Here is a 142719-nt window from a genome sequence, read left to right as displayed (position 1 = left end):
TATTAACTAGACTTACTGTGTTTCATTGGCTTTTTCCAAGAAACATTAAAAGGATTTTTCTTTTTTAAACTTGGTCTCTAATCTCCTGTAGAATTATTGATAGTCTTCCAGGGACAAGCAAGTCTAATTAATTATAAGCCTGTAATATAGAATATGTAGATTTTGAGGCCCACCACCGGGATGGCCGAGTGGTTAAGGCGTTGGACTTAAGATCCAATGGACATGTGTCTGCGTGGGTTCGAACCCCACTCCCGGTAGAACTGCTTTTGTTGCTAAATCATGTCCCACGGCTTTTGCAACCGCATGGACTGTAGCCTGCCAGGCTCCTCTGTCCATTGAATTTCCCAGGCAAGAATTCTGGAGTGGGTTGCCATTTCCTTTTCCAGGGTATCTTTCTCACCCAGGGATCAAGTTACTTTAGCATGTATCTTACCTGGAAATGACAGTTTTTGTGCAAAACTGGACAATAGTCCAGCATACAGTTGACTCTGAACTCTTTTTATCCAATCTGACGGGCTCGGTCTATAATGGGTGAATTTAGCTAATTTAGATATGATGTAAATGATATACTTGTATTTTAAAAATCCACTATCTTATTAGTTGTTTTCTATGTGTTTTTTCCCCTTTGTTCCTTTCTTTTATCTCTTTCTTCCTGTCTTTGGAATATGTGAGCATTTTACATGATTTGATCATATCTAGAGCATTGCCTTATCATTTGTATGTCTTAACAAATCATTAGTGGTTTCCCTAGGGTTTTCTATATACAGCTACACCTAATCAAAATCTACCTTCAAATTATATTATGCTACTTACTGTACCATGTAAGAAGCTTGCAATAATATACTTCCTCCTATATTGCGTGTCACTGCTGCCACAGATTTTGCTTTCATGTATGCTATAGCTGTACACTATGTCACTACTACTTCTGCTTAATGCAGCCAGTCATTTTTAGAGTGATTAAAATTGGGAAAAATATTCCTTATATGTACCTCTATTGTACCCATTTCTGTGGATATTCATTACTTTGTATTTCCTTTTCCTGAGCCCAGCTTATAACATTTTCTATTTTGCAGGTCTGATAGAAACATACTCCAGTTTTTGTTTGTCAGGAAAGACTTTTATTTCTTATTCAGTTCTGGAAAATGTTTTTTGCTTGGTTGGTAGAGAATTCTGGGTTTACAGATTTTACAAAATTAGCCTCTCATCACTTTCAAATGTTATCCCATTATCTCCTGGCAAACCTAATCTGATGAAAAGTCTGCTGTTTTGGATACATAGCTAGCTGGCTAGATATAGCTTGGAATTCTCTGGCCTTGGAGCTGAAGTTTGGTGTACAGGTTTCCTCCACTGTCAGAAAGTAGTTCAGTTCAGTTCAGCTGCACAGTCGTGTCCGACTCTTTGCGACCCCATGGACTGCAGCACGCCAGGCTTCCCTGTCCTTCACCAACTCCCGGAGCTTGCTCAAACTCATGTCCATCGAGTTGGTGATGCCGTCCAAAAACAGAGTGGAAATGATCTTATGAAATATTTCACAAGTTGAACTGGTGTGAAGAAGTGATTACCTTAGCACCCTTCTTGCATACAGATGCACGAAATAAGTGGAAATAAAGCACAGATGCTTATAGACACAGTTTAAAGCTGTGGTGCCTTGACATTGAGATGCTGAGTTGTAGTTCCTAGGGGAGGAGCTTGGCAGTTCCATCTTCGCTGTTTCTGATGAGCTCAGCCTCTACAATCGCTCCCTGCAAAACAGGTACTAATACACGTCTTTCCTTAAAATGAAGTGGCAGCAAAGTGAACTTTTGAAAAGTGAGAAATACCTGTATTTCATTATATTGGGAAAACACTTAGTCATTAACTCTCCCAATGTTTTTTCTGCTCTTTTCTCTATTTCTTTTGGTCTTCTGAGATTCTGATTACAAATATATTAATCAATAACTCTTAAGTGCTCTTTTTTTTCCCTTGATGTTTCAACTTGGGTAGTTTCTAGGCCTTCCTTCAAGTTTATCATTTCTTTTTTCAGTTTCTATCAGTTCAGTTCAGTTCAGTCACTCAGTAGTGTCCGACTCTTTGCAACCCCATGAACCACAGCATGCCAGGCCTCCCTGTCCATCACCAACTCCCAGAGTCCACCCAAACCCATGTCCATTGAGTTGGTGATGCCATCCAACCATCTCATCCTCTGTCGTCCCCTTCTCCTCCTGCCCTCAATCTTTCCCAGCACCAGGGTCTTTTCCAGTGAGTCAGCTCTTTGCATCAGGTGGCCAAAGTATTGGAATTTCAGCTTCAACATCAGTCCTTCCAGTGAACACCCAGGACTGATCTCCTTTAGGATGGACTGGTTGGACCTCCTTGCAGTCCAAGGGACTCTCAAGAGTCTTCTCCAACACCACAGTTCAAAAGCATCAATTCTTCTGCGCTCAGCTTTCTTTATAGTCCAACTCTCACATCCATACACGACCACTGGAAAAACCATAGGCTTGACTAGACAGACCTTTGTTGACAAAGTAATGTCTCTGCTTTATAATATGCTGTCTAGGTTGGTCATAACTTTCCTTCCAAGGGGTAAGCATTTTTTAATTTCATGGCTGCAATCACCATCTGCAGTGATTTTGGAGCCCAGAAAAATAAAGTCAGCCACTGTTTCCACTGTTTCCCCATCTATTTGCCATGAAGTGATGGGACCAGATGCCATGATCTTAGTTTTCTGAATGTTGAGCTTTAAGCCAATTTTTTCACTCTCTTCTTTCACCTTCATCAAGAGGCTCTTTAGTTCTTCACTTTCTGCCATAAGGGTGGTGTCATCTGCATATCTGAGGTTATTGATATTTCTCCCTGCAATCTTGATTCCAGCTTGTGCTTCCTCCAGCCCAGCGTTTCTCATGATGTACTCTGCATATAAGCTAAATAAGTAGAGTGACAATATACAGCCTTGATATACTCCTTTTCCTATTTGGAACCATTCTGTTGTTCCATGTCCAGTTCTAACTGTTGCTTCCTGACCTGCATACAGATTTCTCAAGAGGCAGGTCAGGTGGTCTGGTATTCCCATCTCTTTCAGAATTTTCCACAGTTTATTGTGATCCACACAGTCAAAGGCTTTGGCATAGTCAATAAAGCAGAAATAGATGTTTTTCTGGAACTCTCTTGCTTTTTCAATGATCCAGCGGATGTTGGCAATTTGATCTCAATTTCTATAGAGTCTATTAGTCTGTTGAAGACATCTTATGTCTCTTACTGTGTGTCTGTGTTTGAATTTAGCATATTTATTTGACTTTTGTTTACAACAATCTATCGAAATGTACCATCTACTTATGTGTTGGATGACAAAAGGACCTACTATGTTCCATTGGCATCTGAAATGGGAGTGGTCTAAAGGGACTAATCTTGTAACGCGTGGGATCTGGTGCTATCTCTAGAAAAATAAAGTCCACATTGAGTTAAACTGTAGGACACTCAGCTAGTGTTGCAGAATTACTTGGTGCTGGTGGTGGTGGGATACTCCCACATATTTACTGGCCAGATGTGTCTGAAGTAAAGTGTTCTGTGTGAGTAGTGAAGAAGACACACAGGAGGAAAAATTTTTTTAATGCACTTCTCAGCTCCAAATTCTGCCTTTTAGACTGCTTTTTGAAAAGGGACCCAGGTCTTTTAAATATTTATTTTCTTGTCAGCAGAGGGTGCAGGGGAGACACAGTAGGAATAAAAGTTTTGCTTTCTGGTTCTAGAGTTCCTGCAACCATCAGCATCTTTGGTGTCCAACTCCATTCTATTGACTTTCACAATAGTAGAAAAAATAAATTGAGTGTCATTGATCCATTCACAAATATTTATTGACCATCATGTGCGGTAAATATTCCAGGATGCAAAAAAGAATTAAGACTGGTTGTGTGGATTATACAAACAACAACAGTGGTTTCCAGTAACTGCTGGAGCATTCATTGCGAACTCTCAAATGGTAACATCATAGATTAAGGCCAAAATATCCAAAGATTGCAAAGCAGATAGACTTTGATACAGGCAGACTGCAGAATAATTCCCCGAGAGTTCTGATGGGAGTACAAACTCCGACAAGGGGGAACTAGGAGAAAAAGGAAAGGACTGTGAGGTTAAACAATGATCTCCACCAGACACAAGATCTCCATGTAGTTTCTGGGAACAGGAAACTTCTGATTCATTGCTTCCAGCTCCACCTGCATGCCTTTCCACCTTCTCCACACACAAATTTTATATTGAAGGTTTTTGAAAATATTTCTGGGTAGGAAAAGAAATGCCAGAGATGGAAGACATGTGGAAACATCCCCTTTGCTTTTCTTTTGTTGGTTTTAGCTTCTTGTTTGATTGCATTCATTCAATAATTCATTTGAAATTATGGTAGGCATACCTCCATTGCTTCCAGGCCAGTTGCTTGCATTTCAAGTCATTACCAATAGGCCAAGAGTGAAAGTGAAAACAATAAAGCCTGTTGAAGAAAATGTAGCAAAATACTTTCATGCCTTTGAGATGAGCAACTATATGTTAGACAGGACTAAGCTACACTGTACCTTACAAAAACTGAACCCCTTTTTCCTCAGAAGTCCACTAAGAGAGAAAAGCACTAGCCACAGGCTGGAAGGAGATACTCCAGATAAAATTCACACATGTGAATTTGTTGGAGTTGGAGTCAGAGGAAGCTAAAGAAATGTTAAAATGCAGTAAGTACTTTAAAAGGCTGTAGTTGTGAGCATACATTGGAAAATCTTTGTTTTGAGGTCGTGAACCTTCATGAAGGCAGTAGACTACAAAGGAAAGTTTTGTACTTGCCAGTAAGGTGACAAAAACCAGAAAAGTGAGCTGTCTACCCCCCCCCCCCCCCGCCGGTTTTGACCTGGGGACCTTTCACGTGTTAAGCGAATATGCCAAGCACCACACCACGGAAACATCATCCCCACCTTAGGTGTTCAAGTATAATAAAATGGCACTCTAGTTTCCTTGGTTGCAATCCCACCCCAATCTAATAATTTTGAATATTTCTCTTGTAGAATATTTTCACTCACAGCGCTTTGCTTTCCATCCTTTTAAAAGCTTTGTTAAAATAGTAAAAATAAAAGGGAAAAACCCACCCAGCATTAATGTAATCTGAATTATTCAAGTTCAAAAAAGAAGGAGTGATTAATATTCCCTGAAAAAAGCATGAGCTCTGTGAAGGCTCCACAAGAAAACATTGCACTGGCCATTGTTCTGTCTGAAAAACTTGGATTTTATAGAGGGACCACTGTGTGATAGATGACCTCAGTTTTGCCAGGCAAGATGTAACAAAGAGAAGTGGTTAAGATGTTTATTGACACAAATGGAAATATTTTAGGGTCAAGCTGGGAAAGAAAACATTTCAGGTGTGGTTTGAAACTTTGTGAGAGAAACCCACTGAGCTTCAAGTTCAACATAAACCATATAGCTCCATTTCAGATGTCTTTTATAGGTTGAAGATGAATGTTATTGGTCTGGTTTGCATTTCAGTATGGGAATGGGACTCTGGGAGAATATTCTGCAGGACAAGAATATACCATCTTGCACATATCACCATGTAATCATCTCTGCATATCCCTCACCAAAAGAAGACATCATTCCTTCAACTTTTAACAACTACCTATCATAGACCTACTCTCAACCAGGCATTTGTGTTGATGCTGATTTAAGTGGTGGCAAAAAGACATGCTTTCTATGAGAATTTTGAAAATTAAATCTTTATTTTGAAGTGATTTTCGAAAAGTTCCAAAGACAACAGAATTTCCTTATACCCATTACCCAGTTTCCTTTAATATTAGCTTCTTACATTACCTTGGTACCTTTGTTAAAACTAAGAAACCAATGTTGATATATTACTAATAACTAAACTCTTGACTTTGTCTATATCACACCTGTTCTTACATAATGTCCTTTCTACTCCACTCCCTACTCCCCCACCCCCCATCCCCCACCCCCCCACCCCCCCCACTCCTCCCCACCCCCCACCCCTGCCAAGATCCTACATTGTATTCAGCCTCCCCTGGTCTGTGACTGTTTCTTGGTGTGGATACTTGACTATCTTCCAGTCTAGGTTTGTCTGATAGTTTTCATGTGACAGCTTGAGGTTATAGGTTTTTGGGAGAGAACAAAGAGATAAAGTACTTGTCTCATCACTTTATATCAGATGTTACATGACAGGAGCATGGCTTACCATTGGTGATGTCAACTTTGATCACTTTTAAAGTAGCATTTGCCATTTTTCTCCCTTTTGAAGTGCCTACGCTTTCCTACTTCGTACTGGACTAGGAGAAGGAAACGGCAACCCACTCCAGTATTCTTGCCTGGAGGATCTCTTGGGCAGAGGAGCCTGGCGGGCTACACTCCGTGGGGTCCCAAACAGTTGGACACAACTGAGCAACTAACACTAACACTGGACTATTTAGAAGCTAGTCACTGAGCATGTCCCATATTCCAGAAGGGAGGGAATTAAGCTCCATGGATGGGTCTTGGGTGGGTCAGGGGATTATTTACTTACTTAGGTTGGATTTTTTCTTAAAGGAAAAGTATCCCTTCTGCTATATTCACTGACTTATTTTTCAATCATTTATTTATATCAGTATGGATTTATGAATATGTATTTTACACTGCACTTTGGATTATAATCCCAAACCATATTATTTGTAGTTCTAAGTGCTCCAGGTTTGGCCATTGACAGCTGTTTTCCTCTTATAAAGAGACAGTTCAGTTCAGTTCAGTTCAGTCGCTCAGTCGTGCCCAACTCTTTGCGACCCCATTGACTGCAGCACGCCAGGCTTCCCTGTCCTTCATCAACTCCCAGAGCTTGCTCAAACTCATGTCCATCGAGTCGGTGATGCCATCCAAACATCTCATCCTCTGTCATCCACTTCTCCTCCTGCCTTCAATCTTTCCCAGCATCAGGGGTCTTTTCCAATGAGTCAGTTCTTCACATCAGGTGGCCAAAGTATTGGAGTTTCAGCTTCAGTATCAGTCCTTCCAATGAATATTCAGGCTTGATCTCCTTTAGGATTGACTGGTTGGATCTCCTTTCAGTCCAAGGAGCTCTCAAGAGTCTTCTCCAGCACCACAGTTCAAAAGCATCAGTTCATCGGTGCTCAGCTTTCTTTGTAGTCCAACTCTCATACCCAAACATGACTACTGGAAAAACCATAGCTTTGACTAGACGGACCTTTGACTCTTTGCTGAAGAGATGATTAAAGAAGCTGTTTTTACCTGGTGGTTCAGATGGTAAAGATCTGACTGCAATGCAATGTGGGAAGCTGTGGTTCGATCTCTGATCTCTGGGTGGGGAAGACACCCTGGAGAAGGGAATGGCTTCCCACTCTACCCGGATAATTCGATAGAGGAGCCTGGCGGGCTACTGTCCAACTTTCACTTTTCTTTACTGCTGTATTAATATTAATACATTTTTTTCACCTGTCATTTTTAAAACCTTGTTTCATCCTTTGCTGAACTAGTTAAAACCTAAGTGTGGAAGTGTAGAAAGCGTCAACGGTTTCATAGTTTATTTAATAGATGAATATAGTACAAGAAGTTCAGTTTCTTTGCAGAATCAGTTATCCAGTGGAAAAACATGCCCAAAGCTGCTCTACTTTCCTTGCTGGTCACTCACTGCTATCCTTTCGCCCTGTAGATGGGGTTCAATGTGCTGCGCTTAGTCGCTCAATCGTGTCTGACTCTTTACGACCCATGGACTGTAGCCCACCAGGCTCCTCTGTCCTTGGGACTGTCCTGGAAAAAACACTGGAGTGGGTTGCCATTCCCTTCTTCAGGGGATCTTCCCGATCCAGGGATGGAACCCGGGTCTTCTGCATTGCAGGCGGATTCTTTACAGGACTTCTACCTTTGGGGAAATGAAGGATTTCAACCAGCTTTATCTCTCAGAAAGTAATTGTGATACCCCAGTGGATAAGAGACCAGAATTTTCACCTGTGTGTGAATGTAGCAAAAACACCATGTCATTCCAGTTGGCCCGTACGGGGATTGAACCCACGACCGTGGCATTATTAGCACCACGCTCTAACCAACTGAGCTAACCGGCCACCTGATATTTGCCTTGTTCCTCTTCATCCAATTAAATAAAACTGAAACGAAATGGTTTCTTCAAATCTTGGGGGCAGGAGGCTGGGAATGCAGGGAGAATAACGAACACAAAAACCCGAAACAACCAAAAACTACCATTAATTTTTAAAATCTTCACATTGTTCCTATTTCACTCTTCCCCCATCTCGGAGTTACGAAAGAAAAAGAGAAAAAAAATTTGGCCTCAGTGAACTGTACTTCTTTGGGGCCTGGCTCAAACTATTCTGATTGTGATTGTTAATCAGGCAATTACCTGGATAGAAGGTGTACCTGTCTTGTTTGTTGGTGTCTCCACAGTCTACTACACATTTCCAGCCTCCATTCTGTCCCCATTTGATTCCTTCCTCACAAGGCAACTAGAGCAATATAAACCCAAACTTGTGCTTTTCCTAACTTAAAATCTTTCCAGGATTCTCCACTGTATTGGAACCCTATCCATACCGCTGGACATGGTTTATAGCATATCTATGATCTGCCCCTGCTTCTCCCGAAGTTTGTCAGACTCCTTGAACAGTTATCCCAACACATCTGCTCTGTTTTCTGGATGATCCTGTGCAGGTATTTTGTCTTTGGTCTGTGATACCCTTCCCCAGTTTATTCCCAGAACACACACCTTAAAACAGAAATCGAGTTCAAAGACTTCTTTGGTAAGATGAACTTCTGTCTTCTGCTTACATTCCCCTAGCCTTTGTCACTTGTTTTGAAATCACTGGCTCACTGACCAATCAACCTGCTAAACTATTATCTCCAAAGCAGGAGTTTCCATCTCCTCTGAATATCTGGTGCAAAGAATAGTACAGGACATATAGCCATCACTATATAAATGTTAAATTATCATGTAAAGAGTAGAAAAGGTCTCATACTTTTCCTCTTATCCCTCCCCGCTCTATAAGACAGAAATCTTGGATTGTGGAATGTCTTTAAAAGGTGAAATGGCATGAATATTTAGAGTCATTTATACCTGGGTTAGAGTTCTAACTTTGGTGATTTGCTGTAGAGAGGGATAAATGAGCACAGACTTTGAAGGCAAGAGGGTTTAAATCCCAAATCTAACCTTTACTAACTGGTTGAGATTGGGCAAGTTTCTTAGTATCTCTCTGCCTCAGAATAGACATGAGTTGGATAGCAATTCCTATACCATAAACTCATTTCAGCAATTTACTTTTATTGTATCAACCAATTTAAAATTATTTTTCCAATTACGTCTCTTTCAAGGTATCCATAAAGCAGGAGATAGATGTACTCAGGGAGTCATTCTTGCCTTTTTTTCATTAGGATGATAAGTGCTAAGGAATATATTGAGGCTTATTCATAGACCTCCCATTGGTTATGTACTTTTTCTCTTTTTTTCTCAGGTCCAAGAGTTTTACTGCCCTACCTACCCCAGTTAGGAGAGATGTGAATGTAAAGGGTGACTATATAAGGTATTAAACAAATTAAAAGAAAAAATGAAGTGTAAGCTTTGGTTCCCTAACTGAGCATTTCTGGCTTATACTGGAGGAATTATGACCTATGGTGTAAAGAGCAGAAGCAAGATTGCACCACTGTGTCTTTTTCTCTCCAACCCTCCTGTGGGTACTCTCATGGGTTAACCACTGATGCTCAAGGAAAAGTTGGATTCAAGGTCAAACTGCACTAAAAGCTTCTCCAAAAATATATAAAAATTAAAAAAATAAAAGCTTCTCCAAAAACCAATTGATTAACAAAGGTGAGAGAAATGAGGACTCGGTCGCCCTGGGGAATCAGATAAAGGAACCACTTCTTTGGGCCAAATAAAAGACGGCTGAGATTTAGAAAGAATCTATTCCTCCACCCAGAGTAGCAAGAGGGTTGTACTTGTTGCCTCCCTGTCATGTCTGTTCCCAGAAAAAAAGCAGGAGGCAGTGTCTTGATTGAGCTCATCCTTGACACAGAAAGGAATGGGCAGGGAGGGGAAGGCAAGGCTCTGTTCAGTTCCAAAGATTTAGTTCCACTCAGTTCCATTCTGCTATTATCAGTGATACTTTAGTCTTTCATCGTCTTCTAGAATGTAGATTAGGACCACAAGGTGAATGTGCAAAACTCTCACCTTAGATCTCAGGTATTTTTGCTGTAGAGACTTAGAAGATGCTGAGGCAATTCACTACGCTGAGGTCCACATCACAGTATGAATGGCAAGGAACACAGGTTATTTCTTATGGGAATGATGCCTTCGAGAATGCCCTTGCTCCCTATTCCTTGAGGTTTTTGATTTTGTGCCAATGGAAAATGATGGGGCTGGCGATCTGAAAGATCCTTTTCCAACAGAGCCCTGGGGAGGTGAAGAATGCATCCCAAAGCCAAAACTGCTGCCTACCTTAACTGGTCCAAGGACAGGAGCACTCTGAGCAAAGGGATCCATGGAAGGGCCCCTAAACACAGCTTTTCTTGCAGAAATGTTGGCCCTCCCCAAAGCAAAAGGTGTGCCCTGGCTGGTCAGGCCCTGGTTTTTGGGGCCCCAGCCTTTACCCAAGGGTGTGATGGTGCTAGCTGTCCCACTAGGCACTGCTACAGTGCTGAATGCTCTGGAGTTGGAACTCATGTCTGGAGCAGTCACATTGACCCCAGTCTCCCCACAGTCCATAGGGGTTACTAATCCCCCAAAGTCAAAAGGTCTTGGGGCTGTGCTACCAAACACTGAGCCACAAGCCCCAGTCCGGTGGGTTGGGGTAACAACTCCAAAACCATTTGTATTAGCCTGACCAAAGGGAATAGCCATTGGAGTGTTGTTAACATCTGGCCGGAGGTTGGTAGGGATACGAAAGGTGGAGGCTGATGGTGCCAAACCTCCAAAGGCTGACTGAGTGGGACTGTTGAAGGATGGTTGAGTGAGAGTTTGTGCTGGGGTTGAGGATGCCACTGTTGAGTTTCCAAAAATGAGAGAGCTACTGAAGCTTGGGCCAAGGGCTGGTTGGGGGGCTCCTTGCTTCTGCCCATATGCTATCCCAAATGCAGGCTGGGGAGTTGCTCCCAGGGATAGTGGGAAGGGTGACCTTGGGCCTGACCCCAAGGGAATTGTGAATGCTGAGGTTGAACTGGAGATCCTGGATGACAATGCAGGCTGATTGGGGTTTCCTAGGGCTAAAGTGGACAGAGAACTAGCTCTAAAATTGGCAGTGCTCCTGGTAGGGGATATTTGGACAGCACTGGGAATGACCTGGCTGAAGATAGTGACTGTGTGTACAGTAGGAATGGTAGGACGTTGGCTTGGTGGCAAAATGCAGCCTGCAGCTGGGGAGAAACTGGCCTTGAAGGCACAGGCAGCCCCAAGAAGGAAAGTGTGGCAAGTGGAAGGGATGGAGTAAGTGTTGCCCATGGTACTGGTAACATTCACTACACCAAAATCCAAAGGTGGCTTAAAAGAGTCTTTGGATGTGCTGGCTCGTGTGGTGGACATGACTACAGAGGTGTCCTTGACCAGGCCATGGAAGAGGTGGGTAGAAGCAGGGGTAGGTGGAGGAGAGGCCTGCTTGAAAGGAAAAGGAGCTATCATGGGCATAGTTTTAAGTAGTCTTACACTGCCAAAGATAGGCCTGAAAGTGGGAGTTAAGGTACCCGGAGCTGAAGATGGAGCAGCTGTGGCTGAAATTCTAGAGTATAAGGAGGTCCCAGTCTCACTATTGGGTGGGAGCCCCAAAATGGGTTTTGACATGCGGTCAGCAGAAGCTGCAACAGGAGGCACATCTTCTGCAACAGCAGAAGATGCAGGAGCATGGGGAGCTGGGCTGCTCATCAGTCTAAGCGAAGTACTTGGCGTAGCGGGGGCTGTAGGGATAACAGCAGATGAGTCTAGGTGTGCAGCAGCCTGAGAAGTCGAAGGTAGCCGTGTGGTGCCAGTGACTGATGATGTGGGAGAAACAGGGGTCAGATGGATGAAAGTAGCTGGGGGTTTTGAGTCCGAAGAGATGCCTGAAAGTGGCTCTGACTGTGAGTACCCAAGTGGGCATGGCAGGCTTGCTGTTGTCAGAGGTGAGTGGGCTGCATTGATTACCTCTTCAGTGGGTTGTGGGAAGGCCGGTGGACCTGGAGACTTCTGTAACTTATTTAATCTTTCCAACTGAGGATCAGTGCCCTGGGTTGGAGCTGTGCCTGCAGAAGGCAGGGTGAGAGACAGGGAAGGCTGAATAACAGACCTAGTCTCAGGGACAGAGTCTGTGGTGATCTCAGTTGTATTCTCTCTGGCTTTGTTGCTCGATTGGAGTCCAGCTTTCTTCCCTAAGGCCAGGTCTTCAGGGACTGGATGACCAAGCTGGGGAGGTGGAATGAGAGACAGCAGGTTTTCAGGGCTAGATGGAAGCAGTGGAATCTGCTTTTGCTGTCCAGAGCTGCCAGCTGTTTCTGGGGACTCGTCTGATACCAGTGGGAATGGAGAGTGAGACTGATGACCTTTTTCTTTCTTTTTTACTGGCCACTCTGGTATCTGGAGTGATTCACTGGGAATACTTTTCTTCCAAGATTCTGAGAAATCTCGAGAAGAGCTGTAAGAGCTTGTGATAGCATTTCTTTTGGAGTCAAGGGAGTTGCCTGTGTGTGTGCTGGTCAAGGAGTCCATGGAGGAACAACTGGGCCTCTTATTCAAGCTGTGATCTGAGCTCCAAGGGTTGAGGCTTCTCTTCAGAGGCCCAGGCCTGGGCACAAAAGAACTGAGGACTCCCTCTCTCACCAGAGGTTTAAATGCAGACGGTCTGGTCTCTGGAATACTTCTCTTACAGTCAAAGATCTCATGAAACAGTGGTTCTTCCAACCTCACTTTCCCCTTCCTGCACTCTTTGAGGGCCCGCAGCACAGTTTCCTTTGCACAAGGGTCTGGGAGCCTCTCAGAAGGCGAGGACCCTGCAGAGTTGATTACCTCTGCTGGGGAAGCGGAGGGGGGCACTGTCCGCTCAGGAGGAGCGATCTTGATGGTCACCGGGCTCCATATTGCCCTGGGGTGCCGCAGAGACCAGATACTCCGCTGGAAGTAACCTTCCCACCAGTCTGAGGGAAGAGGCCCCATGATGGAATTCCGGCATCTCTTCATGGGAAAGCGCCTCCAAGCCTCATTGACCATCCACACGGTGGGGTTGGAAGGAACCCAGTCCGGCGGCCTCCTCGCAGGTCTGTGTCGAGGGGCAGGGTGGGCACGATGGACGTGCTGAATCCGGTAGACTTGATGAAGGGACTGAGTTGGCCGGCGGTTCATTGGCCTCTCCGACAAGTCTGTGCGCCCTTCTGCTGGGGATGATGGCGAAAGTCCCAGCTTGCCCCGGTAACTGCCCATGCGGATCAATGAAGCGGAGTCGGTGACTTGGATTTAGGGTTTCCGCTTCCGAGGTTTCCGACGACCCAGCCGCGGTCGAAGTGCGCAGTGTTCGGATGACGGTTGGCTTCCCGGCACGAGGAAAGAGCAGGGGCTCGGGGCGCCTCACATCCTCCAGGTCCGGCATCCGAAAGTCAGCAGCCTGTGAAAACAGGACACGCAGGATGTCGGCGGTCGGGGTGGGCTGCTCGGCTATTTTGAGGCAGAGGCTGGACGCTCGGGCCTCTGTTCTCTCCTCTCCAGGTTGCAGCGCGCGGCAGGCGGAGAGGGATTGGAGAGAAAGCGCGCTGCTAGAGCTGGGCAGGCGCGGAGTCTCCAGATTCCCGCAGCGGCCGGCGGGAAGGGGCCTGGCTGCGGACGGCGGGCCGGATCCATGCGCCCTCCTGTTCCCTGGAGTCGGAGTAATGAGTGCAGTCCGAGCCCCGCAGGGTGAGTCGGGCTGGGGGAGCTCGCGGGAGCGCAGGACTGGAGACTCGGACGCGAGGACCTGTGCAGCCCAGACTGCATTCTTGGCGCCAGCGGCCGGAAGCAACTCAAGTGGGATTTGCTGGGTGAGGATTCCCGCACTTCTTTCCTTTGCCTTTTCGTTCCTGCAGCCAGTAGGGGGTCAGTCATTGCCTCCTGGATGACAAACTCCAGACGCAGCCTCCCGGAGACTGAATCCGGCTTACCCTCCGATTGTTCGTACTGCTTTACTGGCGCTGCAGCAGTCTGGAGGGGGCTCGAGGCTTCGGACTGAGCCAGAGGGATTACCTGTCTGCCAACCGCCAACCTGAGCGCCTCCGCAGGCACCCGGCTTAGTCGCTAGTTCAGCCACCCAGACTATCTCTTCATTCGCGATCCTCACCTAGCCCAGTGCGGTCGAGGCTTTTGGAGGGGGAGCAAAGGAGTGGGAGATTTAATTTGAGGCTCAATATTCAGACTAAGTCAGGGTGAACTAGGGGACTAACATTCTGAGAAATTACAAAACAACGTTTTAAGATTTCTAGAACAATTCCTAATAATGTAATTGGCATGGATTGAAGACAACTCTTTGAAGAAAGATTATTTCAAGGTTAAGTTAAGGAACTCGGAGAGAGGGTTCCCTTCAAAACCCACACCGTCCAAAAATGGATCTAGACACTTCCCATTTCATCGATCTCTTTCTCCTTAAACTTGCATTTTTATAGAATCTTCTGCCAATATAATGTATGTTTATGCTTAAAGTCTTTAACCCTACTATAGTAGTCTGTACCAAACAAGTATGAACATTGAAATCTGAAATTTTAATATTTAGTGATACCACAAATCTGTTAAAAGTAAATTTGGGAGTTAATTTATATTTGCATTTACTAATAGAATGCAATCAATCAAAACATCTTAAGTAGATAAGTCGAAAAACCTCTTTACTGGAAGATGTAACAGAAGCAAATATGAAATTTATCACTTCTTTCTCCATGAGGTCACATACAACATATAAGACCACCTCGACAGAAAGGATATTTCCAATTGTTTTTCTGCTGGACACCAGGGGTGGAAGGAATTTTACAATTCGGAGTAGTGTGCCACTTCAGATAAGAAGAGTTTTGGAATTGCCTAGTGGGAGAATCGTGGGATTTTAAAGTAAGGCGGGAAACAACCCAAACTAAAGGACTATCAAACTCATGAATTTTTATTGATTAAACATGGACGATGTAGAAATTGACTTGGTTTCTATTCTTGTATCCTGGCTGGAATAAAGTTTAGCGAAAATCGGTTCAGTTCAGTCGCGTCCGACCCTTAGCGAAAGCAATCAGATGTAAAAAAGCCCCCTTAGCAGAGGATGGTTTCGATCCATCGACCTCTGGGTTATGGGCCCAGCACGCTTCCGCTGCGCCACTCTGCTCACTTCTTAAACATCATCACTGTTTTTCCTTTCAATGATTATATCACCGTTTGTGAGATATATATATAAATAGGTAAATTTCCTTTCATTGTAATGGAAATTACATACACATAGAAGATCCGCTCTTCCATAATCAGATGACCTCGGATTATCACTTCCAGATCTGCAGTTTCCCAATCTGCCGAAGAGTGACCAAGCTTATCAATGTACCCCCTCCCCAGCACCTTTCCCCCTTCGCGAAGCCTCTATGTATGTATGCACGCACGCGAGCTCAGCCATGTTCAACTCTTTGCGACCCCACGGACTGTAGCCCACCAGGCTCCTCTGTTCATGGGACTTCCCAGGCAAGAATACTGGAATGGGTTGCCATTTCCTTCTCCAGGGAATCTTCCCGACCCAGGGATCGAATCCACATCTCTTGAGTCTTTTGCATCGGTAGGCGGGTTCTTAACCTGGAGCCGCTAGCCGCTCACAAAGAGCAGAGGAAGGGCCCGCCGAGCAAAACTTGGGATGGACCCTTCTCCGGGAGAATCTCGAAAATCGTGTAGCCAACTCTGGTGCCATCAGACAGGAATCGTGTTAACCATCTCCTGTGTTGTTTGTCAAAAATCTCACAGACAATCCTTTGAATAAAAGATGCTTTATTCGCTTGCAAGGGGGCAAGATTTTCACAAGGACAGTGCGCCTGCAATGAAGTTAACTCAATTTGTTGCTCAAATTATCACACGGGGGTCACAATTTCGATTTCATCTCGTTTGGGGTCGTTTCGACTTAAAAAAAAAAATGATTTTTTTCTTTCATTCTTTTTTTTAAAGATAGGTCCTTCTTTTTGCCGTGTTAGAGAGCAGAACCTTTGGAAAGTTCCTGAACACAGCTCTTGTTTGCAGCTGCCTTTATGACGACGCTAGAGAGGGGCCCATCTAGAGGTAAAAAGCCTTTTATCTTTAGTACTGTAAGCTGAAGGCTACTCTGATATATTATTAGACTGGACATTTCCACTCTCATTTCATTAGTCAAACTAAGCCACTGCCGGAGCCTGCCGGCAAACGAACTGGTCGAGAACGCAATTACCAGAGTACCTGAGAAATATAAGACTCAGACAGACTTAGACAGACTTAGACAGACTTAGAAAGATGGGGTTGAGAGGGACAGAGTCAGCTTGCGTCCGACTCTGCCAACTTTATTGAAGAATACCACACCTATATATATGCTAACAGGAGTTGCTAATAGATCAAAGGTTTGCATATGTGCAGAGCTACAGGCACAGATGTTTTAAATTCCTCCACTTAAGGACAGTAAAGCATCACCCTAGCGCCCAACATGATTAAGATCAATAGAACATTAACTAGATAGAAAACAGGCTTCAATCATGACGAGTTTATCAGCAACAGGTGAAAGATCGCTACAGCAATTTCCTTGAGGGAGGTGAGAAAGGCCAACCTGTGCTTTAATAAATCAGGGGTGGCGGGACAGAGAGGGACCTCTTGATCTCTCTCAGAGCCAAGAAGGAGCCTGAGCAGTCAGGCTGGCTCCCCGCAAGCCACATGGCCAAGTCCATGAAGAAGAGAAAGTGTGTATGTTATACAATAAATACATTATTCCAATGAAATAATAATTACAAATTCACATGAAATTATTATAAATACTTATAAATTCTCATGAAGTTGCAGAGTTAATGTATTGAGGTTTCGTGTATCAATAGTTCATTCTTTGTTTTTTTTTAACTGTTGAATAGTGTTCCATAATACTATGGATATACCAGTTTTTAACTTATTCACCTATTAAGGAACATTTTGGTTGTTTTCAGGTTTTGAGCTATTACAAATTAAGCTTCTATAAATATAATGTACACAGTTTTGTATGGATATAAGTTTTCATTGTTCCGGGATAAATGCCTAGGAGTGGAATTGCTGAGTTGTATGGTGTGTTGTTTAGTTCTTTAAGAAACTGACAAACTGTTTTTCAGAGTGGCTTTACCATTCTACATTCCCATATGCAATGTATGACAAATCCAGTTTCTCTGCATTCTTGCCAACCTTTAGCAGTTGTTACCATTTGTTATTTTATCTCTTATAATACGTGTGTAGGGATATCTCATCATGGTCTTTATTTATATTTCCTAAATGACTAGTGATATTGAACATCTTTTCATGTGTTTATTGGCCATTTGTATATCCTCTTTGGTAAAATGTCCCTTCATGTTTTTTGCCCATTTTCTAAGTGGATTGCTTGTTGTTTTAAAAAGGAGTTTTGAGACATCTTTGTGTATTCTAGATATGTCTTTGTCAGATATGTTATTTGCAAATATTTTCTCCCAGTCTATAACTCTTTGTTAATTTTCTCAGCAGTCTATTGCAGACTGTAAGTTTTTCATTTTGATGAAATCCAGTTAGTCAAGTTTGTCTTTTGTGGACTGTGTGTTTGGTGTTATGCTTACTGTCTCTCCATCAAGCACCAGGTCCCCCAAATATTCTCACATTTTTTTTCCAAAAATTTTACGGTTTTATGTTTTATTTTAAATCTATAAAGCATTTTCAGCTAATTTTAAAATAAAATATGAGATGTAAGCTGAGGTTTGCTTCTTTTGCCTATAGATATCCAATTCTTGTTCCGTCACTCATTTGTATCCGACTCTTTGTGACCCCATGGACTGCAGCACACCAGGCTTCCCTGTCCTTCACTGTCTCTGGGAGTTTGCTCAAACTCATGTCCATTGAGTTGATGATGCCATCCAACCATCTCATCCTGTCATTCCCTTCTCCTCCTGCCCTCAATCTTTCCCAGCATCAGGGTCTTTTCCAGTGAGTTGGCTCTTCACATCAGGTGGCCAAAGTATTGGAGCTTCAGCTTCAGCATCAGTCCTTCCAATGAATATTCAGGGTTGATTTCCTTTAGGATTGACTGGTTTGATCTCCTTGCTGTCCAAGGGACTCTCAAGAGTCTTCTCCAGCACCACAGTTAGAAAGCATCAGTTCTTTGGCATTTAGTCTTCTTTGTGGTCCAGCTCTCATATCCATACATGACTGCCAGAAAAACCATAGCTTTGACAAGACAGATCTTTGTTGGCAAAGTTACATCTCTGCTTTTTAATATGCCATCTAGGTTTATCATAGTTTTTCTTCCAAGGAGCAAGCATCTTTTAATTTGGATTAAATGGGTATCCAATTGCTCTCCCACAATCATGAGAAAAGAGTAAGACTTTTCTTCCTCTACTGAGTTGCTCTTGCATTTTTGTAAAAAAAAACAATTTAGATGTAGTTGTATGTGGTGCTTTCTGTATTCTCTATATGTTTCTATCTATCCCTCTTCCAATTAATGTACACTCTTTATTACTGTAGCTATACAATAAGTCTTGAAATCATAAGAATGATTTCTTCCACTTTATTCCTGTTTTTCAGAATCATTCTAGTTATTCTAACTCATTTGATTTTCCACATAAATTTTAGAATAGTCATGTCTATAGCTACAAAAAAAATCTTTCCTGGATTTTGATAGGAATTATGTTAAGTTATATTAAACCTGTACATCAATTTCAGGAGAGTTGACATCTTTGCTATGTTGAGTTTTATGATCAATGAACACAGAATCTCTCTCCATTTATTTAAGTCTTTGTTTTCATCAGAATTTTGTAGTTTTGCTGTTCCCAGCAGGCACATGTTCACATGTTTGGGTAGATTCTTATCTAAGTGCTTCTTTTTTTTTCTAAGTACTTCTTTACTTAAAAAAAAAATAAACAAAACACTGTATTTTAATTTGGGTGTCCATTTTTTCTTGCTAGTATATAGAAATACAATTGATTTTTCTATTTTGATCTTGTATTCTGTGACTTTGCTAAACATACTTATTAGTTCTAGGAGGATTTTTGTTTGCTTTTAGCTCCTTAAGATTTTCTATGTAAACCATCATATAATCTTCAAATGGGAAGTACAATCCTTCCACAGAGATGGAGGGAAGAAATGTATATTTCTAAAGAAAAATACAATCCACTGAGTAAGAAATTGTATCAACACACAATTGGACAAAATTGCAGAAATGGATGGTAAAATATGTCAATATTTTGGGGTAGGGTGAGCACTTCACCTAAAGATTATATGGCAGTATTTGTGAAATAACTTCCTACCATTTATGTTTATCATTAGAATGTGACATTACCATGGCTTAGTGCAGGGCTTTCCCATCTACTAAGTAGCTCAATTATGAGAGAGAATAACTGAGAATCTAGAAGTCCTGACCCAGTGAATACTTTACTCAACAAATATACTTTCCAGTTCCTTTTCTAATACACCCTAGTCTAAAGGGATAGCGTTCTTATATTTCATGGGCTGTAGTAAGCATTTTATTGGAGAAGGAAGTGGCAACCCATTCCAGTACTCTTGCCTGGAGAATCCCATGGACAGAGGAATCTGGAAGGTTACAGTCCATGAGGTCGCAAAGAGTCAGACACGAGTGGCTTCACTTCACTTAGCCATTTTATATTGTGTTCCTCAGGAAGAACTGCTAAGATCTCCTTCTGCTTAAAAGACAATATCAAATCTCAGCTACTGATTAAGGTTGAAGGTAACTGACTTCTTGGTGTTTCCTCACTCTACGCAGGTGAAAGTGGTCAAAGTTTAAGCCAAATTTTCCTTGGGATAAAACATCAGCATGCTCTAGCACAAGAAAGTACTTAAACTTCCCGCCTGGACAGGGACTTGAACCCTGGACCCTCAGATTAAAAGTCTGATGCTCTACCAGCTGAGCTACCCAGGCTCTAAGGCTGCTTAGCTTACTTTGTTTCCCTTGTACACTTCAATGACTTTGGGGGGCATTCTTAATCCCCTAAGGAAAGGAAATGGCAACTCATTCCAATTTTCTTGGAGGCAACCCATTCCAATATTCTCAAAAACCTGGAGGGCTACAGTTCACAGTGTCACAAAAAGTTGGGCATGACCGAACTCGCACACACACACAGACACAGGATAATTTTGACAAATTTGACATTCCCCCTCACATTTTTTCCAGTGGACATTTAACATTTTTATTCATAAATTTCTATTTTTGCTGAAGGATATAATGACTTGTATCAAAGGAATTTTAAAACTATAATAACTTAACACCTACCAACATCTATTGGCACTAGGGGTAAAGAACCCGCCTGCCTATGCAGGAGATGTAAAGAGACATGGGTTCGATCCCTGGGTAGAGAAGATCTCCTAAAGAAGGGTCTGGCAACCGACTCCAGTATTCTTGTTTGGAAAAATCCCATGGACAGAGGAGCCTAGCAGGCTACAGTCCATAGGATCACAAAGAGTTGGACAGGACTTAAGTGACAGCACATGCACAGCATCTATTGAGAGAGAAAGAAATCTCCTATTTCCTTCCGTTTATTATTTCTATTCGGTATCTCTCACAGAACTTTATCCCAATACAACCATATTTTGCATTTAGTCTTTTCTTGATCTTCCTATCATGCTTCTCTGTACCAAATACAGGTATAAATATTGAAATTTGATGTTATTTTCTTTGAATATTAAAAATACTTCTTGTGGATTGTGCTAATCTGCATCTGCTTGCACATAACCAAGGCATAATAAACAGATAATAGTTTGAAAAACCCTTTAATGGAGGAGGTAATAGAAGTGAATGTGGAATTTATCATCCTCCCTCCTCCATGAAGTTGTATACAAAATCATATTGGGACTTCCCTGGAGGTCCAGTGGTTAAGACTTTGCCTTCCAATGCAGGAGGCACAGATTCCAGGAGCTAAGATTCCATATATCTTACCACCAAAAAACCAAAGCATAAAATGGAAGCAATACTGTAACAAATACAATAAAGACTTTTAAAACGGGCCACATTAAAAAAAAAAGCAACAACAATAACAGTTTGAAGGATTCAGTTTTTCCAGTTGTTCCCATGATGGGAATCAGAGAGCACCCCAAGGCAGTGTGTTACAGTCAAATGTCTTAATTTATCAGAATTGTCTTAACTTATCAAGCAGAAGGCTGAAAATTTTCCATGGAAGGTGAGAACGTGGGACTTAAGTGCCACACTTCTATGGTAGACTGATTCTCAGAGAGATGAATTTTAGAAAAGTAAATACCTTAGGAAAGGTAAAATAAGTAAGATTTGGAAGTAGATTTAGTTCAACTGTTTGAATATAGTCTAACAATGGAGTTGCTAGAAAACTTGCAGCTAAGGTTGGTTCCAATACACTGATCTCTGGCTTGTCCAACAAGCTTCAGAGGCTCCACTCTACTTATAAATGCATGTGCCCTCATTGATATTCAATTTGTTGTTATTGTTCAGTCGCTAAGTCGTGTCGGACACTTGTGACACCATGGACTGCAGAACACCAGGCTCCTCTCTGCTCCACTATTTCCCAGAGCTTGCTCAAATTCCTGTCCGTTGAGTTGCTGATGCTGTCTTATTCTTTGCTGCCCCCTTCTTTTGCTTCCAGTTTTGCCCGGCGTCAAGGTCTTTTCGAATAAATCAGCTCTTCGCATCATGTGGCCAAAGTATTGAAGCTTCACCTTCAGCTTCAGCAACAGTCTTTCCAATGAATATTCAGGGTTGATTTCCTTTAAGATTGACTGATTTAATCTCTTTGAAGTCCAAGGGACTCTCAAGACTCTTCTGTAGCACCACAATTCGAAAGCATCAATTCTTCAGCACCCAGCCTTCTTTATGGTCCACAGCTCTCACATCCTCACATGACTACCGGAAAAACCACAGCTTTGATAACAAGTCATAATCCTATATATATTAAGAAAATAAGCCACTGATTTAAAAAATACAACAGAGCTTTGACTGTACAGACCTTTGTTGGCAAAGTAATATTCAACTGCACTACCACAAATGGTTTTTCAAACATAAGAATGATTTCTTTTATTTTTTCCCATGTCTTTTTCCTTCCTTCCCCTAACTCTTCCCTTTTCTTGGACTCTTTTCTGTCCTCTTGAGAACCAGGTGGTTCCACCAAGTCCGCTCTTTCCTGTTCTGCCAAATATTCAGTCTCTGACCCACTTCTTTATAAGTTTGTCTGGGCTCACAGGAGGAATTGTAGAGAGAACCAAGGAGGGGCCAATGGAGCAAAGCCATAAGGAAACTCTCACTTGAGAAGAACCTATCAAAAATCACAAGAGATTTTTCTTTGCCTGCAAGGGAGCCAGGTTTTTGGGAATTCCATTTCTGATTGGATAATGTTTGGATCTATTTTGACAGGGACAAGTAGTTCCTATGTTTTAAAACAGGATATTTGTTTCTGAAGCTGATCTCAGGGAATAGGGCTTTTTTAAGTCCCTGCGCACAAAGGCTCCTATTATTTGAGGCTGCCTCTGAGCGGTACCTTCCAGAAATTACAGTGCTAGACGCTGATTAAGAATTTCACACAGAAGTAACTAGAAGCCACAAAAATATTGCCCACTGAATTCAAATGTTAAATTTCTCCAATTTAACTTCCCTCCAAATGTCTGAAGTCCCTCTTCTGACAGAAGGGTGACTGTGACAGAGGAGTTGAAGTGGAAGGAGGCAGGGGAATTCTTGTTTCATGTCCTCTTGCTTTTGAACGAGAAAGTTGCATTTCCTCTGGAATTCCTTCTCCCTTTCCCATTTGCCATTCCCTACTTGTCCTTTGGATCTCAGTTCAGACATTACCCACTATCTTCTGGAACTTTTTGCTGACTCAAGACTGGTTTAGAAACTCCTGAAATATACCCAGAATTCCTGAGATTATTTCAGTCCCATCAATGGTGCTTATTACATGTTGCATTATAACTATCTCTTGTATGAGTTTTCCATTAGCATGCCCAGGGCTTAGTTTTTAAATACCACTTATTTGCAAAAGTCTTTCCATCTTGGACTGCTCCTTCAAACTCCAAATTCGCATATCCAGCTGCCTTCTTGACAAGTATTTTATACTTAACATTGCCAAAAGCTGAATTCCTAATCCTCCCCCCAAACTTTCTCTTCACCAGTCTTTCACATTTCAGTAAAAAAAAGAAAGAAAAGAAATAGATGAGAAAGCAATGGAAACAGTGACAGACTTTATTTTGGGGGCTCCAAAATCACTGCAGATGGTGACTGCAACCACAAAATTAAAAAGCTCTTGCTCCTTGGAAGAAGTTATCTGGGCCTCAAGGGACCCAGATATGTGACTAAACATTATTTCTGCAAAAAATAAAAAAAAGAAAGAAAGAAAAGTTATGACCAACCAAGACAGCATATTAAAAAGCAGAGACATTACTTTGCCAACAAAGGTCTGTCTAGTCAAAGCTGTGGTTTTTCCAGTAGTCATGTATGGATGTGAGAGTTGGACTCTAAAGAAAGCTGAGTGCTGAAGAATTGATGCTTTTGAACTGTGGTGTTGGAGAAGACTCTTGAGAGTCCCTTGGACTGCAAGGAGATCCAACCAGTCCATCCTAAAGGAAATCAGTCCTGAATATTCATTGGAAGGACTGATGCTGAAGCTGAAACTCCAATACTTTGACCACCTGATGTGAAGAGCTGACTCATTTGAAAAGACCCTGATGCTGGGAAAGATTGAAGGCGGGAGAAGGGGATGGCAGAGGATGAGATGGTTGGATGGCATCACCAACTCAATGGACATGAGTTTGAGTAAACTCTGGGAGTTGGTGATGGACAGGGAGGCCTGGCATGCCTGCAGTCCATGGGATCGCAAAGAGTCGGATACAACTGAGTGACTGAACTGAACTGAACTGGAAAAATAACCCAAAAACTACTCCATTTGTGTGGCATCTGTGAATCTTTGCTTTTGCTCAGATCCTACATCTCATCAGCTCCACCTTCAAAATATGTTCATAATCCAACCAGTTTTTACTATTTCCACTGCAATCATACTAGAAAATTTATCAATCTCTCACCTAAATTTTTGCAGTAGACCCATCACTGGCCTCCTGCTATTAACCTTGCCCCTTTCCTGTCTATTCTAAACACAGAAGTAGTGCAAAATTCTTCAAGTGTTCGAAACTCTTCACGTTTCCCTTTTGTCCAGTAAAAAAGTCAAAGTGCCTCTAGCGGCCTGTAAGAGCTCTCCCTTCCTATCTTACCCTCCCCTTTAGTTCCTTGCTTTTCCTCAAACAAGTCAGGCATACTCCTGCCTCATTCCTTTGCACATGTTGTTTCTTTTGCCTAGAAACACCTTTTCGCAAATACTCATTTGCCTAACTCATTTCCTCATGTCCTTCAGGTCTGCTCAAATATCACTTTATTAGTGAAGTCTTACCTGTTCAACATGCTTAAAATTACAAAACATTACAAAGAAAAAAGCCATCCCTATTATCTCTTCATTCAGACATATATTTTTTCATTCATACTTACCACCATCTACTCGTACACATTTTACTTATTCATTGGTCTGTATTTCCCATTACAATGCAGACCCCATGAAGATAGAGTTTTGCATATTTTGTTCAGAGATACAATCCCAGTATCTAGAGGAGAACACGTCAAATAGCAGATTCTCAACATTTTGTTGAATAAATGTTGAACGGTCTACCAGGGTACAATAAATGAGTTTTTTCACAGGTGGATTGGCAAGCAGATTTCAAGAGTTTAACCTTGAAAGGATACAGGAATGGTTTGTTCATAGATATAGTTTCTGAATTACATTTATATACCTTCTTGTTGTAGTTATGTGTATAAATTTGAGTTGCTAACCATGGGTCTTCTGTTTAATTATGCTATGCACAGGCACCATTGCTAGTCAATGTTTGTGCAAAGACTTAAAGTTTGACCCTGCAGTTAGGACTAAGAGTCTCAAACTTAACCCCATTTAGAGAGCTGCAGATGTTCATCTGTGTAATAACTAGTTATTCCAGTTTCCAAACCTTCAACTGTCCAGGAATAAAGCCTGACTCCTGAGCTACTGTAGCTAAGGATGAATGAAAATAACATGTGAGGTTACAAGCGAATGGGAACCTCTTCTAAAGAAGGTACACTTTCCTATAAGGCTTCTGAATAATGCTTTTAAGAAATTGTATTTATTTGGTTGTTTCGTATTTTGAAAAGATAGTACACTCATGGAGTTCAGATGAAGTATAAATAGTTACACAGTTAAAAGTGTCCTTCCCATCCCTGTTACTCAGCTACCTGGTTCCTACTTTTTCTCTGCCTTTCACAGGTTTCTACTATTTGTTATTTAACTAATTTGTTGTTTAACTTTCTTGAGTTTCTTTATTCACTTATATGTGAATATATAGATTCATATGTTTGGGGTTTGCTTTTTATGCCCCACAACATATTTTGGGAATCTTTACACATTGATGACATAAAAGCTTCCTTGTTTGTCTTTGCTTAGTTTTACATTTTGTTGCAAAATAAAACACACAGAGAAGTAAGTAGAATCTTATTTCTGCATCCACTGAGATGATCATATGTGTTTCTTTGATTTTTAAAATAATGTTAATAGTCTTTTTTTTGGCTGCACAGCTTGTGGGAGTCTAGTTCACTGACCAGGGATCAAACCTAGGCCCCCTGCAATGCAAGGATGGTGTCCTAACCACTGGACTGTCAGAGAATTCCCTCCTTAATAGGATTAATTTGTGTGGGTTGAATTTATATTCTTCAGCCAACTTTCGTTCTTTGGATAAATCCAACCTGGTAGTGCTGTATTATCTTTCACACTTATGTGGCTAGACAGTGGGTCAATATTTTATTCAAGAGTTTTGTATCTATGATCAGGAATGAGCCTGGCTTCAATTTTCTTTCTAAATATTGTCCTGGTCAGATCTTTGTATCAAGGCTATACTAGACACAGAAAGAGTTGGAAAGAGTATATTCTCTTTTACACTCTAGAAGAATGGAACAGTTCTTTCTTTACTGTTTGACTGAAGCCTCTAGTAAATCCATCAGTGCCCAGAGCATTTGTTTTCAGAAAAGTTTAAATTATTGGTTTAAGTATATTCTAATAAACCTGACTTCAAAAAATGTCCTCTGGCAAGTTACATTTCCAGTTGATTTTGGATTCAGGGCCACTGGTATTATCATCATCATTTGATAGAAAGGATATCTTGTACTCTTTTTGAACCTACCATTTTTGACTGATTTCAGTAATTTATGATTTATATCATCAAGTCACAGCATAATAGTTCACATGTTAGTGTACAATCTGTATAATATACTGTAATAGCATACTACAATAACTATTATAGTATATTGTTGTATGTTATATACTATACTATATATTATAGTATAAGTTATTATAACTTGTAATTAATATTATATATAATAATGCTATGTAATAACAATAGTAAACTTCCCACAAAGTGTCCGGCACCTTTCATATATCATCTTACTTAATCCCTAAAGTAACTCTCGACAGATAACCTGTCATTTTCACAGATGAAAGATCTAACCCTAAGAGGTTAGAGTATTTGCTGACCAAAGTTTATATGACTTATCTGTTGAGTATTTGGTGCCTTTAACAATTTTCCATATCAATTCCCTCAAATGAGCATCCCATTTCTCAAGGAATGTGTAGACTATTTATATTTTTTTAGTTTTCCTATTTCTTATTAAATTCATTCCTAAATATTTTATATTTCTATTGCTATTGTGAATAAAGTCTCTTATCCTTTACACTTCCAAATTACTGTTAGTACAGTGTATATGTGTTTTTACTACTATTAACTTTATTTTGTAACTGCTCACAAACTGTGTGAATATGTAATGCATCTGTTCTGGTGAGAAAGTTTATGATTTTATAGTTCTTAAAAGGATACATAAATTCAGAAAAGTTTATACATTGCTGCCTGAAGTCCAGGTTTTCTCAAAGTTTGTAGCAAGTCCATTATCATTTATCCTTACATGGGAACAGTCTGCTTAGACACTGAAACAAACATCAGACTTTGCAACTCAGTTCAGTTCAGTCACTCAGTCATGTCCGACTCTTTGCAACCCCATGAATCACAGCATGCCAGGCCTCCCTGTCCATCACCAACTCCCGGAGTTTACCCAAACTCATGTCCATCGAGTCAGTGATGCCATCCAGCCATTTTATCCTCTCATCCCCTTCTCCTCCTGCCCCCAATCCCTCCCAGCATCAGGGTCTTTTCCAATGAGTCAACTCTTCGCATGAGGTGGCCAAAGTATTGGAGTTTCAGCTTCAGCATCAGTCCTTCCAATGAACACCCAGGACTGATCTTTAGGATGGACTGGTTGGATCTCCTTGCAGTCCAAGGGACTCTCAAGAGTCTTCTCCAACACCACAGTTCAAAAGCATCAATTCTTTGGCCCTCAGCTTTCTTTATAGTCCAACTCTCACATCCATACATGACCACTGGAAAAAACCATAGCCTTGACTAGACAGACCTTTGTTGGCAATGTAATGTCTCTGCTTTTTAATATGCTGTCTAGGTTGGTCATAACTTTCCTTCCAAGGAGTAAGTGTCTTTTAATTTCATGGCTGCAATCACCATCTGCAGTGATTTTGGAGCCTAAAAAAATAAAGTCTGACACTGTGGACCCTTCAAAACCATATACTGAAGAAGTTCCATAACTGAATTTTTTTCTTTCCCTAGATAGTGAATTCAAAATCATAGGCTTTTGAAATCAATCTTCATATTTTCAGGCCACTGTCTGTATAACCACAGGAAGAAGTCAGACAACAGGCCAACCAACTTTTCTAGATGTTATGAATCTCAAAATTTATTCTCATTCATATGAGAATATGAATATGCACACCTTTACATATTTAGGTGTGCAAATAACAAATGGACTTCCCAATTTCATCTTTTCTTGATAATTTCCCCAAGACATGTTTCTACTTCCTTTTTATCTAGGACATGATGGCAACAATATTCAATATAGTAGAAAATGTTGAGAAAGTTACATTGCAAGATTAAGTTTGGGTGAATTCTAAGAAAGCAAGCTTTATATACCAACAGTTTGATTTGTTCTTTGCTGGGATTTTATCCAACATCATATTCTTAAGTTAAAATCCCAATCTTCCTACTGCAATAATTCATGGTATCTATACTATTTTATCTCAATATTGTTCAAGATTCCCAATGTTGAATTTTGAAGAACCAATACAAAGGTAATAAACAGTATATATGGCATGTGGCCTATATTTTCATTTTATCACACTTGATGTAAATAAGTCACAATTTAAGAACCACATCTACAGAAGCCTGCAATTGTAATAAAAACAATAAATGTGGATATTAAATATCAATTAATCAGGTCTTCCAGTTTTTCAGGTGAGTAAATGAAGGTCTAAAGAGGTCAAGCAAAACAACTTGTTACTCCAAAATAACTAATAGACCTAGTTAGTAATAGAACTGAATTAGAATCCAGGACTTGCCAAACCCAGACATGTGCTCTTTCCACTAAACTATGTGGTCATTCTAGGAAATTGATAGTTTTCACAGTCCTCCTGGTTCCCTAGGAAAGGTCTCCATAGTAGTCAGACTTGCCAGGCATTCAGATCTTTTCTCTACATGAAGTTTTTCAGGTTGAACAAAAAAAGGATTTTGTCTAACAGATTTCCTTTTTTTGTATATGTATATGTATATTTGCCTTCTCTCCACTATGAATTTTCTGGTGTTCTGTAAGGTATGTATTCTTGCTAAACACTTTCCCACATTCATTACATTTGTCGAGTTTTTCTTAAATATGAGTTTTCTAATGTTTTTTAAGGTCTATCCTTCAGCTGAAGGATTTGATACATTTATTGTATTCATAAGGTTTCTCTCCAGTATGAATGATCTGGTGTTGAATAAGGCCTAAGCAGTCACTAAAGGCTTTTCCACATTCATTACATTTATGGGATTTTTCACTGATACGAACTTTCTGATGATTTGTGAGGTCTGTATTCCGACTGAAGGCTTTTCCACATACATTACGTTTATAGGATTTCTCTTCAATGTGAGTTATCTGATGTTGAATATGCCCTGAGCAGTCACTAAAAGCTTTCCCACATTCAGAAGTTTTCTCTCTGGTATGAACTCTCATGTGTGAGGGATGAACTCTGGGTAAAAGTTTTCCCACATTCATTACATTTATATGGTTTCTCTCTTGTATGACTTCTCTGATGTTGAGTAAGGTATGTACTTCTGCTGAAATCTTACCCACATTCCCTTACGTTCATAGAGCTTCTCTCCAGTGTAAGTTCTTTGATGTTGAGTAAGAGCTGAGTAGTTACCAAATCTTTCCCACATTCACCACATTCATAGGGCTTCTCTCCAGTGTGAGTCCTTTCATGTTGAATAGACAGAACAATCACTAAAGGCATGCCCACATTCATTGAATTTGTATGGTTTCTCTCCAGTATGCATTCCCTGATGTTGAATGAGGCCTGAACAGCAACTGAAAATTTTTCCACAATCATTACACTTAAAAGGTTTCTCTACAGTATGGGTAATATGATGTTGAATAAGACCTAGGTGATCACTGAAGGTTTTCCCACATTTGTTACATTCACAGAAATTTTATCTCATATTAATTCTTTGCTGTTGAGTAAGATATGTACTATGACTGAATATCATGCCATATTCAGTACACTCAAAATGTCTTTCCCTTCTATGAATTCTCTGATGTTGAATAAGGACTGCACAATAACTGAAAACCTTCCCACATTCATTGCATTTGTAGGGCTTTTCTTCAGCATGATTCTCTTGTGATTTGTTAAATGGGAACTCTGGTTAAATCTCTTTCCACATTCATCACATTTATGAGGTCATTCTCCAGTATGATGTGCATGATGTTGAATGAAAGTATGAATGAATGAAACCTCTCTGAAGGTTTTCCCACTACATTTATGTTTTCTTTAAATCACATTTACTTTGTATAATTAAATCTGAGTTTTGTTTGAACATATTTCCATGTGTACCACATTCATGGCAATGCTCTTCGATAGTATCACTCTGCTCTGAAATAAGTATTGATGTTTCATTGAAAATCTCTCCAATTCATTATGTTTTGTATCACTTTCTTTGGCAGAAATTTTCATGAAGGTGACTAATCTTTTCCCAGATATTTCTCTTTGTTTAGGTGCTGGTTCTTAAATTGGCCTCCAGGTTTCTCCCAATATAATCTTTCTCTTTGCAATTTCTTCCATTTTTATTCCTTCAGAGAAATCTTCTTTGAAAATGTCCTGCTGCTCTAGTGTTGATTTCTTGGCTCTAGGTCTAGGCTTCCCATCTATTAGACATAAAAATACAAATTCACTATGAGTCCAGTGCTAGGAGGGGGGAAAAAGCTACTATATTGGAAACAAGATAATGAAACTGGAAATACTCAGAATATTTGGTATGGGGAAATATGGTATGTTAATCTAAGGAAGGAAGAGATGGAAAGGCTACTGGTGTGAAAGGGCATCATTTAAGAATAATGTAATCAAAGAGAATGAAGTAATCAGCCTGTCAGATGGGACGATTAGAGAAAAGGCTAAGCTATAGAATTTAGAGGAGAAAAATATGCAAATGAGCACAGATTAAGAAAAGAAAAACTCTTATCAAAGAAAGATGGTCTTTTAGGAAATCTGTGACAAAACTATTTAAGCAACATTTGAACTATTATCTCAAAGGCTACTAAGAGGTATTTAAATGTATTTCAAATAAACTTTCCCATTAGATTTGGAATTTTGAATTGCACAAAGCAAGAGTTTTACCTAATCTCTCTTTATGAATGACTGCTAATGTTATCACTTTACCTTTGATGTCAGAAGAGCAGAAACTAGGTCTAAAAGGAAAAAGACTGAAAAAGGGGGAAGTTTACTCCCTTGACACGGAAAATAATTCTTGGGGTTTTCCAATGACAAACCTGCACTGTTGTTGTTGTTTTTTAATTCTCAGTCAAAGATAGAAAAACAAGAAACATTAAACTCAGAGAACAAAGGAGGGATTATATATCAGCATATCTAGTAGTCCTTCACTATAGGTTCATACTTAGGAGTGAGTACTAATATGTTGAGTGAAAGCTAAGTGGTTTTGTGTAAAGACATGATGAATAATAAGTTTCACTGCAGGATTACTGGGCAGGGACCTGGCTATTTTATTATGAAGTGAAAGTTGCTCAGTTGTGTCAAACTCTTTGTGACCCCCTGGACACTGTAGTCCATGGAATTCTCCAGGTCAGAATGCTGGACTGGTTGGCTGTTCCCTTAGAAGATCCCCCAAATGTTGGCACCTATAGTCTTTTATTTTGGACTCATCAGTTTCCCCATAATGAAATACTTCAACCTTCTACTTGGAAAAGGTGTTATCAACCAAACTTGAGTCTACCTGCCTGTGCCCAGTAAAGCCAATTTACTGACATCGGGCTGTATTGAAGGAAAAGTACAGCATTTATTGAAGGGTGCCAAGCAAGGAATCCAGGTAGCTAGTTCTCAAAAGGTCTGGATTTCCAGATGACTTGGCTTTCAGGGGAGGTTTTTAAAGACAAGGTGAGGGAAGAGGGTTGTGGTGTGTGTGATTGTTGTGGCCACGCATTCTGGGAAACAAACTCACTCAGGACAATGCAGATAGTGGAGTGCAGTTTATTACACCGGTGGGTCCAAGGCAGAGTCTCCTCTTAGCCAAGGACCCTGACCAGCATTTGTGAAAATCTTTTATACCCCATGTGTACATGTCCAAACCCACCACCCCAAATTCCTTGAGACTTACATAAACAAAGGAAGGGTAAATACAATCCCAATAACCCCATCATTCATGTGCCATGTGCTCAGACAGTTAAACAATTAGCCAATAATCAATAAGCCTGAGGTTACACTCCGATAGGTACAGAAAAATTTATGGCCTGTCTGGAGGCAGGGGTGATTAGTGTGTGTTTTCTCTTAGGCAGTAAGTAACCGGGATACGATCTTCAAGGTTTCCCTGTCTGGAGAGGGTCTTATCCTTCTGTTGTCATTTCCATAGGCACTAAACACAGAGTTCAGAGTCCACTGGAGAGGTGGCCGAGCATGATCAGCATGAACAGGCCTGAAGATGGAGTCCAGGCCCTATGAATTCCTTCTTCATGATCAGCTTGTACACGCTTCTGATTTGTTAGTGGTGAGGTAATTGGGAGGTTAACATCATCAACCTTCTGGTTCCAAATGGTCTGGGGTCTATGTGCTTGTGGGCAGCATACAGTTAACTTCTTCCACCTGGGGGGTTTCAGTATCTGCAAAACAGCTCAAAGGACATGGCTCAGAATATTATCTACAGCCCTTGAGGAGGAACTAAAGGTCCTTGACTTTTTTTTTAATGGCTAAACTATTATTATTTTGTCTTGTTTGACTGTTTTCCTTTCTTTCTGCTTATTCATTTTGATGAAATTTACTTTCTAGAATTTGGAGAAGGCCAGGAAAATAAAGTTTTTCTACAAACAAGAGTCAGGCAAAGGACATGAAGTGGGAAGGGTCTGTTTGGGGAAGACCCCATAGGATCCTGCTAGGTTATAAGGGGGTGGGATGTAGAAGTCTGATGGCCCATATTCTGAATCAAGTGAAAGGAAGAATTTGTGGAGTAAGGGTCTCCATATTCAGTATGTAGATTTTCACTTAAGTGTCTATTTTCAATGTGACCCCTAGATCTGGGAATATAAAAAACAAGCATTAAACATGAGATATTAATGATTTTATTAACTATATTCCTAATATTCAACATTAATTCTTCATTGTAACTAGTTTATTATTGCTCCTTCTATCCAAAAAGCCCTTCTTTCTTTGTTTTACCTAATTCTTGACCATACTTTAGAGTCTCACTCAAATTACACGAGTATCATGACATTCCTAACTCCCTAGTTTTCCTAATCTCCCACAGTACTTACTGTACTGTTTTAACTTCTAATTTGAGCACTGAAAAGCAGTGGCTTATATTTATCTATTTTTCAAAAATTCTATTGGAGTATAGTGCTTTACAATGTTGTGCTATTTTCTACTGTACAGCAAAATGAATCAGCTATACATATACATATATCCCCTCTTTTTTGGAGAGACTGTCATGCAGAGTGAAGTAAATCAGAAAGAGAAAAATAAATATATATATTAATGCATATAAATGGAATTTAGAAAAATTGTAAAAAAAAAAGAAAAATGGTATAGATGATAGATAAGCCTAGTGTTTGTCTATTATCTCATTTTGCCATATGCTGTCTCTTGAGTTATTGTTTCATGGTTTTGAAGAAATGAAACTCATTAATTTTTTGGTTTTATAGCTAATATTCATTGAGTTTATGCCAAGCTGATTCACAATATAAAACAGTTAATTCTCCTAAAGAGCCTATGAAGTGAATAATAGAATCTCTACTTTAAGGGAGGTTCAGAGTACTGAGTCATTTGCTTAAAGTCACACATTAAGCCAGAACTTCAGAGTCCAAGCTCTTTATCTCTATTGCCCTAGGAAGAAGCAAGATGTAATATAAACTATAAAGGCTAAAGTTATGACCAACCTAGACAGCATATTAAAAAGCAGAGACATAGAGGGATCAGGTGGAGAGGGAGGTGGGAGGGGGGACTGGGATGGGGAATACATGTAAATCCATGGCTAATTCATTTCAATGTATAACAAAAACTACTGTAATGATGTAAAGTAATTAGCCTCCAACTAATAAAAATAAAAAAAAATAATAAAGTCCAAACAACTTCAAAAAAAAAATAAATAAAAAAAATAAAAGGATCCCCCCCCCAAAAAAAATAAAAAGCAGAGACATTAGTTTGCCAACAAAGGTCTGTCTAGTCAAGGCTATGGTTTTTCCAGTGGTCATGTATGGATGTGAGAGTTGGACTATAAAGAAAGCTGAGCACAGAATTGATGCTTTTGAACTGTGGTGTTGGAGAAGACTCTTGAGAGCCCCTTGGACTGCAAGGAGATCCAACCAGTCCATCCTAAAGGAGATCAGTCCTGGGTGTTCACTGGAAGGACCATAGCTGAAACTGAAAAGTCCAATGCTTTGGCCACCTGATGCAAAGAACTGACTCATTGGAAAAGACCCTGATGCTGGGAAAGATTGAAGGCAGGAGGAGAAGGGGACAACAGAGGATGAGATGGTTGGATGGCATCACCAACTCAATGGACATGAGTTTGAGTAAACTCCAGGAGTTGGTGATGGACAGGGAGGCCTGGTGTGCTGTGGTCCATGGGGTTGCAGAGTTGGACATGACTGAGCAACTGAACTAAACTGATTGTTAAGTTGGCAACACTACTCAAAGCAGGTTCAATGTAGTCCCTGTCAAAATACCAACAATGTTTTTCTACAGAAATAGAAAAAACCATCCTAAAATACATATGGAATCTCAAGGGACCCTCAAAACCAAAACAGTTCTTGAAAAAGAACATATTGGAAGAATCATATTTCTTAATTTCAAAATTTACCAGAGTTACATGGTGGTAATCTCAAAAGAGAGCCCAGGAAAAAACAAAAAACCTTCTCATATGTATCAGTGGAATTTTCAACCAGTGTTAACACTATATAATTGGGAGAGGACAGTCTTTTTTCAACAAATAGTACTGGAGAAACTGGATATCCACATACAGAATAATGAAGTTGTACCCTTGAAAGAAAGTGAATTTGTTCAGTTGCATCCAACTCTTTGCAACCCCATGGACTGTAGCCTACCAGGCTCCTCCATCCATGGGATTTTCCAGGCAAGAGGACTGGAGTGGGTTGCCATTTCCTTCTCCAGGGGATCCTTCTGACCCAGGGATCAAACCCGGGTCTCCCGCATTGTAGGCAGATGCTTTCAGTTCAGTTCATATCAGTTCAGTCTCTCAGTTGTGTCCGACTCTTTGTGACCCCATGAACCACAGCACGCCAGGCCTCCCTGTCCATCACCAACTCCTGGAGTCCACCCAAACCCATGTCCATCGAGTCAGTGATGCCATCCAACCATCTCATCCTCTGTCATCCCCTTCTCCTCCTGCCCTCAATCTTTCCCAGCATCAGGGTCTTTTCTAATGAGTCAGCTCTTTGCATCAGGTGGCCAAAGTACTGGAGTTTCAGCTTCAACATCAGTCCTTCCAATGAACATCCAGGACTGATCTCCTTTAGGATGGACTGGTTGGATCTCCTTGCAGTCCAAGGGGCTCTCAAGAGTCTTCTCCAACACCACAGTTCAAAAGCATCAATTCTTCAGTGCTCAGCTTTCTTTATAGTCCAACTCTCACATCCATACATGACCACTGGAAAAATCATAGCCTTGACTAGATGGAACTTTGGTTGGCAAAGTAATGTCTCTGCTTTTTAATATGTTGTCTAGGTTGGTCATAACTTTCCTTCCAAGGAGTAAGCGTCTTTTAATTTCATGGCTGCAATCACCATCTGCAGTGATTTTGGAGCCCCCCAAAATAAAGTCTCTCACTGTTTCTGTTGTTTCCCCATCTATTTGCCATGAAGTGATGGGACCAGATGCCATGATCTTAGTTTTCTGAATGTTGAGCTTTAAGTCAACTTTTTCACTCTCCTCTTTCACTTTCATCAAGAGGCTCTTTAGTTCTTCACTTTCTGCCATAAGGGTGGTGTCATCTGCATATCTGAGGTTATTGATATTTCTCCCAGCAATCTTGATTCCAGCTTGTGCTTCCTCCAGCCCAGCATTTCTCATGATGTATTCTGCATATAAGTTATATAAGCAGGGTGACAATATACAGCCTTGATATTCTCCTTTTCCTATTTGGAACCATTCTGTTGTTCCATGTCCAGGTCTAACTGTTGCTTCCTGACCTGCATACAGTTTTCTCAAGAGGCAGGTCAGGTGGTCTCGTATTCTCATCTGTTTCAAAATTTTCCACAGTTTATTGTGATCCACACAGTCAAAGGCTTTGGCATAGTCAATAAAGCAGAAATAGATGTTTTCCTGGAACTCTCTTGCTTTTTCGATGATCCAGCGGATGTTGGCAATTTGATCTCTGGTTCCTCTGCCTTTTCTAAAACCAGCTTGAACATCTGAAAGTTCACAGTTCACGTATTGCTGAAGTCTGGCTTGGAGAATTTTGAGCATTACTTTACTAGCATGTGAGATGAGTGCAATTGTGTGGTAGTTTGAGCATTCTTTGGCATTGCCTTTCTTTGAGATTGGAATGAAAACTGACCTTTTCCAGTCCTGTGGTCACTGCTGAGTTTTCCAAATTTGTTGGCATACTGAGTGCAGCACTTTCACAGCACTATCTTTCAGGATTTGAAATAGCTCAACTGGAATTCCATCATCTCCACTAGCTTTGTTCATAGTGATGCTTCCTAAGGCCCACTTGACTTCACATTCCAGGATGTCTGGCTCTAAGTGAGTGATCACACCATTGTGATTATCTGGGTCGTGAAGATCTTTTTTTGTACAGTTTTTCTGTGTATTCTTGCCACCTCTTCTTAATATCTTCTGCTTCTCTTAGGTCCCTACCATTTCTGTCCTTTATTGAGCCCATCTTTGTGTGAAATGTTCCCTGGGTATCTCTAATTTTCTTGAAGATATCTCTAGTCTTTCCCATTCTATTGTTTTCCTCTATTTCTTTGCACTGATCACTGAGGAAGGCTTTCTTATCTCTCCTTGCTATTCTGTGGAACTCTGCATTCAAATGGGTATATCTTTCCTTTTCTCCTTTGCTTTTCGCTTCCCTTCTTTTCACAGCTATTTGTAAGCCCTCCTCAGACAGTCATTTTGCTTTTTTGCATTTCTTTTTCTTGGAGATGGTCTTGATTCCTGTCTCCTGTACAGTGTCATGAACCTCCATCCATAGTTCATCAGGCAGTCTATCAGATCTGGTCCCTTAAATTTAAAATATAAAAAATAATTTAACATGCTTCAAAGATCTAACTTTATGAGCAAAACTATAAAACTCTTAGGATAAAACACGGGTAAAAAAATCTTCACGACCATAGTGGCTTCCTAATTTTTTTAACCTTTACATCTTTTGGTGGACTTTTGGGCACCTCTCCTGCGTTTAATTGCATTTAAGCATCTAGAATTTTTGTGTGGTGGGGGGGAGCCTGTTTCTCTCAGAGTCGGGCTGAGCATCACCTGTATTAGAATTATCTGGGATGCCTGCTGAACATGCAGTGTTTCTCAGACTTTCCTCAAGCCAACGAGTGGGAAGCATGTGAATCTGTATTTTAATCAGTTCTGCAGGCATGTTGTTTAAACATATAAACCAGGTTATACTTTGTAGAATGTATTAAGACCTCCGGGATCTTTCGAAGATCCGCTTTCCAGTCCTTTCGTGTCAAGTTCTCAATCTCAGTGTCACACCAGGGAAGGTGCTCTGCAATAATCTGCAAGAAAGTCTGAGCAAAGCTTGGCGGTTCAGGACGTTGCGGCGCAGGCGCGGAGCCACGGCCGTTGGTATGCTTCCTATTCTTAGCGTCTCTGTCCTATAACAGGTCATCTGCTCCCGGAGAAGTAGGGCTGGGCGGTTAATCAGGCAATGACTGGCTCTCCGTACTGAGCAGCACACGAGTCTGAGTGGAAGTGTCAGTGACCTCGGGAAACTTGGTGAGACTCGGAGTTCGACTCAAGGGTTTCCCATTAATCCTTCCGGCTTCCTCTAGCTCCGCGCACTCGGGTTCCGTCTAAGCCAGGGTCCGGGCCAGGGTGTGTCCCGGCGCTCGGCCAGAGACGGCCGGTGAGTGGGGCACGCAGGGTCCCGGGGCATGGACGGGTGGGCCTGGAGATTCTGTGAAGTGGTCGTGCCGAAACAGGTCTCGCGGGGAACACCAGCGAGTGGGCCGGGGGTGGCCTGGCTGCACATCCGGCCGAGAGGAGCCTCCGCGGTTGGGACCCAGCACGGTATCTCGCCTCCCGAGTGGGCATAGCCTAGTCCTTCGGCTGCAGTGACAGCGGGCGATGTTCTCCGGGTGAGCCCCTGGGAGATGGAAAAGATCAGAGTTGCGTTCTGCTCCGTTCTAGCTGGGCGAGGAGGGGCTTCTGTATTGGGGGTGTTTCCCAGATGTTTAGCGGGTGCTAGGCAGTGTTTTAGGAGTTTTTAGCAGAATTAACTCATTAATCCTCGCTTTTAACCCCATGAGATGTACTATTATTATCCCCAGTTACAGATAAGAAAATCGAGGCACATAGAGACGAAGTACCTTCCTTGAAATTACCGAACTTGAGAGCAATAGTATTTTTTAATGATTCTGATGATGAGGGTTGGTGCTTGAACATAGTGGGTGTTATTTGTTGAGGTACTGACAAATCCTGTATATCAAAGTCTGTGAATCTGTTGTGACTTTGAGCCAATCTTTGTGGACACTGTTGTCTAAAGAGCATCTTTTGATAGACCTGGAGATTTGACCACCTCTGTTCTAGAGTTGAATGGAGGCTGCTGAGGCTAACTCTTTGGTGCACTGGCAAAGGCTCCAGGAAGTAGCACTAGGAGAAGAGCTTTTCAAATTTTTTTTTTTTAATGTAGAAATTTTCTTCAGTGTGGTTTCTATGTGTCTGTCATAGGTGTCACATACACAAACAATACATAATAACAGTTACACATGTCATGAGCTTATTTGAAATGCCAAAACAACTGAACAACTGTATGGGCGGGGTGTGGGGGTGGGTTGGGGGGAACTCTTGTACTTCACACTACATGCTCATTAGCTAAATTAGAGATATCTTATATCAAACTGGCATATTTTACCAATCATTAAGTATTAAGAAGCATGAAAGTAAACCCTCAAAATTGGCTCTCTCCTTTGAACTCTGTTCTAGTTCTTTCTCTGTTCAGGAGATTCTGCCTATTTTTAGATATTCTATGTTTTAAGAGTTCCAATGAGTCAGTTTATAACTGTCTTCAAATTTCAGATCTTCTTGGTTTCCCTTTGTCTTCAAAAACCTGAACATTTTATCAAAAATAACCCTTCTGCAAGGTGTCCTGTAACATGTAAAAATATAATAATATCCCACTATATACAAAATTCCCATTGTACCTATGTCACCTTTATGGAGTGTGAATGTTCTCAGATCTTCAAGGACTTCTGTTGGGGATGAGGACTTTGCTTTAGAGGATTTAGAGGCTTTGCACTTCACCGCCTGAGAGATTCACTTTATCGATTGTGTAACTGTTAATACTTTAGTTTCATTGCACTGGAGAAGTAATTCTCTACCTTTAAGACCTACCGTCCCTTGTACTATCTTGAAATAAAATTTATAGATAATATTAACTACCTACAGATATAATATCACTATATTACCTTAATTGTAATAAAAAGGAGAAAAAAGGAAAGTAATTTAGAATAATATGTATTTCAGCATGTAAATGATTGGATAAAACAGACTATTGTACCTATACATAGAATCACTGTGAATGCAACAGCTATGAATGCAGGCTGATATGTGAATGTCATAGTTATGAATCTAATATATAAGTGGTGTGATTTTCCTGAAATGGTGAACAATTACTAGTATCATTCAAAGAGAAGTGTATTTCCTTGATTTTGCACTACATAGCAAATTTCTACAAAATACTTTGTATTTACATGAAAAGTAATGGTGCATTCCAGCCTCATGTAACCATTAAAAAATTTTTTTTAAAGTCTGGCAGGATAAGGAACATTCTTTGTTTTTGCAGAAATAGCCATCATCATTGACCCCCTCCAAATTCTAATAACACCATGAAATCAACGTCCCAACCAAAACAAACAAAAAAACGCTCACAAATTCTCAAAACTGCCAATAGAATAATGGCAGAGTAGCTTAAGGATCTGGGCTGCAAGAATGTAGACCAGCCAATCTAAGCAGTTAAGCAAATTCCTACTAAGAAATATTAGCACCATAAAGTATACAACTGGATTTTATTCCGAGGTTCTAAATAAATGAGAAATTCTGACTTATCAGTCAACTCAGTGGTAGGGTCTTGCATTCCCTGTTTCCAGTTGAAAGGAATGTTCTTGGCAAAGTTGGACATAGACAGCAGCAGCATCCTGTTGCTCTTGAGGTTCGCCATGGATGGCTTCTTGATGAACATCTTCCAACATTCACTTCGACATCTGGAAGGTTCCCAGTCTCTGCGAAAGACAAGACTTGTGAAACCAGATATGCTCCTAACCTAGTGAATCTCAAATTGTGCTGTGAGCAGAATCATTAGGGCAACTATTATGCAGTTTGTTGCCTAGTGTCATACCCAAGGGCTCTGGAGAAATGTACAAGAGAACGGGTTAAGGAAAAAGCTTCAGTGGGAAAACTCAAGAGTTCAGAGAAGGGCACAGATTCAGAGAATATTCAGAGAATATTCAGAGGATAGGCACAGATTCCCACATCTTCCCCATTTTACTGCTAGAGCCAGGATGCTCTGCTAAATATTCAGTGTAGGTCAGTATTCTCGGAGAAGGCCTTGCTGTTCTTCCTTCTGATAAAGAAAGTGTGAGAACAAGCTTGGGAGTAGGAAGATAAACAGACTGCTTGGCACAGTCTGAATGTGGGGTGCCAGCTTTTTAAAGGAGTCGTCTGGGAATGCAGTTACCTAATACTTGGAAACAAGATCCTTGGCATTGTGTTGGACCTTCCAGCAGAAGAAAGAAACCACCTGTCTTATGAGAGACTGAGTTTATGTTTTAGATCCTCTAGCTCTGAGAAGAATGTTTGTAGGAAGGCTGGTCCCAGTGAGCACATTTTTCAGGCAACCTAGAGTGTTTTTTCTAAGGTTCATGTTGGACAATACAACTTGTCAAGTCATGTGAACTTACTAAATACGAATGCCTGGGCCTCATCATACTCCCTAGGTCTGAGGTAATGCCCAGTATCTAGAGTAACAAGTTCCGTAAGTGATTCTGATGGGTGTGTGTATAGCCTTTCTTTTGGAACCAATTTTAGCCCAGAATTTTCAGATACCCATTTTCTCCAGTGCTTCCTACCACAGCCTTGTGAAATTTCACACTATCTTTTCTATAGATCAAAGCATTAATGTTGAGCTTTCAATAGCCATGTGTTTCCAGCACCAATAGCCTTGTGTTAAATCACTTCTAATCAGCAGAATCCCCGTATGTGAACTGGACATGATCACCCAATTGGAGGAAGAACAACTATACATACTGGATCTTCAGGGAACTGAAGAGGGGACTGACCGAAAATATCTGTTTAGGTGAGTAGTGTTGTGAAAAGACCACCAATCTGAAATTTAGGAGACATAAGTTCTAGTCTAAGCTCTTGTAATTTGCTGGGTGACTTAAGTCACTCAATCTGTTTCCTGTCCAATGAGCAAGTTGACCTCAATGAACTCTAAGTTAAGATCTGTTAAGATGAGATCCTTGGCAAGTGTTGTTAAACCTCTGAAATCTGGGGTTATAGACTTGTTTAGAAGAATACCTAAACTAGTTGGAAGAAGGGTTGGTGGATTTGGTGGGGATAGCGGTGTAATCATTAGAATTTCTGAAATTCTGTTCTCTCTCGTTGCCAAGAAAATGGTTGCGTCCAACCTTGACAGAGTCGTCTTCTCACTTTTTGCTTTTAGGAGGGTGGTTATTTTTCTACATTTGAGAGTCTTTACTCTTCTCATCCCTTTCCTTTCTCTCATTTACCATAAGTAGCTGGCTAAATAGCTAATAGCTCATTTTAATTTCTAATCCCTTATTCTCTACTCATCAGTTGGTATGTCTGCTCATTTTCTTTCTTTCTTTCTTTTTTTTTTTTTTTTTTGCTCATTTTCATTTTGGGGGGCTGAACATATTACCCAGTCCACTACTTGTATTTCTTGATGTCTGTTTGCATCCACTGTGAGAACTCTGTTATCTCTTCTGGCCTCGTTCACTTCTCTTTCATTGTCCATTTTAACTTTCTCCCTATATTAAGTTGCTAGTGTGCATGAATTAGTTGTCTCTTATTTCTGGTGGTTTATTTTTCTTGTTCTCCACACTGGAGACAGGTGACATTTGCACTTTAAATGTCTTTCAGATAGGGAAGATTTGAACTGAACCAAAGCATCACCACCAATCAGGCTGTCTTGGAAGAACTAGAGTTTCAGAGTCAGCAATGGAAAGTCTTCGAGGGAATACTGCCCAGCATCCTATGGATAAAGAAGCCTGTAAAAGTGAGGGCCAATTATCAAGGCAGACAAAATGTCCTGTACAGAAGAAATCTTCTTTTGAGAAAACAGCAATCAGAAAAGTGTCAGTGTCTCTCAAGGAGATTTTCACTAAGGAGAGAGGCCCTGAATCCAGTAAATTTAATCTAAGCTCAAAATTTAATACACGGCAGAGAATTCCAAAGGGAGCTAGGTCCCCCAAATCTAGGAAAAACTGCAAAGATAATTCAGACTTAATTAAACACCAAAAACTCTTTCTGCAAAGGAAGCCTTGTAAATGCAATGAATGTGGTAAAGCCTTTAGTTATGAATCAGACCTCATTGTCCACAGGAGAATTCATGGCGGAGAAAAGCCTTTTGAATGCAATGAATGTGGGAAAACTTTTAGCCGAAGTACACACCTTATTGAGCATCAAAGAACTCACACTGGAGAGAAACCTTACGAATGCCCTGAATGTGGAAAAGCTTTTAGCCGGAGTACACACCTTAGTCTACATCAGAGGATCCATACTGGAGAAAAACCATATGAATGTAGTGAATGTGGAAAAGCCTTTAGTCGAAGCACTAACCTTAGTCAACATCAGCGAACTCATACTCAAGAAAAACCTTACAAGTGTAATGAATGTGGGAAAGCCTTCAGTGACCGTTCAACTATAATTCAGCACAGACGAATACACACTGGAGAGAATCCCTATGAATGCAGTGAATGTGGAAAAGCTTACAGTTGGATTTCATCTCTTATTGAACATCAGAGAACACACACTGGAGAGAACCCCTATGAATGCAATGACTGTGGAAAAGTGTTCAGTCGAAGCTCATCCCTTGCTGAACATCAGAGAATCCACACTGGAGAAAAGCCCCATGAGTGTAGAGTGTGTGGCAAGGGCTTTAGTCGGAGCTCCTCCCTTATTATTCACCAGAGAACTCATACCGGAGAGAAGCCTTTCAAGTGTAATAGCTGTGAGAAAGCCTTCAGTCAAAGTTCAACTCTTATTAGACATCAGCAACTTCACACTAAAGAGTAATATCTGAGTTTTCACTAATCTTGGCATAAGAGCACATAGCATAACCTCCTATAGCTGAAGAGAAACATATACTTGTATGAATTTTCCTTTCCCGCTAGCTATAAGCCAGTTTTAAGCTAGCCTTCCTTCCTTTGTGGAAACTAAGTCGGCAAATGAGTGATCATTCCAACAAGGGGGGGGATGAACTTTAAAAACCTTAAGATATTCAATCTAATATTTTGGAGGGCTCCAGTTTTAGAATATACCTTTACTACCTTACACTTTTCAGTCCTTCACCTTATCTCTTCCATGGAGCTTTGGTCCCTGAACAACCAGTGAACCCTTTTCTTTCCCAACCACATCAGCCCCTTTACTTAAAAAAGGAAATCCTGCGTGTGGATGTTTTCAGGCTTGCTGGCTCTAGTAGCAGAAGGGAAGCTGGCTTCAGAACAAAAATCTACCCATTAGTTTGGGGATAACAATAATAAGGTGAATTCAGTCTCTGGACTTAAAGGACAGTTTTTCTTTTCCTTCCTCCCTCACCATTATTGGCTACACCATATTTTCCTCAAAGTATAATCCATAGTTCCACTAACGTGCCTAATTAATCCTAGTATTATTTTATCTTATCCTGACCAAAAATGTCCTAAAAATCTTATATTTAGTTCCTACATTATCTTTAAAAAAAAAATGCTGCCCTATATTAAAAACATTTTTTGTTTACAGACTTCATGAAATGTGTACCCGCTGGTTCTGACTCTCACCAATCTTGTAAAGCTGATCTATCGAGGACAAACGCAGTACCTACCTCTCAGTCCTTTTCCTACTTGACATTTGCAGAATTGGCACTTTGGGCAACTCTTATGCCTTAAAATTTGAGCCTCTGGGATCCATGATTCTGTGCTGATCCATGAATTTTTCTACCTCCCAGCCCTTCTCTAATTAACAGTGATTAGCTCTGTGACTTTGGGGCAAGAGTTGAACCAGAATAATTTCATACTATTGGCTTATAATACTTATGGTTATTCAATTAGATTGTAAGCTTCTTAAAGACAGTAATCTTATTTTAGATCCGTACAAAACATCCCGCAGTGCTGAGTGGTCACTAAATTATTGCTTACTGATTCCTCTCCATCATGGGTAATCAGCCTGCTAGGGTTTATTTGAAATGGCCTAATAGTTGATTTCTTTCTCTCTGTTCCTACTGCTGCTGCCAACTCCTTGGTAGTTTGGACCTAGATTACCAGAGTGAACACACTGTTGCTGCTCTTATCTCTGTGTCTTTATCTAGCTGTTTTACTAAACTATCACTTAGCTCAGAAAGAATCTAGTTTCCCATTGTCCCCAGGAAAAAGTTCAAACTGCTTTAACTTGAAGACCTTCCACAGTTGGATCTATTTATTTATTTTCCATTACTCCCCAGGACAACTGGGCGGCCCTGCCCTTTGTCTCTGCCACACCCTTTCTCTTCACACTTGGCTTCCTTTCAGATCATTCCATGGCATTCTTTTACATGTCCTACTTTCTTCCTTGTATTAACATCTCCAGAAATCTTTTATAAAAGCCCTGCTCACGTCCTGACTTCACTGTGATACTTTCAATTGCCCACCTTCTTAAGAAGTCTTTTACAGTGATGGTTTGCATCATTCTGCCGTATTACATACTTTCTTATTCTGTTATCTGGTCCTGTCAAGTGCTTTTAATCCATGAACTTTTTTGAAGTTAGAAATTGTGTTAAATCTCTTAGGAGCCCCATCTACCCAGCAAATGGATTCTAGTTTTAACTTAAATTGAGAGGGTTTAATTTAATGGTGCATTTGCTTTAATCTTTTGAATGGTGAGATAACATCATGAATCTTTTGGTCATTTTTGTGTGATCTTTAATTATGTACATTAAGCCTTGGGACTGGCTCTCCTTCAGAGTTCCTAGGATGTTGGCCTCTTAGCTTTGCACTTCATGAGACTGTTTTAAGGAGTAGGCGGGTTTATTCATATAAAGTGATGAAAACAGTGCCTGACATATTAAGTGCTCAATAAATGCTAATAGTTATCATTCTATTTCTTCATATCTGCCTGTAGTCTTTCATTTCAACCCTGAAGGACCTGTAACTCCACAGAAATGGAAAACTAGGATCACAATAAAAAATAAGAAGATATTTCTTCTGACTGCCATCCTGGACAATAGTCACCTACTTTAACTCTATTGTGTATTACAAATGACTCAAGGCAGCTTACAAGATATGATAAAACAGAAAACTGCAAACAATACAAATCAGCATTAGAGAAAGGAGAAGGTGCCTAGAAGATCAAGATCATGACAAATTGTGGTATACCATATGGTTATTCAGGTAGAGATGGAAAGTGACCATTCAGGTGAAGTGAGGTGCTCATTTGCTTACACTGTATTTGGATGGGGAGGAAATGTCCATTCTTCAAGGAAAGCCTGATAGATTTAAGACTAATTTCTCCATTGGCCTTCATGTAATTATACAGTGCACTTTTGATAACAAAAATTAAATTATGTGTTCTCCACAACACCTTGCAAACAGTGTATTTCCCAGTGGATAAATATTGAGTTCTTAGTGGAAGTCTCAGAAAGGCAAATATGAAGATTCTTCTTGGGGTGGGGTGGGGTTAGAAGCAGCAGAGGACAGAGTATACTGCATAATCAAGTAATTACTGGGTGCCAGAACAGCTCTTTTTACACATTTGAGTGATTTTACTTAACATATTATGGGATGAAGAAACTGAAATTTACAAATGTTAAACAGCTTACCCAAGGATCAGGGTTTGACTCCACTACTGGACCTCTTGGGCTTTCCAGGTGGCTCAGGGGTAAAGATTCCGCCTTCAACGCAGGAAACACAGGTTCCATTCCTGGGCTGGGAAGACCCCCTGGAGAAGGAAATGGCAACCCACTCCAGTATTCTTGCTTGGCGAATCCCATGGATAGAAAACCTGGCAGGCTGCGGTCCGTGGGCTTGCAAAGACTAAGATACAATTTAGCAACTAAACAACAACTGGATTTAAGGAACAATCCTATGAAATTGGTGACCAGATACGGGGAGGAAGAAGAGGGACCAGCAATTCCTTAATTGCTGTTAACTTTCATGTAAGCTATGTAAGGCATGAAGTGGACGAACTAACCAAGTTAGTAGGTTAGTTAGAGGCTAACTCAGCAGTTAGCCATGCATACAGAACATTAAAAAAGTTGGAAACCTGATATGATTAATTTGCAACTCTAAAGTCAATGTGGAATCCAAAACTTTTGGAATTTTTGGTGGGGATGTCGGGTCAAAAGAGTGATCTGGAGTGGGGAGTCTTATTCTAAGGAAAAACGGAGGATCTTCCAGTGCAGCCAAAATCACCGTGACTAGGCTCACACTGAAGCATGTCTCCAGAATAATCTCTGTCTTTGCACGGATCCCCTATCCAGACTCAGCGTGGGCCGTTTCTGGAAACGCAGTAGGTGGATGGGGAGAAAGGCTCTCGGGAAGGCAAGCTGCCTTCCTTGTCGTCATTCGACCAGAAGGAGGCGCTCGAGTGCGAAGACCACTGCGGGATAAAGGCCTCTGAGCTCCGCGCTTTCGCTGTGCTCCTGGACTTTCACGGTGACCTTTGTGTGTCCAGATTTCCCCTAACAAAGCTGAGACGGCTACTCCTAGAAGCCACTGGATGGGGGCCAGCGACCGTCTCAACCGCCCCGAGCCATCTTCCAGCTTCCTGAGGGGCGCTCTGAAGCTAGATCGGCCAAAGAGCTCGTCCTACACCTGAGCACTACAATTCCCAGAAAGCTCAGAGACTCGCAGTCGACACAGAGCTAAGACTCTATTTCCCAGAAGTCTTAGGGCCAATTCCCACCCTCATTGAAAAACCGTCTTTCGTGTCTCTCCTGCTGAAGATTCTAAAGGCTGTTGTGGTGGGCGATGCAATGCAACGAGCTCCTGCGATACCAGTGAACCTCGTTTTGGGAAGGTATCCTAGCCTGAATCTCTGTCACTTCTTTTTCCAGATAATTGATAAAGCAGAGTGAAATTTTCACCCTTTTCCTTTAGATTTTGTTCGTTTAACTGGTGTGCTAGGCGCCTACTGTGTTAAATCTACTTTTCTGATATGTGAACTGAGATTGAACTCACTTTCTTAGCTATTCATTCAGCTTCATTAAAGAGGCCACGTTAAAAAAAAAAAAAAAAAAAGTCCACGTTCTCCCTGCCTCCCACCCCCCATCCTAACATGCACAAACACACTCTGAAAAGCATAAATAAAAACCAAAAAATAAACACTGATCGCATTACTTGGATCATCCCTGAACTTAGTAAATGTTCTTTCAGCCTTTTTTTCTTCTTCTGATATCTATATATCTACATATGCTAAATATGGAGATAGATTTTGTGTATACATAACAAAAAAAGCTTTAGTTTTATATAACAAAAGATTTACTATATACATTTATCTTGAACTTTCCCCATATTAGTTAATATTTTCCAATATAATTTTTAATGGTACCATCAAAGAACTAATCCTGTCCCTGTATCAAGCATTTCTTTTCCAGCTTCCTAAATACCAGTGTTTTTATTTGGAAACCCTAGCAAATGCTTCAATCTGCTGTCAAGACAACTTTATAAAATTACTGTTAATTTTATTACTTGTGATAATGACATTATGGTTATGTTTAAAAGGAGGAAAAAGTCCGTATTGGTTAAAAGATACCGTCAGTGGTGATGGTGTTTAGTCACTAAGTCGTGTCTGACTCTTTGCATGACTCTGTAGTCCATGGGATTTCCCAGGCCAGAATACTGGAGTGGGTTGCCATTTCCTCCTCCAGGGGATCTTCCCCATCCAGAGATCGAACCTGTGTCTCCTGCATTGGCAGGCCAGATCTTTACCCCTAAACCACCAGGAAAGCCCCAAAAGATACATACAACAAGATACATACAAAAGATACAAACAACAAGACAAATGACGTCTGGATCTTACTTTAAAATATTCCAGGAAAAAATTAAAATTTTTAAATAAAAAGTCAGGGAGGGATTGCTAAACAAGATTGGCAAATATTCATTATTGTTTAGTCTGGGTGAAGAATACACTGGAGTTCACTTTTCTGTTTTGTGTTTATTTGAAATTCTCTGTAATAATTTTTTTTAATGTATACTAGCCTTCTTTTTGGAACAATGTGTCCAGCTAATACCTTCCAACCTCATGTTCAAGTCATCCTTTGACCTCTGCTCAAATGAAGGATTTTCAGCTCCTCTGTTATATCTGTAATGCTGACTGATTCCTTTTCCTGGGACCCATCTTCTTACTAGTTTTTTTCACTGTACCTCTGAAACTAAAGTAAATCTCAGCTCCTTAGAGAACATGTTTTACCTTCATGCTCTCCCACATTTCAGTCTTCTCCTGATCTCTCCTATGTACGTGACTATGGCATCTATCTGGCTTTTAGACTTCTGCTCTATTTCATGCCAAGTGGCACCAATGTGCCTGACAGAGTAGTTGCTCAGTAAATATTTGTTGAATCAATATCCACATGGGTGAATCATCCAGAGAACATTCTGCCATTTATCTGGAACCTTGGGGTCTTGGCAGGCAGGAATCCCCATGCCGGTGTGTAATGCAGCAGCTGCTGTTTGTGCTTCTCCTCTCCCACTAGTGGATCTTATCCTTCCCTTTTTAATTCTTGTTCCAAAAGTCCTCCTCCTCCTCTGCCTTTTAAAGGTGGCTGCCATCTGCTCCCCACCCACAAGCTTCTGTCCTTCACACGTTCCACACCCACTATCCATCCCAACATTGTCAGAGATACCATTTCTTTCTGCCTTCTTGAGGACTTTGCTCTCACATTCCTTTCACTTTTCAGACTCTCCTTTTCTAGTGACTCATTATCACTTTAAACAAGTCTTATTGCTGTTGTTCAGTCTCCCAGTCGTGTCCTACGCTTTGCAACCCCATGGGCTGCAGCACACCAGGTCTCCCTGTCCTTCACCATCTCCCAGAATTTGCCGAAGTTCATGTTCATTGCATGAACATTGCAAATAGATGACTCATTGGAAAAAATCCCTGATGCTGGGAAAGATTGAGGGCAGAAGGAGAAGAGGGTGTCAGATGATGAGATGGCTGGACAGCATCGATGCAAACAAGTCTAATAGGTCTCTCTTATTTAAAAACATAGTCAAAGCTGTGGTTTTTCCAGTAGTCATGTATGGATGTGAGAGTTGAACCCTAAAGCTGAGCACCAAAGAATTGATGCTTTTAAACTGTGGTGTTGGAGAAGACTCTTGAGGATCCCTTGGACTGCAAGGAGATCAAATCAATCAATCCTAAAGGAATCAGTCTGAATATTCATTGGAAGGACTGATGCTGAAGCTGAAGCTCCAATACTTTGGCCACCTGATGTGAAGAACTGACTCATTGGAAAAGACCAAGTGATGGACAGGGAAGCCCGGCGTGCTGCAGTCCATGGGGTCTCAGTGAGTTAGACGCGACTGAGTACGTGACTGAACTGAACTGATTTAAAAACATTCTACTGAAATTCACATGCTGCTTTACCCACCCAACTAATTCTACCCTCAGAGCTTCCAGGAGTGTGGCTCAGCCAACAACTCAATTTTGGCCCAGGGAAACTGATTTCAGACTTCTGGACTACAAGTCTCTGAAAATAGATCTGTTGTTTTAAGGCACCAATTTGTTACAGCAGCCGTAGAAAATGAATACATTTTTCTTTTGCTCTTGCTCTTTCAGGCTCTGGGTGGTAGTTTGATGCTACCACCCACATGCTAGATGTTAGATGCTAGTATTAGATGCTAGTGTTCCACTCTCCTTTGCTGGTTCCCTCTCTTGGTTAAATTTTCTTCAGTTAAATTAAGTATGATCATTAGTTTCTGCCTGGGACACTGCCGAGAAGTGGAGTGAAAAGGGACCACGTAAGAAGTGGCCCCTGAAAATATCTTCCTTCATCAATAGACGCGCTCCTTGTTTCCTGGTCTTCTTGGGCAGTGGCATAACTGTGGCTCCAGATTTCTCTTGGCCCCAAAGTAATCTGCTCAGAACTACATTGCCCAGAGACCTCAGTAAGGATAAATTCTCTTAGACCTGGATCTTGAGCCTTTATGCTTTCTCACCAGTCCAAGATGGAGATGAATACCCTCACCCCCATTCAAGGGTGACTTCATCCATGGCCCAGGCACTCATCTGAGCCCATCTGAGACAAAGGTGTGTCCAAGACAGGGTCTAGAATACAGGTTCCATCACACTTTGAGGTCATTCATACCATCTCCCCCCTCCCCCAAAACCATCTTCCCAAGGACAAATCCAGAGAAAGAGAAACTTCTCTGACTTTGGTCTTGTCATAGATTTTTCCTAGGAACCATTCTCTACCATTAGCTCGACAGATATACCACCACTAAATTTTAATATTTGCAGTTTATAGAGGAAAAAGGTAATTAATTTTTTTTAATGTCTTGCTACATCTCTTAAACCTTGAACTATAAACACTCTCCAGCACTGATAGACCACACAGAGAGCAAAGTAATTATTTGTGATTTAACATTATATCTTGTTTCAATGCAGCAAGTAGACATGATTTTTTTTTGGCCACACTGTGGGGCATGCAGACCAACCAGGGATAGAACCCACGCCCCTGCATTGGAAATGCAGTCTTTAAACACTGGACAGCCAGGGAAGTCCCATATATACATGATTTTAATTTTGCAGGGTGTTTTTGTAGTTGAACCAGAATTTCTGCAGGGAAACAGCTTGATTCCTAACACCTTTATGTGTTGAAACCTGAGCTTTAGTTCATGCAAAGACTCAGTCTGGAGTTGAGGTGCTATGGTTACCCACACATAGGCAGGTAGATTTTCCCCACTGAAAATTTGGTTCAGATGTCAAGTCTGATGACTCCCCACATGCTCCAATAGAGTATGAAAAGGTTTATTGTCCATAAATAAAACCTTTCTGGGGAGAGCACAGCAGGCTCCCAAACTGGCCTGATAATAGCCCGAGAGCAGGGAGGGATTTCCATATCAGGTTTATGGTGGATGGGGTTGGACTGGGATTGGGGTTCATGCATGTGAGCCAGGGATTGTGTGGTTTGAACACCCTCTACCCAAACACCAAGGGAGGAAGCACCCAGGCTTGCATATTTAGCTTGCCCAGATAGGAAGCACAAGGGGAAAGGCGGGGGCTTGAAATCTGTCAGCAGTCAGTCATCAAAATATAAACAGACTCCATTACAGGTGGTGTTTTGCATGAAGGGTCAAGTAACTTATGGAAAATAATTCATCCTAAGGGAAATGAAGGTGGATATGTTCCAGGTGTCAAAGGCAGAGTGCCAATAGCTCAGGTCAAGGATGATTTTTAGTACCACATGCTGTCTCATGTTGTACAATCATCTTTCTTAGCTGCTTGAACTATAGAGAGATCAAGTAACATTTTTCAAAGTGCTCTGTCTTCAGCTATCTCTATTAGCCCCGAAAGGCAAACAGGGAGGCATCTCGACTTCTTAACATAGCTCTTTAAGCCCCCATGAACTCATATGACAGTATTCACAGGCCCTGTGTCCCTCTATTTTCTCAGTCCCTTCCTAATTTCATTTCCTTATCTCTCCAGCCTGGATGCTATAATTTACCTAGGGACTTGGGCCATGATTATGATCATGTTGACCTCTCCCCCCATCCATTTAATGTACTTTCCCTTCTTAACCTTCAACCAGTTAATCAATTATAAATACTTAGTGCCCAGCATTTGAGGTGGTAAGCCTAGAGGGTCATGCCTTCTTCCATTCTCTTCCTTCTTCCTCTTTACTATAAAATTAGGAGGCCCAGATTCTGTGGTTACTGTTTATTCTTGATTCAAAATGTTCCCAAATTATCAAATCCACTAGAACATTTGGCTATGTTCTCTCCTGTTTTAACAGTCATACCATTTATACTGTTTCAAGGTTAACCTCTCCACTTGTATACTGAAGCTCACAGCATCTAGTCTCTAAAGGCTCAACCTAGGACACTGAGATACATTTGAAAATTAGTATTAGATTTTTTTGGTAAGTAACAGGGAATTCTTTGCTTCATAAAGAACTATCTGGCTTTTTTTATTATTTCTGAGATCCTTTTATTTTTGAACAGCTTCAGTGGCTGTGAAGCCTCTAAGATAAACTGAATCCCTCTGCTCCTTTTCTGGACTAATTATAACGGAAGTTATAGGAAGGAAGAAGTTAGGACTTCTAACTTCAAAATCTCCCCTTTAGATTTTAATTTGGCTCTACTCTTTTGAGTATGATGTTAAGGAAGTAATGTTAGTGTTATAGTTGGTGTTTATGGCATATAAATGACAAAATTAAGAAAAAAGTTTGAAACTTAAAATTACTCACTCTGCTCTTAAAATAGGAATAAGGAGGGAAGGTTAAGTACATGGCTAAGGGACAGATCAGGTGATAAAGGACCAAACCTTAGTTTACCACAGTGTATAAGTAGATTGGTATCTCTGAGAAACAGCAGCAATTGCAAATTCACCCACTTTGGGAAAACTCGGATAGCTAGCAGAGAGTTGTGAGATCGTGTTAAGTTCTGGAACCACACTGCCTATCCCTTCTCCAGGCCTATATTGTCTGGGAGTGGTTAGCACACATCCAGTCTGAGAATATAAAGGCATGAAAGATTAGATTTGTTTTTAATAAAAGAATTAAGTTAGGCAGTAATCACACATTCCTCGTGTTCTGGGTTTGATCTGACCCTTATCTATGAAGAGATCAAATTAAAGGAACAAAGTAAAATCTTCCAAGGTTAGTGAGAAATTCCCAAATAAATTCTGTTCCCTCATATGGGAATCAGTGTGGTAAAAGAACAAGAGTCTTCTTGTTCATTCCAGACAAACTCTGGTGCTTTCTATTTGGGGATCTCCTTTGAAACAGGAGGACCCTTCACCTGGATATAGAAACTTCATTTCCTCATGCCGTGGGAGTGGCTCAGATTCCAACCAAAGTGTATCCTATAACCTGAGATCCATTCCTCTCTGCCAGTGTCTACCTCTCTGCTGTGGGATAAATAAAGTTCCTACATAAGGGAAGCCTTGAGAAATTAAGAAATGTCAAGATGACATTTCTTCAAGGATGTTTCAAAAAACAACAGAAAGAAGTCCCGAGATTTAAATGGCTACTTTATTTCCTGAATTCTGTTCTTCACTGCCTGGCATCTTCATTTAAGGAGGTGACAAAAATCTGATGCAGCTCACTGGCATTATATAAACAAAAATAACTAGATTTTTTTTTTTCACTTGAAGTGAGCTACAGCACTCTCCCCCTCAAACCTCCTTTGTGGGAAGAGTCTGGAACCCCTTTATATAAATAACGATCAATTTCAGTGCTACCTTTTGTTCTCAGAGCTCCCCATTCTCTCAAGGCCAGGCTAGGAAATTGTCAATTGCTCCTAAAAAAGCTGACCACGTAATCAGACTGTATCTGGAGAAAATATGAGGGTCAATCTCTTTATGGCTAGATTCACATTTATTTCTGGCTCAAATGTTATTTTGACCAGGGTTGTCACAAATGGCCATGCAACCAATGGGCCACCCATCTTCAGGAGTGTCACTCATTGTCATCTGCTTATGGTATCAGGTGGCCAAGGAAAAGCAGACCATTATTTTACACAGCCATTTAATTTCTGCACTTTGGTAAGGAAACAAATTGACCTTACCTCTCAAAGTTTGAGAATTCAATTTACAAAGCAAACTAACAAAGTTACATTATGTGTATGTAATTTCTTCTAGGAGTAGCTACAAGGAGGTACTAAGGCAGTGAGTACTGAAGTCTAATCCAGTTGTTTTTCCCAGGGTACATATTAGGAGTTTAAAAAAGATACTCCCTGGGCCAATCAGTCACTGGGGGTGGAGTCTTGGCAACAGAATTTTATAAAGTTACTTAAGTGATTTCACTATGTAACTAGGGTTAAATAGCACAGGTGTAAGCTGTAGTAGAGGGTCTATATAGTTGTGATAAACTTCTAGAATGTTAAAACATACCAGAACAGAAAATAATAGGAAGATTTAATACCTGTACTGACTTAAGTGAGCCATTATATGCTCCTGAATTGTTAATTTGAGGGTATTTTACAATTCTTTTTATTAGGAACCAGGTACTTAAAGAACTTGAATGTGTTAGAACAGGAGCACAACAGACCTCCAGTCTACTTGCTGAAACATAAATGCTTTCTATTAGTAAAACATGCATAAATACATATACTCTAGATGCAACACAGCAAAATGCTGATGGATAATAATCCTATTCAAGAATATATTGTGAACATACAAAACTGAATATAAAACTCCAAATGACCTCCGAAATGACCTACTCCAAATCCCTCAGTTCACAGAGGAAACTGAAGCTTAAAATGGCTGAATTTGCCAATGTCACAAAATTGCTTAACAACATAATTGGATTATTTCAGCCCAATGTACTTTCGATTCCACAGCACAACAGCGAAAAGTAAAAGTATTTTCAGCAGTTTCTCAATCCATCCTGATTCTTCTGTGTTGAACAAAAGGACAAACCAGAGTAAATGCATCCCCTATGTTTAGGGTGATCCTAGAAGAGTCATATGCCAGGGTGCAGTCTCTGATGTTTGTTGAGAGCAGAACGGTATCTGAAGGCTTTTCCACAATCATTGCATCCAAAAGGCTTCTCTGCTGAATGAATCCTCTGATGCTGAATGAGGTAAGTACTCTGGCTGAAAGTCTTCCTGCATTCATTACAATTGTAAGGTTTCTCTCCAGTATGAGTATTCTGATGTTCAGTCAGATGAGTGCTCCGGCTAAAGGTTTTGTCACATTCATTGCATTTATAGGGCTTCTCTCCAGTGTGAATTCGCTGATGCTGAGCCAGATGGGAGCTCTGGCTAAAGGCCTTTTCACACTTATTACAATGGTAGGGTTTTTCTTCTGTGTGTGTCTTTTGATGTTGAGCAAGAGATGAACAATGTCGAAAGGCTTTGCCACATTCAGCACACTCATAAGGCTTTGCTCCTGTGTGAATTCTCTTATGCTGTGTAAGGTGTATGTTCTGGTTGAAGGCTCGCCCACATTCATTACACTTGTAAGGTCTTTCTCCAGTATGTATTTTCCTATGCTGAATAAGGGATGAGCCGTAACTGAAGGTTTTCCCACATTCGTGACACTGATAGGGTTTCTCACCAGTATGAATCCTTTCATGTTTAGCAAGAGATGAACTTCGAACCCTAAAGGCCTTCCCACATTCCTTACATTCATAAGCTTTCTCTTGGGTATGAGTTTTCTGATGTTGATGAAGGTTTGAGAGATAACTGAAAGCCTTTCCACATTCACTGCATTCAAAAGGCTTTTCTCTGGTGTGAATTCTCCGATGTTGAGTAAGGGATGAGCAGTAACTGAAGGCCTTTCCACATTCACTGCATTTGTAAGGTTTTTCTCCAGTATGAATTTTGAGATGTTGAGCAAGGGATGACCAGTAACTAAAGGATTTCCCACATTCAGCACAATCATAAGGTTTCTCCCCAGTATGTGTTTTCTGATGCTGAGTGAGGTTTGAGTGCTGACTGAAGGCTTTACCACATTCATTGCACTCATATGGTTTTTCCCCAGTATGAATCATATGATGACGAATAAATGTTGAGGGTCCATTGAAAGCCTTCCCACATTCATTACATTTATAGGTTTTCTCTCCAGTATGGATTTTTTGATGTTGAGTAAGGTGTGTGCTCCTGGTAAATGTTTTATCACATTCCTCGCATTTAAAAGGTTTTTCTCCTGTATGGATTTTCTGATGTTCCATGAAATGGCCTCTCTGGCTAAAGGCTTTTCCACACTCATTACACGTATATGGTTTCTCACCAGTGTGTATTCTCTGATGCTGAACAAGGTGGGTTCTCTGACTAAAAGCTTTCCCACATTCATCACACTTATAGGGTTTTTCTCCAGTGTGAATTCTTTGATGTTGAGTAAGAGATGGTCCCTCAATGAAACCTTTCCCACACTGATCACATTTGTATGGTTTATCTCCAGTATGAATTCTTTGATGGTTTATAAGGTTTTCGCTCCGGCTGAAGGCTTTTTCACATTCATTACATTTGTAGGGTTTTTCTCCAGTATGTGTTCTCTGATGGCGAATAAGAGCTGAACAATAAGTAAAAGCTTTCCCACATTCATTGCACTTACAAGACTTCTCTTTTTTAACTGGGTTTAAATTCTGTTTGACACTTGGTTTAGTAGAGGTCTGTTTTGGAGATATTTTTTTGTGTGTTAAAAGGTCTAAACTCACATTGATCCTTTTTTCAAAGTCATTATTCACATGTGCTCGCTCCAAAGTTGGTATGGTCTTTTCAGTTATTTTTATTTCCCTTGGCAGTGTCTGTTCATTTGCCTGCTGCCTCTCTGGACTGCCTCTGGATTCACAAGTTTCTAAGAAGTTGGTGCTCCAAGGATCATCCCTTTTGTGCTTTTCTGCTACTGCCCCTGGAGATGGCCCTTCTCCAGAAATGTCCAGCTCTGAGGCTGTTATGCTATTTTCTGGTCTTGTCACCCAGTCTGAAAGAAAAAGAAAATGTCAACATTCTCTGAATTGAGGGGGAAAAGAAAAACAACAGAAGTGTTACTGTGGGGATGACCTAATGAAACTAAAAACAAAGCCCTCAGGGAATTCAGAGAACTTTCAAATATAGCTCTATTATTTGGGGAGAAATTTGGAAAGAGCTAAGGAGAATGATAAATAAAATATGAGAGCAGCAAGAGACTGCCTAATTTAATTTCACAGATAATCTCTACCAGGAAGGGAACTCCATTTAAGGTGACAGTAAATTTAGAGAGTGAACACAGACATAGCTAAGAGGAGACAAGATGGACTGGATCTAAAAAGGGCAGTCTGAACAGGGATTCCTTGCCAATGAACAACAAAACAAAAACTAAGAACCATGATTTCAAGATAAGACAAACAGAAGATATGACTTGGGCTCCATGGTTTATAGCCTAGAAAACTGAAGCAGTAGCTGTATCACTGCTAGAAATGAGAAGGTTGTAAATAGTAAAGAAAATAATTTAGGTGGAGGAAGAGGACAAGGTCAATCCTAGGCATTTTGAGAATTAGGAAGAGAAAAGGAGGAGTAGACTATAATGGTGTTTGAGGGGATGGAAGATGCCAAAAGTAGCGGAATAACTAAAATGTTCAAATATAGGATAGAAACTATCAGCTCAAAAGAGGAAGGAAAAGGATAGCTGAAGATGTAAGAATGTATGTGAAAAAAGAGCAGTGATAAGGAAAGATCCTTGAGCGTTTTGTGTAATGGATGAATAATATATACTAATGAAAGAAAGCAGTTTTCAGCAAACAAGCAAAAGAATATAAGAAACCAGAAAAGTACATAATCAGGAAGTAGAGTTATACTATTCTGCTGAATACTCTGGGATAGTTTGCCTTGTGCCAAGACAAGAAAGATGATAGGATAGTCAATGTTGGCAGATTTAGTAAAGAAAAAAAGGCTGTATTTAAAACAGCATTTCTTTGGTTCCACCAGTAACAGGAAGGTACAGTAGACCCCCAGCAAACCCTGAATCACCTGCCAGCCCAGCTGTGATCATCACCATTATCACCGCAAGCATGAAGAGCAGGGCAGGGAGCCAGAGCTGCCTACCATGCTCTCCATACCTGGAACCATGGGTAATGGCGTAGCACCTATCAGCAAGAAGGGCAGGCAGCCTCCTAACAGCAATATTTCTCTAGCAGGGACAAGAAGATTAATGCAAAACAAGTTTGGGGGGGGAGCAACCAATCAATATAAGAAATGGATATGTTTTCCACAACAAAACTGACGCTAAGAAGGATATACTTGTATAGTGAATGAAAAGCACTCAGTCGTGTCTGACTCTTTGAGACCCCATGGACTAAACAGTCCATGGAATTCTCCAGGCCAGAATACTGGAGTGGGTAGCCTTTCCCTTCTCCAGGGGATCTTCCCAACCCAGGGATCAAACCCAGGTCTCCCGCATTGCGGGCGGATTCTTTACCAGATGAGCCACAAGGGAACTACTACTTGTATGGTAGATAACCATCAAAAGTACCTCCTGGAAGTACTTCACAGGGAAGGATATGGAGACCATGGAGTCATATGCTGTTAAAGGCAAAAAGAGTGTAGAAGTGACTGATCTTGAGCCAGGTTGGAGTTCCAGATGAACTCCAACATAAATATATATGCAACAGACTGACCAATATTATCCACATTGTCATACTGTGACAATGCACTAACCAAGAGTAACCAGAGTATCAGGAGTGGGATAATGAATGAAAGATTGGAGAAAATTCCAGAAGGCCACACTGAACAGTACCACTCCTACCGCAGGAAGCAATTTTCACTTTACTATACAGTATGCAAAGACAATGGGCAATGACCACAGTATATTCTGACACCCTGTGCGTGGAGAGATAAGAGAGGGTGCTGACATTCAGGCTGCAAAAGAATAAGGTAGACTAGTAAGACAGAATATGTGTGCATATATAAATAGATAGGTAAATAAATAAATATCTATCTATATATCTCACAATCCTGCAGGGGCCAAGTCACCAAGACAGCTTAGAGAAGACGGTAATTAAGAGGACAGGAAAATGATGCAGACAAGGGCTTGGGCCAGTGGCCACCTCACTGTAACTTTCCAAAAGTTAACAAACTGTAAACATAAGTTAATAAAGCTCTTATTTTTTAAAATTTTGTTTTTCAAATTGTGTTCCATGAAACATCTTTTAAAAGAAAGAATTTAAAGGTGCAGTATAAAAAACAAACCAGAGTCATGGTTAGGAGGATGGTGGAGAGAATTGTTACATTCTATGCAACTCTTGGAAATTCATAATTCCAAACTATGTAAAGAAAAAAAAATCTCTGAGTGGTTCTCTAATAAGAAACCTGCTAAAGGACTTCCCTGGTGGCACGATGGATGAGAATCCACCTGCTAATACAGGGGACATGGGTTGGCTCCCTGGTCTGGGAAGATGCCACATGCCATGAAGCAAGTAAGCCCATGTGACACAACTACTGAGCCCGTGCTCCAGAGTCCACAAGCCAACACCACAATGGGAAACCTGTGGTCTGCAACAAAGACCCTGCACAGCTAAATAAAAAAAAAAGAGAGAGAGAACGAAACCTGCTAAAATTTAGCTAATTCAGCACTTCCCAAATTTGAACACTGCATGCTTTTTTCTTCCCCATAAAAAAGGACCCCCTATGCCTACCTCATTACTTCTGAAGATATATTCCTTACCTAAAGTGTCTTAAGTTTCTATATTTTTTCAGAGTCAGATCTTTGAGGAGGTCTCTCTGTGCAGTTTAAGAATCAAGGTTTAGAAGAAAGTTATTCATAATGTCAAGGACAGGACAATACTGTGTAGGATAAGAAGTCACATAATGAGATTAAGGCAGGAATAGGTATGAAAAAAAATGATGTCTACAGGTATGAAACTCACTTTTGCAGAGTTTGGTTGGGAAAGCAAAAAGGCAGACTGAATAGTGGCCAGATAGATTAACAGTGTTGAGTAAAAGTATCTGGAATTTAGGCATCTATTTCTGTTTGAAGGTACTGGGGATAGAGCCTAGAGATCTAAAAAAAAAACTGTAAGGACTGAAAAGTACTAATAATTATAAGACTTGGGTCCCAAAGGAGGTTGAGAAAGGAGAGAATCCAGATTCCATGTCAAGAAGTTGCTTTTAGAAAAAAGCAGGAAGAACATGTTCTTTGAAAAGAGTATAAAAATGTGTATGTATTCACATGTTGAGACATTTAGTATTTTGACAACACATAAGAGAGTACAGACACCTTCATTCTCCACAACAGACACTTTAAGGAGAGGCAAGTACATCTGCATTTCGGATGTAAAATCCTCTCATCAGGCTGGTGGTCAGAGTTAACAACATTCATCTGCCGGGTATCCATTACTTACCTCCAGGGGTCCCTACTGGGATGCTGGGCTCCACAATCCACGGCTCTGTCCCTTGCTCTAACTGGGAAATCACATCAGGTTTGGAAACTTGGAGTCCTATTCATTGGAATTAAAAAAAAGTTACCTTTCTGCAGTGAGAGAAAAGTGCCCTCTCAGAGTTCATTCTCATCACTTTGTCTTTAGAGGAAAGAAGAGGTGGACAAATAAGATGGAAGTAAAATATATACAAAGCTTCGATGTCATATGTTCCCAAATGTGGTATAACTTGGGAACTGATCTGGGTTCAGCAAGATTATTAGTTTGTCCTTCTACTTACTAGAGAGTGAAAGTGAAAGTCACTCAGTCGTGTCCGACTCTTTGTGACCCCATGGACTATACAGTCCATGGAATTCTCCAGGCCAGAATACTGGAGTGGGTAGCCTTTCCCTTCTCCAGGGGATCTTCCCAACCCAGGGATCAAACCCAGGTCTCCCACATTGTAGGCAGATTCTTTACCAACTGAGCTATGAAGGAAGCCTACTAGAGAGTAGAAACCTTTTCAAAACCTTTAGAACTTTAGAAGTCTTTGGTTCCTTAACTGAAAGGAAAAAACTCACCTAAGTACATGAGTTCCCTCCTCCTCCACACCTCCAGATATTAACTCAGAAAAGTCATCCTTACCTATAGAGACCAGATGTGTATAGTTCTCCAATGTCACATCCCTGAATAAACCTCTCTGTACGGGATCCAGCTGTTTCCATTCTTCCTGGGTAAAGTCCACTATCACATCCTTGAAGGTCACTGATTCCTGGAAGACCAGACATATCTCTGCTTATCATTTACCTAGGAAGGGGGCAAATTTAGCTATACTGATAGAAGTAAGGAAGTTCTGGGCTATCTGAGAAATGATTTGATAATTCCTCCTTTGCAAAATGAATATAAAAACAGAATCTGACTCATAGGATTACTGTAAGAATTAAGTAAGAAATGTTTGCTATCAAATGCTTAATTTAGGGTCCAGCAAGTGCTCAGTCAATGTTGACTGCTGTTGTATTGATCTTCATAATTATCATCATCATCATCTCTGTGTTCCAAGATATCTCAAGTATCAAGAGTAAACCTACTAACATCAATAAGACATTTTACTACTGTAAGTGCAAGAACAGCCAAAAATGTGTTTTAAAGAATCTGGGGAGGGGACTTACCCTACCACATTTCAAAATATACTAAATAACATAGTAAACTGTACTGAAAGATAAAACAGACTGGTCTAGTATGGAATAAAACTCAATGAAAAACAGATAACCCTAAAATACATCTTTGTTTGTAAGAACTAAATGGGATTAAGCAACTTTCAAAGTAGCTTTGAGAAGGTGGATTAGTCACTAAATGGTGTCATAACAAATAACTGTCCATTTGAGAAAAAAATAAACTGAGTTCCCTACATCATGGCCTCACAAAAATATCTGCTGGATTAGGCATTAAATTTTAAAGAAAAAGCAAAACTAATAGAATAAAAGACATAAAAATACTTTCATAAGCTTGATATATGGAAAGCAAAAATTATGAGAGAGATTGACAGATAAAACTACATAAAATGTAAAGCTTCTGTAAAAAACCATAAACAAAATGCAACATTCTGAGCTCCTGCAAATAGCAAAATGGATGAAAGATGAAGAACCTACAACAATAACAAAAAAAGGCCAACAACCCACACAGATAATTCATCTAAGGCATTAAAACCATGAAAATATGCTCCATTCCAAGAAAAACATCATAAAACAATGAGATATCAGATTAGGGAACACGGCTGAAAATGCTCATGTGTATTACTGTGGGAAGAGAACCCTAATGCAATCCATCCAGGGGCAGTCTGCCAGAATCTATCAAAACTTTAAATGCATATATCATTCAAGCCAAGTTTGTAGCTTGTAGGAATTTATTCTCTAGAAACACCCTGGGATGCAAAAATACATGTAAAAATATCCTTGCAACATTGTTTGTGAGGAAAAAGAGTAAACTTAAATGTCCATTAATAGGACAGTGGTTAAAGAATTCATGGTACATCCAAACCAAAGCAGTTCATGCAGACATTTTAAAAATAAAGTGTATCAAAAAATAAATATGCACAGATTAGGAAATGTATGTCATACTAAAAATCACATACATGGTATTACACCATTTTTATTTTTATGAATAGGAAAGTTTGTATGTTAACGCACAGAGAAAAAGCTAAAAGAATACACTACCAAATATTATCAGTGCAACTCTAGTGGGACTCAGAGGCAATGCAGGGGAACTTCCTGAGCAAATGAGTTAATTTTGTTTTAAAACAGATAAATTATTGGGACTTAAAACCATGACAGAGCAACTGGACTAGCTTTCCCAGTGTAAACACTATAAAACTCCACAATATAACTGAAACAAGGGTTTTAGTACTTTGAACAGCAGACAGAACAGAATTGTGATCCCTAAGAGAGAAAATCACATGAGCTCCTCAGATCCTTCAGTGTCCTGCCTGGAGGCATCTCCAGACTGCAGAGCAGGGAGCAGAACCTGAGCAAGGCACAGTGGTCTTCCCAAACTAAAGAGACACAGGTGGCAGCTCAGGATTACAAATGCAGGGGATTTGCAGGATAGATACTAGGGACAAGGGAGATGCACAGAGGAGCAGCTCCAAAAATCTGGTGTATATACCTTCTTCACAGGCAATAACAAGTTACCAACATGACACAACTGAACCCAGAGTTAAGATGATATGAGCAATCAGCTCCCACCAACAGTTCCAATGCACCTTAGGAGCAGGAAAGTTTAGCCTGTGAGGAAAGAGTTAAAGCAGCAAGTCCCGTTTGCTCAATCTTTGCTAATTTCCAGGGACATTTGGATCCATGTTTCTGAACCTTAAACAAGCTCTGAAAATGAATGTTTATATAGTTAATGACTGACGAAGTTATTGTGTGTCTGGAATACTGGGGCAGGATGTACCAGACTGTCAGCATTGTTTAAAGTATATGTGAAGATTTATGATGCACATGTGGTGCCCAGTTTGAGGCCTGCACCAGGACTAGTTAACAGCCACAAGCGAGCACACACCAATGTGATCAGCTCCCTTTTAAGAACTCTGGACTTAAAAAAGAGACTCAAGCAGACTTCCTTGATGAGAGACATTTCTCATGTCTCTGTGGACAATAGCAAGAGAGAAAGTACAGCCTGATTTCTTTGGAGCCTTATAAGTATGTGTTTCCTTCTGATCCTACTGTGTATCTTTTGTGGCCATGATCTCTATTCCTGAGTTATGCTGCTGGGGTGGATGAATCATCCGAGCAAATCACTGAAGTAAATGGTGGTCACAGGGACCCTGAAAACAGCCCAATAGTAAGACTACACTAGATCAGCCCTAGCAAAGCTTACAGTGCAAAACCAAAACTCAAAAAGATCAAGCTGTGGCTGTGGTGGGATTAACAGGATTGGATTTACCCTCCTGCATTAAATAACTAAAAAATTCTAGACAAAATGTATGAAACAAGTTTCCAAGGCACTGAATCTCAGATAACAAAGAACAGTGATCTCCATGAATAAGGAAACAAATGAAGTGAGCCCTACAACTGCTCCAGCTTACTGCTTTGAGAGTTTCCAGGCAGGGGTGCAGGGAAGGGGAATTCAAGAGCCACCCTGCAGATTCTCTGAACTGAAAAGATAATGCTGAGTTTGAGGAAGTCAAGGTGACTAGAGTTCACAGGACAGAGTACTATATGGAAGGGAGTTACACAAGAAAGAAGCAATGAGAACTGCAGAAACTCTCCTAAACCCTCTGGACTACATATATTTTTGTTGATCTCCGTTTTCCATGGTACTCACTTCACCTTTTTAATATTTATATTTTTGTAGCAGTCATTTGGTCTATTCAGGTAAAATATCAAGTTTTGCTCTCTCATCGCTGGCAAATGGCAAGATGTAAGCAAGAAGTTAAGTGATGAATATATTAGTCAAGCTGGAGAGGCAGAGTTAGGAAGAAAGTGGTTGGCAAATGGGAGCCCAGAATGAATTGCCAACATTGGTTGTTAGATAAACACACGTCACACCAAAAGAATACACAATTCCTCTCTAAGGACTGAAATGTAACGGAAATCTCAACTTACCTGAAAACTAGCTGATGGGAGTAAAGTATGTCCCCCTTGGAAAACAGCAGACTCTGGAGCAGAGGGATCTAGCGGAGGGAAAAGAAACTACAATGAATCCTGTCCAAGTTAGCTATAAATTCCACTTATTTTTTCTACATGAAAACAGCAGGAACTATACCATTTCCTTCTAAACACAAAAAACACAAGGTAACTGCTGACTAGGACCCTGGTACTTTCATCAGCAGACTTAGGAAGTAAAGAATTACTTTAAGCTTCACTTTTGCCCCTACATACTTAAAGTCACTTTCATCATACAACTTAATCCATATTCTTCATTAAGTGATGCAAAATATTTCTGCTGCCTTCTGACAATGTACATGTATAAAGGGAATTTCCCTGTAACATCCCTTTAACATGTATCCACTGTGGCAGTCTGGATTGGAGTTTGGTGAAGAATGGATACATTCCCTTTATACATGTACATATTTTGTGCTACATATAAAATATAAATTAACAATCACATTACTTTCCAAAAGTCTCCCCCTCACCCGTTGAAACTTTGCTATTAATACAAATTAAATATCACAATGACATATATTTGGTTACACTACCTACCCACCAGAGTGTCTAAAATTCAATAGACATGGTCAGTACTAACTACTGGCAAGAATACAGAGATTAGAACTTCTGTACATTGCTGTGGGGCCAATCATTAGAAAAACTGGGAGCATATATGAAAGATATACACATACCTGCTCTATGACTCCACAATTCCACTCCTACACATATAGCCAGAGAAATGAGGAGTTATGTTCACCAAAAGACTTGTACAAGATTGTTCATAGAAGGTTTATTTATAATATACCCAAATCAGAAAGAATCCAAATGGCTTTCAGCAGAATGGGTAAACTGTGGTATATTCATACAACAGAATAGTATTCCAAAATATAAAAGGATGCTTTACCTAACAACATGGGTATATTTCATAAACAATATTGAGCAAAATAAGACAAACACAAAAGAATACATACTATATGAGTACATTTGCAGGCATACCTCATTTTATTGTGCTTTACTTTATTTGCACTTCTTAGACACTGGGTTTTTTTTTTTTTTTTTTTCTTTTTACAAATTGAAGGCCTGTGGCAATCCCATATTGAGCTAGTCTATCAGCACCATTTTTTTCCCAACACATTTGCTCACTTCATGTCTGTGTGTCACATTTTGGTAATTTTCAACAATATTTCAAACTTTTTGTTATTACTGTATTTTTTATGGTGATCTGTGACCAGTAATTTTTCATGCTACTACTATAACTTCCTAAAGGCTCAGATGATGTTTAGCATTTTTTAGCAATTACCTATTTTTTTTAGATTAGGTATATACATTTTTTTACACATAGTGCTTTTTGTACACTTAGACAACAATACAGTATAAACATAACTTTTTTATATGCTCTAGGAAACCAAGAAATTCATGGGATTGTTTATTTCGATATATGATTTATTACAGTGGCTGGAACTAAACCCATAATATCTCTGAGGTGTGCCTGTATATTAAATTCAAAAACTTAGAAGAGTGGTTACCTCTGGAGGGCTACTGACTGACAGGCACACAAGAGAGACTGCTGGGGCAATAGAAGTATTCAGTATCTTAGTGTGGAAGGTAGTTACACTGTATATAATATATAAAAATTAATCAAGTGGTATGCTCAAGTTCATGCACTTAATGTAGTAACTTAAACATCAATAAACAAAATGAAAACAAACTTTGCTCTTGGGAGGTCTATTCAGAGTAATGGTTGACATGAAAGTCCAATTCTCAAAAAGGAGAGGAAACAATAAAAGCAAATGTTATTCCAGGCTTCATTTTGACCAGTAATAGAAAAGAAATTTTGTAAAAGAAATCTTGAGGAAAAAAAAATGAAGATTTTTTTCATTGAAGATTTTAACAATAAGAGGAAATGTACACAGACAGATATGTAACCCCCCAAAAAAACAAGTGAGACAACATCAAACTAAAAAGCAAAAGAGACAATTTGTAAAATAAAAGGACAACCTATGGAACGGTAGAAAACTTGCAAATCATGTATCTAATAAGTGGCCAGTATCCAGAATATATAAGGAACTCATACAAATCGATAGCTAAAAAAACCAAATAATCCAATTTAAAAATGGGCAGAGAACCTTAATAGTTATTTTTCCAAAGAAGACATACAAATGGCCGATGTATATGAAAAGGTGTTTGATATCACTAGTCATCAGGGAAATGCAAATCAAAACCACAATGAGATATCACCTCAGAGATGTTAGAATGAATATTATTACAAAGACAAGAGATAAATGTTGGTGAGCATGTGGAGAAAAAGGAACCTTTGTCCACTGTTGGTGGGAATGTAAACTGGCATGGCTGCTATGGAAATATAAATATATACCATATTTTCTTTATCCATTTATCCACTAATGGGCACTAAGGTTGCTTTCATGTCTTGACTATTATAAATTATGCTGCAATGAATATGGGGTTGCAGATATCTCTTTGAGATAGTGATTTCATTTCCTTTGGATACATACCCAGAAATGGGATTACTGGGTTATATGGTAGTTCTATTTTTAATTTCTTAAGGAATCTCTATATGGTTTTTTACAGTGGGTACACCAATTTACATTCACAGTAATAGTGGGAATATACACATATATAATGCAATACTATTCAGCCATAAAATGGAAGGAAATTCTGTCATTTGGGACAACATGGATGGAAGGCACTATGCTAAGTGAAGTAAGAAAAGAGGAAGACAAATATTGCATGATCGTATCAGTGGAATCTAAAAAGGCAGAACACAGAAAGAAATAGTAGAATGATGGTTTCCAGGGGCTGGAGGGTGGGGGATATAGGGAGATGTTGAATAAAGGGTATAAATGTTCAGTTATAAATAAGCTCTGATGATCTAATGTACAGCATGGTAATAATAGTTAACAATATTGTATTATACACTTATAAGTTGCTAACAGAATAAATCTTAAATATTCTCATCACACACACACACAGAGAAAGGCAAAATATATGTGGTGATAGATGTGGTTAACTAACCTTATTGTGGAAATCATTTTGCAATACATAGGTGGATCAAGTCATCCCATTGGATAACTTAAACTTATACAATGTCAGGATCAGTTATATCTCAATAAAGCTGGAAAAAAAATTTTTCTCAGCAATGCTTGGCAGCTTTCAATGTACAGATTTTGCATGTTTTTGTTGGTTTCTATTCTTGTTTCATATTTTGGAGGCTATGGAATTATTTTTATTACAGTTTCCAATTGTTCATTGGCAAGAGAATGAAGGACAATTGATTTTTTCATTAAACTTTTTGTTTTGAGATAACTGTAGATACACACACAGTTGTAAGAAATGAAACAGAGATTCTTTGCACCTTTAGAAAAAAAGAACTGAGGACAAATGTAAGGTATAGCTCAAACCTAAGTAAATAATATAAATAATGTTAAGATTTTTAGTGATATTAAACAGATCCAAGAAAAAGGACTGTATGATAACAGTTAGGTTAAACCAAATGACTGCACAGCCAAACCTAAAGAATGCAAAGACAATGACAATATAGAAAAAAGTCTAGAGGGATGTATCACAGCGCTCTGTCCTTACCCATAAAGTTGGAAAAAAGTTAAAATACTGAAAAACCAAGTTAATATTAATTACTGATTACTCGTCTACGGCCATACCACCCTGAACACGCCCGATCTCGTCTAATTACTGATTACTCTGACAAGCTAAAATACTTGGCAAAAAAAAATTGAACAATCATAATAAATAAATATGAAGTCCTGACATTAAGAATAAAAAGCAATTCTATTATACAAGGATGATGTAAATCTAGTTAACAGCAGTTTATGTAAAAAAAAGATCTAGGACTAACAGCAAAATATCGCTGATTTTTAAAAAGCAAATACAATGATACTGAACAGCAGAAATAGCCAAATCAAAAGAAACAGTACATCATACTTTAAGATGTTTTTCAAAGTACATCTAAATGACTATGTGTAGTCTTAGGCAATGCATTTTAAGAAGCATGCTGTCATGCGGTAGAGTTTTTAGAGAAGAGGTCTAGACAGAACTGAAGCAACCTAGCATGCACACTAGATATATCACATGGAGACCCATCAAAGGAACTGAGGCTGTTTTACTTAGAAAAGAGAGAATTTGTGAGTAGGAGTTGGAAACAGCTGAATTCACATATCTGAAGGGCAGCAGTGTTAGAGAGCAGTCTCTTGCTTTGAAAGACTAAGAACTAAGATCAACACAGAAGTTACAAGGAAAGGCACTTCTGCCTAATATAAGGAACTAAAAAAAGAAAAAGCCAACAAGAGAATAGTCTGTACTCAAAATGGAGTTTAATACCTCCAAAGACTTAACAGATGTTAAGGCATAGACTTAACAGATGGCCAACACCCAGGGGTATTTCAGAACTGATTCTTGCACTTGATGAGATGACTACCAAGATTTTTTCTCACTGTAAGCTTATCATTCTAATTTTTAATAAATACAAGTCATGTGAGGATCACAGACATTCTGAATCATTACTCCTTTTCATTCCCCAATCCCAAAGCCAGGCAGAATTAACTCTTCCTCCAAGTCTCTCCCCATGATGTAACTGTTTCTTTTCTCGATCCTCATATATATAAGGCTTCTTTCTTTCACCTCTTCCAGCTCTGTCAAGTATTTAATCCTTAGGTTAGGACGTTTCTTTTGCCATCATTATCCCACTCTCCCCCCCGCCAAGTCATCCCTACTACCTTCCATCTTAGGCGCTCATCCCGTTCCTCTTGGAATCTGGACACCAGGGTTTCCCAAGCAGCGTATCTGGGTCCTCTTTCTGGAGCCCAGATGTCCAGCAGGAGTCTGAGCCCTTATACACGCTGAAGTTGGTTGCCCTTAAAGACACAAGATGGGGTCAGCGGCAACCGTTACACAATCACACCTTAAAAGAGTTTTGCATAGTGGTCAAGAGATCCTTGGAAAAGAGAAATGCCCAGAGAGAGCATTAAAGAGGCAAGTGGCACTCCCGCCACCGAACAAAAACAGAATGGAGATCGAGTACGCAGGTTCGGCCGCAGATTAAAAAAAATAAATAAATACCCTGCCGCCTACCCTAGAATCCGGCTAGAGGCGCCCATTTACTCGAACGGTTACCTCAGTGCACACTTGCGGGCTCACACCCCCGCGGGCTCAAGAAGACACACCTGTTGCGGAGCAGAAAAGCTGAAGGTGGACAAACAGGGCGGGGCCCGGCTCTAGGCCTTCCTCCTAGGCCTTAACAAAAGAACAAAGCCCTCCCAGAGATCGGGGCGGAACAGCCCCCACACTGAAGAAGGCGAGGGGCGCCCTCTTCGAGGACTCCCCAGCTCCCTCCCGCAGAGGCCGCTCCTAGCCTAGAGTGAGAGGGGTGACGTCACGCGGCCGGAGGGCTGCCGGTTGCCATAGTGATACCTGGGCTTCCCTCTAGAGCGATTCCCTCACTCCAATCCCGGGTCCGGAAGCTCTGGGACAATCACCAAACCTAGGGAAGGGAGCTAAAGCAGCTGGACTTTTCCTTCGGCCAACCTCTTTTCATGCCTACAGCCGGCTTCAACGGCCACTTCCGGTCGTGCGGAGAGAACCCCACCCCCCACTTACTAGCGGTAAACGGCGCTCCGAGGGCATGCAGGACTATGATTCCCAGAATGCTCCACGACGCTAAACTCCATTTCCCAGAGGCCTCAGCCAACGTGTGAGATCTCGTTGAGCGGGATCAAGCAATTCTACCCGCCAATGTTTGTTCCTAAATGTCTCAGGTAAAAGTCTTCGTTAGAGCTGTGGCTCTCAAGATTTTGTGACTGGACTGATTGTAAGAATACACTTTTATATACAAATATAACTCAGAAACGTAAATAAGCATTTCATAATGCATTACTTGCCCTTATTCTTTGTCCGGCATTGTATTTAGTGTTCTGTTCCTTTGTTTAAAAAATTCTAGTCCTGACTCTAAAATAGGTTGCGACGCACGTTTTAAACCGTGGTCTTACCATGTTTTGCCCTACGGTAGTGCATTGTATTTGCCTACTTCAACCAGCATGTAATGTAGTTGCGAATGGAGCCCAACGCCAGTCGGTGTGTCCTTGGCAGAAAAAAATCCAACTGAAGTAGGTAGGTTTCTATATTTTTAAACATGTGGCCCAAGCACTTTACTTCTCTGCGTCTCCGTATTTGTATAGTCGGGCTAAGGTCAAGTCACCCAGTCTGTTAACTGACAAAACACTGAATTTGAAAATTCCAACATTGAGTATATGAAGAACAATTATAGTAAAAGGAAAAGGAACAATATCTAGAAGCAGATTTCAGAAAAGACCTACTGTGAGAAATAGAAAATTTCAGTAAACAATTCTTAGTAGGTTGTAAGAAGACATGGCCTAAATGAAACGAATGAAAGCTGTGAGAAAACAAGTTGAAATAAAAACACTGGATGAAAGGGGTTTAAAACACGTGCAAGCATGTTTAAAATGAAGGAAGATAATTAAAATCATACTGGAGAAGAACAGAATTGATGCTGTGGTAAAGTGAATCAGTTGTATGCAGGATATTCTTTTAAAGCTGTGTGAATCATAAGAAAAACATGAATGAAATAGAAGAAAGTGATAGATACATATGAAGGACAGAGGATGAAAAGCCAACATGTGTATGATTCCCCATCAGGAAGAAGAGAACACATGAAATCAGCTATCATTTAATAGTTTCTATGTGCCAGGCAGTGTTCTGACTGCTTTATACCTAACATTTAATTCTTAAAACGATCTTTATTAAGTTGTTTATTATTATTTCTTCTTTACTACAGAGGAAATTAAGCCACAGATAAGTTGAGTAGCCTGTCCGAGGTGACATAACCAGTAAATGAGGAAGCTGGGACTTGAATTTAGTAATGTGGTCCCAACCTCCCATTTTTAATCTCTAATAAACAATAGGCTTGCTAGTAAAGAGATGAACAGTTTCCTAAGTTTAAGAAGAATGCACCTCATTCATTGCTAGTGAGAGTGCAAAATGGTACAGCTACATTGGAAGACAGTTTAGCAGTTTCTTTCAAAACTAAGCACACTCTTACAACATGATCCAGCAATTGTACTCCTTGGTATTTACCTAAATGAACTGAAAAGTTAGACACACACAAACACCTAATTGCCAAAACTTGGAAGCAACCAAGATGTTCTTCAATAGGTGAATGGTTAAATAGACTGGTATATCCCTGCTGTGTAATATTATTCAGCAATGAAAGGAGTTGGCAAGCTCCAGCAGTTGGTGAATGACAGGGAAGCCTGGGGTGCTGCAGTTCGTGGGGCTGCAAGGAGTCGGACTGAATGACTGAATTGAACTGAATGAAAGGAAATGAGCAATCAAGCTACCAAAAAAACACACACATTAAATGCAAGTTGGTGAGTGAAACAAGTTAAAGCGAAAAGGTTACATACTGTAGGAGTCCAACTATATAATATTAAGGGAAAGTTAAACTATGAAAACAGTAAACATCCATGGTTGCTAGGGGTTTGGAAAGGGAAGGAGGGATGAATGGATATAGCACAGGATTTTTAGGGCACTGAAATTATTTTGTATGACATTGTGGTGGTGGATATATCATTGTACATTTGTCAAACTCTCCTATAGAGTGTCAAACAGTACAGAGTGAACCCCTAATGTAAACTGTGGTTAGTAATAATTTATCAATATTTTCTAATCAGTTGTAGCAAATGTATTGTACTAATGCAAGATGTTAATAGGAAAAATTGGGTAGTGGAGGGGGGCAGTGGTGAGCCCAGATGGGATTTTTCTGTAAACCTAAAACTGTTTTTTTAAGTATATTAATTTTAAAAATATATAATTGTTAAAAGTGTTTCTAGTAAGGTCTCAGCGGGAAATGAGGGACATCTCATTAGAAATTGGATATCTAATTAGAAAAGTAATGCCTGTAAAGTAACAGAACTTGGCTGAATTGTGTTCTTCTGTGGGATGAAAAACAATTTGTAAGCAATAAACTTGAATATTTAGCTGAGCAAATTTCCTAGATAAATGTCAATGTGCTCCCTGGTTTCTCTGCACTGTTTATAGTACAAAATGTAAGGAAAAAGACAATAGAGGAAAGAAGTGTTAAGCAGAGTAAGCAAAGAGAAACCATTTTATAATGGTTTGGAAAAATTTCAGCTACACCTTCTACAAACGAGGCTTCCAATACAAGTTGAAATATGCATGTATTGAAAAAATGTATATGTAAAATTTCTGTCCTCAGTGACTTCTCTTCATAGTGTTAGCAACTGGGTGTACATATAAAAAAGTAAGCAACCATTGTAAGCAGCATATAGATATTTCCACGATGGTGTGATCACTCACCTAGAGTCAGACATCCTGGAATGCGAAGTCAAGTGGGCATTAGGAAGCATCACTACAAACAAAGCTAGTGGAGGTGATAGAATTCCAGTTGAGCTATTTCAAATCCTAAAAGATGATGCTGTGAAAGTGCTGCACTCAATATGCCAGCAAATCTGGAAAACTAGCAGTGGCCACAGGACTGGAAAAGGTCAGTTTTCATTTCAATCCCAAAGAAGGGCAATGCCAAAGAATATTCAGACTACCACACAGTTGCACTCAAATCACACACTAGCAAAGTAATGCTCAAAATTCTCTAAGCCAGGCTTCAACAGTATGTGAACTGTGAACTTCCAGATGTTCAAGCTGGATTTAGAAAAGGCAGAGGAACCAGAGATCAAATTGCCAACATCTGTTGGATCATTGAAAAAGCAAGAGAGTTCCAGAAAAACATCTACTTCTGCTTTATTGACTATGTCAAAGCCTTTGTGTGGATCACAACAAACTGTGGAAAATTCTTCAAGAGATGGGAGTACCAGACCATCTGACCCACCTTTTGAGAAGTTAAGAAGCAACAGTTAGAACTGGACATGGAACAACAGACTGGTTCCAAATTGGGAAAGGAGTACGTCAAGGCTGTATATTGTCACCCTGCTTATTTAACTTATATGCAGAGTACATCATGCAAAATGCTGGGCTGGATGAAGCACAAGCTGGAATCAAGATTGCCAGGAGAAATATCAATAACCTCAGATACACAGATGACACCACTCTTATGGCAGAAAGCGAAGAAGAACTAAAGAGCCTCTTGATGAAAGTGAAAGAGGAGAATGAAAAAGTTGGCTTAAAACTCAACAGTCAGAAAACTAAGATCATGGCATCTGGTCCCATCACTTCATGGCAAATAGATGGGGGAACAATGGAAATAATGAGAAACTTTATTTTTTGGGGCTCCAAAATCACTGCAGGTGGTGGCTGCAGCCATGAAATTAAGACACTTGCTCCTTGGAAGAAAAGCTATGACAAACCTAAACAGCATATTAAAAAGCAGAGACATTGCTTTACCAACAAAGGTCCGTCTAGTCAAGGCTATGGTTTTTCCAGTAGTCATGTATGGATGTGAGAGTTGGACTATAAAGAAAGCTGAGTACCAAAGAATTGATGCTTTTGAACTGTGGTGTTGGAGAAGACTCTTGAGAGTCCCTTGGACTGCAAGGAGATCCAACCAGTCCATCCTAAAGGAAATCAGTCTTGAATATTCATTGGAAGGACTGATGCGCTGAAGCTGAAACTCCAATACTTTGGCCACCTGATGGGAAGAACTGACTCATTTGAAAAGACCCTGATGCTGGGAAAGATTGAAGGCAGGAGGAGAAGGGGATGACAGAGGATGAGATGGTTGGATGGCATCACCAACTTGATGGACATGAGTTTGAGTAAGCTCTGGGAGTTGGTAATGGACAGGAAAGCCTGGCGTGCTGCAGTCCATGGGGTCGCAAAGAGCCAGACACAATTGAACGGAACTGAACTTGCACAGTGGCCAGAATTTTGGTAATAACTAGATTTTTTATTCAAGAAAATGCATAATGAAAATCTTAGTATGTCATAAATATTTATGCATAACATACCTTTTAGTGGCAGCAAAAGTATTACATCATAATAGATGAATTATTTTTCAAAAGATATTTGCCAAAGCTTAATGGATACACTCAAAAAACATATGAAAGCAAAGCACTCAATGCATTTACACACAGCAAACAGACCCATGTACCCAGCATCCAATTTGAGAGTTAAAATCATTACTCTTCTTGTTAAACTCCTAGTTAAAACTCCTTGCAAGTGTAGTGGGACCTCCCAGTCATGTCCTCTCAAGGGTAATCATTACCCTCATCTCTACTGTATACCATACATTAATTTCACCTATTCTTGAACTTTCAAAAATTGGAATGCACTATAATATGTGTTCTTTCTTGTCTGACTTTTTCTACTCACTATTAGCTTGTGAAATTTTGTCCCTATGGGGTTATGTGTACTTGTAATTCCTTCACTCTCCTTGTGGTGTGATATTACAGTGAAAAAGACTCTCAATTTGCCTTTTCTCAATTTGCCTGTAGATGGACTTTGGGTTGTTTCCAATTTCAGCTTAAAATAATAACTACACTACTTTTTGTTTCTTACAACTCAACTCTGGCTCTTCCTTTACTGAGATCCATTCTGACATGCTTACTTTTTTTTTTTAAGTCTAGAAAAACAAAGTTGCACCTGTGTCCAATCCTTGTTCCTTGTTATCCTAAATCAACCTGTTGATTAATAATATTGGTTCAGATGCATCACTAATTACTTCCTGTTTTGCATATATATTTTTTTAAGCACAAAGGTTTTCTTTGATACCTAACTTCAGTCAAAGCTAGTGTTCCAAATGACTTCAGAGAATATATATACTTGATAAAAATATGTACACCAAATAACATGTTATGTGTAAACTATGGACAGCAATCTTTTTAGCATAGTTTCTATCAAAACTGCTTCATGCCTGTCCCTTCAGAACAGGTTGTCTCCCATAAGACCACTGGACATCTTAGATCTCTCTGCCTTTACCTCATTCTCTTCTCTTCCTCTCCTCCTTCTCCTTCCTGGTCCCTCCTCCTCACTTCTCTGTTTAGGTGATGTGATTTCTCTGTTTGCAATTGTTTTCCTCTTTTCTTAAATTATTAGTGAAAAACACCAGGAAGTAGACAAAAGCCAATTACAGTGATGTTTGCACTGGACTGGCCCAGGAAAACTCATATTGTCAGCTTTTGACTCAGATGGGAAAACAAGAAGAGGGAAAGAAAACATACTTGCATTGGTTAAAGTTTGAGAAAATGAACTCCTATCTTGGTAAAAATCCAACTAAGATCTTCTTTTTAGAAGGTAGCCATGTTCTAGGGGCGACAGGAACTCACCGAACATCTATAAAATTTATTCTTAACGTGACAAGCGTGGAAGCATATAGTGAAATACAAAGCACGGTACAAACACAATGGAATTGGCGTTCCCTTAGGATTGATGTGGGCTGAAGCACTTAGGGACACAGAACAAGTGGGATGCAAGGAGGCTTTTGTGCATCATTTCCCTCAGTCTTTACTTAGCACATAAATCAGGGAACTGAGCCCCACCCTGAAAGCCACTAGCGTTCTCTAAGGGGCCTCAGTGCCTGCAGGGAAGTTCCAAACAAAAGCTACCCCTATCAGGGCTGTTTAACTCCTGACAACTCGAAAAGCTACTGCTGATGCAGTGAGGACTCCCCTTCTAGTGCTCTCTGTCCCGACAGTTGCCCAGAGAATTTGACCTCCATGCCAAACTTGCATTTCACCTGAGGGTTTCTATTCAGTTTGCAAGAGTACGTTTTCTTGCACCAAGCTCATTTTTGTTCTTTCCCATGACATCGGCCAGTGAAATTTGTATTTAAGAATTTAAACGGAAAGGGTGTTGTCAGTGTAGTCGTGGCCGAGTGGTTAAGGCGATGGACTAGAAATCCATTGGGGTCTCCCCGCGCAGGTTCGAATCCTGCCGACTACGGCGTGTGCTTCTAACGCTGAAGCTTGTTAAAACGAGCTACGTAATACGTACCTTTACAAGGCAAAGTTTTTACTTCGACTCTGCCTTGGAAATTTAAAAATCTCTCTGAAATCAACAGATACCCTTTTAGCAACTACTTCCAGTGTTCTCCAAATTCAAGTCATGGCCACGCGTGTAGCTAGGAATCAGTGTACCAAAAAGGCAGCTATCGAGAGAGAGAGAGAGCGAGCGAGCGTTTTATTTTCCCTTTTTGTCTTTTATTGTAAAGCTCTCATAGAGCACCGTCGCTGGCCGTCCCACTGTGCTGCCAGTTCTGGGAAGTGAGGGAGGAACTGGAATGGACTTAAGGCTAGACATGGATATATTTGGTTTGGAAACTGAATCGCACGATGTATAGTTGATAGCAGGAAGCATAGCTTGCACAGTGAATTAATAAAGACAATGGTAAGCAATTGTATGGAGATTCCTCTAGAGTAGCATACTGTCTTTCCACATTAGTTCTGTAGTGTGCATCTCTACCTGTCCGATGGAGACTGAGGTTCGATTCTCCTACACACTGGGCATTGTCTCTCTTCTATTACTAATTAACCATCAAGGACTGGAATTCAGTAAGTAATATGAAGAGAGGATGCCCTCTCCACAGTTACCAAGTGATCCAGCCGATTTAGTGACAGGTGAAGATTACATTTTTATTGTATGTAAATGTATAATATATATTATGAGTATATATGTACTTTAAGATATATATAATTTTAAGAGTGTGTGTTTTAAAAATATATATGTGTGTGTGTATACTTTTCCCCCTTATATATGATAGAGACAGAAAAGGAAAATACAGTAATACAAATGCTAACATTTGGGGACTGGATTAGCCAGGAATTGTCTGTATTCTTGTAACTTTTCTGTCAATCTGAAATTATTTCAGAATTAAATTATTTTAAAATAAAAAGTTAAAAGACTAATAAAACCATAACTGAAAAATATTTTCATTGACATTTAAAAGCATAGATATACAATTTGAAGCATAGATATGAAAGAAATAAGAAGTAAATGAATGAATGAGAGTTTAGAACTGATGAAAGAATGCGATGCAAACTGCTGTAGTGAGCAAGGACATTCATAACACATGAGAAGAGCTAAATAGGGAGAGCATGCCTAAAACAACATTGTTTAATAATGACTACACTTCACGATGTGAAAATAAGATGATGCTATAATTCAAAACAATAACAATAACAACAAGAATAACAATAACAAACAGCAAATAACAATAACAAACTCCAGCAATAACATGTGTGATGGGAAGGTGTGGCCAAATCCAAATTATTCTATGTTGCCTTATAATGTTGAATAAGGTTATAATTAAATGTACACTCAAAATATGATACATATTTGGACCATTGCTAAATACTAGAACACCTGACCTGCCTCTTGAGAAACCTGTATGCAGGTCAGGAAGCAACAGTTAGAACTGGACATGGAACAACAGACTGGTTCCAAATAGGAGAAGGAGTACATCAAGGCTGTATATTGTCACCCTGCTTATTTAACTTATATGCAGAGCTACATCATGCAAAATGCTAGGCTGGATGAAGCACAAGCTGAAATCAAGATTGCTGGGAGAAATATCAATAACCTCAGATATGCAGATGACACCATCCTTATGGCAGAAAGTGAAGAACCAAAGAGCCTCTTGATGAAAGTGAAAGAGGAGAGTGAAAAAGTTGACTTAAAGCTCAACATTCAGAAAACTAAGATCATGGCATCTGGTCCCATCACTTCATGGCAAATAGATGGGGAAACAACAGAAACAGTGAGAGACTTTATTTTTTGGGGCTCCAAAATCACTGCAGATGGTGATTGCAGCCATGAAATTAAAAGATGCTTACTCCTTGGAAGGAAAGTTATGACCAACCTAGACAATATATTAAAAAGCAGAGACATTACTTTGCCAACAAAGGTCCGTCTAGTCAAGGCTATGGTTTTTCCAGTGGTCATGTATGGATGTGAGAGTTGGACTATAAAGAAAGCTGAGCGCTGAAGAATTGATGCTTTTGAACTGTGGTGTTGGAGAAGACTCTTGAGAGTCCCTTGGACTGCAAGGAGATCCAACCAGTCCATCCTAAAGGAGATCAGTCCTGGATGTTCATTGGAAGGACTGATGTTGAAGCTGAAACTCCAGTACTTTGGCCACCTGATGCAAAGAGCTGACTCATTAGAAAAAGACCTGATGCTGGGATAGATTGAGGGCAGGAAGAGAAGGGGACAATGGAGGATGAGATGGTTGGATGGCATCACCGACTCGATGGACATGAGATTGGGTAAACTCTGGGAGTTGATGATGGACAGGGAGGCCTGGCATGCTGCGGTTTATGGGGTCGCAAGGAGTCAGACACGACTGAGCGACTGAACTGAGCTGAACTGAATGGATGAGTGTTAAAAAATCAGTATTTCTGTGAGCCATGTTCAAAATCAAGCAGCTTTTGTTTTTTTAATGATGAAATAGAGAGATATAAGAATAATTTTGAAATTTTAATTTAAAATTAATTTTTAACATCTTGTCATCAAATTTTGGTAGTCAGATTTAAAAGTTAATATTATTGTGCAGCACTGTCAGACACTAGATTATTTCTTCAGTAATTTTATTGCACAGTTGAGTGGTCAAATCCATTCCTTTTCCCTGTCATTGAATCTCATTTGTCCCTCATTTGTCTATTACTTCTTTTCATCATAGACAAAATATTATTTATTTTTTACAGAGGAAAAAAGATTGATCATAGATAAGATCTATAAAGGCACTGATGAGCAGTCAACACAGGCATGGCTTGAAGGGCCACATCCTTGAAAGAAGGGAAACACATGATGAGTTGTACAAGAGCTTGCCTCTGAGGGACACATTCTGTTTTGCAGCATTTTATCAATAGACTAGACTTCAGGTGGAAAAAGCAATTGTGCTGAACTGAAGAGACACTCATTAGTGTTTGGCTGCTAAAGTCTATAGGACCTGAAGGTCAAAATTCAGATGACGAGGGAACCACAGAGAAGGAACTCAAACTTCTGCGTATAAATTCTCCTTACAGTGTTGGCTAATTCCTAAATTGCCAACACACAAGAAGAGTTCAAAACTCTGTAGGAAAGAGCAGCTGGAAGGCTAAAAATCTGTAGATTCATCAGCTGCTTAGTTTTTGAGAAACAGAGGTTAAGCCGTGCCTCTCCCAGTTAATAAACTCTGTTATTTGAGACTTCAGAAACATATCTTTTAAGCAGTAAGGGACAAACCCAGCTGTAAAGACTAAATGAAGAGTAAGGTCTGTGTCTTCAGAGTAAAGAGAACCTAACATAGACCAACCATAACAATGACTCAGTCTTTGTATATTCCAGAAAGACTACCAGAAAACTCTGAATGTTTAGAAAGAAAGCAATATAGGTCTATATAACCCATTGATCAAAGAAAAAAACACAATAGAGATTTTAAAATACTTTGAGCTGAATGAAAATAAAAATATGATACATCACAATTTGTCTGATGTAGCTAAAGCTGTTTTTATACAGAAAATTTTATCTTTAATTCCATGTATTAGAACAAGGGAAAGGTTGAAAATCAGTGATCTAATTCAAGAAGCTATAAAAACCTGGGTACTTAAATGCAAAAGGTAGAAGGAACTATTAAAATAAGTGCAGAAATCAATGAAAAGCAGATATACATCAGAAGAAATCAGCAAAGCAAAAGGTTGGTTCTTCGAAAAGGCTGATAAAATAGATAAACCCAGTGAGACTAACCAAGAAAAAAAGAGAGTAAGATAAAACACAAAATGCCACATCAGGAAAAATATAGATTATATTCATATATATCCTAAATATATTTTAAAAACAAGAAAGGTATTAGAAACATCTTGATGTCAGTATACATGAAGCATTTGATAAAATGGATAACTTCTTTGAAAAATACCAAAAAAAAGAAGAAAAAGAAAAATGCCATGTGCCACAGGGACACAAAAAGCAACTGGAAATCTGAATTGTCCTATGCCTATTAAAGAAATTAAATCCATAATTTAAAAAGTCATTCATATAAACCTCCAGGCCTAGGTAGAATCTCTTCTGAATTCTTCTATACAAATAAGAGATAAATATCAATCTTTTAGAAACTCTTTCAGAGGATAGAAAAGATTCTATATCTTGATTATGGTGATTATTACACAAGTATATACATATGTAGAAATCCATCAAACCGTATAGTTAAGACTTGTGGTCTCTTCAGTATAAAAATTACACTTAAATTTTGAAAATGAGAAAAATTAAGGCAAAGTAAGGATGGTTTAACTCAAGCAAAAGGAAAATTCCTCACTAGCAGATGTATATTACAAGACATAATAAAAGGTATTCTTGAGGTTAAAGAAAAATAAAGAATTTGAAAATTGGCATTAACAGGTAAATTAATGTGGTAGCTGGATTCATGGTCAATATAAAATATATCAAGTGTATTCATATGTACCAACAACAAACAGTTGGAAATTAAAAGTGGTTTAATTTCAATTTCAATAGCATCAAAAATGACAACTGCTTGGGAATAAATCTAATAAAAGATGTTCAGATATTTATACTAAAGTCTTTAATGTATAAGTAAAAATCCAAAGAGAAGTAAAATAATATAAATACTTTCAATCTAAAAAGAGTCAAAGAAGCAGAAATTAGAGAACAAAACCATACCAGCAAAAGTAAAAGAAGAGCAAGATGATAGAGTTAAACTTAACTAAATATTTATCTTGAATATAAGTAGATGAAATATTTCAGTTAAAAAACAAAGATTATCATAATGAAAAAAATAGGAATGAAAAAAATTTACCCCAAACTATATGTTCTCTATAAGACATGCAGTTTGACATATGGGTTTTTAAAAAAGGATTAGAGTAAAAGAATATAAAAGACATATCAGAACAAGTTACCAAAAAAGATAGACCAGAAGCATTTTAGTGATAATAATTTGGTATTTGTAGATTCTTAAGAAAATAGCATTAGTAGAAATAATATTTCATAACCACAAGGTTCAATTTAGTAAGAAGATATAACAATCTTATATTTGTATGCACATAATAACAGCTTTGAAGTAAAGAAAACAAAGGGTAGGTAGAGCTAAATGGAGAAATGTAAAAATCCATTATCGTAGTTTAGTATTTTAGCACTTGTATAGAAATAACTGATGGGACGAAGAGACAAAAATTGTCAGGAAATTTTAAATAATGGGATTAATATGATACCCAACTAAAGAATATCTTTCTTGTTGAAGTATGCATGAAATATTTAACAAAATCACCAAATGCTAAGCATAATGCAGCTCTCAGTAAATTTCAAAAGATTGAGATCACACAGAATATGTTCTCTGAGCACAGTATAATTAAATAAAAATCAATATCAATAGCATAAATAAATAGAAAATTCCCAAATTTTGCAAAATTAAATAATACAGTGCTAAATAATCCCATGAATCAAATAGATTTTTTAAAACTATAAAATATTTTTAACTAAATGATGAAAATAGGATATATCACAACTGTGACATGAAACTAAAACAGTGCTTAAAGTCTAATTTTTAGCTCCAGATTCACACACTAGGAAGAAGAAAAATTGAAATTTAATGATCTAAGATTTCCTCTTGAGAACCTAGCTAGGTTTTAAGTTTATTAAACTCTTAAAGTTAGAAGGAAAAAACTAATGAGAATAAAAGTTGTAATCACTGAAAAGGAAAGGAAAAATAGACAAAATCAACAAAGGAAAAATTCACTTTTTAATTAGTAAAATTGTTACCCCCAATCAAGACTGTTGTTTTTAAAAAAGAAAAAGTTAACTAGAATAAACAGAGGACAACATTAAAGATCTTACTAATATCAAGATTAGGGTCAGAGAATAAAATGAATAGTTTGGGGGGAAATTTTGTCAATAGAAGATAAAGGCTTCTATATAAACACAACTTACAAAGCAAACACAAAAGGAAATGAAAAGTTTAGATAGTCTGAAGTTTGTTAAAGAAATTAAAATCATAATTACCTTTTGTATTAGTTTACTATGGCTGCCATGACAAAATACCAGAGATTTAGTGGCTTAAACAACAGAAATTCATTTTCTCACAGTTCTGGAGGCTGGAAGTCCAAGATCAAGATGTCAACAGGTTGGTTTCTCCTGAGGCCTCTTCCCTTGGCTTGCAGATAGTCACCTTCTCTCTGTGTCTTTCACCAGGTCTTTCCTCTGTGCGTGCTTATCTGTGGTATCTCTGTGTGCCCAAATTTCCTCTTCTTATCAGGATACTGAGGTTAAATTAGTGCCCATTTTAACAGCCTCATTTTAAATTATTAACTTAATTCCCAACTCTGTTTATGAGGCCAGCATAATCTTCATATTAAAATCTGACAAAGATGTTACTAGAGAAGGAGTTACATGTCAAATTTTGTGATAAACCTTCTAGATGCAAAACCACTAAACAAAATAATAGCAATCAGATCTAGTAATATATAGAGAGAGGAGTCAAAGTAAAAAGGTAATGCTTGTTTCTATAATATAAAATTTGCTTAATATATAAAAAATCGATCACTTTAAATGTATTAAAAATGTAAGAGAAAGAACAAATCATATTAGTAGATGCAAAAAAATTTGAAAAAGTTCAATGCCAATCATTAAATTTTTGAGCAGTTTAGAAATAGAAAGGAGATTTCTTAACCTCATAATGCATATATAATGCATATACAAAATCCTACATCTAACATCCTCATTGTGGTAAAAAAAATTTTTTAACTGTATCTTTTTTTCCCAATATTTATTTATTTATTTGGCTTGCCAGGTCTTAGTTTCTGTATGCACGATCTTCGATCTTTGTTGCTGCATGCCATATCTTTATTTGCAGTGTGTAGTTCCATGACCCTGGACCCCCTGCATTGGGAACTCAGAGTCTTAGCCACTGGACCACCAGAGAAGTCCCTCTGGTAAATATTTGACACTTTCTCCCAGTTAAGGGCCAGGACAAGCATAACCACTATTACCACTGTTATTCAACATTGTATTGGGCATTCTTAGGGCAGGCAACAAGACAAAGAATGAAAAGATATTTAGATTGAAAATGAGTATCTTTCATCAGTTCTATTCAAATAGGACTGTCGTCATTTGCAGATGATATGAATAAGTGCTTGGAAAATCTCCTAAGATCTACAAATTAGTAGAATTAATAAGTAAAAATAGCAAAATTGTTAGATACAAAATCCCATATACAACTATATATTTTCATATACCAGCAACAGTGGACAATTTTTGTCACATAGTAGCAAGAAAACTGTCAATATCCTAATAATAATTATAATAAATGTAATAAAAATGTGCAAGACTATATTAAAAATTCCAAATCATTGTGCAGAGAATTTTAATAATATCTAAATAAATGAAAAGATATATTCATTGATTGAAAGCCTCAAATTCAATGCATTTGAAATAAAATGCTCAAAGAGGACTTCTGATAGAATTGAAAAACCATTTCTAAAATACATGTACACATAGAAAGGACCTAGAATAGTCAAGGAAATCTTGCAAAGAAAGAACAAATCTGGAGGACTTTTTACTACCACACAACAAGTTTTATTCTGAAGCTACACTGATTAATAAAATGTGATATTGGTATAAAGATAAAGGGAACAAAATAGGTATGCTGATACAAGACCATGTACATTTAACGAAGTATCACTGCAATTCAAAGGAGAACATGATAGATTTTTCAAAAGGTGGTACTGGGTCAACTGGATATACAAAGGAAAACAATGTGGACATTGCCTTCTGTAAACTAGCCCCTAAACTAATTCAAGATGGCTTAAAGACCTAAATGTGCAAGGTAAAAATAATAAAATTTACAGAGGAAAACAGACTACTTCATGAACTTTGGGTTGCCAAGAATTTCCTGTTTAAGAGCCACAAAAAGCAATAACCAAAAAAGATAATTTTGACTTGTTTAAACTTAAAAACTTTAGCATATCCAAAGACATTATTAACAGTGAGAAAAGGCACAGAGTGGGAGATGTTTAGTATATCTGAGAAAGATTTATGTCTAGAATATATACAGAACTCCTTAAAATCAGTAATAAAAAAGACAACAGGTAATAAATCAGATGGTGGGAATCTGGGCAATATCTCTTGGGATAATGACAGATAAGCTGGTCACTAACTGTGGGGTCCCCTTCAAGGACGCTGTCAATCAGCTTCCTCTCAGTGCAGTACTGGCACATTACTTTCAACTCTCTGGGAAGGGCCTCCATTTTTGACAGTTTTCATTTTCAACATCTGTACATGGTATAGTAGATTGCCAGTAATCATCTATTTCCATGTCTTCCACGTTAACTTTCCTGCACTACAAAGGCTAGACGCTTAAAACTACATGTTCCTAGCTCCCTTGCAGCTAGGTGTGATCTAAGCTTTTTCTCAGAGTTGTCTAAGGTGGAAATAAGACTCCTTCTAGTTTGGTTCTTTTGTGCTAACAAGCATTGTCATGGACACTTCGGGGTTTTCCTCAGAGGAATACAAGGTGAGGGGCCTCGTTTGATTTGCCAATTTGCATCTAGAAGCATGGCATACTCCAAAACATGCAGTTCTCAAAATGTGGTCCCCAGACCAACACTACCAGCAGCATTTGGCACCTTGCCTAGAAATGTAAATTGCTTTCTGTGTTTCTCTATTTGTTACCCATTAATCATAGGGCCAAATTAACCACCAGAGTTGTTTACTTTCTGTTATCTGAACCACTCCATTATCTAGCTCACACACATCAAGCCAATAATTTCTCCCGCCCTTCTGTTCAGTTCGTGTCCGACTCTTTGCGACCCCATAAGCCTAAGTAAGGGGACGACAGAGGATGAGATGGTTGGATGGCATCACCGACTCGATGGACAGGAGTTTGAGCAAGCTCCGGGAGTTGGTGATGGACAGGGAAGCCTGGCATGCTACGCTAGCTCCATGGGGTCGCAAAGAGTCGGACACGACTGAGCGAATGAACTGAACTGAAGTAAGCCCAGGGCCAGGTATAAGACAACTAGAGATAGGCCCCATGCCCCAAACTCCTCGGATTGAATTTGGCTTCTTTGGATTCCAGGAAGCCCGAACATCCCGGACTGGAAGACTGTTAGGTCCTGACTTCCCCTCGGTATGGGCTAGATTTAATGCCAGTGGTGGCGATTGCAGAAGCCTCGAAGAGCCTGGCTGGGTGCCTAGAGCAGGCAGCGCCCGGGAGTGTTATCTGAAGTTTGCTGGTAACGCTAATGCTCACGCGGTGAGGGCTCATTCCAGTGTCCGAGAGGTTAGCTTCCCTTCCTAATTCTCGTTTCACCTCAGCATTTCCGATAAGCTCACTGAGGACAAGTGTTTGTACCTCTGTGCGTATGTGTGTGTGTGTATATATATGTGTGTATATATATATATATATATATATAAAAAAACTACCACCTCAGATATTCTTGTCCACAGAATTATGCCCTTTTTGAAAGAACTCATACAGAAAAGATACCTCACTTTAAAAAGTAAAGGTCTTGAAATCGTAGCTTCCTGCTCCGTTTTCAGGAAGTCGAACCAGAGATATTCCATAAGACTCTAGTAAGCATCGTCAAACCAGCGAGCAAACCAACATTGTCTTGCTAAATGACTCAGGTCAGGAGTCTGTGATACAGGTGGAACGAGAGGCACTCTTCACCAGTGGTGTGTGCGCTTGTCTATTACCTGCAATACCGGGGCTCCCTTCCCAGACAGGCTATTTAAGGCATCTTTCAGAATTTTGTAACTTTGACAAACTGTTCTTGTTTTTCTGCTCAAATGTTAAGTTTCTTCTTCTTTTCAAGGCAGCCAAATGTAATGAAAAAGAAGGGAGCAGAAGAAATAATTTGATGAGTAACACAAAAGGAAAATAATAACTTGATAAGGGAGAAACTTGACAGACATGTTCTTAATCAGTTGATCATAGTTAGCATTTGGAGTATTAGGACATTTAACATCATGTGCAATCTCCACATGATGAAGTGCAGAGGACACAACCTCACTTATGTGTTATTCCTGCTAAAAAAACAGAATCTGAATTTTAACTTTCAGAAAACATCAGACAAAATCAAATCAAGGGGGGCATTGTGGCTCAGCTGGTAAAAGAATCTGCCTGCAATGCGGGAGACTTGGGTTCGATCCCTGGGCTGGGAAGATCTGGTGGGGAAGGAAAAGGCTACCCGCTCCAGTATTCTGGCCTGGAGAATTCTGGGTCGCAAAGAGTCAGACAAGACTGAGCGACGTTCACTTTCTGCAAAATATCTGACCTGATTTCTTTTTAAATGTCAATGAAATGAAAAACAAAGTAAGATTGAGAAACTCAATTCAGATTAAAGGACTAAAGAGACATGTCAACTGAATGCAGTGTATTTTCCTTGAAATAAAGTGTTTGCACAGTTGGCAAAGCATTAACAAGGTCTTTAGATTAAACAAGACTTTCAACTTTGATTTTATAATTATTCCATGGTTAGGAAAGAGAAGGTCCCAGTTTTCAGAAAATGCATAATGAAGTTTTTAAGGGTAAAGGACTGTCTTCTCTAAAATGCATTCATAATAGTTAACAAAAAAGTTATACATATGTAGATCTGTCTATATTAGGAATAAAAGCACATTTGATCAATTATTAACATTTGATGAATGTAGGTAAAGGATTTATGAAAATTCTTTGTACTACCCTTGCAACTACTTCTAATAATATCAAAATAAAATCTTTTAAAAAGGAAAAGAAACAAATAGAACAGGAATAAAAATGCACTAATTGAAATTAAAGACCAAATACAATTTGAACATTAGATGTAACATAGGTGATGAGGAAATTATTAAATATAATATTAGACCTAATGAAAGAATAATATGCAAAATTCTATCATAAGCAAGGAAATAAATAATATTTTTAATAATGACTGATATTTAAGATATAGGTATAAGATGGAAGTACTACACAGCAGTATTATGCATGGTTAGAGAGTATGAATATAATAAAATCATTTTGGGGTCTAATGATTTTGTGTCAGGTGAAAGAGAAGTGCATTGGACAGATGAATTTTACATCAGCTTTTCTGTGACATTGCCATCAAAGTTAAAAATTAAGAAAACACCGATCTAGGGCATAAAAATAAACCTGAAAATTTAATCAACATTTTAATTTAAAAATTAATTATTACCATTGTTATTTAAATGTTATTGTTTAATACAAACAGGCATAAATAAGCTACAAAGATATATCATACAACATGGAGAATATAGTCAATATTTTATAATGACTATAAATGGGTATAACCTTTAAAAGTTGGGAGTCACTCTATCGTATACCTGTAACTTATATAGTATTATAAGCAAATATACTTCAATTTAAAAAATAAAATTAAATTAAGAAAGCAAAATGTTAGTAGTTAAAATGTTAAAATGATATTGTGCAACAGTTATTCAATAAATTATTTCTTCAATCCCTACTTCACATTTGAAGTAATATATAGATGCCCAATTTCAGCTAAGCTTGAATATTGTCTGTGTTTCTTCTTTTCATTATAGGCCATATATAAAATGTATGTGTATATAACAAGTGGAAATTAAAATAAAATATTCCATTTGCACAAAAATATAAAAGCCTAGGAATAAATCTAACAGAAGATTGCAAGAAATCTATATTGAAAACAAGATATTACTGGTGGAAATTAAATGGAGAAAAATACTATCTTTATTTTTCTGTAAGACTGAGTTTTGTTAAAATGTCAACTATTTCCAAATTGATCAATAGATTTAATGAAATCCCAATCAGCTTCCAAATAAATATTATATGGAAGTTAACTCAGAGTTTAAAAAACATTTGGAAGTGTAGAGCAACTTAAAAAACAAGACAATATTGAAGATAGCAAAACTGGAGAACTTACACAATACATATATCAAGACATACAGTTACTTATAAATCTACAGTAATTAAAATGGCAAGATATTGGTTATGACGTATAATACCAAAACTTTATCTCTATAGCAACTCGACCAGGTTGAACTACATTCCCCAGAATTGGTTTTCCTGTGTTTCTAGTTAGATGGAACCCAAAAGATATTCTTGTAGAATATTTGGAGGGAGAAAAGTCAAGGAGAAACCATTCTGTAACTCATAGTAACTCCATCTGCGGACTTACCTTGTCACGTGGCAGCAGTTGGGCCTGCAACCGCCCCATCTTCCCCTGGATCCTCCTTCAGGCTCCCCTCTTTCTGGACCAACTGTGTATGCTTAGCTCCAAATGAAGGGCTCTGGCTTCTGCAGGATACCTGCACCACTAAGGTCAGGGGCAACTAGAGCTGCCGCAGATTTCAGTCCATTGCTTGGGGCTCCAGTTCATGCTTGTGGGTTCCGGTTTGTTTTCAATCTTCCCCAGTTCTCAAAACCTACTTTCTTATACGCAGGGCGATAGTCGACATGGTTTCTGTTCTTTCTTGTCTATAATTTGAAAAAAAAAATTACACGGAAAAGTTGTGTAGTCGTGGCCGAGTGGTTAAGGCGATGGACTAGAAATCCATTGGGGTCTCCCCGCGCAGGTTCGAGTCCTGCCGACTACGACAGCCAGCCTTTTGGAGTGACATAAGGTGGAAATTTCTCCGCCGAAAGAGAAAATTGAAACGTAAACCACAGCCTTGTCAAGGAATTTTAAATAAACTTGTTTTGTTCTTTGTCCAGGCCAAAACTCCACGACTATGGGGAAAGGGAGTTACTATTACTCTATTACTTTTTTATTATTACTAAGTAGACCTTATTATTTTCCCGCCAGCGGAGCATCCGAACAGTTCTCCGGAACACCTTGAGTTTCCCTCGCTTCCAACCAAACCCGCTCGAATCCTGTGTTTTCAAGACAGTTCTTCGGTTTTTCTTCCCCTGCGGAAACCAGCCCTGTTTCCTAGGTCACAGTCTTCGGCCAGTGGAAGCACAAGTTCAACTGTTTGGTCGCCTGGATTCGTTGCTTTCAAATGTAGTAGGGAAGAAACCGTCCAAGAAACCAACGCCATCACGTCGCAGGAGCAGGTTGTCTTGCTGGGGTTGTAGTTTCAGCCTTGGGGCGGAGGTGCGTGGAGCGAGAGAGCTGGGAGATAGCCGGGAGCCACACTCGGTTGGTTGCGGACAAGTCCGAGGGAATTTAGACTTAAATCTGTCAAAGTTAATCAACAAAGGAAAGCACAAAAATCGTCAGTAGAGAGAACGTCAATGTTTACATTTATTAGATATCTTTAAGGGCTCCTGAAGTAGTTCTTCCTCGTTAGTATAGTGGTGAGTATCCCCGCCTGTCACGCGGGAGACCGGGGTTCGATTCCCCGACGGGGAGGCTAACTGTAGTTTTTGTCTCGTCACCTATTTTAGAATTTCGAACAATCGTGTTGTCACTGTTTGGAATTAAATATCATACTCCCTCTTTCTTTCATATCAAAACAGCGGAACTCACTTTGGTTAACGACCTTGAGCAGGGGGACGCAGATTCTGCGGCCGCTACTGCGGCTTCTTCAGAATTCTGTGTGTTCAGCGATGGCCCCTACTGGGTTCTGGGACTGAGAACTGAACTACCTGGGGACCCTCCTGCCAGTTTTTCGCAACAACTGCACCCTACCCCGCTTCCGTCTTTTCTAGTCCTGTATGCTCTAATAAGAGAAACATTTCCGCTCAGTTCTTAAATATCAAAGCCAAAACTACTTTAAGGCCCAGAGGGGAATAAGTGACATAGGACTTGGAATGCTCATTGGGAATTAGTAAGATTCTGGTTGTCTGGCACCTACCTTCCGTTTACATCCAGAAAAAACTACTGGGGCAAAGAGCAAGAAGATCCAAAAGCCCATGTTCAAGTCCTCCATCCTGCTAGACATCAAACTCTGAAATGCTGATAGGGACATGGCACCGCTGGGGGCTCATGTGTGCTTCAGCTGAACTGGCTGACTAGGCAACTCCAAACTAGTGCCCCTGATGCATATAAATTGTGTGAAGGAACATGACAAAAGTGATCACAGACATGATTTATTAGGGTTTACCAGAGAAACAGATGAATAGGATGTGTGAAGGAGATTTATTCTGAAGAATTGCCTCCTGAGATAATGGAGGCTGGCAAGTCGAAAATCTGCAGAGTGGGCAGCAAATCCATCATCCAGGAAGAGCTGATGCTACTGGTCCAAGTCTGAAGACTGACTATCAGCACAATTCCCTCTTAGAAGGGAAGGCAGTATTTCACTGTATTTTTGCAGTTGGATGAGGCCCATTCATATTATGGAGGGCAATCTGCTTTATTGAGTCCACTAATTTAACTCTCAATCTCTTTCAAAACATACTCAAAGAAAGATCACAGAAACACAGATTAATGGTTGACCACATATCTGGACACTGTGACCCAGCAGGTTGACACATTAACCATCACAAATATTTACCTACCTGAAGGGTTACAATAAAGTATCAAAAGGCAGATAATACCAAGGATTGTTTAGGATGTGAAGCAACTGGACTCTGTCGTACTTGGGAATATAAATTGGTTCAATCACTTACAAAAGTGTTTTGGCATTACATACTAAATCTTGAACACACACAATTACTGTGACTCTACAATTCCATCCTTAAGTGTTTCCACCCATCAAAAATCCTTATTTGTATTGACTGAAAAACATAACAATATTCATAGCAGCAACACTTATAATAGCCAAAACTGGAAACAATTCAAGTGCCTTTGTAGAAGAGGTGGACTTTACTAATGCGTTGATATCTGGGGCTGATTTTGAAGAGTGGAGATGGTGCATAGATGCTTGTCAGAACAAGAGAGAAGGGATTAAGGGGCTTCAACGACAGAGGAAGCTCAGAATAAGAGTATCCCAGAGGGATGAGGACATTCCTGTATTTGGCACCCTGCTGGCTTCTCTCCTGCTCCATCCCTTCCATCTCGTAGACTTCCTCCTCCCCTATCCCTTTCTCCATTTTACTTTTCCACGTATTCTCTACTCCTGCCTGGACCTTATTTCCCCACTGTCTTCTGCATGGGAATCAAAGTAGTGAGTTTCTGAATTCATATTTGTTTCCTGAATTGACTGTAAAACCCAAATAAATGTTTACAACAAAATTTAATAAAGTTGACCAAAAAAAAAAAAAAAAACCCAATCAAAAAATGGAGCAGATCTAAATAGACATTTTTCCAAAGAAGACATACGGATGGCCAAAAAGCACATGAAAAGATGTTCAACATCACTAATTATTAGAAAAATGCAAATCAAAAGTACAATGAGATATCACCTCACACCAGTGAGAATGACCATCATCAAAAAGTCTACAATCAATGCTTGTTTGTTGAGGGTGTGGAGAAAAGGGGAGGCTCCTACATTGTTGGGAGTAATGTAACTTGGTACAACCACTATGGAGAACAGTATTTTGAGGGTCCTTAAAAAACTAAAAGTAAACTACAATGTGATCCAGCAATCCCATTCCTAGGCATATATCCAGAGAAAACTATAATTCAAAAAGATACATGCACCTCAGTGTTCATCACAGCACTGTTTACAGTAACTATGGCATGGAAGCAACATAAATGTGCATCAACAGAGGATTGGATGAAGAAGATGTGATATACATACATATATATATATATATATATATATATATATATATATATACACAATGGAATACTCAGTCATGAAAAAGAAATAAGCAATGCCATCTGCAGCAACATGGATGGATATGGAGATTATCATACTAAGTGAAGTAAGATTAAATATATGATATTGCTTATATGTGGGATCTAAAAAAAGGTAGAAATGAACTAATTTAAAAAACAGAAATAGAGTCGCAAATGTAAGAAACAAACTTGTGGTTACCAGATTGCTGGGGTGGGGGTGGATAAATTGGGAAATTGAGATTGACATGTATACACTACAGTGTAGTGCAGGAAACTACTCCATACTCTATAATGACCTATATGGGAAAAGAATCTTTAAAAGAATTGATAAATATATATATATATATAACTGAATCACTTGTGCTATACAGCAGAAACTTAACACAACATTGTAAATCAACTATACTCCAACAAAAAATTTTAAAAGGATGCTGATGGTTCAGATATCATTTTACAGTGCGTTATTGTGCAAGTCAACCCTGTTTCTTCATCTTTAAAATGGTGCTAATATTATCTACCTGATTGGGTTAAACTGATGATTAAGTGAGATAATCCATGCAATGCCAATTCAGTGCCTGTAGTAAGGGTTCAAAATCGTAGCTGTTAGAGAATATACTATTTTTCTAAATCTTGAGTTCCCTGGAACAGATAGCAGCTGTGAAAGCACCTCCACCCTAGAAGAGGATGGAATCTGAGTTTGATGCTGAGGACCTAAGTTGGCATGACCAGTAAATAAGGAAAAGTAAGTCACCTTCCTCAAATCAGGATTAATATTATCTTCACACAGTAGTAGATTTACTACTGCATTTCAGACTGATGTCAGTGTTTCAGGACACTATAGTCCCTGGAATATGGCAGGTTGTTCGACCTGATTTGACTGACTGCAGAGCTGTATCAGTTTATTGTTGTCATTGACATGAAAGTCTTCGGTAACCGTCTTTGTGCGGATAAAACCGTAGTCGGCAGGATTCGAACCTGCGCGGGGAAACCCCAATGGATTTCAAGTCCATCGCCTTAACCACTCGGCCACGACTACGTGCTGAAGGTGTTTTATTGTTAACAAGTTTGAAGGTACACCGAGTGGTATGCCATTGGATCACTAGGCACCAAAACAGTGAAAGTTGTTTTGGTATATAGCTGGCGTGGTAACAAAGAATTTCCTAAGCCCATTCGAGACTTATCACGTTCAGGTGAAATAAGTCATCCATGGCAAATAGAAATTCAGCGGAGGAAGATGGATTCAAAGAATCATTCTGAGACAAGGGATTCGAATTTTCTATGCCCTAGAACTGAGGGTGACCCTAGTAGTCTCACACCTGCAAGTGCCAATGGGACTGGAAACGGGTTGGAAGAAATTTGGTGAAATCGGAAAGCGTGCAGTCAGTCGTGTTTGCTTTTAGCGTTAAGCTCTAAAACAGAAGTATCTCCGATAACCTTCAACTGTGTTGACCTTTCCCTATCTTAAGAGAAATATTTGAAACCCTATTTGAGCCAGAGTGCCGGGTGAAAGAATGGGGAAGGTCCAGGAGCTGAAGAAAAATATGCTGGGAAGATCTTCAGCCCTCATGCTGGGAAAATCTTCAACTCCTCACTCCTTTCTTCTTCCCCTGAGAGGAAAGCCCGCAGCCCAGGAGCCTTAGGGAGAAGCAGCTTATATAACAGCTTGAGGACATTCACAGTATAGAAAAACGAAATAAAATAAAATAACACACCATGTGTGTAATACACAAAGTCATGAATGCCAGACTATCGATAGGATTGTGGATTTAGAAACTTAATGAAACCCTGTAGAACTGGATTCTTTTTCCTTTTTTTTTTTTAATGAGGAATTTAGGACTATAGTATCGACTTCTGAGAGTTGACGTGCTTTGCCAAAAGCACCATCAGGTAGATTTAGACAGACTTTCAGATACAAAGGGAGAATGCCTTTCATGGCTGAGGCCCTCAAACTCTCATAACTAAAGCTTTCCCGTATCTTGTCATTTAGGGCAGGCAAAGAGATAGTTTTTCCTGTAGTGGGTTGAACTGTGTCACCCAATAACAAATGTTGAAATCCTAAACTGAAGTACCTGTGAATATGACTTTGAGTATAGTCTTTGCCAAGAATATCAAGTTAAGATGAGGTCATACTGGATTAAGGCCCTAAATCCAATGACAGAGTCCTTATAAGGAGAGGAAAACTTGATACACACATAAAAATAGACACACAGATACAAAGGCCATGTGAGAGGGAGGCAGAGATTGGAATAATGCAGTTGCAAACCAAGGAACTACAGGGATTTTCAGCAACCACCAGAAGCTAGGAGAGAGCCATGAAACACATTCTCCTTCAGACCTTCTGGAACCAATTTGCACACACCTTTAATTTAGATTTCTGGCCTCTGGAACTGGGAAAGAATAAATTACTACTGTCTTAAGCCACCCTCTTTAACGATAATTTGTTAAGACAGCCCTATGAAGCATTGCTCCTGTCTGTTTATGCTTGAAACAAGATCCTTCTTGCCACTTTAGCACTTATAAATTCCACCAGAGAGCCTCGTACAAATATTGGGTTGGCCAAAATGTTCATTTAGGCTTTTCTGTAAAACTCAAATGAACTTTTTATCCATCCAGTAGTTACTCCCTTTCATATAGTAAATTAATTTTGGAGAAAAGTCTCCTAGGGAGGTAATCTAAACTAAAGGAAATCATTTATGTGCAAAGACATATATGATAATTTTAGTTATAACAATAAACATTTCCAACAATGGAGAGAGGGATGATCATATAACTTGGGCTATATATACCTGGAAGAATATTACCAAGCCATTAAAGACAGTATTTTGTAAGAAGTTGTGAACGGCTCAGGGAAAAAGTACAAGATATAGTGTTAAATGAAAAGAGTAGTATAAAAAATTTATATGCTATATGACCTCAATTATGTAAAATTTTTGAGGGTGGGAGAAAATACACGGAAGTGCTGCTAGTGTGGTTTCTTGGTTGTGCGATTGTGGGTTATTTTTTGTTTTTCTAATGTGAAGCAGACAACATTACTCAAGTTTTAAGAATGAAGAAGCAGAAATAGTGATTTTATTGCTGGAACAAGAGAAATATAATGTCTAGATACAAGGCTTTCATATTACTCTGTAATCAAACATTTAGCTCAAGTGGTCATTTTCAAAGGAATTATGTTTGCTACAGTGGTGAAACCCAGGGCTTTATCTTTGTTTACTTATGATGCTAATAAGTTAACAATAAAAATAATTAAAAAGTAATCCCACAATGATGAAAAGAGCATGAAAGCAAATGACAGATGGTAAGAAAGATTGTTTACCTCCCCAAATTTCAGTATCTTGATGCAGTTGAGATTTAGTTCTTACTCATGTAAGAGTCTATTGTGGACTTTTAAGTCAGCAAAGAAAGGAGAGCCCATTTTGCCCTTGTGGTGATTCAGGGACCCAGGCTTCTTCTATCTTAAGGATCTTAAGGCTGGAGAAAGTCCACTTTCTAGACTTCTTTAAAGTCTAGGGGTACATGTTACTTTTGCATTCATAATCTGTTTGTTATGACTAATCACTCAGCCACCCTGAGATGCAAACTGTTATGCAGATTGTTATGCAAATTGTTATGCAAATTGAGATGCAGATATAGATGCTGGCTGGGTAACTTATTCCCATAGACAACTCCCATAGACAACTACGGAGGATGGAACATGGATTGAGGTGAACATTACAATTACCAGCAACATTTGGGGAGGCAAAAAAGAGTTCGATAAATAGTAACTGAGTTAGAGTGAATAAAGCTGAAACCTTACTGTCTGCAAGGTGGAAAGCTACCAATTATAAAGTTATTAACATCTGTAAAGGATATTTCAGATCCTTGGAAAAGCTAATAGGAATTGGGGGGAAAAAAAAAACAAGATTAAAGGAAATCAATCTCTGAGAAAACTGTCATGGAAAAACCAAACCACAGAGGACATATCAGGCATCCTGATTACAATGGTCTGTCATATACAATCACTCTAAAATGGGTCCATCTGCTGGTGTATCAGGTTCATAATACCAATTAGGTTTTGCAGGCTACCTCTTAAATAGGATTGGACTGCTAAGGGGCCACCAGAATTCTGAGGAATGATATGTACCAAAGCAAATAAGTAGAAGAAAGAGCCTGATGGAACTAGAAACTAGTAAATAACAGAAGGGGAAAAAAAAAAACTATTATTAATTTTCTCAGAGAAATAAGAGAACATTTTGCACCTATGGGACAATAATAGGATGCTGTTATTTTTGAAAAAGCGTCAAGAGAACAAGAGCTCTTGAAATTTTAAAAACTGTGATGATAGGAAAAAGTTTGATGGAAGAGTTGGAAGATAAAGTTGGAGATTTTTCTCATAAAGAGGAAGAGTAAAGAAAGATGGAAAATAGGAAAATGGTAGATAAATTAAAAGCTCATTCTAGGAAGTCCAGCTATGTCTGATTGAAAGTGTTCCAGGACAAAACAACAAAGAAAATAAAGGGTGACAATTACTTATAAAAAATGCCCCCCACAATTCACCAGACCTAAAAGTTCCACCTATTGCTCAACACAATGAACGAAAAAGACTAAGAATCTACCCAAGTGTCTACATCATTTAAGAATGGCATTTAACCTCATCACCACAGCAATATCTAGAAGACAAAGGAGTCATGCTCACCAAGTTCTATGATAAAGTGATTTCCACTCTAGAAATCTCTACCTGACTAAACTAAATCATTTATGAAGTTAGTAAATATCTTTTCAGAAATGCATTATAGTTGGTGGTGGGAAGGGATAACCAGGAAACAGAGACCTCATGAGAACTTAAATCTGGGTGTCTCTAATGGGAAATCAGAACCCAGGGGGTGGAATCACCTTTTGGCAGCAGGCATGTCTGGCAGGATCTGGAGTTATGGAGGAGAGACAACTGCTACTGCCAGGAGATGTTACATAATGCAGAGGGGGCAGTTACAGTGCGGCCTCTTCAACCTGGAAGTATTTCTTCAGTATTTCAGGCATCTTTATGCAACTCAAACGGTCTTGGCTGAATGCCGATACTTCTCCGGGGCTTTTGTTGGGAAGGTTCAAATCAGCATCGCTACTTTTATTATTTACTTTTAGTAAAGACGTTTGCTTTTCTCCTCAACCCTTTGGGTTGACAGTCTGGATTCTTCCATTTCTTGCTGTTGCCTTCCCCTAAGGCAGTAAACAGTCCTGTCACGTCTCCTGCTTGACATCAGGAAAACTTCACTGCCCATGAAAGAGGTAGATGACTGCGTTGGAACTGTGGTGCTGGAGAAGACTCTTTGAGAGTCCCTTGGACTTCAGGGAGATCAAACCAGTAAATCCTGGAGGAAATCAACCCTAACGATTCATTGGAAGGACTGATGCTGAAGCTGAAACTCCAATACTTTGGCCACATGATGCAAAGAGCCAACTCATTGGAAAAGACCCTGAGGCTGGGAAAGATTGAGGGCAAGAGGAGAAGGGGACGACAGAGGGTGAGGTGGCTGAATGGACTCAGTGGACTTAATGGACTGACTCACCGGACATGAGTTTGAGCAACCTTCGGGACAGGGGTTTAGGGAAGGACGGGGAAGCTCGGTGTGCTGCAGTCCATGGGGTCGCTAACAGTCGGACACTGAGCGACTGAACAACAGCTTTCTCAGTGAGAACCAAGTTACAAAACCCTGTTTTGAAAACATTCAAAGTGCTTTACCCTTGGTCTCCACGAGGTGGAAGCGTTCAGAGAAACAGAAGTCATCTCTTGGCATCCCACTCTCTCCGCCCCCCGGTCCGCCTCTGCCACAGCGTCAGGACAGGTTGGCACACCACGTCAAATGAAGTCATTCACAATTTATGTCTCACGAAATTCAACTTTCAAGAACGTCCCTTACGTTCGAAGTCGAGAATTCGGGACAAACACTCGGGATGCAGCGAGCCCAGCCGTTCCTCCGATAACGCCCGCAGGGAGCGCGGCTCTGCAAACACCGTATCGGAGCGCCGGTCACTGCATCTGGGCAGCCCGGCTGACTGTGGTCGCGCGGAGAGCCGCCCCGTGAGCTGCAGAAGAGGCAGGGAGGAGCGCGAGAAAGCACAGACCTACCACTTCTATCCCGAGAAACTGATTTTGCTCTAGTTTTGCACTAGGAGCTCTGGTGCGCCTAAGAAAAGGGGTGTGTGCTATGGAGGCAGATAGAGAAAGCAAGGATGAGGATGCAAATTTCGGCTTTTCAGAGGACGTGTTATGGCAGAACTGGAGCTATATGATATCAGGAAGAAGTGCTATCGCTGGTGCTAGCCGTGGGGTTCCATGGTGTAATGGTGAGCACTCTGGACTCTGAATCCAGCGATCCGAGTTCAAATCTCGGTGGAACCTAGCTACTTTTACTTTCTGACTTTACGTATCTTTCCAGTTTTCCTTTTAGGGAGAGTTGGCAGGGAATCTGCAATTCACATTTTGCTTTTTCTTTATAGACTTTACTACATCATTTTGGAGTTTTTCTGCCTTGTGAAAGTTTAAAATGGCCAAGTATACATTCTGTTTTAAATCGTCTTGATACCAAATAGGAAGAATTTTAAAATACAACTTTAAATACTCAAAGCCAAAAGTAAAACTAGTTTTTAAATTTGTTTTTAAAATATTCTAGAAGTAAAGAATTAAGATGCAATCACATCCATGTTATTCCTCATCATATTCTAATGAAAATGTTATAAATGCTTGTTGGGAATGTGTTTGATGTTCTTTCTACTGCTATTATCTAAAGAATGCTCTCGTTATATTAATTTTATATTAACTAATTGAATTTTACTAATTATTAATATTACATAAAATACACACAAATTACTGTTTTTGCACATTATTAATTATTGAAGCCCTTGAAAGTGAAAATCCACCCACGCTTTAATTGATTCATAGTATTTCAACATATGAAGCATATTAAGGAGATTTTTCACTCTATGTTAATAGCTGAAATTCTTATTCTCATTTTAGCTATCTATTTTTTGTTCTTAGCTGAATTTTCAATTACCAATAGATGTTAGTGAGCAATCTGGAAAAGCAAATTGGTAAAATAAAGGGGGGAAGCTACCTACCCATACCTTTTGTTTCTTTGTTGTGTTCTTATGTTTGCTGTTACTTCAACCTAACAGATACACTGCTTTTATGAAGACACCAACTGCCTGATTGTAATTTGAAATCTTAACTCCTTAGAAGTTTAGGGAAAGGCCATATTTTCATGTCTACCAAAGATACAGTTTATGCAAAGTCCTGCATGAACGCCATTATCAGAGACTGCTTCCTGGTCGATGTATATCCCTGGGGCCTCAAAACCCTTCGTTGTAGGTATACATTTTCTCACCTTCCCTGAGTTCATTTACTTATAAAGCCATGAAAATTTAATAGGTACAAAGGACCTCAGTTGGCACTGATTTCCATACTAAGGATGTCCACAATACTATTTTTAAATATAGGACTCCATAATAAAAAGTTACTAATTCAATTCCAATACTTTATTTCAAAAAACGGAGAAACAACCTAACAATGTCAACACCCGCTATAGGAAGTGGAGTTCTCAGGGAGCCACCTTCTACTTCGGTTGGCGCAGTGGAAACAGCATGGTGGGACGGGAAACGGAGGCGCTCTGGGACTGAATTCTTCACTCTGTGAATGTCTAACTGCGTAATTTTCAAGATGTAAAACTACTCTGTACCTCGGTCTCCTTGCTTTATGTAAAAGAAGGTAAGGCCTTCTTTGCTATGTTTTACCATGGTAAGTACTTTGCTTAAGGAAGACACTCCACAAATACCAGTGCTCTTAAGGAAGACACTTCACAAACACTAGGGCTCTCTTTTCCCCCTTTTTCTTTTCTCTCTTCCTCCTGCTCCCTTCTCCTCCTCCTTATTCTTCAGAAAGAAGGGTACCTGAGAATGGAAAGGGGACATTTTGGTGTCCCCTTGGACATTTTGGTGTATTTTGATCAATTCAAGTACCACGGTCAGTGATGCTTCCTTCCTAAAAATATTTTTGCCAGCAGAAGCAACCTACCCTCTATTTCAAAACACTAGCCTAACCTTGGAGAAAGAAATGGCAACCCACTCCAGTACTCTTGCCTGGAAAATCCCATGGATGGAGGAGCCTGGTAGGCTACAGTCCATGGGGTCGCAAAGAGTTGGACACGACTGAGCAACTTCACTTTCACTTTTCACTTTCATGCTTTGGAGAAGGAAATGGCAACCCACTCCAGTGTTCTTGTCTAGAGAATCCCAGGGATGGAGAGGAGCCTGGTGGGCTGCTGTCTATGGGGATGCACAGAGTCAGACACTATTGAAGCAACTTAGCAGCAGCAGCCTATCCTTGCTTAAAAACCAGATAAAAATCTCACCTGAAGTAGTTACCTTGCTTGAGGATATTGATTTTTTTCAAGACCTACCCCCACCACCTTGCACTGCCTATAGGACTCAGGGAGTCACTATATATTCCTATTTTACATCCTGAAAGAATGTAATATAATGCTAATTCATGTCAAAAGAAAACCAGAGTAGTGTGTGGGGGAGTGATAGATCAGGGAAAAAGAAACACAATGTAGAACTGAATCAAAGTTATCAATATGGGTACCCTTAATGAAGATTCTGAAGTTAGTGTGTTAGCTCGAACAGTTGGGAATTATAACAGTGGGCATGGTAAGTTGACTGTAACCTGAAGTCAGCAGAACTACAGTAAATGAAGAAGCCAAGATTTCTTTGGTATGAGGTAGAGAAAGATGTCGATATCTTAGATTGTTTTAAAACACATAGGGAACTTGCAATAGATTTATCACATGTGACACCCACTCATATTCCCTCTATTATCTCCCTCGAGGGCTCCCTTACAAAACCCCCTAGGAAACATATTGGTCAAGAGAGAGCCAGGGTCCTTGGTAATGGATACATCCCTAATTTTTTAAAAAAATTATTTACCTTTTTGATCCCTTTCTTCCATTTCTCCCACTTGCCCTAGCCCACCTTTACCTTTGGTAACCTCTCATCTGTTCTCTGTATCTATAAACTTGTTATTTTTTCTTTTTTTAGATTCCACATATAAAAGATATTTGTCTTTCCTGACTGGCTTATTTCACTTAGCATCATTCCCTCAAGGTCCATCCATATTGCAATAGATGGCAAGATTTTATTCTTTTTTATGGCTGAATAATATTCCATTGTATATATACTATAACCTCTTTATCCCTTCATCCATTGATGGACAGAGATTTTCATATCTTGGCTGTTGTAAACAGTGCTGCAATGAACATGGGAGTACATAGATATTTTTCAAATTAATGTTTTTTGTTTTCTTCAGATAAATGTCCAGAAGTGAAATTGCTGGATCATATGATAGTTCTATTTTTAATTTTTTGAGGAACTCCATACATTTTCCATAGTGGCTGCACCAACTTATCTTCCCACCAACAGTGCACAGAGGTCCCCATCCTTGCCAACATTTGTTATTTCTTGTTTTCTGGATAATAGGCATTATAACAGATGTGAGATGATATCTCATTGTAGTTTTGATTTGCATTTTCTGATGATTAATGATGTTGAGCATCTTTTCATGTACCTGTTGGCCGTATGTATGTCTTTGGAAGACAGATTTATTCGGATCTTCTATCCATTTTAAAATCAGATGGTTTTCTCGCCTTTCACTTGTATGAGTTCTTTCTATATTTTGGATATTAACCCCTTATCAGATATATGATTTGCAAATATTTCCTCCCATTCCAATGGTTTTATGCTTTTAGATCTTACTTTCAAGTCTGTAAGTCGTTTTAAGCTCCTTGACATAGATCTTGATGATGATTTTTTTGGATTTGGCACCAAAAGTAAAAGCAACAAAAGCAAAAATAAACAAGTGGAACTATATCAAATTAAAAAGCTTCTGCACAGCAAAGGAAGCAATAAAAAAGCAAACAGCAAAACATTAATCTCCTCCCTTCAGACCATCAGAATAAGGGATCCTTGCAGTTTGAGGAGGAAGTGTTACCTGCCAATTTGACACAATGACGCCAAAGAGCAAGAAACTGCTTAATACAAATACACTTTCTGATAGAAAATGTGACATTCTGAAGAGAAATGAAGTTCTCTACAGCTACTCAGGCCAATGAGCATACTACTGTCTAAGTAGTCGTGGCCGAGTGGTTAAGGCGATGGACTAGAAATCCATTGGGGTTTCCCCGCGCAGGTTCGAATCCTGCCGACTACGACACCCTTCTCTATTGAGACATAGCCAGTTGGGGAAGAATGCTGTTACCTTAAAGAGAGAAGCTGGATTGTTCTCCAACCTGGCTCTTTATGTTGCCGGTGAGAGGCTCCCTGCCACTGGAAGCGCAGGGATTATACCCCCAAACAGCTGTATAGGGTTTAATTTATTATTAATTTTAAGTAATTTGACCACAGCCCTAATGGTGCTTTCTTTCCCCACTAGAAAAGCCCAGGCTTTGGTGGTACCTTCCTCTTTCCTCCAGTCAAAATCCTGCTTAGAAGGCAGCCTTTTCTAAAGAAAGAACTTGGCAGAAACCTTTCCCCTTTATCAGGTCTCTTCTCCAGTCATGTATGTCCTTGTTCATGTACAAAAGGAAACTCCACGAAATCTTGGATCACATATAAGTGAAAGCCAGAACTCACATCTATGGTCATGAATACAAACTGGATTTTAATAGGCAAGCCACTACATAACTGAAGAAATTATTTAAGCCATTCTTTTGGTAGCCAAACCAAAAAAGTCAACAACATTATACCAGACTAACTTGTCCTGGAGTCCAGGACCCTGGTAAAGAGAGAGGAGCTAAAAGTGAGATGAGGTTTTGATATATTCTGGGCACAGAGTTCAGATACAAAATCCCATTGGGTCATTAACATGTGTGAGTTAATGTATTGAAGTGTTAAAGCAATGTCAACCACACTTGAGTGCCTTCCTAGGAAAATTAGATTATCTCACTTGGCAATTTAATGGGACTGATCCTCACTTCTCTTGTGGAGATCTGCACAGTTGTCAAACTTTAGTGTATCTCAAGAATGCATCTATTAATTTTTCTTAAATCCAATGAGTTCCATATTCATTGATTAAATGCCAGATACTTTCCTCTTTCATGCATGTGTTCAGAGGAATGAAGTAGTCCAGAAACATCAAGTCGCAACCTCAGGAGGGTCAGTGATGTTGAGTTGTGATAAGTCCTCTTTGCTGAGCAGGGTCTGCTTGAAGAAAATAACTTGGTTTTGGCTTTTGAGACCTGGATTTCCAGAGGATGAACTTGATATTTCTTTGCAAAGTGCATCATTTCTCATCGCTCCATCTCTTACCTTCAGCATACAGGTTGCTTTGACTCTCAAAAACTAAATAGAATTCTGGAATGTCAAAGTCATGAAATATTAAGGCCCTTCTGTGGAAACAATTCCTAACTTTAGAGTTGTGGAAAGTAACCCACATGACATCAATGTACAGAATTTAAATTTGTTCAAAAAGATACCTTAGAGAGAATGTTGATAGTATAAGCAGAAGTTCTTCTCTTTCCAGATACTGCTTTCTAGAGGAATCCCATGGAAAATGAAGCTCCAGTTCTGGGGGCTGGAATAGCGATACTGAGCCAGGACTGACTATTACACAGAACCTTGCTTTGTGGAGTATCAGCCTGTAATCTGGTTTCTGAATGCTTCTATTAGGATTCTAGAACTTTTCTCATTACATTTTCTTTTCTTTTTCTTTTTTGGCTATACCCTGCAGCATATGGGATTTTAGTTCCCCAACCAGGGGTGGAACCCAAGCCTCCTTCATTGGGAGCAAGGAGTCTTAACCACTGGACCACCAGGGGAATCCCTTTCTCTTTAGTTTTAAATCACTGAAATTTCTTATAAATAAGGAAAATAAACCAAAAATAAAACTGGTGAGCAGTGTAAGAACAACAAGAATTACAGCAATTGCAACAGAGAATGTAAATTAGGAAGTTCATTTCCAATTGAAGTAAATCTGAGCCACTGATTTAATTTAAAATTTTCTAGTAGCCATATTAAAAAGTAAAAAGAGACAGGCATAAGTCATTTTAATAATATATTTTATGTTAACCCAACATATTCAAAATATCATTTCAATATGTAAGAAATTTGAAAAGTTGACAGTGTGATAGTTTACTTTGTTTTTTCATACAAAATCTTCAAAGTCTGCTGTGTATCTTTCACTTAGAGCTCAAGTAGGACCAAGTGCTCAATAGTCACATGTCACAAGTGGCTAAAGTATTGGACATCACAGATTTAGAGTGTGAAGAGAACATACAACTGAGTTAATAGAATATTGAAACCAAGGGAGGGTCTACACTGAAAACAATAGGTTATGGTCCAACAGAAGTCTTCTTAGCATGCACTTCTTGGAGCTTTCGGAGCTAGTGCTGCTGTAAGTAAACTCTCTATTTCAGGACACTCTTTGCTAACTTACTCAGGAGTGTCTGTGAAAGCCCAGTGAGTCCTGCTCCCAGCTCCTCTTCCAGGACAGTAGGGAGATAGCTCTTACCCAGCATCATAAATAGCTCCTGTTTCAGCATCAGGAGCGTTGTCAAACCTCCAAAGTTTCTATTTCTAGGAAGGCAGAGGCCAGAAAGTCCATGAGCCTCCTTCACCATGTCTTTTTACATTTGTTTCAGTTGTGGGAATCATTCATCTCTGATTGGCTGACTTGCTGTCCTCAAAGTCAAGGCGCAGCCTTAAAGTCAAGATAGAGTTGCTCAAATGTAAAATTGATTATTAGCTTATCCAGTGTTGTCACTCCCAGGTTCTTCACCTCCTAAAATCCCGTGAATCCTTAAAGATTGCCTGTCTGTGTCTCCTCCTTTGAAAAGCCCTCAAGTTCCATCCTTCATTTCCCTTCTTCAGTGCCCCTTATAGTGTCTTTGCCATAACATTATTGTTTAAGAAAATGCAATGGTAATATTAGTGCTTCCATATATCTTTGTTTATATGTCTCATATGAAGCTACTTCTATATTCATCATTCTGCCTGCTAGCATACGTGTTTTTGAAGAAATGAACTGGTTAAGTCATCACTTTCGATTACATAAGCTAATGTAGTAGAAACTAACCCCATTTATGAATCTAACTGCTGTGTGTCCTTTAAATAGTACATCCCTTTAACACATCTTTTCGTCTCTTTTGTTTTCTTGGCATCATTTAAACATCTCAAAAAAGTAGTTGGTCGATTAATCCATTATTTTCCTTAAATATTTTATGAATTTTTGGTATTTCTTTTGCTACATCTGTTAGTCTTTCAGAAGCAACAGAACATCCTAAGTTAAATGCTACTATGAGACATCTATGACTTTGAAATGAAAAGTGGCAACAGCAGTAAATGGAAATCGGAAAAATGGAATTCAGAATATTCATTAAGAATTAAGAAAACTAAAGTTGTCTAGCATCTGTTTCCCTTTTGCATGCTTCCTTTTTCAACAAGAAAGGGAGACTATCACAAATCAAGGGCTTCTTCTCAGTGGAGATCTTAGAGTAAGGATTGAAAGGGACCTGAAATGGAGGTTCAACCTTTGGTTGAACAAGGCTCCATTCCATTCTGTTGAACCTACTTATGCTTCATTCTAGTGTCCCAAATGTGTACTGAGAAACCCACACCCTTTATCCCTCTGTAAAAGGGACGCTCTAAGAACTGGTTTGACTGCGATTATAGCTTCAGGCATGGGTGAACTTTGGCTTCCTAATATACAAAATTGAGGTTAATGACTCACGCAAAGGTGACATTTATTCAGCAACTTTTTGCTTAATTACAGTTTAGTAACATTTGTTAGTTAAAAGTGCTTATTAGTTGAAAATAGGTTTTGTAACATAAAGGAGACTCTTCAATGCAGAGGGTTCTTAGTCTTGTGTCTATGTTCTCTAACAGTATTTATGAATCCCTGACATGGTTTCGACAGATGTTAGCTTTGAGTCAGGGCCAATCTCTCTGTGACAGGGTGAACAAGTTTTATTTTACCATGGGATTTTGAGGCAAAAATAATTTGGGTCTCTGTCTAATAACCGCACGACCATTGAATGAGAACAATTTGTTAACTCTATTTTGTTGTTTTGGGAACACATAAAATGACTATGAAAAGATATGTGGGCTCCAAACAAATTCCTTCTGTCTTAATAGATTTGTCTGACATGAACCCAACATCTGTCTTCCCAATGACGGAGTCTCACTTACTACTATACCAGGGAAGAAAGTTTTATTGAAAATCACTATCCTCACTGTGTGTGGACTTAAGTTCTAGTGTGTTTGTTTCTTTTAAGCATTGTTATTACATGTAATTCTGAAGTGAATGTTAAAGTTTGTTCCACTTTGTGGTCTATTTCATGAATCTCCACCAGAGGCTGACAGAGCAGACACTGATCTCACACCAATAACCCATCAAATGAGGTCTCTTTCCAGTTCTGAGGATAATGTTTTCCCTGGTAGTATGGTATAACAGCATGATAGTCACTCAAATGACATCAAAGAATGGTCACATTGACTGCAAATACACTTTCTGATATATGACTCAATCTTTCTGGTATGTGATTTAATTTTATGAAAGCTAAGCTTCAGCACGGCTATTTATTCTCATAGCATGTTGCTTATTGTGTAGTCGTGGCCGAGTGGTTAAGGCGATGGACTAGAAATCCATTGGGGTCTCCCCGCGCAGGTTCGAATCCTGCCGACTACGTGATTGTTGCTTATGAAACAATTCTTCCTTAATACTATGCTTTTTGACAAATTCTGGAGCTGCAAGTCCAAACACAAACAGGAACTCTAGCCACAATGCAGGCAGTTACTACCCTTTCCAGCTTATAATCCTGCAATTAACTCATCCTTGACAGAAAAAACCAAGTCATAATTATTGCATTTTCCAATAGGTTTGACCTGAATCCTAATATATTTTCTTTTCCCCTGAGAAGAGTCCTAACTTCAGATATACCTTGGTGTTTCCTGCTTTCAAAATCCTACTTGCTTCTCCATGAAATTTTTACCTTTTCAGGGATTTCTTTTCTCATATGTAACTACAACCTGTATATCTCTAACACACATATTTTTGTCTGTCTGAGAGAAATCGATCAATAACTCCATGCTTGCTTCACACAACTCCAGCATGTTTATGGGGTAAAGAGCCAGAAGTAAATGCTATCTAAAGAAAGCAAAATTCTTGACTGGAAAACTATCTCTACCAAAAGGCAGTGATCAACTGATAAAAAGTTTATTTTCCTTGCCTATTAAGAATTTTAATATTTATAATAATTAAACATAATAATCATGATATGAAGTTCAAATGATACTGAGGTTATATGCAATGAATAAAGTCTATCTTCTATCCATGCTCTAGCTGTTCACTTTCTCTCCACAGTAAAATAAATTTTTGTATAACCTTCCAGAGTATATATTATTATTTTTTATGTGGAGTATTCAATCCACTCTTTATTTTAAGCAAATTTTAGCAAACTAATGTCTAGTGATTGTCTTAGTTATTTCCTTCCATTAAAAATATATTCTGACCTCTACAACATATACCAAATTGATTTTTTGACAACAGTACCAAAAAAAAAAAAGTTCTCTGGAAGAAAGAGAGATAGCCTTTTCAACAAATGGTACAGGAGCAATTGGACATTCATAAGCAAAAACAAAAACCTTTTTTTGATGTTGATCTAGACCTCATTCCATATATAAAATTAGAATAAATCACAAACTAAAATGTAAAAGTATAAAACTTTCAGAGAATAACGTAGGAGATCTTCAGAATCTTTGTCCTTTAGACTTGATACCAAAGCCCAATCCTTAAAAGGAAAAAATTGGACCTCATCAAAATTTAAAAATTTTACTCCACAAAAATACACCATTGGGCTTCCCTGGTGTCTCAGTGGTAAAGAATCTGCCTACCAACGCAGAAGACATGGGTTTAACCCGTGATCCAGAAAGATTCCACATGCCACAGAGCAACTAAGCCCACACCACTATTGAGCGTGTGCTCCAGAGCCCAGGAGCCTCAAGTACTGAGCCCATATGCCGCAACTACTGAAGTCCAGCACTCTAGAATCCATGCTCTGCAACAAGAGAATCCACCACAATAAGAAGCCTGCCGACCGCAATTAAAGAGTAGTAGCCCATGGCTCACTGCAACTAGAGAAAGCCGGAGCAGAAATGAAAACCCAAGAAAAAAAAAAAAAAAAAGAAATGAAAACCCAGCACAGCCAAAAACAAATAAATAAACAAAATTATTATTTTTTTTAAAGACTATTAAGGGGTTGAAAAAACAAGCTGCAAATTAGGAGGAAATGTTTGCACACCACATACCTGACAAAAGACAGTATCTTGCAAATGCACAAGAATTTTGGAAACAACAAATTTCTTAAAAACTTCAACAATCCAATTAGAACATAGATAGAAGACATGAAGAGACATTTCACTACTGGGGATAGACGGATGGCAAATCAGCACGTGGTTAGGAACTTGGGCAGAGATTTTGACAGGGCAAAACTGGCTATAGCAATGGCAGAGTCCCTAGCCATTATGGTGTTACAGCTTTCCTGCATCTGAAGCTTTCAGGTCTGAGCTCAAACCTTTCCATTTCTGAGAAAGTGACTGAAGCACAGGTGCATAGGCCAAGCGAACCTCTTCCAGACGGAGAAGACTATTCTGTTAATGCTGGCAGGAGAATATTGGCAGTGGATACAGAGACAAAAGTGATGACCCCTGCCTCCTCACTGTCTTGGGTTGCCAACACTAGGTCTGCAGCTTCCGTGGCAAAGAATAAGAAAAAGAGCAGAAACTCCGGCAAAATCCTCATTGCAGAAAAGGGTCTTGTCTCTACCCTTGGTGGGAGCTTTTGTTTTCAGTTCAGGGCCTGTTGAGTCCTTGAGGGACTATCTTAATTCCTAAGTCTCTCAGTTTCTGAGCAATGACACCACTTTCAAACAAGCTTGCCATATGACTAGACCTCTGCAAATAGAGAGAAGAGCTAGATGACTCCAGGCTGGGGTGTGGAGGGAAAGAGTCGCAGTTGGCTCTGAACCTCGCAAGAAGGGGGATTTGGCAAAATGGAGCCTTATTTTGGGGTCTCCAATAATCAAGAGCAGCAGAGCAAAAGAAATTTGTGTAGCACCCAGGAGAGGGGAGTAATTTAAGCTGAACATGAGATATTGTCCACTTTTGCCTGATAAATCTAAGTACATGCTTGGAAGGAGGGAAAGGAGAGAAAAGGAGAAAGGCAGGACCAAGAGGAAATCCAGAAGAAAGGGCTTTGGGTGAGGGGGAAACTGACTCTTGAAAGGTTGAGAATGGTGAAAAGAAGACAGAGAAAGTGACAATATTAAACTTGGAAGTGTTGGGGAAATGCGAAAGAATCAAGGTTGAAAAATGTTCGCTAGCACTGCCCTCTAGTGTAAGCAGAGTGGCGCAGCGGAAGCGTGCTGGGCCCATAACCCAGAGGTCGATGGATCGAAACCATCCTCTGCTACGTGTGCTCATCTTTTCCTCAAGAAAACTAAAACAGTTTCCGCTAGACAAAAGACACCAGAAAAAAAAAAAAAAGCCACCAGAGATGATCTCATGACCATTCTCACCCTTTGGGCTTCCTGGGACAGAAATATCTTGTTTTTTTCTGCTCCAGCTGTCTTCAGAAGCCTACGGAATAATGGCAAGCACTACCTAGTCTTAACTTGTCTTCCACTTCAGCTGTCTACTCCCTCACTGCTTGCTTGACTCTCTCTTAGAGAGGCTCAAAAAATATGTGTTGAATCCAAGAAGCTTTACTTGTAACCATGGCCACACTCATTTCTTCAACTGCTGGTCATTCCAGTATTTGAATGGGATGAAATGAAGATAAATTGCGGCAGAAAAACATTAGAGAAAAGACCTCGAATGATGGGGAATCTCCACCTGTTAGGCAGAGGCAGAGATGGATTTATATGATTCCACCTTGCCCTAGAGGAAGGAACACAGAGGAGAAAGTGTCCAGTTGAGAGATGCTAGGTAACAACAGAAGGGAAAGAGGAGCAGAGAGAAGAGGAAAAAAGAATGGAAGACAATGAGAAAGGAGATGAGAGTGTTGGTGGACAAAAGGGAAGACATAAGGAGAGAGATGGAGAAGGAAATGGCAACCCACTCCAGTGGGCCTGGGAAAACCCATAGACAAAGGAGCCTGGTGGGCAACAGTCCAGGGGGATCACAAAAGAATTGAATATGGCTTAACAAGTAAACAACAGCAGCAACAACAAATGAGAGAGAAGGAAAGGAGGAGCAGTTGAGTGGAAGTTCAGGAAAGGAAGGACAAAGTACAGAATTGAGGCCACATGGAGTTTGAAGGAGATGGTCCTCACCAAATTGAAACAAAAATAACTTCAAGCTCCGTTTATCTGGTTTCGGGTATGGGACCAGGAGGGAACTTAACACCTGAGCCTAGGACTTCCTGACCTGCCACTACATACGTAAAGAGGATCAAGCAAATACATTGTGCTTGGGTCTCTTCATCAGCTGTGTGCTTCTTCTTCCTCAAGTGACAACCAGTTTTCCTCTACAAATATTATATAACTTGAGTCTGGTGCTTTTCTCCTGACTACACAGAGGTGAAACGCACCCCCATGGTACAAGTGCAGCCTTTGATTTCAGGAATAAAGTCCTGGAATCAATCTCACCCTAAGTACTCAGCTTGACTTTGGTCGATGACCCTGCACTTTCGCTTATTTGTCATCAATGATGCAGGGATCAACAATGTTCTGCTTAGCTGCCACTGGTTCCCCTATGACTAAGGCCTGGAGTGTATTAGAAATTACCAAGACTTGGTGATTTATTGCCATATTTTCCTTCATGAATCATTTTTTATTTCCACTGCACCAGCTATGACCCACCACCTGGATGATCACTGCCCACCAGAGAATATCTGGGGACCCAGTAAGTTAAGAGTAAGAAAAAAGTGCAACTGGCAGATCCATCTACAGTCATACCCATCACTGCTTTTGGGCCCTCCTAGGACAAGTCCACCAGATGTAACATCATCGTCCCTATCTAGTTGGATCACAAAGGAAATGGTTTTACTTAATTTCTTTAGTGTGTAGTAGTTAGCTTATTAATACCCATTTTGGATTCCCCACTTGACAACCATAACTTTAACTTTCACTTGTGCTTCCTCCAAGATTTCATGGAGTTTCCTTTTGTACATGAACAAGGACATAGACAATCCCTGATAAGGGTGAGGTTCTTTGAGCAAGGAAATGCTTGTTTCAAGTTTTTTTTCTTAAGAAAGTCTGTCTGCCTTGTAAGCAGGGTTTTCATCACAGGAAAAGGGAAGGCATCACCAAAGCCCTGACTTTCCTAGGGAGAAAAGAAAACACCATTTGGGGTATGGTAGAATTTCTTAAAGCTCATAATAGTAGTAAGACCCCCATGCTGTTTGGGGCGCCATCCGAATGCTTCATGCCTTTCCGCAACAGCCATAAAGAGCCAGGTTGGAGAACAAGCCTTCTCACTTTAAGACAGGGGCATTCTTCCCCAACTGGCTATGCCTCAATAGGATAAACCTCTCCCTGGGGAAAGGTACCGTAGTCGGCAGGATTCGAACCTGCGCGGGGAAACCCCAATGGATTTCTAGTCCATCGCCTTAACCACTCGGCCACGACTACTTGGCAATTGTGTTACCTACTTGGCAATTGAGTTGTATCTTTACATGAGTAACAGTACAGAACAAAGCTCTTTTCAAAGAAATTTTCTACCAGAAAGTGTATTCCTATTAAGTAAAATTTCTTACTCTTTGACATCATTTAGTCGAATATCTCGCTACTGTGGCAAACTGGCCAGTAACACTTCCTCCTCAGTCTGGAAGGACCCCTTATTCTGATAGTCTGATAGAAGGAGCCTAAGTAGAAGACATTCTGAGAGACCAGCTTCCTGCTGTCAGCTTCTGATGGGGATCCATGAGATACACACACTCATCACTAAGGAACCAATAAATTAGTAAAATACATTGTTATACCATTCGCTTACAAAACTGGATGATTACTTTACATTGTAAAAGGCAAAAACAACAAAATTAACTTGTAAGCCTGCACAAGTTAGTCCAGAAACCCGCACTAGCAGTATTTTGAAGTATTCTTTCTCTATTCTCAGTATTTCATATGTAAAAATTGTGCATAGTTGAAGTCATGTTCATTTCATCCTGCTCTTGTCAATGAACATTACATTATAAACATTTTCCCAGAATAATAACAAAGTCTTCCCAAATTTTGTTTTACTGGCATTGTAATGATCAATTACACAGCTAAAACAAAAATATTTAAACATTTATCTCTTTTTAATGCCTTTTTTTTTGCTATTACAATGAGAAATAAAAATAATTTTTTATGCAGTACATGTTTCTCTTTGTTAAGAGTATTTCCTTAAGAGAGTACTTCTCAAACTCCGATGGGCATCAGAACCACCTAGAGGGCTTTTTATTAAAACAGATTACTGCATCTCCTCATGCCTGCCTGCCCCACTCCTAGCAAGTTTTTAATTCTGTAGATCTGAATCCAAGCCCAAGAATTTGCATTTCTCACAAGTTCCCAAGTGGTGTGCACTCTGCTGGTTGGGGACAATACTTTGATTAGACCATTCAAGGACAATAAACTTCAAAATAAATTTACTGTGTTAAAAGTTATAAACCCTTTATGAGCCTAAATGGATGTATATAGCAAGTGCCTTGGTAGCAAGACCAAATAACATTTGCAAGAATATGGTGAGGGGGGTATAATTCTTATTATCCTAAAGAAATGGTTTCTTTTAACTCCCAGTGAGGTATATTCCGCCTCAATCATGGAGGTTATGTTCTTTTCATAGTTGAGATTCTCTCTACTAGTTTATGCCACAGCAAAACACTTCCATTCCTAGAACACAGAGATAAAGTCCTTGGTTTTGGAGAGATTCCCTTGGACTGCAAGATCAAACCAGTCAATCCTAAAAGAAATCAACCTTGAATATTCATTAGAAGGACTGATACTGAAGCTGAAGCTCCAATACTTTGGCCACCTGATGCGAAGAGCAGACTCATTAGAAAAGACCCTGATGCTGGGAAAGATTGAAGGCAGGAGGAGAAGGGGATGACAGAGGATGAGATGGTTGGGTGGCATCACTGATTCAATGGACATGAGTTTGAGCAAGCTCCAGGAGATGGTGAAGGACAGGGAAGCCTGGTGTGCTGCAGTCCATGGGGTGGCAAAGAGTTGGATATGACTGAGCGACTGAACAACATTTCCATGAGAAGGAATCAGAGCCAAGTCTCCCCTTCATTATCACATTCTCATAAATCAGATAGTCTCTGACTCAAGAATCAACTGTATTAATTTAGCTGAATTTTTTTCTAACATTTACGTGTTTCCATGTATTTTTGCGTTGTTCTGCATTGAGAGGGACCAAAAATGTCCTCCTGCAGAATTCGGATCCTTGGGAAACCTGTTTTGAGTGCCTCCCTTCTCCCCGGGCTCCAGAGGCTGAAGGCTTAGGTAGCTTGGGAATTGTCTCGCAGCCTTCACTAGGATGACACAAGTGACCTTCAAAGGAAGGATCCGGAACCTTGTCTTTTCTAGTTAGGACAGAAATTGCTCAATTCCCCTACCCTCCACCCCTCACTCTGAATTGTCGCCGTAGTCTGATTTTAATCGTTCTTTTGGAAGCACAAGTCAGTTTGATGCCATGGAAGAGATTCCTGATTTAGATTTTAAACCTGAAAGTAAACACAGATGACCACTCCCACCCCGCACCTCCAATTCTCACATTTTCCCTTTATTCGAGTTCCTTTTCCCATTGGTATTTGCGACTGGAGGTTGTTTGGAACTCACTCTAAACACAAAGCTCGGCTTCTGCGGATTCCCGAAAATTAGGAGTGATCGTGCGTGTCCGCGGTTATCAGCAGCTAGTGGACAAGCTCCAGCATCCAGGAAGATCCAGTCCTTTGTCTAGGAGCTTTTTATTGAATTGCATCACCAGCTGCTTCTTGATTTGCTCTCTTTCATACACCAGCGGGAGACCTGGACAAGGCTAAGAAACTTTTTGTTGTCAGACCAACTGTTTCAGAACTTGCCACCAACTAGTTTTCACTTTGGCCCGCAAGAAAAGGAGTAAGTCAGTAGTCGTGGCCGAGTGGTTAAGGCGATGGACTTGAAATCCATTGGGGGTTCCCCGCGCAGGTTCGAATCCTGTCGACTACGGTTTTAGTGGGCATTCTACATAGTTATCCACTCAGACGACGTGGCAGCCATACTGCTGTCCGTCTTGCTGCTAAAAGCATCATGATATACTCATTAACTACTGTTGACTCATCACTATGGTCAACTCAAGGAATGCTGGCTTTCATGTAAAGCAAGATGCACTATAAGCGCACGCCCCATAATATTTATATTTCCATTTGGTATATATACTGTGTGATGGCAACAATGTATGCAATTAAGACTGAGGTTTTCAGTTGCAGAGTAGACATCTTTTGCATTTTCATCTGGCAATATGTACCTATAAATATAAGAAAGAATAAAGCAAACTAAAATTTTGAGCAAAGTAAAAATGATCTGTTTATATGGATAATGGAGTATGAAGAGTAGATTCCACATTCTGTGAAGGTCAAAGGAATGTAATGAGACCATGAGTAGTGTTTTCTCTGTACAGTATTTGCAAAAGAAAAAAAAACAACCAAATTAATATAGATGCATAGTGTCTTAAAGTCAGTGGTACACTGTGAGAGAGAAAATTAGCACTCTGGTTTTGAACAAAGGAGTGTGTTTAAATGTCGAAGCAAGAACTTCACAGAACTCATTATGAAGGAGAACCTAGACATGAATGTTTGAATAAGTGCTTTACCCAAAGGACTAATGTTGAGAAGCAGCAGATACTATATAAGATCAGTATATGGGAGCAGAATCTTCATATGTGTTGGTTGTAAGAAAAAAAAAATTACTTTAAAATCTCCCACACAACCTGGTATCATAAGGCTATGTAGGGGTGGGGGTGGAATCTTCCCAGCCTCTAGTTCATGTGAAATGCCTGCAAATGTCTAATCCAAGAAAAAAGAAAATTACTCAAACTTCATCCAAGACAAATACTATATTTAAAAAAAAAATCCCGAATCCACTGCAAAACAGTAAAAGAACAAGTAGGGGAAAAACAAGGAAAACTTACACCAAGAATGTAATTAGTAAGGAAATAGCTGCAGTCACTCATTTTATCTGATGATAAAAGGAGATGTTTGGTATTATGTGTGTAGCCCAAAGCGCAGATGACTACAGCAATGAAAGTGTCATTATGGATTCCCCACCCATTTTAAGCTGAAATAGGTTAAATCTGTAGATATTTTAAAAATGTAATAATGAGTATTGCATGCTTGTTTACTTAAAGTCACCTACTTTAGGATTTTCCACCTTTAGTTTCCCTCTCTCTCTCTGAGATGTCTACACACACACACACACACACACACACACACACACACACACACACACATATATATATATATACACACACACGGTTCAGTGGCCCTGTGGAAGGGTGGAGGGAGTCAGAAATTGTGCAGGTAGAGGTCATGGGCAGAAAAGAAATTTGCTGTTTATAAATTCTCCAGTACTATTAGATTAATTTATTTCTCACTTTTGAAGTATTGAACAATTTCAAATATTCTTTTAATGTGCACTGAAAGTAAACTTTATTAAAAGAATCGTTATTGTTTTTTATTAGAGTTTTTTTTTTCTAGTCGCAGCAGAGTGCAAGGTTGTTGTCTTGCACTTGTACTTAACTTACATCTGATACTCCTTTTCTTCCTTATAAAATGAATTCCATTAAACCAAAATGGGATTCCACTTCTGCCTCCTCATCCAAATGCCAATGTGTTTGGACTTACAAGAAATAAAATCGGCAAAATTGATTTCGTCATTTAGGTGGACAATATTTTCCAGGGGAAAATAAGAGACAAAACATTGGTAGGTTCCACCGAGACTTGAACTCGGATCGCTGGATTCAGAGTCCAGAGTGCTAACCATTACACCATGGAACCACGCATGATGTACAGTCTGCCATTAACTGTCAGTGATGTGTCACAGTAACTTTACTGAAACCATTTAGTTTAAACTATCAAAATACTTAATCTACGTCCACTCACGACACTTGAAAAAAAATCCTGAGGGATTTAATTATATTTATTTTTTTTCTCCCTCTCTCTCTTTTTTTTCTGGCAAATACAAGACCCCAAAGAGTGTCCGCTCCCGTCCCTGCCATTAACTCAGAAACTTGGTGCTTCTAATCCTTGCTTTCTTCTTTAAAACAAACAAACAAACAAACCAACAACACAGAACGAATATTTTGAACATTTCTTGTATCACCAGCACTGGATTGAACGTGTTATATTCATTGTTTGATGTAATACTTTCAAAATTCCTCGAGGTATTTTTAGTCTTCATATAGACACGAAAACTGAACCTTTGAGATTTTATAGTTTATCTGTACCTCTGCTCAGTTTCGGCCATAAATCAATACGTTTCTCCACATAGATTATTTAGTTATCAGGTCCATTGGCTCTAGGAAAGCAAGCTTTAATGTGTTGATTTCTGGCATATTCACGGAAGAAACCTTGCAAGAGAAGTTATGTTTTCGAGAAAACGGAAAACGTACGCTTGAAGCAAAAGTCTGAATTTTGTCAAGTGTAGGGATTGGTGAGGAACAAATTAGAGACTCAATATTTCAAGATCAAAGACTCATCATACTCTACTTCATCAAGAGAAAGATGTCCAGTGAAGGCTGCCAAATTGTACTAAAGATTTTTCTTACTACTATTCTGCGGACACCTTTTTCTTAAACCCAGTGTGCTTCCTTAAAGACTAGGTTTCTGGGGCGGGGTCGGTGGATCCCTGGGCGTCCCGCACGCAATCTCTCGAGTCCCTTTCAACCCTCCTAGTCTCTTATCTCCTTTAGGCTATGTTCACCGAGACAGCCCAGCAGCAAATTTCTGTCGAGATTTTAACAGAATTTTAGCCGAGAGGAGCCTTGGAATTTGTGAGGGTGGAATTCCGGGGATGCTGGCTGCTTCCCGCCACCCGCTGTCCCCGTGGATGTTTGTAGGCATTCTTTTACAAATGCATGACTTTTAACGCAATGGAAAGAGACCTGCTCCCTTAAATGAGGCGGTGCTGTGACTATCCGGGAAAAACACAGGTCCGCGCTCAAGACTATTCTAATAGTTCAGTGACAGGCCTCCGATGGCTGCGAGAAGGTCACCAAGCATTGCCCTTCATCTCTTGCTCACATAGGTCCTTGCAGGATGGTGTGCTCGCCCGCGAGTCTGGAGGCAGCAGAATCGAGCCTCCTGCTAACTGATAGAAAAAATTGCAAACGGGGCCCACTTATCTCAACATCTTCTTTAAATTCAGGCTCCATGATTCATTAGCCCCAATGCTGTAATTTAAGAGACAAAGTTGCACCCACACCTGAAGCTGAGAATCTAGTTAAACCAGTTCTGAGTTTCTCCCTTCTCTCAGTTATGGGATTATGGGGTTTGGGTTCCTCCTGGGTTTTGGGAGGCCAGAAGTTAGACTTCTGGTCAGAACCAGTGGATGGAGCCAGACTCATTTTGAAGCACAAAGATGATCAGAATCTGCACTGCAGCTTATCCTTAATCTTTACCCAGAGTTTCCCATGAGATAAATTATATTTAAATTGCATTTTCCTCACTTCTTTTGAGGAAGGATATATATATATATATGTAGCAGCATTTCTCTTAAGTCTCAATGGCTATTCTGAAGTTTGTATAAATTAAATAGATTTTTTTCCAGGCTTTTCTTGTTGGAATTGTTCAATTGGTGGTAGCACCTGGAGTCTTCAAGTCATAATTCTTACATAGATCATGGCTTTATCCAGAATGTCTTGCTTCTGGAAATTTAAGAAATGGAGGAAAATTCCAGGAATTGATGGAAGTACCAAGAGAAAGATAAAAATCACAACCATGGTGGGATTTTTGGTGGTATATTTTTATACGATATACCTCTTTGAAAAGTTAAAACACACATCAAAAAAAACCCCATAAAATAAAGTAGTGCAAGTCATATAATATACATATATAAGAGAACAGTGCACATATCAACTTCCTGATTCAAACTTTTTCCAAACACACATGAAATTATCTCTATCTTGACATTTTACCAGGCCACAAAGCAAGTCTCCAAAAACACATGATTAGATACATGCTATTATTTCAAAGCAATATAACTACTGAGGCCATCAGTTCCAGGAAAGTTCATGGAAACCCTAGGACTTTCTGAAGAAATCTTGAGTCTGTCATATACTCAAGGTTTAAAAGGTATAGTTGCCTTATGAGGAAAATAAAGTAATGCATTTTGAAAATGGAGGGGAGGGGTGTGGAGAGCCAGCAAAATATCTATCCAATAAAAATGAAAATCTGCATATGCTAAAGTTATTACCTTTTTACCCCCACAATTGCCCAAACCTGGAAACAACCTTGAACAACCAGGTTCAATGGATGGAGGAAGAAATAAACTGTGGTACATCCACTCAATGAAATTCTATTCAAAAAGGTGCAAAATTTTAATACATGCAACAAACTTGCATAAATCTTAAGGCATGATCTATCTCATGTGAAAGAAGCTAATCTTAAAAGGTTACATTCTGTATGATGTTTCCACAGCATTCTCAAAAAAATTGAACAAGGGAGCAGAAAACATATCTTGGTTGTCAACTGCTATGTATAGAATTAGGAGATGACTATAAAGTGATTACTTGGGGAGGTTTATGGATTGATGGGACTTTCCTGTATCCTGATTATGGTAGTGGTTACAGGAGTAAACTCATATAATTTCAAAAAGCCAATTTTACTCTCTGGCAAATATTTTAATAAAATGTGTAAATGGTTTAACATTTATTTCACCCAAGTGTCCCTTTGGGAAGGGAAAACTGAAGACACCCTTGAGCCTTGTATGAGGATCGGGTTGGGGAATTACTAAAGTGAAGTCGCTCGGACTTCGTGTCCGACTCTGCGACCCCATGGACTGGGGTAGTCCACCAGGCTCCTCCATCTGTGGAGTTTTCCAGGCAAGAGTATTATTATTATTACAGTGGGTTGTATTTCCTTCTCCAGAGGATCTTCCCCACCCAGGGATCGAACCCAGGTCTTCCGCATTGCAGGCGGACGCTTTTACCACCTGAGCCACGACGGAAGCTCCTTGGGCGGGGGCGGGGGGAGGGGGAGGGGTGCATTACTAGGGCTCTACTAAATCAAACTTCCTGAGAATGTAATCAGTGCTAGCTTTGTTTTTACCTGCAGCAGTACATAGGTTAAAATTTTCGCCGTAGTCGGCAGGACTCGAACCTGCGCGGGGAGACCCCAATGGATTTCTAGTCCATCGCCTTAACCTCTCGGCCACGACTACAAGTGCGAGAGCAAGTTCTTCATTATAAGAAGATACATGCTAGACATAAAGACGACTTGTGTAGATAAGTGTGTGCAGTGAGTTGAGCAAAAACCCTCAGGTGAATGAAAGCTTAGGGGTGTGCCTGTGTGCCCAGTCACTCAATCGTGTTCTACTCTTTGCGACCCCATAGATTGTAGCCCACCAGGCTTTGGTGTCCATGGGATTTCCCAGGCGAGATTACTGGAGTGGGTTGCCATTTCCTACTCCAAAGGAAAGCTTGGAGAGGGAGGTCAAACCCTCTCCAGCAGCCTCCGACATATAGGAGCACTGCGATGAGAGTGCTGGTTTGGAAGGCTCTTGAGAGTCCCTTAAACAGCAAGGAGATCAAACCAGTCAATCCTAAAGGAAATCAACCCTGAATATTCATTGGAAGGACTGATGCTGAAGCTGAAGCTCCAATACTTGGCCACCTGATGCGAAGAACTGACTCATTGGAAAAGACCCTGATGCTGGGAAAGATTGAAGGCAGGAGAAGGGGACGACAGAGGATGAGATGGTTGGATGACATCACCAACTCAATGGACATGAGTTTGAGCAAGCTCCAGGAGTTGGTGATGGACAGGGAAGTCTGGCGTGCTGCAGTCCATGGGGTCGAAGAGTCGGACACAACTGAGCAACTAAACAACATCTATGCAAGTATCTTTGTTTTCAACAAAGTTCAGGTCATCATCAGCTAGGGCCTGCCTCCCTCAAGGATGAGTTGGGTTCATGCCAGGTGCTGGGTTCTTCGAAATCGAACCAAATTTATTCAGAAGTGAGTTGAAATCAAACTAATCCTTTTAGGCGTGAGTGTAACCAACACTTCTGCTAGAACTTGCAGCCTCCCCGATGAATGATATTGTGCTCAACGGGTTTCAGGGAAGGGAATGTTCCCTCTGATTTGTGTCTAAGGTGGAAGGAGAGAAAAATGAGGTTGAAAACCTCTGGATCCCCTCACTCGCTGTCCTACGGTTCCTAACTTAGGCTCAAAGTACTAATCTCACTGTGTTTGGGAACGTATTTTACAGAAGTGACTGTGCTTTCACTTTTCAGATGGGTTAAGAAGAGCTATAGTTTGTCCATGAGTTTCATTTCTTTTGAGTGTGTGAGGTCCTAACTGCTTTCTAGAAAACAGATTATGTGGTTCACTTTGGGGGAGGCAATGCAAAGGCTCATTTCCTCTAAATTAAACCAATATTGCATGTTTCCCATTCTTCTTTTATGTTTGTAACTCGCTGTTCCTTCAGCAGAATCTCCAGACGTTCTACAAAAATGTTTCAGGATAGAATGGTTAAATGTAGATAGCAGATCCTAAGATGCATAGATAGACAGGCCCCCATTTTGTGGCCAAAAACTGTTCATAGGTAAGAGGTGTGAGCAGATGAATATGATGCATCTTGGAAAAAGCTGCTTGGATTTAATACATAATATTTAACCAGAAGTAACAAAGCATTCTTTAAATAGAGTTCTATTCAATTCGTATATCACTGAGAAAGTCTTACGTGGGGGGGGGGGGGGTGGAGATAGATCTAACTGAAGATCACATAATTTACTTTATCTATATTTAGAAAAGACCAACTAAGCCATGCTTGACAAATGGACGAAATGTGGTCAGGAAAAGCAAATTCACAGAGCTCACAGATTCAGAGTTTTTCCTTTGACAATCTGGAAAATTCCTAACCATTTTTTTTTAAGAGATTGCCAAATCTGTTAAAAAAAAACTTCATACTCTGCCTGTCCCTGGAGGAATATTTTGGGGTACGACTTCTATCCGGGTTCCTAAAATGCTTTTTTAAAATTACAACTTTTTGTTATGAAAAGCAAAAGTGACCGCGGGCTTCCCTCATTCGGAGAGGGGCCTCTGGAACTTTCCCGCCTCCTTTACTAAAGAGCAGAGAAGTCAAATTTTTCTGAGCGACTAGGAGACAGTCGCGGGATCCTCCTTTTCAGCTGGTATTCCCCCTCAAGCAACGTATCGAATAGTCCTTTGGGTCAGGGGAAGGGCAACCCAGTGTACTCTTATCAAAGTCAGTCCCTAGTTAGCGTCCATACTTTCGAGCGCTCTTCATTCCGGGTCCTTCTCCCACTAGCATTTCCAACTCTGAGGCTGCCCTGTAGGTGCCGCTCACCTCCGGCCCTCCTTTTCCGCAGCTCCCAAAACTTGGACTCGAACCGACACGTCCTCAAAGACGTGAGGCTGGAGAAGAATGAATAAAGAAACTTGGTCAGATCGATCTATCACCTCCCCAGTCTTTAGGCTGCGGCAAGTCCCGCTGTGGAGCTAAGAGAAAGGTACGCGGCGAGGTCCCGGGAGGAAGCCGAGCGCCGGGAGGGCACCCGCGGCCCGGATGAGGGGATGGAGCGGGGGGCTGGCGGGGGAGGGTGGGCCGCGGGTGTGAACGCACAGGCTCTCAATTCCCAGGCTCCTAGGCTCTAGGGCTGCAAGGACTTTCTCACTCAGCTCAAACTTCAGCTCTTGTCTAACACGTCCTTTCTGCTTTGCGTTCTTGCTGACAGTCGATTCAGAGTTCGAGTGTTGTCTTGTAATTTTCAGAATTCATTATTTTCTTTCTTTCTTTCTTTCTTTTTTTTTTTTTTTTAGAATTCATTATTTTCATTTATGATATTATGTGGAGTTGAGAGGTTGGGGGCCGGAAGAAGCTCCTTTCCCTCATTCTTAATTACTCACTAGTGTGTGAGGGTGCTTGAGTGATCTTCGAGCTCCTGGCTCAGGTTCTAGAGCGAGTCATATTTGTTTCTATCATATTGCACTGTCCTCCTTGGTGGGGATGACCTGGGATTTCTTCTCTTCCTTCCACAACGCTCCTCCGATTTCTCAAGTCACAACTACCCTCCCGCTCCGCGTCAACAAACCCTGGCCTCTCCCGCACCCAGTGACCTCCACTGTCCGCATCCCTTTCTGTCCGCAAAGACATCAACCCGCTTATTGACGACGGTCACTAAAGGAGCCACCGGGACTGGACCATACAGTCTCACAGAAAAGCGGCAGCGAAGAAACAGCCGTCTTTTGCATCTCAACCCAAAGAGTCATCAAAAGAAATTCCAGAGTTAGAAAGCCTGGATCTTTCCAAAGCTTCCCGAACTCTTAAAAACTGTAGCTGCTCCCTTCGAGAGAGAGGGCGACAATGCGATTGCGTTGCTTCAAGAGCCCATTGACAAAATAAACGAACTCTCCTTTTTCAGAAAGAACACAAAGACGAACAAGAAGGGCCTCCAAATCGAGAGAGAGAAAACTCCAGAAGTAAGCTAGAGGAAAAAGTAGTGGGACCCGGCCATGAATTTAAAATATATCCCAACGCCATTTTGCTGGAAGTTCCTCAAATTCCATTTTTGCAAAGCCAACGGTCCCGAGCTTGGGCTTGGAAAGACGAGATGAAATGAGATGTTTTTTGAATCTTGAACCAACTATTCCTTACTTCATGAAAACGAATGACAGTAGCCACGGAAAGGCTCAGAAATTCCCCCATTGTTGGACATTGATATCCCTTGCATTGCCTTGTTTTTATGTTTCTTGAATTTCACAGCGACTGAAACACAATAAATCCCCACAAATTATATTCACTGATAACCAAGTAAATCACCAACAGTGTTTGGGATCCAACCAATGATTGTAAGTCGTCGGGCTCTGTGGCGCAATGGATAGCGCATTGGACTTCTAGCGCAGCAGTGAGGCATTCAAAGGTTGCGGGTTCGAGTCCCGCCAGAGTCGCGAGTGTTTTTGTCACCAAGCGGATAACCTTGCCACTCACTGGTCCATTCTTCTATGAATTGGACGCTATCTCCAGTCTGTGAATTCCAGGTACCAACATTTCTCACTGCAGTTGATTCCTACTCTCTGCAGTTTACATTTGAGGAGCTTCTTCATAAGTACTCCCACACATGTCATCAGTGATTTGATGACCAAATTATATATCCCTACCCATCTTTTGTGTGTGTGTTTATACAATAGCAGGAGAAAAAGAAGAATCATGAAGCCAGATATCACGGAGAATTGTTGGGGCTTAAATTATACTTGAAATCCTATGGGAAGCAAAGTAGATTCTGTCACTCTCAAAGCTGAAAGTGTCATTCTCTTCCCTGGGAGTGGCTACGTATTGTAAGTAGAGCTGTTACTAGAGCCCAGGACTTCTGAATAAGAATTTTTAAGTGACCAAAAATGGATCAAAGGATAGACAGGTTATACTGATGTTAGTGAGAATGCAGTAATAAGGCGGAAGTAGACACAGACATGTTCATGGGTCATTCCTGGCATCCAAAGATAAATAGTCACAGGGGGCATTCATAAGGAATGTGATCTGTCACAATGAGAAAAACAGTTGCTTGAATGCTTTGCTCAGTTTGTGAGAGTGAGTTCTAATAATGCCTATGTTTTAAGTCATAACTATCTTATGTCACTTCTGTCACTTAATTCCTTTGGAAACCAAAATTATATGTAAAAGTAACTGATTCACAGAAGAGGCTGGTGATCCTTTCCTGGGAGAAAAACATAAGTTAAATGGTTGTGAACTCAGCTGAGGAAGTTATATGGTCCTGGCTTCCATACCTGGATGGCAATACAATGTCTGCAGTTGCTGTGGCAGAAAACTGGGAAAAGAACAGAATGCTAGGAATCACTTGGAGAAGAGTAGCACCATGTAGAATTTAGAGGGAAATTGAGAAAGGGCAAATGATGGGTCCTGCAGAAGTTCAGTCAGCATTTCCTCAGTTTGGACAAGGCACAGTTGCCCTGGGCTCTGGAATCTTGGGCTAGTTTCACCACAACATCTTATCACTTGGAGAGAAATTGTTTCTTTTTCCTTAACATGCTTAAAGCATTAGTATATTCTATTTGCAGAATCCCACTTAAAACTTTACCTTCTAACTGGTAGCAGTGTTTTGTTTCTAAGAATTTTTACTTCAGAGCAATGTGAATTCATTGAAAATTAAATAGGCTAAATTATGTATTTGAAAGCTAAGGAGTTAATATGGCTAACTCAGCACCTGGTCACAAGGAACTGGCTCTGGTCTTGGATGTGAACAAAATCATTGATGAAGGATCATAAGTACAGACCCTAATTACTGAAAAATTAATAATAATTCAGAATACCAAGGGAATATAAGATCTGCATAGACTTAAGGACAGTATCAAAAATGTCTAAACAAGTTGTCACTAAAACTTGCTTGACAAAGAAGGAGGGAGGATAGAGAAAGGAGGACATTAATCTTTGAGAACAAGAACTAAAGAGGAGGGAAATGGCTTTGCCTAAAAAAAAGTTTAATAAAAAAATTTTTAAATGACTGTGCCCAATTCCCCATCTGGAATAATAGATTGTCACTGACAAAAGAAAAAGAAAAAGAAAAAGAAAACCTATGGAGGTAACCAAAAAGTGGTTATCTTCAGTTTTATTTTCTGGTCTTTCATCCATAAACCAAATGGTCACGACACTACAAAAAGAAAAAAGAAAAAATTAGTTGCCTATATAAAGTGAAATTACTATTTTAATTTTCTTTTAAAAAAATGAACAATCTAGACAACAATACTGAATTACAATCATCAAATTTGCTAAGACTATAACTTAATTATCCAAACCACTAAAAAGAAATGGTAATTACTCTAAGCTAAAATTAGCCTACTACAGTTTCATAGATACTGTCAGAAGACATGAGACTCCTGGATGAGAGACAAAGGACAGTTTATTACTCACCACAACAGTAGTAGCCAGAAAGCATCATTTGTATTGATTCTGCAAGCATCAAATCCCCATAGGGATTACTGGAGGGACATTTTGGTGGCTAGCTCCCAGATATGCCAAAATGTGGTCTTCTTTGTATTTATCCAGTTTGGATGTAGTAGGGCTTTTTGAATGTTCAGATCAATTTCCAATCATTATTTTTTCAAATATTGCTTCTTTTCAATCTTTTCTCTCTTTGCTTTCTTGGCTTTAAGAGTCAATGTGTTATCCTTTCTCAACTTCTTGATTGTGTTTTCCTTTTATAACATTTTTATTCTGGATATTTTCATCTTCAGTTCAGTTCAGTCACTCAGTCATGTCCAACTCTTTGCGACCCCATGGACTGTGGCATGCCAGGCTTCCCTGTCCATCACCAACTCCCAGAGCTTGCTCAAACTCATGTCCATCAAGTCAGTGATGCCACGCCACCTAATCATCTTGTCCTCCATTGTCCCCTTCTCCTCCTGACTTCAATCTTTCCCAGCATCAGGGTCTTTCCCAATGGGTCAGTTCTTTGCATAAGGTGGCCAAACTATTGGAGTTTCAGCTTCAGCATCAGACTTTCCAATGAATATTCAGGACTGATTTCCTTTAGGATTGACTGGTTTGATCTCCTTGCTGTTCAAGGCACTCTCAAGAGTCTTCTCCAAAACCACAGTTCAAAAGCATCAATTCTTTGGTGCTCAGCTTTCTTTATAGTCCAACTCTCACATCCATTTTCATCTTACCAGTTTACTAATTTTCTTTTTGCTAATTTGTTTTAAAATGCACCCACTATTCTTAAGTTTTAAAATTTTTGTTTTAAAGTTTCTGTTTCCTTTTCCTATTGTCAGGTTTCTTTTTTTTAATGAGTCAAAAGTTCTTAATTTTGTGTTTCATCTCCTTTGTCTCTATTAATTTCAGCTAATTTTGAATCACTCTATTGGAACTCTATTGTATGGATTCCAGGAGGGTCTATTTCTGCTGTCAGATGTTTCTCTTAGTTAGGGTCCATTTTATCAATGCTTTGGAAATTTGCATCAGAAATTTTTTACCAACAAATAGTGTATTGAATACTTTTCTTTTAAACCTCCCTTTGCCATGGGCCCACTGGTAAAGTAAGATCACTTGAAAAAATATGTAATCGTTTGAAGACTATGCTGATAAGTCAGTATGCTTGCTCCTTGGAAGGAAAGCTATGACACACACAGGGTATTAAATAGAAGAGGTACCACTTTGCTGACAAAGGTCCATCTTGTCAAAGCTATGTTTTTACAGTAGTCATGTACGAATGTGACAGCTGGATCATAAAGAAAGCTGAACACTGAAGAACTGATGCTTTCAAACTGTGGTACTGGAGAAGACTCTTGAGAGTCCCTTGGACTGCAAGATCTAACCAGTCAATCCTGAAGGAAGTCCACCCAGAGCATTCATTGGAAGGACTGATGTTGAAGATGAAACTCCAATACTTTGGCCACAAGATGCAGAGAGCCGACTCATTGGAAAAGACCCTGATGCTAGGAAAGTTTGAAGGCAAAAGAAGAAGGGGACAGCAGTAGATAGTATCACCAACTCAATGGACATGAAGTTGAGCAAACTCCCAAAGACAGTGGAAGACAGAGGAGCCTGGTGTGGCAGTCTACAGGGTCACAAAGAGTTGGACACAACTCAAAGACTGAACAACAACAAATGCTTTCCAATAACCATCAAATTTTGAAATGACTTAAAGCTAGCTTGATTTGGTTCAACTTAAAATTTTTACGTGGGTTAGAAATTACATGGAATTTCTATAAAAATTTTTATCCATATTACATTAAGATATTGTTGAGAAGAACACAAAAGAAGTGGAAGATAATAAACACTAAAACTGAAAAATAGGTAGACAAATAGTAACAGACTTCACAGAAACAATCTGATTAATACCAAAGTTTCTTTAAAAAGCTCAGGAACTGAGAGCACTATGTGCTGGAGGCTAAAGGGAAACCAAAAGCAGATTGTTTAAAATTTGAGAAAGAGTTAGAGCCCTAAATTCTCTGCACTTATACTGAGTGTTTGCCCTTCTACCACCCAGGGGAAAATCTGGAGATTTATTCTTCAAAGAAAATAAAGAATGGGATTAGACTATTACAGATGAGGATCTGAGTACCTTAATGAGAACAGGAGAGGATCCGTTCTGTATCTGGATGTAAGGGAATGCTAAAGACTGAGCTCTTTTCCCTCACCTAACTCTCAGATCTCTGACAGTTAGGGCTTTATCCTGATGGCAGGACTGGAAAAAAAAAAATACAACTAACATTTGAAAATGAAAGGTAAAAATGCTAAGAATATATGTGAGGCAACTGGTGTAAGTTGGTAGAGTCTAACTTAACATATAAGCATACTGAGGGCTCTTCTCACCATTACCTCAGACTCTGAGTTATTTTTATAACCTAAAAACCAAAAACCTTGAGAATACTTTCCACTGAAACAGTGGAGCAAATAAATGAGCAAAAAGTAGATTATGAACAGATGAGCAAGGGAAGATTCAGATGACAGCTGTGTAGCAGGTCCAGAGAACAACCAATTCAGACTATAAGCATGTAGAAGTCAACTGGAAAAATATCTTCAAGAAAAAATATTTGAGCTGATATATTATCTGACTGATCTCGTGGAAAGCTCCACTGAAAGGTATTTGGAAGTTAAAGAAGAATTAGCAATTATCAATACATATGAAGGGACTTAGGCACATTAAAATTTTTCTTTTTTAAGCTTGCCTTTTTAGGCAATTATAAGCATCCAGTAAAGAATAAAAACAGAATCATAGCTCACAGCAATGCTGTGTATAATACTTTCATAGAAAAATGACATAAACAATAAACACTGAATTAAACAAAAGGTAAAACATAAGTATTTTGGAAGGATAAGAAATAGTGGGTGGTAGTGGCATAAAGCAGTTAGTTATTTAACAGATGGAAAATAAGTATATAATGTCTAAATCAATTAATCAATAATAGCAGTTATACATATTATTTAGGAAAATAGAGGTCTCCAAATCCAAGAATGAAATGGTTAAAATGTTAATTTTGGTGGCATCCAGACGAGATAATTTGAAGAATTAAGGGGCAGAAAACATATATTTCACAATAAACTTTCTAGTAAAAAATGTGTACAGCTAGAGAAAAACCACTAGGGAGAGTGTCGTTCTCCAGGACAAGCAGCAGTAGGGTTGTTATTACTTCTGTACCTGAAGAGGCATGAAGAGAGTGTAATAACTTGAACTCAGAAGACAGCCTTGTAGTGAGGGCTGCTTTGAATGAGGTATGGCCTCCGGTCAAGGAATGTAGCTCTTCTGAAGTGACCTGCAGTCAGAAAGACAAGAAGTAAATACCTGCCGCTAGCCCTCCTCAGTTCAGTTCAGTCACTCAGTCGTGTCCGACTCTTTGCAACCCCATGAATCGCAGCACGCCAGGCCTCCCTGTCCATCACCAACTCCCGGAGTTTACCCAAACTCATGTCCATCGAGTCAGTGATGCCATCCAACCATCTCATCCTCTGTCATCCCCTTCTCCTCCTGCCCCCCAATCCCTCCCAGCATTAGGGTCTTTCCCAATGAGTCAACTCTTCGCATGAGGTGGCCAAAGTATTGGAGTTTTAGCTTCCACATCAGTCCTTCCAATGAACACCCAGGACTGATCTCCTTTAGGATAGACTGGTTGGATCTCCTTGCAGTCCAAGGGACTCTCAAGAGTCTTCTCCAACACCACAGTTCAAAAGCATCAATTCTTCGGCATTCAGCTTTCTTCACAGTCCAACTCTCACATCCATACATGACCACTGGAAAAACCATAGCCTTGACTAGACAGACCTTTGTTGGCAAAGTAATGTCTCTGCTTTTAATATGCTATCTAGGTAGGTCATAACTTTCCTTCCAAGGAGTAAGCGTCTTTTAATTTCATGGCTGCAGTCACCATCTGCAGTGATTTTGGAGCCCCCCCCAAATAAAGTCCCTCAGCGTTTCTGTTGTTTCCCCATCTATTTGCCATGAAGTGATGGGACTAGATGCCATGATCTTAGTTTTTTGAATGTTGAGCTTTAAGCCAATTTTTTCACTCTTCTCTTTCATTTTCATCAGAGAGGCTCTTTCAGTTCTTCACTTTCTGCCATAAGGGTGGTGTCATCTGCATATCTGAGGTTATTAATATTTCTCCCAGCAATCTTGATTCCAGCTTGTGCTTCTTCCAGCCCAGCGTTTCTCATGATGTACTCTGCATATAAGTTAAATAAGCAGGGTGACAATATAGAGCTTTGATGTACTCCTTTTCCTATTTGGAACCAGTCTGTTGCTCCATGTCCAGTTCTAACTGTTGCTTCCTGACCTGCGTAGCCCTCCTAGATCCACCTATCTCCTGTTGGGACTCCCACTGACCTAACCCAGATGGAAACCAGTGAGCATGAAAACCCATTCAGGTCAGTTCCAAGGGCCTATATCAGCACAGAGCAGGGTGAAGAATGCCTCCCCTTGAGTACAAAAATAGAATTGACAATGAGGAAAACAGCAAACAATATAGAGGATAGTAGAAAAGAAGGAAAGAACTAAAATTTCAAATAAGTTAGGCAGAAAATGATACATAAAAAGAAAAGCAAAGAAGAACCAACATGTGAATTACTAGATTTACAAAAGAAATCAAAGTAATAAAACAGAACATATATTTAACAAATAATTTAGGATCTGGTAGGTAGAGCCACACTTAGGGGCAATGGGACCTGGACAAGTTCCTTCCTTCCCCTCTCTCTCCCCCGTTCCCTTTCTTTATTTTTATAAAAACAACTTGCTTTTTTTTTAAAAACAACTTGCTTTTTAAAATCAATCCTGGTTAAGAATCACTGTTCTATTTCTCTCTCCCACAACTCTCTTGTCTTATATCATAGAATATATCATATCCAACCTCTTCACTTTACAGCAGATACCTTTTGGCTAGCAATGCAACATGTGATGGGAGAAGGTAGGCAAAAAAAGGAAAGAGTAAGATGAAGAAAAAAAGAGAGTCAGGTGAGGACAACAGAGAGCGAGGGACAAGCAGGAGATCTGTGGAAGAATATTCAAAACTTAACCTTCACAGAACAGTTAAAATACTGAGTACAGAAATTTATAACCATCACTTCACATATATGTTAAGACCTACATTTTAATACTAATATATTACTATTCTTCCATGCAGATTCTCATAAACAGGCAATTTTTATTGAAAAAGGAAAAGGGAAGGAGGGAGGGAGGGTAGGCGTGATGAGAGGCAGACATCTAAACAGCACTGGTCTAAGAAAGGTGACTGAAGGCAGGAGGAGAAGGGGACGACAGAGGACGAGATGGTTGGATGGCATCCCCGACTCGATGGACATGAGTTTGAGCAAGCTTCGGGAGCTGGTGATGGACAGGGGAACCTGGCGTGCTGTAGTCCATGGAGTCGCAAAGAGTCGGACCCAACAGAGCGACTGAATTGAACTGAAGAAAGGGTGAAATATCGGTGGTAATGGGTAAGATTTGGCAATGCAGCCTAAGAAGGTGGCTATGATTTACTGACAGAAATTGCAGAATTTGAGCATAAGAACAAAAGAATACCTTGTCAGAAGTGGGATTCGAACCCACGCCTCCAACCGGAGACCAGAAACCCCAAGCAGGGGAAGTAGGAACTTGAGTCTGGCGCCTTAGACCACTCGGCCATCCTGACATATTCGTTGCTGTACTACGTATAACATCCCGCTGTGGTTAACAACCAATGTGATTACTATTACATCTAGAGTGTATAGGGTGAAACGCAAGCTCTGAAAACGATTGCAAAACGAAAGAGGCAAAAAAGCCAAGCTTTGGTGGATGGATGCTGGAGGCTGTTGCGATGGCACAAAATCAGCTGGAGAGCCCAGCCAGGGGATACTGAGAAGCAGCACCCCGCACGCTCCTTTACGCTCCCGCATCGCGCTGCCGGCCTCCCAGTGGCCCAACAGTCCCACAGCCCAAGACGGTCCCCGTAGTGTGGGAGTTCCGTAAATCAAAGAAAAGGGGTCTGTGCATTGCAGGCAGATTCGTTACCAACTAAGGTACCAGGGAAGCCCAGAACCGAATTAGCGCTGGTTTCAAAGACTGCTTAAGTCTGCTTCCCGCAGTGTTCAGGCTTTTTCATTCCCACGATAAATTAAAAAGTAGCATAGGGTAGGAGAGAGTCAGTGGGAAGGGCTAGAACTCCCCTTCAATAAACCTGTTTAAACATCAGGACCGTCCGTCGAGGAGTACGAGGCGGGCATTTCTCCCCATAATCTCTTTTTTCTTTAGTAGCGTCTTTCTCCCTCCTTTCTTTTCTCCCATTAATCTCTTCCCAATGGCCTAGGAAAAGGGGATGCGATATAGGGCACAGGATAAAAGATGTACGAGTTTAAATGCTTGAGGGCCGTTACCAAGTAACAAATAGTTTCTCTTTGTCTCTCTTTCCACCCTTGCCCCAGCCTCCAGTCCTTGTGGTAAAGGTGACAGGTTTTTAATATACTGTTTATTTTCCACTTTGAGTCAAGCTAGGTCATATTGTCCTTGCTTCCCTTTTCTATGATTAGGATTCCCGGTAGTGCAGACACCAAGTGTAAATCAGTTATTGCAGGCTACCTCGTGTATGCACAGTGGTAGAAGGGGAGTTGCTTGCACTTGTGTTGCTGTTGTACTTGTCTGTAATTTTTGTCTAATTAAGAACCTAAAATATTATTTACTGCTTTCTTGACCTCCACTTCCCAAGAATGTGAACTTTTACTTTCTTATGAAAAAAAGGCGATTCTATCTATTCACTTTATTTATTTAACAATATTTATTTAATGGATACTCAGATTCTGTGGTTGGGTGTGAGTAGGGGGAGGTGACAATATATGAAGTTAGTGAGTGCCAAAGCATACTCCTAAAGTTGGTTTTGCTAACTGTTACAGCAAGAAAGAATGCACATCAGGAGAACGGTGGAGTGTGTCTCAGTAAGAGTGTTAGAAAGAAGTGATTATAAGAAGTGGACTTTGTAACGTTTTTTCAGCTCAGTTCAGCCACTCAGTCATGTCTGACTCTTTGTGACCCCATGGATTGCAGCATGTCAGGCTTCCCTGTCCATCACCAACTCCGGGAGCTTGCTCAAACTCATGTCTATTGAGTCGGTGATGCCATCCAGTCATCTCATCCTCTGTCATCCCTTTCTCCTCCTACCTTCAATCTTTCTCAGCATCAGAATCTTTTCTAATGAGTTAGTTCTTCACATCAGGTAGCCAAAATATTGAGGCTTCAGCTTTAGCATCAGTTTTTCCAATGAATATTCAGGATTGATTTCCCTTAGAATTGACTGGTTTGATCTTTCAGTCCAAGGAACTCTCAAGAGTCTTCTTCAACACTACAGTTCAAAAGCATTAATTCTTCAGTGCTCAGCTTTATTTACAGTCCAACTCTCACACCCATACATGACTACTGGAAAAGCCATAGCTTTGACCAGACGGACCTTTGTTGGCAAAGTAACGTCTCTGCTTTTAAAAATATTGTCTAGGTTGGTCACAGTTTTTCTTCCAAGGAGCAAGCATCTTTTAATTTCAAGGCTGCAGTCACCATCTGCAGTGATTTTGGAGCCCAAGAAAAGAAAATTTCCACTGTTTCCCTACCTATTTGCCATGAAGTGATAGGACCAGATGCCATGATCATAGTTTGTTGAATGTTGAGTTTTAAGTCAGCTTTTTCAGTCTTCTCTTTCACTTTCATCAAGAGGCTCCTCAGTTCCTCTTTGATTTCTGCCATAAGGGTGGTGTCATCTGCATATCTGAGGTTATTGATATTTTTCCCGGCAGTCTTGATTCCAGCTTGTGACATCCAACCTGGCATTTTGCATGATGTATTCTGCATATAAGTTAAATAAGCAGGGTGACAATATACAACTTTGATTGTACTTCTTTCCCAATTTAGAACCAGTCTGTTGTTCCATGTCCAGTTCTAAGTGTTGCTTCTTGACTTGCATATAAGATTTCTCAGGAGGCAGGTAAGGTTGTCTGGTATTCCTATCTCTTTAAGAATTTTCCACAGTTTGTTGTGATCTTTTTTTAGGTGACCACTTTTGTTAGGTGATTTGGGGGCAGTTTTAAGAAAGAATGGCTTTGCATTGGTTTATATACTGCCAGGAGGTGGGGGTTAATTCTGTGGTTGGACATCTTAATCTTAGCTAAAGGTAGGGCAAACTAAAAATAGAGCTGAAATTAGTAAAGAAACCATAGTCATTTGTATGATGTGAGAGAGGGAAATGTTTGGTGCTCTCTGGCTTGGACAATGTTTTTGTGTTTATGTTCAGACATGATCATAGAGTTATCCTGTTTCTGTCTTAATCTATTAGAGAAGTCTTGTCTGATATTGATGTTCTGGAAAATTGTTTATATTCAACAAGAAAACATTAAGACATAGCTGTAAATGCCAGCTCAGTTCCTGGATGTCCAGGGTTGCTTTTCTCTGTCTCATAATTTATATGTGTGGAGAGCTAGATGGTGGCAAAAGCCATAAAGAAACAGTAAGCAAAGAAGAGATATGGGATGTAAGGGAGATTTCAACAATGAATGGGAAGGACTAGAGCTCTCTTCAAGAAAATCAGAGATACCAAGAGAACATTTCATACAAAAATGGTCACAATAAAGGAGAGAAATGGTATGGACCTAATAGAAGCAGAAGATATTAAGAAGAGGTGGCAAGAATACACAGAAGAGCTATACAAAAAAAGATCTTCATGATCCAGATAATCACAATGGTGTGATCACTCATCTAGAGCCAGACATCCTGGAATGTGAAGTCAAGTGGGCCTTAGGAAGCATCACTACAAACAAAGCTAGTGGAGGTGATGGAATTCCAGTTGAGCTATTTCAAATCCTAAAAGATGATGTTGTGAAAGTGCTGCACTCAATATACCAGCAAATCTGGAAAACTCAGCAGTGGCCACAGGACTGGAAAAGGTCAGTTTTCATTCCAATCTCAAAGAAAGGCAATGCTAAAGAATGTTCAAACTACTGCACAATTGCACTCATCTCACACGCTAGCAAAGTAATGCTCAAAATTCTCCAAGCCAGACTTCAACAGTACATGAACCGTGAACTTCCAGATGTTCAAAGCTGGATTTAGAAAAGGCAGAGGAACCAGAGATCAAATTGCCAACATCTGTTGGGTCATCAAAAAAACAAGAGAGTTTAAAAAAAAAACTCTACTTTTGCTTTATTGACTATGCCAAAGCCTTTGGCTGTGTGGATCACAACAAACTGTGGAAAATTCTGAAAGAGATGGGAATACCAGACCACCTGACCTGCCTCCTGAGAAATCTGTATGCAGGTCAAGAAGCAACAGAACTGGACATGGAACAACAGACTGGTTCCAAATTGGGAAAGGAGTACATCAAGGCTGTATATTGTCACCCTGCTTATTTAACTTATATGCAGAGTACATCATGAGAAATGCTGGGCTGGATGAAGCACAAGCTGGAATCAAGATTGCAGGAAGAAATATCAATAACCTCAGATATGCAGATGACACCACACTTATGGCAGAAAGTGAAGAGGAACTGAGGAGCCTCTTGATGAAAGTGAAAGAGGAGAGTGAAAAGTTGGCTTAAAACTTAGCATTCAGAAAACTAAGATCATGGCATCTGGTCCCATCACTTCATGGTGAATAGATGGGGAAACAGTGGCAGACTTTATTTTGGGGGGGCTCCAAAAATCACTGCAGATGGTGACTGAAGCCATGAAATTAAAAGACACTCCTTGGAAGAAAAGTTATGACCAACCTAGACAGCAGAGACATTAAAAAGCAGAGACATTACTTTGCCAACAAAGGTCCATCTAGTCAAGGCTATGGTTTTCCCAGTAGTCATGTATGGATGTGAGAGTTGGACTATAAAGAAAGCTGAGTGCTGAAGAATTGATGCTTTTGAACTGTGGTGTTGAAGAAGACTCTTGAGAGTCCCTTGGACTGCAAGGAGATCCAACCAGTCCATCCTAAAGGAAATCAGTTCTGAATATTCATTGGAAAGACTGATGTTGAAGCTGAAACTCCAATACTTTGGCCACCTGATGCGAATAACTAACTCATTTGGAGAGACCCTGATCCTGGGAAAGATTGAAAGTGGAGGAGAAGGGGACGACAGAGGATGAGATGGTCGGATGGCATCACCGACTCAATGGACATGATTTTGAGTAAGCTCCGGGAGTTAGTGATGGACAGGGAGGCCTGGTATACTGCAGTCCCTGGGGTCACAAAGAGTCAGACATGACTGATTAATTGAACTGACTGAAATACTGTTATTATTGAAGGTTTGGGTGGCATTTGAACAAAGACCTGGAAGAATAAAAAGATTGAGTCATGTGAATATCTGGGGTAGATATTTCCAGGGAGAGGGAATAGCAAGGCAACGTTTACAAAATAGGATAAAGCCAGATGTTTTTGAATAAAGGCAAAGAAACCTATAAAGCTGCAGAGAAATTGTGCAACATATAATCTACTTACTTAACCTGTTTCCAGTTCAGTTCAGTTGCTCAGTCATGTCCAACGCTATGCGACCCCATGTGCTGCAGCACGCCAGGCATCCCTGTCCATCACCAACTCCCAGAGCTTATCCAAACTCATGTCTCCATCCTTTCCCAAATCAAAATTATCATCCCTTCCCACCCATCCCTTCATCCCTAGGCCTCATCCAAGCTCTCATCCTATCTTTTTTTCCACCTCTGATTTTTGTCTTATCAATGACCTTGAGAGTCAGAAAAAGTACCTAAAAGCTCAGAGGTAGAGTAAGGATGTTTATTTTAAACGTATCTTGGACATCAGAGGGAAAAATACTGCAGGAGGGATGGTTTGTTTTTTAGGTCAAGTCAAAATGACCTCTGATCCACATTTAGTAATATCTAAATATTTTCTCCAGGTGTATATCTGTTACATATTTAACATCTGAAGTTCTCTGTGTAACTTACACAATAAAATGGCATTTGCACATGATTTCATAATGGTTAGTATTATGGGTAATATATGAGTCAGTATTTTCTTCATGTTTGGTCAGGATTGCACTTGGCTTCACATACAGAAAAAACAGTAAATAATACCTTAAATAATTTAAGGATTATTGACTAAAATATTCATAGTCCTGAATTTGGCCGTCCTCATGGAACTAAGTGCTTTCTATCTTCCTTTTCTGCATCTGTGCTTTGGGATTTTGCTCCTGTGATCTCTCTACAGGTGCTCAAAAACTGTCTCATGAACCAATAAACACTGAATGAACCAGGAGTACTATTTCCTTAACTGTCAAGCCATTCCTGTCTTTGGAGGAGTAGGGCTGCTAGATAAAATGTGGAGGAAAAAATTAGAGGAAGCCTTGGATTTCTTCCCAGACATTTCATTTCTGAAACTGAGGGGGGAAACACAGAAGGGTACAACCAAATTTGATGCCCCTGCATTATGTCAAGGTTAGAAACCTCATCTTCTTTGACCATCTCTTCATTCTTTGGAAGATTATCCTCAGTTACTTTAGTTGTTCCTTAAAAAAAAAAAAAAAAAAAAATCTCTTCCAGGTTCCCTCACAGGTTGGTGAGGGAGCCTTATGCATCTTCTCTTTAAACTTATCTGAGAAGTAAATATGATCTCCTTCAACTGAGATTGGTGAATCCTCTTTGGCAGTAATTGACTCTAGGAATAATCTTCATTTTCCCAACAATTAAAAATGTACTTAAAGAATGTACAGTGCAGAGGTCTGTTTGGTGAGTAAATGACTTAAGTGGTTGAGCCATGCTTTTGAAAGACCTGGGTTGTTTCCAAAGTTATGTATTATTCCAGTTCTTCCTGGAGATTGAAATTGCTAATGAGATTTAGTTATTTATGGGACAACTTAACTTCCAAAACTGGGGCCTGGATAGCTCAGTCAGTAGAGCATCAGACTTTTAATCTGAGGGTCCAGGGTTCAAGTCCCTGTTCAGGCGCTAGTTTATCTTTTTAAGGCGACACACATTGAGGTTTATGTAATATATTTACATGACTTAGAAAAATATGATATAGAAGAAAATAATAAAGACATAGGGTAAAATGTGAAGGAAAGGTGGATCTGGATATAGAGTGTTCCTTATGAAATTTTTATTTTTGTAACCTCTTTTATATTTGAAATTATTTCCAAATAAAAAAGTTCAAAAGCATATTAATAAATAAATTAATAAATAGAACCGCTAGACTTTGAAATTTTAAACATTTTAGTAAGCTGTATATGTCCAAATTTCAAAACATCCAAGTATAAACAAAACAGCACATTGTACAACACATATTTAGGTGTACTGTACAACTTATGTTAGCTAGCATCTAATAACTTCATCAGTCTTTTTTTTTAACCAATGTTATAGGTTTTCCTTTTTACATATAAAAATTAAAGTACTTTGGCAAATTAGAGCTATGGAAGGTGTCAGTGCAAATGTCCACAGTTTTACATGAATTGAAATTATACTATCCCCACTGCACACTTTGGCACTCTTGCGGTGACTAGCTGATTTGGAGGAGGAACACTAAGTTACTTTAGTTGTTGCTGCATAATGTGTACTAACAATATGATCTATGCTAGATCGCTAGTGGGGTTTTTTTTTTTAATGCTTTACAAATAGTTTACATTTTATATTAAATACAATAATAATTTGAATACGTTAGTAACATTGTCAGAGTAACTAACGAGAGAGAAATGGCCAGCTGCTCCGAAAGTTTGAGGTGTATTGAAATTATATGGTGAGAATTTTAAATACCTACTGAAGCCTGGCTCCCACCTCCCGACATTCTAATTTAATTAGTATGGGTTGCCACCCCTCCATCAGGAATTTTCATTTTGCCGACGTAGGTCTGTATGGTCAAAGTTATGGTTTTTAGTCAAGCAGGGATGTGAAAGTTGGACCATAAAAAAAGGCTGAGCACCGAAGACCTGATGCTTTCCAGTTGTCGCGTTGCAGAAGACTCTTGAGAGTGCCAAGGAGAGACCATCGATCCATCCTAAAGGAAATCAACCCTGAATATTCATTGAAAGGACTGATGCTGAAGCTGAAGCTTCAATATTTTGGTCTCCTGATGCGAAGAGCGATCTCATTGGAAAAGACCCTGAAGCTGGGAAAGATTGAAGGGAAAAGAAGAGGGCAGCAGAGGATGAGATGGTTAGATGGCATCATCGAGTCAATGGACATGAATCTGAGCAAACTCTGGGAGAGAGTGAAGGACAGGGAAGCCTAGCGTGCAGCAGTACGTGAGGTCGCGAAGAGTCGGACATGGCTTAGCGACTGAACAAAAAGGGTATTCTTCTGTGCACCAAAATTTGGGAACCATTGAGACTTTTCTAAGGGCGGTTCCTGTACAAGCAGCATCTCCATCACCTCACTTGACAAATGAAAATTCCTATTGCAAGTTCTTGGAATATTTCGAGTCAAATGGGCACACACTTTGACACTACCCCCCCCCCCCCCACTCCCCGCTGTATCTGACTTCTCTCAGAGAGAAAGCAGCCGTGGGTTTCCATCAGAAGGCAGTTGCTTGCTCGGTGAACACACTAATAAGTCAACACGGGAGAATTCAACTTGGAACAACAAAAAGAGAACAGAAAAGATTTCCTTTGTTACAGGCCGGGCTGAAAAAGGTAGCACTTTAACCTCCCCGTCGGGGAATCGAACCCCGGTCTCCCGCGTGACAGGCGGGGATACTCACCACTATACTAACGAGGAATACCTGGTGACACCTTTTAAAAAATCTCAGTTAAGAGACATTCACACGTTGTGCCCTGAGCGCTTTCTGGGCAGTGAATTCCTGGGAATTCCACGTATCTTTATGATAAGAATACAGTAAGAATCTTTACAATAACAGTCCATCAAAAGGGATTCCTCATGTTATCTAAATCTAAAAATGACAGCCTCACAATCAATTGCAACATTGCTATAAATAGTTTTATCACTAATAGCAAAGAAATGTTCATTAATATCAAGGAAGGCATTAAACTTAAGCAAACAAACCAAAAACCTCCCTCCATTCAAAACGACTTCCTTTCTTCAAGTTTATTCATTTTAGATTCACCCCAGTGCTCGCTTCTGCAGCACATATACTAAAATTGGGACGATACAGAGAAGATGAGCATGGCCCCTGCTCAAGGATGACATGCAAATATGTGAAGCGTTCCATATTTTTAGAAAAAAAAAAAAGAAAGAAAAAAATTAGATTCATCCCAAGGAATCACTTTCCCCTGGAACTTTATCTCATGTTAGTGTGCTGTTACTGTCTCTGTGTTCTGAAGACTAGGACAACAGAATTAAAATATTGGTAGGGCCATTCTCTCTCTGAAGGCTTGTGAAGGACTCTCCTTCTTTGCTTCTTCCTAGCTTCTGGTGGATCCCCAAAATGCTTTATATTTTTTGACTGTGGCTGTATGATTCCAGTCTTTGCCTTTGTCCACATATGACTTTCTTCTTTCTGTCTGCCTCCTAGTGTTCTGCCTTGTAAGGCTACCTACCAGTGGTAGGGTTTAGTCTCCACCCTAATCCAGTATGAATGATCTCATCTTAATGTAACTAACTACATCTGCAAAAACGTGTTTCCAAGTAAGATCACATTCAGAAGTTCTAGATAGACACAAATTCCTGCCTACAATATTTAACTAAAATTAAGGATGAAAGATGAGGTGTTATGTGCATAAATACAGTTAACTGCACCAAAGTATACATTAAAAGGTGGAAATGTACTGATTTAAATTGTTTATGGGTGAGACGGAAGGGAGGTTTTCGGTGTTCAGTCTAAAGAAACAAGAGAATCTCTAGACAAAGACAAGCATCAAACACCTCAAAGGCAAATATTCATGGTTCAGGTTCTTTGTTGGGTGAGAGCTTCCTGGTTTATAGACTGTTGTCTTCTCACTGTTGCCTCACATGGTAGAAGGGATAGAGAACTCTCTGGGGCCTCCTTTGAAAGGGCACTATTTTTATTTATGAGAAATTAACTCATGACTCAATCACTTCTCAAAGGTCCCACCTCCTACTACCATCACATCGAGTCCACCCAAATTGTTCCCTTCCACTCCCAGGTTAATGAATCATTTTCAGGGACCTTTTAAATGGCTTACTTCTTAATAAATCTGTCACAAGTTTATTACTTTTAAATGATGCCCTTTTTTGATTCCTCTTAGAAACTTGGGGAAGTGTTTTTGTTAATATTGGGAAAGCAAAATTGATGAAAAACTAAACGGTAAACTATTTTGGGGAAGTGACTTTGCTTGATTTGGCTGTTTAGACTTCCTCACTTTCAGAGGCATTCTTAAATGGGCTGTTATCTAAGTAGTTTTTAGGTAGATACTGAAAACAAAATAAAGACTTAGCGCCTGAACAGGGACTTGAACCCTGGACCCTCAGATTAAAAGTCTGATGCTCTACCGACTGAGCTATCCAGGCCCTCTGACAGACTGCCTACCTCATTATACAAAATAAGAACACCGGAGGGATTCTAGTAATAGTCATAGTTTTTGAAATTACTTGGGTCTTTCAGGGGGCTTTGATTCTGTTTCACCAATGACTTCAATAAGTGGGAAGAACTTCAGGAAAATCAAAGACTGGGTAAGGAATGAAGATTGTGATACAAGGAGGAGGAGGGTCATTCCCCATTGTTTCCTCCAGTGTTTTCTTTCAGAGTTGGGGTTTCCTGGAATTTTCATGCCAGAGCAAGAAACAAAATCGGTGCCCACTTTGAAGTGGTGCTTCCATCCAGGAAAGGAACTCCCAGAAAACCCATTTATTCAAAATATTCATACATCTCACTTTCAGCACGCGCACACTTCATCTTTCCTTCACATGCTTTTTCTTCACTCTCCCCAGTCTTCTTTCCCCTCCACTCTCTCCTGCATCTTTCCAACCTCCCATTTGCCAATTCGGAAAGTCCGCATTTGTCCCTTCCTATTCTACTTTTCAACTCCATGTTTTTGTATGTGTGTTTTTTTTTTTTTTTTTTTTCACTTTTCAACTCCATGTTTTATCTTGAGCTCCATTCTGCTTATAAAGACAGGAAGGATCAGGCAGTTGAAACTGTATCCCCCGCCTCTGTAAGGGCAGGTCTTCATCTCTTCATGAGACTATTAGGAAAGTGGGATTCAGCTGCTTGCAGCTCTAAAACCAATGCTCTACAGGTAAAGTTGGTGGAAAGGGAAGCTTGCTTTATTCTGTAGGCCGACAACCCAAGGCGGACTTGTGTTCAAAGGCCAACTTCCCCCACTGACAATCAGTGGGCAAGAGCTTTTAAAGGGGCATTTCAGGGATGGATAGGTGGAGGGAGGGGGCTATATGCAGAAACAGCACTGTCAGCTCTGACAGCCATCTTGAACTCGGTCATTCAGTGATCTGATCAGCATCATCTTGATTGAGTACAGCCAATCTTTAGTGCCAAGGTCAGTTTGTTCCCATTTCTTTGAGGCCAGTTCTCAGAATTGTGGCAGCTTATGTCATGGCTACAGTCTGGTCATCATGCAGTTAACTTCTTCTACCTGATGGGGGTTTCAGTACCTACATATCAAAGGATATGACTCAGCTTCCTCACTTTGCTTAATTGCTAAATTATTATTATTTTGTCCTGTTTGACTGTTTTCCTTTGCTTCTGCATTTGCTCACCTCTCTCGATTAAATTTATTGTTTGGCTAAAGTTCCTCTACAGACAAAAGGCAAGCAGGGAAGATGGGGAAGGACCATAGTGTCCTGCTCTTCAAGACTGGTAAGCATGTCTGTATAAGAAAAAAGCAGTGGTAGAGTCACTGCACATAGACGATAATTAAGATGTTGCATTGTTTTCCAATATATTGTGAGCTTTAAAACGACATATTTGACTGAGGCCAATTTTCATCAAGATCAAAGAAAACAAGAAAGGCAAACCAATTGTGTCACGGTCATGAGTATTTTAATTTAGTTGCCTCTGCATAGTATTCTTGTGGAAATCTTGGAATTTGAGGAAGAGAATAACGAGTGTTGGTGTCGTGCTTGTGGAAGGAAAATATAACACTAGCAGAGGATGGTTTCGATCCATCGACCTCTGGGTTATGGGCCCAGCACGCTTCCGCTGCGCCACTCTGCTCTTAGTCTTCTGGTGTTTTCTTGAATCTCATTAATTTGTATAAAGATTGGTAGACACCCGTGTCTATCAATTCGTCTTGCTTCCCTTTTCCCACTCACTTCCTCTAACTTACGTCTTTCATTCTGAGTCGGCCCCTCATCGCCTTCTCAAAATTGCCACGGGCACGCAAATCTCTAAGGCCTTGTCTGCACTTTGCAATTTACTTAAGGAAACCGAAGCTCTGAAATCCTTTCTCAGGAACTTGGTATTCCACCCCTTAGCTTCTCTTACACCGATTTCTAGGGATGAATTAAAACTCAGACTCCTCCCCTCCCGCACCCGCCCTCCCAAGCCTCCCGCTGCTCACTCCCGGCCTCTGAAGTTGGAACTCCTTAGCTCCTCCACGTCAATTTTCAAGGCCAGGGACAGGGCAGGGGCACTGCACGGTCGCGCCGCCTGGAAAACCTGAAGACTTGGGGGAAGAGAAGGAAAAGCAAATACTTTTGAGAATTGTCACTTGAAGAGTTAAGGGAAATATGAAGCCCACGGTGATCTACCATAGCTGGATTCTTTGTTCACACTTCATCGGATAACAC

The 142719-nt window shown here is 39.8% G+C and overlaps 3 protein-coding genes, 1 long non-coding RNA gene and 23 other non-coding genes across 36 annotated transcripts; 13 read left to right on the top strand and 14 right to left on the bottom strand.

Moving 5' to 3' along the window:
• The first annotated feature begins 174 nt into the window (after window positions 1-174).
• On the top strand, window positions 175-257 carry TRNAL-UAA (transfer RNA leucine (anticodon UAA)). Its single transcript has one exon. It is a non-coding gene; the product is annotated as a tRNA-Leu (tRNA).
• A 7714-nt stretch (window positions 258-7971) lies between these two features.
• POM121L2 (POM121 transmembrane nucleoporin like 2) lies at window positions 7972-13662 on the bottom strand. Its single transcript, XM_020902922.2, has one exon. It carries the CDS (start codon window positions 13382-13384, stop codon window positions 10274-10276), a length of 3111 nt encoding a protein of 1036 aa, XP_020758581.2. The 5' UTR covers window positions 13385-13662; the 3' UTR covers window positions 7972-10273.
• TRNAI-AAU (transfer RNA isoleucine (anticodon AAU)) lies at window positions 7993-8066 on the bottom strand. Its single transcript has one exon. It is a non-coding gene; the product is annotated as a tRNA-Ile (tRNA).
• Window positions 13663-15215: 1553 nt separating the features above from the next.
• On the bottom strand, window positions 15216-15287 carry TRNAM-CAU (transfer RNA methionine (anticodon CAU)). The gene has a single exon. It is a non-coding gene; the product is annotated as a tRNA-Met (tRNA).
• A 4676-nt stretch (window positions 15288-19963) lies between these two features.
• TRNAK-UUU (transfer RNA lysine (anticodon UUU)) lies at window positions 19964-20036 on the bottom strand. Its single transcript has one exon. It is a non-coding gene; the product is annotated as a tRNA-Lys (tRNA).
• Window positions 20037-36272: 16236 nt separating this feature from the next.
• Window positions 36273-58507, top strand: ZNF391 (zinc finger protein 391). Of its 7 annotated transcripts, XR_002315560.2 has the most exons (4): window positions 37712-38051; window positions 41156-41266; window positions 42076-42211; window positions 56576-58507. XR_002315560.2 is itself a non-coding variant. In XM_020902935.2 (3 exons), the coding sequence occupies exon 3, from the start codon at window positions 42154-42156 to the stop codon at window positions 43228-43230; it is 1077 nt and encodes a 358-aa protein (XP_020758594.2). In that variant the 5' UTR covers window positions 36273-37689; window positions 41159-41266; window positions 42076-42153; the 3' UTR covers window positions 43231-45275. The 7 variants fall into 7 exon arrangements, 6 of the variants coding, with proteins under 6 accessions (XP_020758594.2, XP_020758589.2, XP_020758592.2 ...); XM_020902935.2 differs by lacking the exons at window positions 37712-38051; window positions 56576-58507 and adding an exon at window positions 36273-37689 and having other exon boundaries at window positions 41159-41266; window positions 42076-45275; XM_020902930.2 differs by lacking the exons at window positions 37712-38051; window positions 56576-58507 and adding an exon at window positions 36273-37689 and having other exon boundaries at window positions 42076-45275.
• Window positions 39964-47028, bottom strand: LOC139033666 (uncharacterized). The gene is made up of 2 exons (XR_011486181.1): window positions 45986-47028; window positions 39964-40193 (listed from the first exon to the last, which is right to left on the bottom strand). It is a non-coding gene; the product is annotated as an uncharacterized lncRNA (long non-coding RNA).
• Window positions 53344-69932, bottom strand: ZNF184 (zinc finger protein 184). Of its 4 annotated transcripts, none has more exons than XM_020902924.2 (6): window positions 69751-69932; window positions 69057-69194; window positions 64267-64334; window positions 60809-60935; window positions 60149-60244; window positions 53344-56754 (listed from the first exon to the last, which is right to left on the bottom strand). In XM_020902924.2, the coding sequence occupies exons 2-6, from the start codon at window positions 69061-69063 to the stop codon at window positions 54791-54793; spliced, it is 2262 nt and encodes a 753-aa protein (XP_020758583.2). In that variant the 5' UTR covers window positions 69064-69194; window positions 69751-69932; the 3' UTR covers window positions 53344-54790. The 4 variants fall into 4 exon arrangements, with proteins under 4 accessions (XP_020758583.2, XP_020758586.2, XP_020758585.2 ...); XM_020902927.2 differs by lacking the exon at window positions 69751-69932 and adding an exon at window positions 69504-69723; XM_020902926.2 differs by lacking the exon at window positions 69751-69932 and adding an exon at window positions 69412-69495.
• A 6195-nt stretch (window positions 69933-76127) lies between these two features.
• Window positions 76128-76209, top strand: TRNAS-AGA (transfer RNA serine (anticodon AGA)). The gene has a single exon. It is a non-coding gene; the product is annotated as a tRNA-Ser (tRNA).
• Window positions 76210-88739: 12530 nt separating this feature from the next.
• Window positions 88740-88821, top strand: TRNAS-AGA (transfer RNA serine (anticodon AGA)). Its single transcript has one exon. It is a non-coding gene; the product is annotated as a tRNA-Ser (tRNA).
• Window positions 88822-89507: 686 nt separating this feature from the next.
• TRNAD-GUC (transfer RNA aspartic acid (anticodon GUC)) lies at window positions 89508-89579 on the top strand. Its single transcript has one exon. It is a non-coding gene; the product is annotated as a tRNA-Asp (tRNA).
• A 3267-nt stretch (window positions 89580-92846) lies between these two features.
• On the bottom strand, window positions 92847-92928 carry TRNAS-UGA (transfer RNA serine (anticodon UGA)). Its single transcript has one exon. It is a non-coding gene; the product is annotated as a tRNA-Ser (tRNA).
• Window positions 92929-98193: 5265 nt separating this feature from the next.
• Window positions 98194-98265, top strand: TRNAQ-CUG (transfer RNA glutamine (anticodon CUG)). The gene has a single exon. It is a non-coding gene; the product is annotated as a tRNA-Gln (tRNA).
• Window positions 98266-102041: 3776 nt separating this feature from the next.
• TRNAS-AGA (transfer RNA serine (anticodon AGA)) lies at window positions 102042-102123 on the top strand. The gene has a single exon. It is a non-coding gene; the product is annotated as a tRNA-Ser (tRNA).
• A 4391-nt stretch (window positions 102124-106514) lies between these two features.
• TRNAS-AGA (transfer RNA serine (anticodon AGA)) lies at window positions 106515-106596 on the top strand. Its single transcript has one exon. It is a non-coding gene; the product is annotated as a tRNA-Ser (tRNA).
• A 2709-nt stretch (window positions 106597-109305) lies between these two features.
• TRNAM-CAU (transfer RNA methionine (anticodon CAU)) lies at window positions 109306-109377 on the top strand. The gene has a single exon. It is a non-coding gene; the product is annotated as a tRNA-Met (tRNA).
• Window positions 109378-111456: 2079 nt separating this feature from the next.
• TRNAS-AGA (transfer RNA serine (anticodon AGA)) lies at window positions 111457-111538 on the bottom strand. Its single transcript has one exon. It is a non-coding gene; the product is annotated as a tRNA-Ser (tRNA).
• A 2477-nt stretch (window positions 111539-114015) lies between these two features.
• TRNAS-UGA (transfer RNA serine (anticodon UGA)) lies at window positions 114016-114097 on the top strand. The gene has a single exon. It is a non-coding gene; the product is annotated as a tRNA-Ser (tRNA).
• Window positions 114098-115851: 1754 nt separating this feature from the next.
• Window positions 115852-115923, bottom strand: TRNAQ-CUG (transfer RNA glutamine (anticodon CUG)). The gene has a single exon. It is a non-coding gene; the product is annotated as a tRNA-Gln (tRNA).
• Window positions 115924-119223: 3300 nt separating this feature from the next.
• Window positions 119224-119305, bottom strand: TRNAS-AGA (transfer RNA serine (anticodon AGA)). The gene has a single exon. It is a non-coding gene; the product is annotated as a tRNA-Ser (tRNA).
• A 3663-nt stretch (window positions 119306-122968) lies between these two features.
• On the top strand, window positions 122969-123056 carry TRNAR-UCU (transfer RNA arginine (anticodon UCU)). Its single transcript is given in 2 exon segments — window positions 122969-123005; window positions 123021-123056. It is a non-coding gene; the product is annotated as a tRNA-Arg (tRNA).
• A 7579-nt stretch (window positions 123057-130635) lies between these two features.
• On the bottom strand, window positions 130636-130742 carry TRNAL-CAA (transfer RNA leucine (anticodon CAA)). The gene is made up of 2 exons: window positions 130705-130742; window positions 130636-130681 (listed from the first exon to the last, which is right to left on the bottom strand). It is a non-coding gene; the product is annotated as a tRNA-Leu (tRNA).
• A 6195-nt stretch (window positions 130743-136937) lies between these two features.
• Window positions 136938-137010, top strand: TRNAK-UUU (transfer RNA lysine (anticodon UUU)). Its single transcript has one exon. It is a non-coding gene; the product is annotated as a tRNA-Lys (tRNA).
• A 1689-nt stretch (window positions 137011-138699) lies between these two features.
• Window positions 138700-138771, bottom strand: TRNAD-GUC (transfer RNA aspartic acid (anticodon GUC)). Its single transcript has one exon. It is a non-coding gene; the product is annotated as a tRNA-Asp (tRNA).
• A 350-nt stretch (window positions 138772-139121) lies between these two features.
• LOC139033671 (U6 spliceosomal RNA) lies at window positions 139122-139228 on the top strand. Its single transcript, XR_011486183.1, has one exon. It is a non-coding gene; the product is annotated as a U6 spliceosomal RNA (small nuclear RNA).
• A 1180-nt stretch (window positions 139229-140408) lies between these two features.
• Window positions 140409-140481, bottom strand: TRNAK-UUU (transfer RNA lysine (anticodon UUU)). The gene has a single exon. It is a non-coding gene; the product is annotated as a tRNA-Lys (tRNA).
• Window positions 140482-142072: 1591 nt separating this feature from the next.
• On the bottom strand, window positions 142073-142144 carry TRNAM-CAU (transfer RNA methionine (anticodon CAU)). The gene has a single exon. It is a non-coding gene; the product is annotated as a tRNA-Met (tRNA).
• Between the last annotated feature and the right edge of the window lie 575 nt (window positions 142145-142719).

Source organism: Odocoileus virginianus, unplaced genomic scaffold (genome assembly GCF_023699985.2).
Source record: "Odocoileus virginianus isolate 20LAN1187 ecotype Illinois unplaced genomic scaffold, Ovbor_1.2 Unplaced_Scaffold_29, whole genome shotgun sequence".
Classification (NCBI taxonomy): Eukaryota; Metazoa; Chordata; class Mammalia; order Artiodactyla; family Cervidae; genus Odocoileus; species Odocoileus virginianus.
The sequence above is the reverse complement of the archived record's forward strand: the minus strand, read 5'-3'. Positions and strand labels throughout refer to the sequence as shown.

Coding starts and splice junctions, on each gene's coding strand:
- POM121L2 (XM_020902922.2), bottom strand. CDS start 13,384: ATGGGCAGTTACCGGGGCAAGCTGGGACTTTCGCCATCATCCCCAGCA.
- ZNF391 (XM_020902935.2), top strand. CDS start 42,154: ATGGAAAGTCTTCGAGGGAATACTGCCCAGCATCCTATGGATAAAGAA.
- ZNF184 (XM_020902924.2), bottom strand. Junction 60,245..60,808: donor TACACATCTGGTCTCTATAG/GTAAGGATGACT, acceptor TCCAATGAATAG/GACTCCAAGTTTCCAAACCT. Junction 56,755..60,148: donor CCCAGTAGGGACCCCTGGAG/GTAAGTAATGGA, acceptor TTTTTCTTTCAG/ACTGGGTGACAAGACCAGAA.